Raw genomic sequence first — 132,326 nt, 5'->3', positions numbered from 1 at the left:
GAAGGATCTGGTGTTGTTGCCATGCTGTGGTGAGGTGTCCACAAGGCACAGGAGGGAGGAGTGGAGGGGGGAGTGGAGGGGGGAGGGGGGATGAGGCTTTGGGGTGTGTAGGAGGCGCTCATTGGTGGGGGTGCGGGATCTCTAATGTCCACAGGACAGGGGTCTTGAGTGGGGGGTGGGGACGGGAGCTTAGGGGAGGAACATGTGTGGGGATCTGGACACGGAGGGTCGTGTTGTGTTCAGCACTCATCGGTGTCAGGGTGGAGCCAGGGTCTCACTGCTCGGTGAATTAACTCCTGCGGGCAGCGACTAAAAATAAAAGGAGAACAAAATCTGTGATCAGAGCAGAAGGAGAATAAAATCTGTGATCAGAGCAGAAGGAGAGCATTTTCAGGCCCAGGGTTGTAAGGTAGTGGAAATTTGGCAGTGAGATAAAGACCAAAGAGAAATGGGCCTTTGTAAGCCCATCACAGGGCAGAGTGGGAAGCCGGTGTTGTCAACAGGAGAGACTATGGATGCTTCCTCGGCACAGGCCAGGAGTCACCCAGGAAATGAGGAGAGGGCTGGTCGACTTGATTCCGAGGGATCTGTTCAGAAGGAAATCAGACATTCCAAGTGTGATGGGTTCTCTTTGCTCTATGAGTAATCTTCTCCACTATTTGGTAAGCAGTGAACTAGATAACCGTCAGTGGTTCAGACTATAGTGGGAGTTGAACTATAGAAGGATCATGCTTTGAGTTCATTGTGGTATAGTGGGGAGACAGGAGGAAGATGAATGAGACAAGAACATTTACGATGTTGATGAGTCCCTCAGGAAGCCTCACAGGGTGGCACATCTGTTGGACATACCACAGAGGCTGGGATCTTCCCTGGGCATGGGATGCAGCTTGGGCAGTGGGGACTGTGACTGCCCCTCTTGACTCTGCAGGATTTTTTTTTGGTATTTTATTGTATAGAGGGGTTGGTTTCATTTGTCAGGTAGTGGGTGCATTACTTCTCTAAACTTGATACCCCTTCTCATGTTTTTGTTCTCCGTTCCCTCTCCCCATCCCTTCCCTGTCATCTTGTTTTTGCCCTTTCCTTCCCTCTTTCAAATAAACAAACATATATACAGAATACCAGGTAGCAAAGTCAGATACAGTAACCACATGAGATTAACCATAAGATGAAAAAAGAGGAGACAAATAACTAAACATAGTACAATAAGAACAACAATCACAAAGATAAACCTGAACACGAAATCAGAGCAGGAGGAGGGGTAGTGGGGAGTCATACTGCTCTGTGAATAAACTTCTCCACCATGCCTTGGACAATAATAAAAACAGGACACACATGGCTTATGCTACTAATGGTAATTCTTTTGGAGGCTAAGAGCTGAAGGATCCTGTTTCTGAGGTCACTAGAGTAAGGAGGCAGCAGTGGGTTGAGAGAGGAAGGGATAGTGTGAGAGAGCAGCATTTAGCCTTCAGTGAACCTGGGACAGGGCTTTCTGTGATGGCCACAGGACAGATGCTTGAATCTTGCATCATCATTGGCATGGATGACAGGCCTGGGATAAGGAAAGTGTCTGACAGTCTTGATTTTATGGGATATTATCAGCAGGATGTTAAAGCAGGAGAAGGGGGAGAGGTAACTTCCAGTGGTTGAATCATCCTCTCTTCTTCGCAATTAGTACTACTGAATAAGAGGTACCAGCCAGGTTCCACAGTCTCATGCCTGTAATGATAACTACTAAGGAGGCTGAGATCTGCGAATCACGGATCAAAGCCAGCCTGATTAGGAAAATCCCTGAAACTTTTCTGTTCACAAAGCTGGAAATGATTCTATGGTACAACTGTTGAAGTGCTAGCCTTGAAGTGCCATTGTAGGCACAAAAATTGTAGGACTCTCATGGCTACTTGATTGTCTGAGGGTGCATGAAATAGCCTTTGAGGCCACTGTAGAATAAGGATGTGTTGGGGTTAAAAACAGGTAGCATAAACTTTTGGAGTTGTGCTGGGGACACTCAGCTGCAGATGGGTGTGACTGTGAAGACAACAATGAGAGCCAGCCACAGGAAGGTAGTGGGATGGGGCGGGACAGATTGTGATGAAAATGCCTGGAATGCTGGGTCTATTCCATGCTAGTCAGAGTTGGTGGGGCATGGGATGAGAGAGGTTTCCACGTCTGTGTGAATCAACTCCTCTAGCCCTTGATCAGTAATAAAAACTGTGCAGATGTCTTCACTAAATAGCTGCCCAGAGGCTGAGAGAGGAACAATTATGTTTTGAGGAGAAGCTGGTTGGAGAGTTGTTCAGACTTTCATCTCAAAACCAGTCAGTAAACTTGGTCTGCTGATGTGGCTCATGTGGCACAAAAATCCATCCATTGAGCAAATAGAGGCCTAGAAGTTCAAACTCTAGGAGAGCAAAAATAAATTCTGATAGAATAGACAACCTGACATTACACAAGAACAAATAGAGCACTCTTCCATCCAATAAGCCATATTTGCCTCAAAGGGGCCTAGGTAAAAAAAATGTAATAAACTAGTAGTTACTCCACTTTGACATTTTTTTCATATTTTTAAATCATATTTCATGCTTCTATGATAGCAAACTAAACCTCACTGATAAAATTGGAGGTCCCTATCTGCTAAGGCTACACAAAATATATCTGAAATAATTGACTGTCATGTAAAATTGGATTTTTTACATATTCAAGAGAACGTAGTGAAAGTCAAAAGATGATTTGCAATAGGACTTAAGGTTGCTTGTGCCTATTTGAAATGAATTTACCTTAATATATATATATATATATATGTTTGGAATATGTGCAGGTTTATAGTTACTGTATGACATATTGTGAATATACCTCCACAATGCATAACATTTCTAAGTCAATCTTTCATCATAAGAGTAGCCACATACTGCTGTCATGAGGTGCATTTTCCTAATATCAATGTCTTATTTCAGTAAAATATGGGGAGGAGAAGGAATTCTAGACGGAAAGGACCTAGAGGTCATGGAGCATCTAACCAAAAGACTAGCGCTGAGGAGGTGAGTATCTTAGCAATGAAGGATTTGGGCCACTGAAGTTCCTCTTTAAATGTAACCTGGGGTGGAGTCGGGATGAAAAAAATCAGGGAGAATATGAGGGAGTGGGTGAAACTGTTCAGAAAGAAAATGTACTCTTTACCTGAAGACTTATGTAACTGCAACCACTCTGTAGTTTACCTTTAGAATAATTTTTTTAATAAATAAAAAAATGTAGTCTTGAATAGATGTAGGAATCAGTGGGCAGATGGGCTGTTCTAGTGAATGTCATTTATTTTTGCTTGGTCATGGGACTTGAATTCTGAGCCTAGGCGCTGTCCCTGAGTACTTCAGATCAAAGCTACCACCCTACCCCTTGAGCCACAGCACCACTTCCAATTTTCTGGTGGTTAGTTGGAGATAACTTTAGTGCCCAGCTGGCTTTGAACCGTGATCCTCAGATCTCAGCCTCCTGAGTAGCTAGGATTACAGGTGTGAGCTACTGGTGTCCAGTGTAAATAGCATTTGATTCCAATGAACGTAGGGAATGATATGATGGTGATGCCTGAATGTATATGCACATCCAATTTCCTGAAATATATTCAGTGACTGCTTTGTGGTGGCTACTATATCTTAGTATAGAAGAAAATACCTTCAAAGTCCTTGTGACCTACTATTTGGAATAACCTGGCAGGGAGAAGAGTAACTACTACTACTATTACTACTACTACAACACACACACACACACACACACACACACACACACACACGCTGATATTCACAATGTTTTCAGCTTATATGTGATTAGATCTACATTTGTGTGAATTGTGGACTTTGCCCACCTGTGATAGATAAAATGCTTAGAATGATGCCATATATATATTCTATATTTTATTGATATATGTTAATGAAACTGCACCTTCTCACACTCTTAGACTCAGGAAGTTACTAAGAAGAGATCTGAACAAGTGAATGTATTGGATGTGCATTCCAGTACTCTGTCTAGGGTGGAGACAGAAGATAAAGGACCTTATGATATTCCAGGTAAGTCCTAAAAGCATGTATGCTGGAGAAAAGGGCTTTGAATCCTGAACAGTGAATTTCAAGGAGAAAAAGGAAATAATAAGTTAGAAAATGTTCTGAAATGTTGCTGACCACTGACGATGGAGTGGTGGAAGCTAATACTTTATTCTACTTGTGTCATACCAAATGCATGTGTTCTTCTGGGAGAGCTACTATATCAATGACAGAAAACCAGAGGACTTGGTTTAATTTGTCAGTGTAAGCAACATAAGGAGATAAATTAAGTTTCATTAGAGTGGTGTTTTGAGGCCTGCATAATAATTTCATTAAAAATATGACCCAAATCTTTAGACTTTTAAGCCTACATAGCTTGTAGTTCAGAAAAGCCTGGTTGTATATTGATGTGAAATCCATTTCACAAATGTCTTTATTGAAACTTAGATATTGTGTCTCATCAAGAAGCAGCAGACTGATGGACACAGATTCATTTCAAAATTTGTGTTCTTCCTACTATGTATATTTAACAGAGACAGTTAAATGATTTTCTTTAATATGTTTATAAGTCAGGGATGTGTAATGTAAAATTGTCCTATATGGCAAGGAGTAGACCTATCTCAGTGGGAGATTATAAAGCTGCCTCAAGTTTTGTGTTTTCCATTGCTTCATTGTCCTCACAATTTTGTATGGCAATATTTATTCAAAGCTTGTTGATTTCAGTACTTTCTTTGTCCACTACAGAAGACTCAGTTGAAGGCTGTGTGTTAGCTAGTCAAGTACTCTACCACTTGTGTTGTGCTTCCATTTTTGGCATTCTTACTTTTGTGATATTTTATTAGAATCTAGATTTTTTTCTCAGCACAGCCTGGACCAGGGTCCTATTTTTTTAACCTTTGTAACTAGGAGACAGAACCATACAACTCTTTCCAGACTTTTGTTGATTGAGACAGGAGGGTCTCACGAACTTTTTACTGAATTTGGTTGGCTAATTTGATCCTCCCTCCTTCAGTCTCCTGGGTAGTTTGGATTTCATGAATTTCTTCTACTCTTTGCAGCAAAAATTTATGCAAGGGAGAGCTGTTTTTTGTTTTGTTTTGTTTTGTTTTTTTGCCAGTCCTGGGCTTGAGCTCAGGGCCTGAGCACTGTCCTTGGATTTTCTCAAGAGTAGAGCTCTACCACTTGAGCCTCAGCACCATTTCTGGCTTTTTTCTATGTATGTGGTACTGAGGAATCGAACCCGGGTCTTCATGCATGCAAGACAAGCACTTTAACCACTAGGCCAAACTCCCAGCCCGGGAGAGCTGTTTTTATACAGTTTCAGTGTTGATTTTTAAGAAAAGTAACTTCAGATTTAGAAAATTTAAAGGTAATCAAGATAATTCCATCAATTCTTCAATGTATAATATTTGAAAGAAAAAAATTTGTGTGCTACAAGGTATGCATAATGAAAGTGCTCCCTGGTGACAAGTTTTTAAAGTATCATTGACAACAATGTAGTCAATTTCTTAAAATCTTACCAGCTTTGCCTGTGCACTGGATTTCCTCATAGGAAGTTTAACATAGCACCTTTAGGACTAAATACATTATTTTTACAACACAGAGTTGACTTTATCACTCCAGTCAGTAGCAAAGATGCAACAAGTCCTAAGATTCTTTATTTAATGTGCAGAAAATTATGCATAAAATATTCCTGGACTCTTCCTCAGGCTGCATAGTTCAGATGCCCTTGATATTTAATTCTCATTTACCACACCATACAGCGCGTGTGTATTCATTTTGATTTATCCTCTTGCTGTTTTTTAGAAAACAAAGGTTCCATAATACAGGGAAATAAACATATAAAATCTGGCCCCAGATATTGAAAGTATAGTTAAAAACAAACCTCAGTATTCCCAAATATGTAGCACTCTTTTTAAATAGTCAGTATATTTTTATTTTTGATATTGGTGTTATAGAATGTATGTTTTAGTTTTCAGGAATTTTTTTTTAAAAACTCACATTGATTCATTACCTTTATGAGCTTTTAATAATTCTAGGTTTCTTTCCTGCCTTCTTACTTTTCTCCCCACATACACATATTGTATTTTTTCAGTTTTCTCTTCATGCTGATTATTTCAAATAAAATTTCATAAATTGTAATCCCTTGGTACACTCATTTAGTTAATCTAACAGTGAGAAAATACACTAATTGAGGATATATTCTGTCTAGGTGTTTTGCTATTTGTCTTGATAATTGTTGTGTATAGGAACTTTATCTTAATGAAAGTGTAGGTGTGAAAGCTGCATTGCACTTGCTGGTCACAGACATTGGTTCTGCTCCAGTATGGACAAGTTGGTCATTATTATTTTCAAAACCTGTGTTGCTTTTGATGACCCAGGGAAATTTCATCAGTCCAGTTCTGAAAGCCATTTATAAATTGGTCCTTATTTCTTACTTTCCTTACAACTTTCATCCTTAGTCTATTCTCTTACGGCCTGAAATGTGGTTATTAATATGCTAAGTATAAAAAATCAAATGGCTATGAATACCAAAATATTCAACTAAATAGTTTGAAGGAAGTCTTGTTAAAGAGCAGAAGTGCTGATTTTACAATTGGGCTTTTTTTATCCCGGGAAGAAAGCTTTTGATAGGATCCTCCAGCAAATTTTGTGTCATTTATTATCACACTAGAAAATAGGCTTTTATCTTATGGTTTGGGGTGAGAAATATCCTTATTATTGTATTTGTGAATCATGCCTTTAAAATAACAAGTGTTTTCTGTTTCAGAACCCAAAGTGGTTAAGGTTCAAAAGGAGGAACCAGCTCCTAAATTGGCTGAGGGTAAGTACAGACAATGTACTGATGTGCAGGAAGAGAGTTTGGGCAGGCCTTTGTATCACCATGAAAGTGAATCAGGCCATTTCTACCTGCCACCACATTTATTCATATATAAATGTCATTGCTAATTTCATATCTGAAGCCACATGTGTAGCCTTTTTGAAAGGTAGTTCAAAGTTGAAATGCCTGCCTTTGACTGCTTAATGTTGAAACAAATTTAGCCAAAATCATATTAAACTGGGAGAAGTGAAAAACATTGGTTTATATTTTTGAATATTTGATAGAATTTTGAAAGGGGCTGCATTTCACAAATACACATTTGTAAAATAGGCTGGTTTACATTTTGATAACTCCTTGGGGAAAACTCTTCTTTCTATACAATTTCTCAAGTAAATTGTTTTGATTTTATGAATATGAAGATGAAATCTTCCTTAGTCAACCAGGAATTAAGATGAAAATGAGGACCAGTTATTACCCTCTTTACAATAACTATACAAATGCTAAAGTGCTAAATATTTTTTATTTCTCTATATTGGAAATAAAGAAAACATGGCACTATTGCTGGTACATACACTTAAGTAATTCTAGTTTTCATAATAGTCTCTAGTGTCTCTTATATTTAGAATTTTATTTTATGTAAAGTATCCAAATAATTTCTCTAAAAATGTTCACTTTCTTAGTAGTTGTTTCATGATTATGTTTCTCTATAAGAATACTCTATTATACTTTTGTGCTAAAAGTTCACCTTAGAACAGTGCACTTAAGCTTTGCTGAGTTTGAAGGATGTCTTATATTTCCTTCTAGATCTCATTAGAGCACTTGGTTTCAAGGTATCATGAAGGTACCTTTGGCATTTTCTCAGTGAAGTTATACTAATTAACATCTCCAAATGCTGTTTTTTTTCTAATAGGTGAAGAAAATCAAAACAGTAAATGAATGTAAGTTCCCATGAAGCCCTTTTGCCAGACATGTCATTGGGAAAATACAATAAAATTTTACTATTTGAGTCAAGAAACTTGTGATATATTATCAAGTTTATTTCTACAGTTTGTTATTAGAGATTGTGTCATTGGAATTTTTATTTCTGTGTCTTTATGTAAATCAATCATTTGAAGATGCATTTATTTGAACACCTTATATATATTTCCTATTTTGAGCATATTATCTCTGGGTTTTCCTTTTTTGATCAATCTGGTATAGTCAGGTAATTTGTTCCTGCTACTTTCAGCATTACTCTTTAAATTTGCTTTCCTGAATTTAATACTGTGTACAATTTTGGATAGAAGACAACAGTGGAATTTGTTTCCCTATGATCACAACTGGAATTCTGTGTCTTTGACTCTGATACTTGTTGTTCTTATTTTTATTGGATTTGGAGCTTGTAGTCAGGTCCTGGGCCCTCTAAAAACTAATGTTAGTGCTCTACCACTTTGAGTCACAGCTCCACTTTTGTTTTTGTGTGTGTGTGTGTGGTTAATTGGAGATAAATGTCTCATGGGAATTTTCTGCCTGGGCTGGCTTCAAACTATGATTGTAATATCTCAACCTCCTAAGTAGCCAGCCCAGTAAGCATTCATTTTTTAAGGTACAACTTCCCAAAGTAGTAAATAATTTTTGAACATATGCTGAATTGTACCAGACACAATATATATTACTAATAACTGATAGGATACCTCGATTTAGTATATTTTTTGAATGCCTTGATGATTGAAAGAAAAAAGGGCCAAATAAAGGGGTCCCTGGTCAGGTAACAGCGAAAAGAATATTGTGGTTTGAGACTATCTTGGACAGAGACTCATGAAAGCTTTATTGTCCAAACCAGCCAGGCATTTTGGGTCTTTATTTCACCAGCTGCTGAGGATGGAGAATTAGGAGGATCACAGTTCAAGGCCACTCTGAGCAAAGTCAGCTCCAGACTCTATCTGATAAAACAGACTTGAATGTATCTTATGTGGTAATACTTAGCCAAAATGATAGGCTGAATTCAATCCCCATTAGTGAAAAACTACAAATGTGGGAGATTTTGCTTGTTCATTTGGAGGTAGAATCTAATGAATTTCCCCTGCCCCTGGGGTAAACATGAAACTCAGTTCTTCAAATCCCAATCACTTGAGTTGCTACAGATATGAACCACTGGTACCTGGCTTACAGTTGTTGTTAAATGCCACAAACTGAACAAATAGTTCCATCAGTGATGGTGTGTCTGTTTGAAAGTTGTCAGATTCCATCTCAAAACCAAACAAGAAAAAATACTGCTGGACATGTGGTTCAAGTTGTACAAAATCTGCCAGCATTTGGGAGCCTAGGTGTACAAACTCCAGTACCAAAGAAGAAAAACCCTGGCAAAGGCCCTAGATAATAGGAATGGAATCAAAGTAGTGTTGTGTCATCCTTTACATTTCATTTTCTGCTGATATTTTCTCAATGTCTCCATAAGTGGGAGCTTGTCAAAATAATATATGAAAACTGTAACATATGCATATAGTTCATTTTCTCCATAGTCTTAAGAATGTGTTCACTCACAGAGGAAGTAAAACTGCTAAGGTTTATTTGAAGAGAATTCGTGTGATTATTAGGATGTATTGGGAGTTAGGTGACAGGTGTCTGTGTGTGTGTGCGTGTGTGCGTGTGTGTGTGTGTGTGTGTGTGTGTGTGTGTGTGTGTGTGTTCATGTGTTTTCCCACACCAGTCCCGGTGCCTGAACAAAGAAAACATTTTTGTCATTTCAGATGTTGTATAGTGAGTTAGGTGAAAGTTTGTGTGTATTCATGTGTTTGCACACATATTTACAAGTCCTGGTGTATTAACAAAGGACAGTTTGCTAATTATGAGTGTTTGTGATCAAGGCTATAACTATGCAGCTGGAATCACAGCTCCACTTCTAGGTTTGGGATTGTTTGCTTGGAAATTTGGAGTGTTATGACTCATGAACTTTCCTGAGTAGCTAGGATAGTAGTGTGAGCCAGTGGAGCCAGATAACAATTATACACACACACAAACACACACACATACATATTTATTTAATATATAGATTGCCAACTAGACTTTCAGTTTTGCATATTTTAGTCATACATATATAGACTATAGAATTTTTTTGTTTTGTCATTGTAATGGTCATTTCAAGGACCTATGTTTAGGACTAAACGCTGAATTAGTATGACTGAGTTTAAAATGTAAGCATTTATCTTGATTAAAATTAAACCTCTTGGGTAAATTTCACTTAGAGGAAACCTTATGGCAGCCTTGTTACAGACATAGGACTAGATTTAGTTTATACTAATATACTGATATTTGACCTTAAATATAACTTTAACCTATACTCAATTCAGTTACTTACCAACATTTTTCTGTGCCAGTTCTGGGGCTTGCATTCTGGGCACATAGCTCTCACTTGCTTTTATTTCCTTCTAAATGTTTATGATGGAGCTAAAATGAGAAATTTATTTTCTCTTTTCATGGAGAAAAGTTATTTTCATGGAGTTAGGAATTTGGAGAACCCAATGCCAGTATGATTATGTTCTGGGATAGATCTCTCTCTCTCTCTTTTTTTTCTTCTGGTTCATAGGTAGCCACCTTATTACTGTCTGCGGAAGTTTCTCTTCATCTCCCTTAGGGCACAAATCCTTGACCTGCATGAAAACAGCAACCTATTAGTTCATAGTCAGAGTTGAGTCCTGTCTCTCTCTTTCCACTATTGTAGCTTGCATATTAAACAGACTCTAAGCATTTAAAAAATGACTTAGTGTGGCTGAGGACTTTGCTCAAGGACCCACAATTATAGAATGGCTGTATTCTACCCTCTGCGGTTTTGGCCCCTCAATTGTGGATTCAGCTGACATAACAAACTGTTCTCTTTGTTGAAATTCTTTCTTACGCCAAGGTCCATCTGCCCATATTCTTATGGCCTAAGTTCTCACAGTGAGAAATGAAGGCTGACTGTGCTACTTCCTCTAGTACAAATCTTTTCAGCCATCCTCTTCTGCTTGTATTCTCATATAAAGAGCCTCAACCAGGACTCTTCAAATCTCTGTCCAAGAGCATCAGAAATTCTGTTTCTGTCCTTTCTCATTATGTAATGCTAGAAAGCCAGACAAGCCCAGAACTGTGAGCACTGGCTTTGAATCAGGAAGATGTTGGTACAAATACAGTTGGTCTTACATTGATTTATACTCCTCCTGATCTATACTAAGGAATGGTAGAGCATGATCGTATGGTAGTTATGTTTTAAGTTTATTTTTATTAACTTCTATCTGGAGTACATTTTTGTCCAATCTTTCTTGCTATGAGAGATCATTGGCATTCTCATACTTGAGAAACAAAAGACCACAGAGAATAGGTGCATCAGCCTTAGTTTAAATAGTGACCCTGTGCCTTAAAGAACAGTGAACCACTATACATACTTCTGCCCTTTCTCCCTGTTTCATTCCCTATTTTGTAGGATTCTCAAAATTTGTATATAAGTGATGTGAATGCTATAGCAAATCAGTTATATGCCCTATCAAATTATACCTGTCTTCTCAAGCCTGGATACATGTAACCCAAGAATATTCAGTATCTATGTGACTCCACTGGGCACCAAAATCTCCTTTGGTTTTTATTTTAGTACTGTTTTTGAACTCAGAACCTCATGTTCCTGTTTAGCTTTTACACTGAAGGATAGTGTTGTCACACTTCATCCATAACCCTGCTTTTGTCTCATTTTTCTGTTAAACTAGAGATAAAATTCTCATTGATTTATCTGCCTGGGCTGGCTTTGTATCCCAATTCCCATATCTGAGCCTGCTGAGTGTATGGGATTACAGGACTGGGCTGTTGGCAATTGTCAGGGCTACTTCTTTACTCCTATTGAAACCTATCCCTTGAGCATGTTACCTTTGCACATTTTCTCACAACCATCTCCACCATCAACTCTAGGCAGGTGGAAAAGGAACTGTCTGGAGTACATGATGTGATTCTTGAATTTTGCTTATTACATATATTAACAGCTGTTAATCCATCTATACAGTGGGTAAACTCAGTCACCGAAATATTCATCCAGTCCATACTTCTTGACTATTGTATGCAAGACCTCATTGTAGGCAAATAGAAAAGACAGATTTCTTTCTTACTGAATCCTGCATGGTAGATGGGGAGAAGACATGAGTAGTAACTGATTTGAGGACATAAATTTCACAGTAATAGGAGGTAAGGGTGAGACAGGAGAAATAAAATATTTGCGTTGAGACATCAGGAGGAAGATGGAGCAAGTTTGTGAAAATGGTATACAAGATTCAGGTGTTGGTCCTCAAAAGGCTGAGATGTGTTCATCTTGGTTCAAATCCAGCCAAGGCCATAAAGCCTATGAGACTCTTATTTCCAGGTAAGCACCAAAACGGGTAGAAGTGGAGCTATTCCTCAAGTTGTAGTGTGCTAATCTTGAGCAACAAAGCTCAAGGGCAGCAACCCAAGCTCTGAGTTCAATCTCAGGATCAGCAAAAAGTAAAAGAATTCAGGACAGTTCTCATGAAGGGGACAATAGATAATAAGCTGGAGAGAGAAGTCTTCTGATCAATGGAAGAAAAGGACTCTTGGAAGGGTGAGCAGCCATGTGCAAGTATGATATGAGAAAAGTTGAAGTCTGGCAAGGCAGCAGTCAAGAATTTCAGGGGGCCCTTCTATGCCTCCTAAGAATCGAATCTTAGACTTGAAAGTGAGAAATACAGAGTCATTGGGGAGGCTGGGAGTTGAGAACATTGATAGAAATCCACAAGATCCTGCTGAGGAAGTTCACCAAATACAGGAGACAGAGGGAGGTAGACAAAGGGCAAAAGAAAAAATCATAGACAGAAAAAGAAACAGAAAGGAAAAGGAAAGAGATAGAAGGAGAGAGCATTGTGACCAGAAGCAATTATTTTAGATGTTTTGCTGGTAGAGGTAACAAAACTCACTCTTGAATGCATGGTTGGCCTGTGGAAGAATGAAGGGGTCCAGGTAGATTTGGAGGCTCAGGCACCAGCAGGAGTCAGGACTGAGATGCCCACAAGTGAGTCAGAGTTGTGCACAGAATGTAGGGATATCACGTTGACTTTGGACACATTCCATTTTCACAGCTGTGCACTCTCCCTCCCTTCCTTCCTTCCTTCCTTCCTTCCTTCCTTCCTTCCTTCCTTCCTTCCTTCCTTCCTTCCTTCCTTCCTTCCTTCCTTCCCCAGCCTCAGGGCAGGTGCAGCTTGTAGAAGAGACAGCTCTGAAGGTCAGGGCATCCCTTGAGGTGACACACCTCTTCCAGATGTTGTCATCTCTGCTCCTCAGCCTTTATTTTATTTTTTTGCCATGGTGGAGTACCTTTGCACACCTCTAAGGCATCCAGACTCTCACCTTTCCCAGATACAAATTCTGTAATGCCTCCTTTTCAGATTCCAATGACCTCTGCACAGAGTGAATGAGGTAGTGGTGCAGGATGGACCCTGTTAGCCTAACCTCACTCCATCTCAGGGCCCACTCCACTATCTTAGGCCCTGCTGTAACTCCCTTATCAGGTGTTACAAGAAGGGGTGACCATAAACATTAGCCATGTTATGGTGAGGTCTTCACAAAGGATGGGAGGGAGGACTGGAGGGACAGGTGTGGCTGTGGGGTGTGTAGGAGGCATTCATCAAATTTCGGGGTGTGGGGAATTCAGATGTCCACAGGACAGGAGTCTTGAGGGTGGGGTAGGTATGCGAGTATGGGGCGGATCATGCCTGGGGATCTGGACATGGAGGGAAGCCCTTAGCCCTCGCAGTCCACACACATAGACACTGGTGTTGTCCATAGGATACACTGCGGAGTCTCCCCTGAGCCATTTAGCAGTGTGGATTCTGTGTGCAGGCAGGGAAAGCTCTATGGTCTGTGTGTGCTTGCCCCTGGGCGTGGCCTTTTCTAGGGATTCCTTGGGTTATGGCTGTGCATGCTCAGCCCTGGGCGGGTTCCACGTTGCGCATGTGCAGCCTCTATGCCCAGCATGCCCTGCGCCTGTTTCTTACTGCGCATGCGCTTGGGCGAGCTTTGGCGCGAGCAGCCTGCAAAGGTTGTGGTGCATGTGCTGGCTGTTCATTCTCCTTAACTCTCCTCTAAACGTGCCGGTAAGTCCTCAGGGAAGTTCTGGCTCATTGTAAGTAAAAGTGACTTCGTGGGTGGGGGGAGGACTTCTGTTGGATGTGGTGCGTGATGTGGCCTTATAAGTGGACGACCCTCGAGGTCTCCCTCCTTTCTTGACAGGTGGCACTGTCTTATGGCCTTTGTGGTGGTGGCGTGGCCTGGACAAAGTGAGGAGGTCGTGGGGTGGGCGGTACGAGGGGGGTGGACAGGAGGGGGGAGGACACCTGCTCCACGGGGACAGGCTGGACCTGGTCAGCGGCACTGGGTCCGGGTGGACGGGGAGGGTCCACTGCTCTGTGAATCCACTTCTGCAGTCATGGAAGATGGAGGCCGGAGGCTCCTGCCTGCTACATCAGCTCCTTGGAGGGTTGAGGGCAGAAGGATCTGGTGATGTCGAAATGCTGTGGTGAGGTATCCACAAGGGAAGGGAGGGAGAAGTAGAGGGAGTGTGAGGCTATGGGCCATATAGGAGGAAGTCGTCATTGAATGTTGGGTGCAAATGGGAGCTTTGGGAGGAGCATGCATGGGGATCTGGACTCTCAGGGACTTGTTATGCACTTTTCAGCACAGGAGTGGAGGGAGTGTCCCCCTCTCCCAGTGAATCTTCTTCCCCTGTGAGCAGTGATAAAGGTGGGAACTTATGCTCACAGAGGAAGAATCGGGTTTTAAGTCCTCTGTGGAGTAACAAGGCCGCGGTGGGGCGGGAATACGAAGGAGTAAGGCGAGGAGAAGCCCTTATCCCTCGCAGTCCACACACATAGGCACTGGTGTTGTCCACGGGATAGACTGCGGAGTCTCCCCTGAGCCATTTAGCAGTGTGGATTCTGCTTGCAGGCAGGGAAAGCTCTATGGTCTATGCGTGCTTGCCTCTGTGGGCGTGGCCATTTCTAGGGATTATTTGGGTTATGGCTCTGCATGCTCAGCCCTGGGCAGGTTCCGGACTGCGGCGCATGTGCAACTCTGTCCAGCATGCCTTCTTGACTGTGCATGCGTTTGTGAGCTTTGGCGCGAACAGTCTCGCACTGTTGTGGTGCGCGTGTTCATCGGCATTTTGAACTTTCATCTAATTGTTCCGGTAAGGCCTCAGAGCAGACCTTGTTGCACTCTAAATAAATGGGACGGCATGTGTGGGGGGAGCAGGGGGAGTGTGTCGTCCGAGGCCTTCTGGGTGAAGGACCCTAAATGTCTCTAGCCTTTTCGTGGAAGGTGGCACTGTCGCTTGGTCTTTGTGTTGGTGGCGCGGCTCTATGGCCTATCGGTAATTGTGTCTGTGGGCGTGGCCACTGTGCATGCCCAGTGCTGCGCATGTGTCACATTGCGCATGTGCAGCCTCTGTGCCCAGCATGCCCTGCGCCTGTTCCTTACTGCGCATGCGCTGTGCAATCTTTGGCGGGAGGAGGCCTTCTTAGATTCGTGCGTGTGCTCGTTCTGCGTTCTCCTTAACTTTCCTCTAAACGTTCTGGTAAGGCCTCAGAGCAGTCCTGGCTGCATTCTAAGTAAATGTGACTCGCTCTGTGTGTGGGTGGGGGCAGAGGGCATCGTCCGTGCGCGGCGAGTGATCCGGTTCCTTATAAGTGGAGGACCCTCGAGGTCTCCGAGATTTTCTTGATAGGCAGCCATGTTGACTGGGCCTTTGTGGTGGTGGCAAGGCCTAGACAAAGTGAGGAGGTCGTGGGGAGGATAGTGCGAGGGGGGAGGAGGGAGAAGGACATCTGATCCACGGGGACGTGCTGGACCTAGTCAGCGATACTGGGGACCGGGTGGACGGGGAGGGTCCACTGCTCTGTGATTCCACCTCTGCAGTCATGGAAGATGGAGGGTGGAGGCTCCAGCCTGCTACAGCAGCTCCTTGGCGGGCTGAGGGCGGAAGGATCTGGTGTTATCGCCATGCTGTGGTGAGGTGTCCACAAGAGACTGGAGGGAGGAGTAGAGGAGGGTATGAGGCTTTCAGGTGTGTAGGAGGCTCTGGTTAAATGTTGGACTGCGCAGATCTCTAATGTTCACAGGACAGGAGTCTTGAGGGTGGGGTAGGGACGGGAGCATGGGGCAGATCATGCGTGGAGATCTGGGCAGGGAGGGAAGCCCTTAGCCCTCGCAGTCCACACACATAGGCACTGGGGTTGTCCGCAGTGTAGAGTGCGGAGTCTCCCCTGAGCCATTTAGCAGTGTGGATTCTGCGTGCAGGCAGGGAAAGCTCCATGGTCTGTGCGTGCTGGCCTCTGGGCGTGGCCTTTTCTAGGGATTATTTTGGGTTGTGTGGGCGGGTTCCACATTGCGCATGTGCATTCTTTGTGCCCAGCATGCTTTGCGCTTGTTTCTTACTGCGCATGCCTTTGGGCGAGCTTTGGCGCGAGCAGCCTGCAGAGGTTGTAGCGGGAACGGAGCTCTTCATTCTCCTTAACTTTCCTCTAAACGTTCCGGTAAGGCCTCAGAGCAGTCCTGGCTGCATTCTAAGTAAATGTGACTCGGTGTGTGTGGGGAGGGGGCAGAGGGCATCATCCGTGTGCGGCGAGAGATCCGGTTCCTTATAAATGGAGGTCCCTCGAGGTCTCCGGGATTTTCTTGATAGGCAGCCATGTTGACTGGGCCTTTGTGGTGGTGGCGTGGCCTGGACAAAGTGAGGTCGCTGTGTGGGTGGGCAGTGCGAGGGGGTGGACAGGAGGGGGGACGACACCTGCTCCACGGGGACGTGCTAGATAGACCTGGTCAGCGGCACTGGGGACCGGGTGGACGGGGAGGGTCCACTGCTCTGTGAATCCAGTTCTGCACTCATGGAAGATGGAGGCCGGAGGCTCCCGCCTGCTACAGCAGCTCCTTGGCGGGCTGAGGGCGGAAGGATCTGGTGTTGTCTATGCTGTGGTCAGGTGTCCACAAGGGTCGGGAGGGAGGAGTGGAGGGGGAGGGAGGAGTGGAAGGGGAGGAATGAGGCTTTCCTGTATGTAGGAGGCGCTCATTGAATTCATGTCCACAGGACATGGGTTTCTTAGCAGAAAGAACAGCACAGGAGGAATTTCAATACCAAACTTTAGATTCTATTACAGAGCTATAGTAACTAAAAAAAAGCTTGGTAATTGGCACAAGAACAGGCCTGAAGACCAATGGAATAGAACAGGAAGTTATAGAAGAGAAACCACAGCTAGTGAATGCAGTGAGTGGGCTTTCCAGTGCTCTGTCTATGGTGGAAGGAGAAGATGAAGGTAATTACCTAAAGAATGTTTACTGGGGGAAAGGGGTGTGAATTCTGAATAGTGAGATTCGAGGAAAAAAATAAGTTACAAACTGTTCGGACATGTTGCTGAAAATTGACTGGGAAGTGGTGATTGCTAATTATTTATTCCACTTGTGGTATATCAAACGCATTATGCCTTTTTCCCTATGATGTTTTTAATGTGTTTAAAAACACAGTTCTTCCAGGTGCACTATTATTTCCAATGCTAGGAAACCAGTGAACATTGCCTAACTTTTCAATGTACACTATATAAAGAGCTAAACTCAGTTTCATTAGAATGATATTTTGAAGCCTTCATAATAAATACATTAAAATGTATTCCAAATCTTTAGAAGGCGGAGCCAACATAGCTTGTACTTCAGAAAAGCCTGGTTGCATTTTGTGAAACCAATTTCACAAATGTCTTTTTTGAAACTTAGATATTGTTTCTAAACAAGAAGCAGCAGACTGATGGACTATTTCATTCCAAAATTTGTGTTCTTCCTACCATGTATATTTAACAGAGACAATTAAATGATTTTCCTTAAGATGTTTATAAGCCAGGGATGTGTAATGTAAAATAGTCTTGTATGATAAGGATTAGGCTTGGCTCAATGGAAGATTATAAAGATGTCTGAATTTTTTGTTCAGCCTTTGTTCCCTATTGCATCCTTGTCTCCACTATTTTGTATAACAATATTTATTCAACATGTGTTGATTTGAGTGTTTTTTCTTTGTTCAGCACAGCAGATTGAACTCGGGGCTTTGTGTTAGTTACTTGTGTACTCTGCCATTTGAATCATCCTTCATTTTGGACATTCTTAATTTTGTGATATTTTCTTAGAATCTAGCTCTTTGCTCAGCACAGCCTGTTCTGGGATCCTATTTTTTACCTGTGTAGCTAGGACTTAAGCACACACCACATAGAAGGTGTATTTATTTGAATACCTTATTGTATATTATTCCTTTTTCCAGCATATTATCTCTTGGTTCCCTCCCCTTTTACAGTTGAGATCATGCAATCAGTGCACTTATGAAAGTAGCACTCTGTTCCTGTTAGTTTCAGCATTATTCTTTGTCATTTGTTTTCCTGAAGTTATGAATGTGTACAATTCTCTGACCATGGAATTCTCTGTATTGACTGGGATGTTTACTGTTCCTTTTGAAGGCACTATACCCAAACTAAAGATTTTTTTGAATGTATGCTGAATCACAGCAGATGCAATATAGCTGACAAATAACTAATAGGAAATAGAATTAATGTGTTTTTGTAATGGTTAAATAGTTAAAAGTTATGAACTAAATAAAAGGATTCTTTGGTCAGGTACCAGAGAAAGGAAGATTGTGTTTTGAGACCACCTTGGATGGAACCTTAGGAAAGCTTTATTGTCCAAACCAGTCATGCATTTTGGGTCTTTTTTGTTTCCCAAACTTCTGAAAGGGAGAATTAGGAGCATCACATTTCAGGACCACTCTGAGCAAATTCAGCACCAGACACTATCAGAAAATACAAGGACTAGGTCTTTGATCCATTTATGATTAATCCTGTTGCAGGGTGACATAGAGGGGTACAATTTTAGCTTTCTGCAGATGCTTAACCAGTTATGCCAGCATCACTTGTTGAAGAGGCTGTCTTTCTTCCATTCTATTTTTTTTGGCTCCCTTATCATAGATTAGGTGGCCATAGGACTGTGGATTCATTTCTGAGTGTTTGTTCTATTCCACTGGTCTTCAGGCCTGTTCTTGTGCCAGTTACCAAGCTTCTTAGTTACTATAGCTCTGTAATAGAATCTAAAGTTTGGTATTGTGCTGTTCTTTCTGCTAAGAATTGTTTTTGATATACGGTGTCTTTTATTATTCCATGTGAAATTTTGGATTGCTTCTTCTATTTCTTAAAGAATGACATTGGGATATTGATGGGTATTGCATTGAATTTATAGCTAGCCCTTGGCAAGATTCCACTTTCACGATGTTATTTCTTCTACTCCAGGAGCATGGGAGGTTTTTCCATTTCCTCAGTTCTGCATTAATTTCCTTTTATTTCAGGATTTTAAAGTTTTCATCATAAAGGTCCTTTACATTCTTAGTTAATTCTTAAGTACCTTATTGCAAAAGGAGTTGCTTTCCGGATTGTTGCCTACTCCTCTTGTTGTTGGCATGCAAGAAGGTGGTTGGTTTTTTGAGGGTTAATTTTATATCCTGCTACCTTGCCAAAGTTTCTAATCAGCTTAAGCAACTTGAGAGTGGAATCCATAGGGGTCTTTAAATACATAAGAATCATGTCATCTACAAAGAGGGAAAGTTTCAATTCCTCTTTCCCTATTTGGATCCCTTTTATGCTTGATTCTTGCCTTCTTGCTCTGGCTAGGAATTCTATGATAAAGAGGAGTGGAGTTGAGTGGGCATCCTTGTCTCGTTCCTGATTTTAGAGGGAATGGCTTTAGCATTTTGACATTAAGTATAATGCTATCTGTGGTTTTGTCATACACAGCCTTTATTATGCTGAAAAATGTTCGTGGATTCCTAGTTTCTCCAGCGCTTTTAGCATAAAGGGGTATTGGATTCTGTCAAATGACTTTTCTGCATCTATTGAGACAATCATATAATTCTTGTCCTTGCTCCTGTTGATGTGTTGAATTATATTAATTGACTTGCGAAGTTTCAACCACCTTTGCATCCCTGTGATGAATCCTGTTTGATCATAGTGTATAATTTTTTTGATGACTTGCTGAAGACGGTTGACCAGTATTTTGTTGAGAAGTTTTGCATCAATATTCATCAAAGAGATGGGTCTATAGTTCTTTTTCTTTGATGAATCTCTGTCTGGTTATAGTGGCTTCGTAGAATGAATTTGGTGAAGATCCTTCGCTTTCAATTTCGTTGAAGAGCTTGAGGAGCATGCGTGTGAGCTCTGCTTTGAAGACCATATGTAATTCAGCTGTGAATTCATCTGGCTAGGCTTTTCTTGGGTGGGAGGTCTCTTATTGCCATTTCTATTTCAGTGCTTGAAATAGGTCTGTTTAGTTGGAATAGGTCTTCTTGGTTCACTCTGGCTATGTTAATATTGGGTAGAAATTCATCCATCTCTTCTAGATTCTCAAATTTGCTGGCATAAAAGTTTGAAAAGTATTCCCATATGATGCTCTGGATCTTGGTAATTTCTTTCCTGATATTTACATTCTCATCCGTGATTTTGTTTTTTTTTTCTTTTGTGTGTGTGTGTGTGTGTGTGTGTGTGTGTGTCCCTTCTTTTTTTGTAATATTTGCTAAGGGTCTTATCAATTTCGTTCATTTTTTTCAAAGAACCAACTCCTTGTTTTGTTGATACTTTCTATGGTTTGTTAGGACTGCAATTCATTTAATTCTCCTTTGATTTTAATAATTTGCTTCCTTCAACTGGGATTGTAGTTGGTTTGTAGCTGTTTTTCCAGAGTTTAAGGTGCACTATTAAATTTTCGGTTTGTGATTTTTCTCAATTTGTTATGTAGGCACTCAGAGCTATATATTTTCCTGTGAGTACTGCCTTTTCTGTGTCCCAAAGGAGCTGATTACTTCCATTCATTTTTTGCACATAATTTCATTTCATTCCTCTGTATCAATGAGTATATAGGATATTTTGCATCCATTCATTGGTTAATAGGCACCTAGAATATTTCCATAATTTGAATATTGTGAATAGTACAGCAGTAACCATGGTGTTATCACCATGGTATTCTGCTTTGTACTCCTGGTCTTTATTAAGGAGTGATAGAGCAGGATCAAGTATAGTTACATTTTCAGTACTTTTGCAGAACTTCTGAGTAAATTTTTCCAGCCTTTTTTTGTTGGAAGAGATAATTTCTTTTTTTTCTTTTTGTTATTGTGATTAATAGAATGGTTACATTATATTCACCAGATAGAAGGTGCATAAATTCACAAACATTGATACCCTTTCTTATGACATGATCACCATTTCCCTCCTACCCTCCCCCCACTTATCTTGATTTCCCACCTTCCCTGTCCAATTTCATAAAACCAATTAAGCACATATAAAATATATCAGAAAACAAGGTGAAATATTGTAACAATATGAGATAACCAAAGGATGGCAAAAGAGATGAGAGATAACATAGTACATTAAGGACAACAGACACTCATTATATGGCTTTTGTTTCCTTCTCTGGGAGGTCCTTATATTTAGTGTCATACTATTTGGCCTAATGTCTCTAGATTTTGTTCTATTGTAAATCTCTGCTAGGAGAACCGAAGGTTTCTACTGATTATGACAAATGAGGGAAATCATTGAGCCTATGTTCCTTTGAGTCTGGCTTACTTCATTAATATGATTTTTTAAGTCTTTCCATTTCCTTACAAATGGGGAGATGTTGTTTATTCTGACAGCAGCATAGAATTCCATTGTGTATAAATACCACATCTTGTTGATCCACTCATCAAATGAGGGACATCTCGGTTGGTTCCATATCTTTGCTATGGTACATAATGCTGCAATGAACATCATTGTGCTAGTGGATTTAGTATGCCCTTGTTTCTGGACGGTTGAGTAAATGCCAAGTAGTAGAATTGCTAGGTCATAGGGGAGCAATATGTTTAGTCTTTTGAGGAACTGCCATACTGCTTTCCAAAGTGGTTGAACGAGTTTGCACTCCCACAACAGTGTAGTAGGGATCCCTCCTGGCCATATCCCCTCCAGCATCTGTTACTAGTTTTCTTGATCCTGGCCATTCTAACTGGAGTGAGGTGGAATCTTAGAGTTTTTTTGATTTGCATTTCTTTTATGACCAGAGATGTCGAACATTTTCTTCATGTGTCTATAGGCCATTTTTATTTCTTCTTCAGAGAAGACTCTCTTTAAGTCTTTGGTCCATCTTTTAATGGGATGGTTGTTACTTTGGAGATTAGTTTTGGAGTGATTCAATTTTTTGAGCTGTTGATATATTTTAGCTCTGAGGCCTTTGTCCACTATATGGTGAGTGAAAATCTTCTCCCATTCTGTAGGCTTCCTAATTACTTTACTAGCTATGTCCTTTGCCATACAGAAGCTCTGCACTTTAATGCAGTCCCACTTATCCAGACTTTCTCTGATTTTTTTGTGTTTCTTGGTCCTCATTGAGAAAGTTTCGACCTGTGCCAAGGAGGCCTAGTGTATCTCCTATTCCTTCTTGTAAAGTTTTCACTGTGTCAGCTTTTACCTTGAGGTCTTTGATCCATTTGGAATTAATCCTGGTACAGAGTGACAAAGAAGGATCCAACTTTAGTTTTCTGCAGGTGCTTAACCAGTTCTGCCAGCACCAGTTGTTGAAGAGTCTGCCTTTCTTCCATTCTATTTTTTTTTGTTCCCTTATCAAAGATTACGCGGCCATAGGTCTGTGAGTAAATATCTGGGTCTTCAGTTCTATTCCATTGGTCTTCAGGCCTGTTCTTGTGCCAGTATCATGCTGTTTTGATTATTATAGCTCTGTAAAAGAGTCTAAAGTTTGGTATTTAAATTCTTCCTGTGCTGTTCTTTCTGCTAAGAAGTGTTTTTGCTATATGGGGTCTTTTATTATTCCATATGAAATTTTGGATTGCCTCTTCTATTTCTTTAAAGAATGACATTGGGGTATTGATGGGTATTGCGTTGAATTTGTAGATAGCCCTTGGCAAGGTTGTCATTTTCATGATGTTGATTCTTCCAATCTAGGAACATGGGAGGTTTTTCCATTTCCTCAGTTCTCCTTTTTCAGGGTTTTAAAGTTTTCATCAAAAAGGTCTTTTACATTCTTAGTTAAGATAATTCCTAGGTGCTTCATTTTCTTTGAGGCTATTGCAAAAGGAGTTGCTTTCTTGATTGTTACCTCGTTTCTCGCACTGTTGGCATAGAAGGCAGTTGATTCTTGAGGGTTCATTTCATACCCTGCTACCTTTCCAAAGTTTTGAATCAGCTCAAGGAGCTTGGGAGTGGAGTCTATAGGGTTCTTTAAATACAGAATCATGTCATCTACAAAGAGGGAAAGTTTCACTTCCTCTTTCCCTATTTTGATCCCCTTTATGCTTATTTCTTGCCTTATTGCTCTGGCTGGGAATAGCTTTAGCTTTTTGCCATTAAGTATGATACTAGCTGTGGGTTTGTGGTACACAGCCTTTATTATACTGAGGAATGTTCCATGGATTCCTAGTTTCTCCAGAGCTTTTAACATAAAGGGGTGTTGGATCTTGTCAAATGCCTTTTCTGCATCTGTTGAGACAATCATGTGATTTTTGTCCTTACTCCTGTTGATGTGTTGAATTATATTAATTGGCTTGCATATGTTGAACCAGCTTTGCCTCCCTGTGATGAATCCTGTTTGATCATAGTGTATAATTTTTTTTGATGAGTTGTTGTAGATGGTTGACCAGTATTTTGTTGAGAAGTTTTGCATCAATATTCATCAAAGAAATGGGTCTATAGTTCAGAAGAGATAATTTCTATTCTGATAATGGAGAGTCAAAAGACCACAGAGAAGTAGAGACTCTCCCTCTCCATTTTGTTGTATTAAAATTTCAGGATACTAAATATTTGTCTATATTTGCTGTGAAAACTATACTCACCTCCTTTCTACTTCCCTGTGAATGTCTATCTTGTTTCTCAAGCCTTGACAGTATCCCATTTCGAATCATGAATATTGTTTCTCAGGCCTTGACGTTATCTTATTTCGAATCATGAATACCCAGTTTCTATATGACTGCTGGGCAACAAAAATCTTCTTTGATTTTTTTGTAGTACTGGGACTTGAACTCAGTTCCTCAGGTGCTTGTTTGGTGTTTACAATCAAGGCTAGTGTACTATCACTTGATCCACACCTTCACTTCTGACATTTTTTTCTGGTTATACAGTGATAAAAATTCCCATTGACTTGTTTTCGTATGGACAGGATTTGAATCATCATTCTCAGAACTGAGGCTCCTGAATGACCATGATTACAGGAATGAGCCATCAGTACTTGTCAGGGCTACTTTTTTAGTAGTGCTAAAATATATTTCTAGAGCATGCTTCCCCCTCATCAACTCACCACCATCTCTACTCCCCAACTGTAGGAATTTGGGCAAGTAGAAATGTCTGGCATAAGTGATGTGAATTTTGAGTTTTGATTGATACACATTTTCAGACCAATTAATCCATCGGCCAGTTGCAAAAACTTGTTCACTCAAATATGCCTTCAACTAATATTTCTTGATCATTGTATGTGTGACCTCAGTCTTGGTGAATGGACAAGGCAGATCACTTTCTTGCTGAAGTTTGTGTCCTAGTCATAGGAGGAGAGATGAACCACAGTAAGTGATATGAGGAAGAAAATCACACTATGTTAGAAGGTAAATGGTGACACAGGAGAAAAAAAGCATTGTCAAGAGAAGAGGAGAGTGGAGCATGGTTGTAAGAATGTTTTTCAGGACCCAGGTACTAGTACTCAGATGTCAGAATCTGATAGTCACAGTTTGAAACCAACCAGGTCAAAAGACTTTATGAGACTCTTACCTCCAATTAAGCACCAAAAATGTGGAATAGGTTCAAGTGATAGAGTGCTGACTTTTAGCAAGACTGCTCAGGGGCAGGGCCCAGACCCTGAGTTCAAGACTGGCAAAATAAAATAGGTGCTCAGGTCTGACAAAATACAAATGGTACTCAAGGCAAGCCTCATTATGGTGTTAGCAAAGGAGATGGTAAGAGAAGTCTGCAGATCTGTGGTGGGTAAAGCACTCACGTCATAGTGAACAGATACGTGACACATGAGTTCAGGGTGTCAAAGGAGTTCAGCAATAGAAGGATCCTGAATTTCATGGGGGGATTTAAGGCCTAATATTCAAACTGGCCTTGGAAGTGGAAAGACAAAGTCATTGAGGAGTCTGAGAGCTGAGTGCCCTGATAAACTTCTACTAGATACTCTTGTAAACATTCTTTGAGTATCCCAGATGGAAATGTGGGAAGTGAGATATATTGATGAAGATTTGACTGATCTTAAGGGAACAAAGGAGGAGGAAGTAGAGAAAAGAGACATTGTCAAAGGGAGACACAGAGACAGAGAAAGAGACAAAAAGAGAGACGTGACAAAGAAAGGAAGGAAGGAATTAAGAAAGAAAGGCAGAGACACAGAGAGATAAAAGAAGGGTGGATAGCTTCCTGGAAGTGGTGGCCCTGGGAAGATTTCAGCATGTTCTCTCAGCAGGTAGATGCAAAAAACTCACTCTTGAAGTCATGGGTTTGTCTGCGAGAGAATGAAGGAGCTCTGGAAGATTCTGAGACTCGGGATATAACAGGACACAGGATATAGATGCCACAACAAAAGTCAGAGAGGGCTGTAAAACATTGGACACATCACATTTGCACAGTTGTGTGCTCGCTATTCAATGCTTCCATAAAAACCTCAGGGCAGATGTAGCTTGGAGAAGAGGCAGCTCTAAAGTCAGGGCATCCTTTGAGATGCCACGTCTCTGCCAGATATTGCCCGCTCTATCACTCAGTCTTTATTATTTTGGCCATGTTGACTATCTGCCCCACAATTACTAAAGCATTCAGATCCTCACCTTGCATCACATCCTCTCTGAAATGCTACTTCTCCAGATTCAAATGACATCTGCTACACAGTGAAGCAGTTAGGGATATAGAATGGATTTGTTGTGTTAGAATTATACTGAGAGAAACAGTATTTCAGTATGTTTAGCAATTGCTTAATCTCTGCCTCTGTTTTCTAAGGAGATGTCTAACTTTGTCTTATCTGTCTCAGAGGTACAAGCATTACTTCAACTTTTAATTAAAATAGGCAAAAACAATGAGCATAAGCAGCTAGAAGTAAAGGTTACACATCACAAAGAAAGATTCCAAAAGCAAACAATTCCATGTGCAATGCCAGAGAACAAAATGAGGATGTATCTGCATCTATAATGCTCTAATCTACGGAGGTAGGTCCCAGATTTTAATATACTGTAATGGGTAAAAGAAATTTAATTGATAATATGAGTGAATGTTTTTATTCCTGAGGAGTAGGAATAGCTCTAGTCTCCATAACTGGAAAGCTAGAAGGAATGGAACTAAAGGATTGGGGTAACCTTGAAAAAAATAGCACATCAAAAAATCTTTTTGTCACAGTGCTTGTTTTCAGATACATACCTGCACCAGGGCACGCTGGATCAGTTTTCTGAATGTACTGCAAATGGACAAAATGCTTAGAATCCGTAAAAATGCTATGCAGGTTCATTTTCAATCATAGTATATCTAGAAGTGTTGATTCTGTATGAAGGCCAAGAAAGAGTTCAATACCTATAGGTGCTTGCCTCAGTAGGCAAGGCCATTTCATGGATTATTAATCTGAGTGTGTTATACATTACACATGTGCAGGCTATTTGCCCAGTCACCTCGTGTGTTTTTTAAGGCACATGCACTTGAGTGAGTCTTGTCACTTGCAGCCTTACATGGGTTGTAGTTTGTGTGCTCGTTCTGCCTTCTCCTTAACTTTCCCCTAAACATTCTAGTAAGGCTTCAAAGCAGTCCTGGCTGCACTTTAAGTAAGTGACTCAGTAAACATGTGTGTTTGGGGCAGGGGACAGAGGTCTTCTGTAGGGTGTGGTGCATGATCCAGGCCTTATAAATGGAGGACCCTCGAGGTGGCCGTCCTGACCTCCACAGGTGGCACTGTTGCCTGGCCATTGTGGTGGTGGTGCGGCCTGCACAAATTGAGGAGGTCGTGGGGTGGGCAGTGCGAGGGGGCAGACTGGAGGAAGGGGAGGACACCTGATCCATGGGGACGTGCTGGACCAGGTCAGTGGCACTGTGGACTGGGTGGACGGGGAGGGTCCACTGCTCTGTGAATCCACTTCTGCAGTCATGGAAGATGGAGGCCGGAGGCTCCCACCTGCTACAGCAGCTCCTTGGCGGGCTGAGAATGGAAGGATCTGGTGTTGTAGCCATGCTGTGATGTGCCCACAAGAGAGGGGAGAGAGGAGTGGAGGGAGGCATGAGGTTTTGAGATGTGTAGGAGGTTCTCATTCAATTTCAGGGTGTGCGTAACTCAGATGTACACAGGATAGGCATCTTGAACGTGGGGTGGGGACAGGAGTGTGGGGAAGAAAATGAGAAAATGCGTGGGTATCTGGATGTGGAGGGAAGTGTTCAACACTTGTCAGCGCCTGGGCAGATAAAGATGGGAGTTCGAGTGTACAGCAGAAGGACCGTGTTCTGAGTCCTCTGTGGAGTAACAAGGCCGTGGTGGGGCGGGGACACCAAGGAGTAAGGGGAGTAGAAGCCCTTAGCCCTCACAGTCCACACACATAGGCACTGCTGGTGTCCACAGGATAGACTGCAGAGTCTCCCTGAGCATGGCCCTGAGTGAGGGTCAAGCAAGCAGGGAGGAAGAGTCCTGTCAATCTTTATTTTGAGAGATCTGTTCAGTTGGAAGTCAAAGTAGGCAATGAGAAGGTTGTTTCCCACTGCTTGGTGAATTAACATCTTCCTTAGTTGGTAAGGAGTGAAAAGACGTCAGTGGTTCAAGACTGTTGTAGATACATGTTGGGTGGGTAGTGGAATGATTACGTTTTGGGGCCACTGTATTCTGGTAATTGGTGTGGAATGGAAAGAAGGAGGAAGATTAGAGATGAACTTTTTAAGATGATGCAGCCTTCGTTGATCCTCGGGGCAGAGTGACTATATTGGATACACCCAAATGCTAGAATCTTCCATGGACATTGTGGGTGGCAGGGTACTCAATGGGGAAATTGCCTGGTTATCTTGACACTTAAGAATCTGTTTAGCTAATAGACACAGCAGGAGTTGATGGGGGAATGGGGGTTACAGTAGAACTGCTCTTATAATAAACTTCTCTCCAGTGACTTGAGCAGTAATAAATGCAGGACAGTGATGGTGTACAGATGCAACATTACCAAATTCCAATGCTAAGAGCCAAAGGTTCCTGTTTCTGAGTCCACTGTGTTGTCACGTGGCTCATTTTGGTGGAGACTGAATGAGTAATATGAAAGACATTTAGCCTTCACTGTGTCGGGGAGAGGATGTTTCTAATGGTCAAGTATAGGTGATGGAATCTTCCATGTATATAGAAATGGAGACAGAGTACAGATGAGGAATTTGCCTGGCATTGTTGACTGTGTGGCTTCTATTCAGCAGGCAGTCAGAGGAGGAGTCTGGCAGAGGGAGCCATCACTATCCGTTGGATTATCTCTCTCATATAGGGTTAGTAATGCTAAAAGAATGATGCCATCCTGGTGACAGTGGCTCATACCTGTCATCCTCATTATACAAGTGGCCGAGATCTAATGATTGCAGCTCGAAACTAGCCTGGTGTAGGATGTCCATGGAAGTTTTCTGTCCAAAAATTTGGATGTGGAGTTATGGCTAAATGATTAGATTCCTAGCCTTGATTGAAAGGGTCAAGGGACTGCAGCTTGTCATTAAATTCACTCCTGAGTCCAAGCACAAAAAGTGTGACAACTTTGGGTAGTAAAGTGAATGAGAGTGTTAAGGAATGCCTTTTGAGGGCACATTAGGGTAAGTTGATGGTGTTGGTGACAAGAGGTAGTATGAACTTTTAGTGTTTGCTGTAGAGAGTTACTGAACTGCTACTGTATGGGCTGGTGGAAATATGGTAAGCCAAGGACATGAAACTCCTGGAATGATGAGGACAGCTGGTGAGAATGAATCCTGGAATGCAACAATTGTCCTACAATAGTCAGGATTTGTGGGGCATAGGATGGGAGAGGTTCACAATGTTAATCAACTCCACTAGGCCTTGAGCAGTTAAAAAAAAGAAGTAAACCTAAACCATACTGCTGGTACTGCTGGTTGTACTCATAATCTGGGAAGAATACTGAGAGTAAAGGATAACAACTTGAAGGAAACTTGTGTAAGAAATTTGGCTCAGACTCTTATCTCAAAACATTCTGTAAAACCTGTCCTATTGATGTGACTGAGGTGGTAGAATACCAAACTAGCAAACTGAAAACTGAATGTTGAAAGTACAGGCCAGAAAAATAACAGATGTCCTGCTAAACTGAACAGCCTAGCACTACACAAGGAAGAATAGAGGACTCTGGTCCATCCAACAAGCCGTGTTTATGGCAAAAGGGCCTAATAAGGGTAATGTAATTAAAGTAATTCTGTTTCGACCTTGAATTTTCTTTCTAGTTGCTATTTTTTTTTGATGCTTTCCTGAAAACACACCAATCTTGGTTGATAAAATCAGAAGTCATTATCTGTTAAGGCTACAAAGAAATTAGTACAAACAATTGATTTCCTGGTCAAACTGGATTTTCAACAACTTTAGGCAATATAAATTTGAACAAGGCAAAAGCTGTTTGCCATACGAATTAAGGGTATTTTGTGTCTAATTCAAGTATATTTACCTTATCATATATGAATGTAGTATGACTAGAAACTGTACATGTTTGCAATTGCTACATGATAAATTATTAATATACCTCCATATTTTATAAACTTTACAGATCAAAGGAATAGTTAAATATTGTTTCTTATGAAGTGCGTTTTCCTAATATCAGTGTCATATTTCAGAGAGAAATATGGGTAAGGAAAGGAAATCGAATTGCAATACATTGAAACACTGTGGAGCACCTTACCAACAAACGAGACGTGAGGTGGTAAGTATTTTAGAATTCCAGGACTTGATTCACAGAAATGGATTTTTTTCTCTCCCCTTTTTTTTATTGTCATTTATGGGACATGAACTGCAGACCTGGGGACTTCAGCTCAAGGATAGTGCTCTACCACTTAAGCCATAGCACCACTTTCGGTTTTTTAGAGACAAACGTCTCACAGACTTTCCTGCCTGGGCTGGCTTTGAACCTTGATCCTCAGATTTCAGCCTCCCAAGTAGCTAGGATTGTAGGTGAGAGCCACTGGCGCCCAATAGGAATTGATCTTTAAATGTAAACTAGGACAGATGCAGGTATAAAAGTACTGAAGTGAAATGCTAGTGAATAACAATTGAGTCTCTTGGAGAAAGTTAACATTATGAAACGAACACATGAGTGTATGTATATGTGTATATGTGTATATATATATATATATAACCACAAATAAATGTTCAAAATATTTTCAAATTATGATTAACTCTATGTGATGTTTTTTGTAAATTTTATTTTATTGTTGGGATAATGTATAGAGAGTTTACAGTTACATTCATCAAATAGTGGGTACATTACTTCTCGAACCTGAATACCCCTTTTTATGATTTGTCCCCCTTTCTCTCCCCCTCCCCATCCCAGTCATCTTGTTTTTCCCCATCCCTTATCTATTTCAAATAAACAAATAAGTGTGTATAAAGTAACCACATGAGATTAACCATAAGTGGAAAAAATAGAGAAAAGAAATTACTTCACATAGTACATTAAAAACAACAATCACTAAGGTAAACCTTATTTCCATAACTTACAGTTAGTTCAATTTGTTAATCTAATTCTTTATGACCATATGTAAACAGCTTTTGAGCTATTATGATCCTCTGCCAGGAGATTCCTAGATGTGTACTAATTATTACAAATGAGGGAAACCATTGAGCCTGTATGCTCTTTGGGTCTGGCTTACTTCACTTAATATGATTTTTTCCAAGTCTTTCCATTTTCTTATGAATGGGGGGGTGTCATTCTTTCTGACAACAGCATAGAATTCCATTGTATATAAATACCACATCTTGTTGATCCATTCATCTACTGAGGGGCATCTGGGTTGGTTCCATATCTTAGCTATAGTAAATAATGCTGCTATGAACATCGTTGTGATAGTGGCTTTAGTATATCCTTGTTTCTGGACATTTGGGTAAATGCCAAGGAGTGGAATTCTTGGGTCATAGGGGAGCTCTATGTTTAGTCTCTTGAGGAATTGCCATACTGCTTTCCATAGTGGATGAACGAGTTTACACTCTCAACAATAGTACAGTAGAGATCCCTCCTGGCCACATCCTGCCAGCATCTGTTGTTATTAGATTTCTTGATAATGGCTATTCTAACTAGAGTGAGGTAGAATCTCAGAGTTGTTTTGATTTGCATTTCTTTTCTTTTTTTGTGGGTCATGGGGCTTGATCTCAGCCTGGGCAATGTCCCTGAGCCCTTCAGCTCAAGGCTATCAATACCCTACCCCTCAGCCTGGATGTTGTCCCTGAGCTCTTCAGCTCAAGGCTACCACCCTACCCTTGAGCCAAGCCCCATTTCCCGTTTTCTAGAGATTAACTGGAGATAAGTGTCTCAGGTCCTTTTGGGCCTGGTCTGGCTTTGAACTTTGATCCTCAGATCTCAGCCTACTGAGTAGCTAGGATTACAGACATGAAACACTGCACCTGGCTTGATTTTCATTTCTTGTATGGCCAGATATGTAGAGTATTTCTTCATATGTCTATAGGTCATTTTTATTTCCTCTTCAGAGAACTCTTTAAGTTTTTAGCCACCTTTTAATGGCATGGTTGTTTCTTGGAGGATTTGTTTTTGCGAGATTCAATTTTTTTAACTGTAGGTATATTTTAGATATGAGACCTTTGTTTGTTGTATGGTTATTGAAGAACTTCTCCCACTCTGTGGGCTTTCTGTTTTTGATAGCTTTGTCCTTTGCCATACAGAAGCTCCACAGTTCAGTGCAGTCTCATTTGTCCAAATTTTCTTTAATTTGTTGTGTTTCTGGACCTTTATTAAGAAGGTTTCGACCTGTGCCAATGTGTCCTAGTGTATCTGCTATTTATTCCTGTAAAGTTTTGAGGATATCTTCTTTTGTTTCAAGGTCTTTGATCCATTTGTATTTAATTCTGGTGCAGGGTGACATAGAAGGATCTATGTTTAGTTTTCTATAAGTTCTTAACCAGTTCTTCCAGCACCATTTGTTAAAGAGGCTGTCTATCTTCCATATTACTTTTTTGGGTCCCTTTTCGAAGATTAGGTAGCCATAGGTCTGTGGGTTGATTTCTGTGTCTTCAGCTCTATTCAATTTGTCTTCAGGCCTGTTCTTACGCCCGTACCAAGCTGTTTTGATTACTATAGCTCTGTAATAGAGTTTAAAGTTTTGTATTGATATTCCTCCAGCAATGCTCTTTCTGCTAAGGATTGTTTTTGCTATTCAGAGTCTTTAATTATTCCATATAGATTTTTGGTTTGCTTCCTTTGTTTCAATAAAGAATGATATTGGGATATTGATGGATGTGGCATTGAACTTGTAATAGCCCTTGGCAAGATTGCCATTTTCATATTAATTCTTCCAATCCATGAGCCTGAGAGGGTTTTCCATTTCCTTAGTTCTGCTTTGATTTCCTTTTTCAGATTTTAAAATTTTCATCATAAAGTTCCTTTACATCCTTAGTTAATTCCTAAATATTTTATTTTCTTTAAGGCTATTGCGAAAAGAGTTGCTTTCCTGATTTCTGCCTTGCTCTTGTTGTTGTTGGCATACAGGAAAGCCAATGATTTTTTGAGGGTTAATTTTATACCCTGCTATATTGCTAAAGTTTATGTGATGTGTTATTTGTGCATATTTAGTATCTGTGATGTGTAAATGCATATATCCATGATATGCATATATGTTATATATTGTTGATATATATTTATTAATCTGCATATTCTCATACTCCTAGGTTCAACAAGCTACTGAAGATAAACCTCGATCATTAAATCCATTCATTAAGCTGTACAATATTATGTATAAGAGAGAGACAAAAGGTGAAGGAGCTTCCAAGATTCCAGGTGAAACCCTGAAAAGAATGCTTACTGAGGAAAAGGAATGTGAATCTTGCATAGTGAAATACAAGAAAGGTGAGCAAATAACATGTTAGAAAGAGGTTTGAAGTGTTGCTGAAACTTTTGACAGGCGTAATTTTATTTCACTTGTTGCCTAATATCAAAAAACATGTGTTTCCACACAAAATGTATTCAATGCATTTTGAAAACACAGTTCTTGTTTTGCACAGTTGTAACAAACCTCTGGTAACTAGGGAACTTTGACAAACTTGTCATTGTATACCATGTAAAGAATTAAATTCAGTTTATTTAGAATGGGTTTGGGGGCATTCATAATTATTTCCTTAAAAGTGTAACACAAGTCTTTGGACTTTTATGCCAACATAGCTTGTAGATAAGAAAAACCTTGTTGCATATGGATATAAAGCCCATTTAATAAATATCTAAAACTAAACTTTAGATATTATATCTTAACAAGAAGCAGTGGGCTGATAGTTCATATTTCATTCCAAAGTTTGTGTTCTTCCTACTATGTATATTTAACAGTGAGAGTTAAATGACTTACTTTTTTGGGTTTTTTTTTTTGCATTTTTATTGTAATTAGTAAAAGGGTTACATGATATTTGCCAGATAGACAGTGCATTAATTCACGTACATTGATACCCTTTCACATGTCTTGGTACCCATTTCCCCCCCCACGCCCCCCACCCGTCTTGGTTTTCCCCCCTTCCCTATCAAATTTCAAATAACCAAATACAAATAAATTCAATATATCAGATAACAAAGTGAGATACTGTAACAATATGAGATAACCAAGGGACAGCAAAGGAGATGAGAGACAACATAGTACATTAAGGACAAAAATCATTCATTATATGGCTTTTGTTTCGATATCCTGGAGTTAAATAACTTTCTTAAGGTTAAATGCTTATAAATCAGGGATGTGTAATGTAAAATATCTGTGTATTGTGGGAAGCGGCACACGGACCTGGCGGCCATACCTTCACTTCCTGGAATGGGGGTCTGACGCAATCAGGCGTGGCTGCCCATGCGCCCCTACTGCTTAGCGGAAGCCTGCGCTGTGCATGTCCGGAAGCGTGCTGTTCTCCATTTTACTGTGTGATCGAGCGAGTGCCAGGTGTATGTACTGTGGGTGGCAGGAGATGATTGGTGGAGTGTTTGAGGTAGCCTATTCCTATTGGTGGGCTTGTACATGTATACCCAGAGTAAGGAGGAAAAAAGAAAAGGGAGAACCTGGAGAATAAAGAAGCTTCTTGCAACCTGTATCGTGTGTCGGATCCTTGCGGGTGAGGGTCGGCGTGCGATAGTGTATGGCATACAGTAGAATTAGTTCAATGGAGATATAAAAAGATGCTGGAAAATTTAAGTCTTTGTTTTCTATTGCTTCCTTGGCTTCACAATTTTATATGGCAATATTTATTCAAAGCCTGTTTATCTAGAATTTTTGGTTCCTTCTTCAGTATAGGAGATTGAAGTCGGGTGCTGTGTGACTTAATTTGTGCTTCTTTCTATCCATTCTTGATTTTGTGACCTTTCTACTTGTATAGTTAGAATGACAAGCCCATATCACTCTGTTCTTGAGACTGGGACTCAGGAACTTTTTCCTGTAATGGTTGAGAACTGTGATCTTCTGTACACAAGCCTGATGGATAGTGAGGTTTGCAGAGACAAACCACCCTTCCCCAAAAATTATTTTATAAGGGTTAGCTGTTTTCCTACATTTTTTCCCTTTTTACATTTTTTGTCAGTCATTGGGATTGAAATCAGTGTCTGGGTGCTGTCCATGAGCTTTTTCATTCAAGGCTAGTACTCTTTTTATTTGAACCACAGCAACACTTCCAGATTTCTGGTGATTAGTTGGAGATAAGTGTTTTAGGGCCTGTACTCCCTGAGCAGTCTTTGAACATAGATCATCAGATCTCAGCCTTGAGAACAGGTAGGATTATAGCCACGAGCCAAGAGCACTTTGTCTCATGTACTTTTCAAGTAGATTTTTAAGAAAACTAACTTCAAATTTAGAAAAGTCTAAAGCAAAATCGGCCATGCCCACAATTTCTTCATTGGGCCGTATTTGTAAGGAAAATATTTGTGAGTCACAAAGCATGAAAAAGGCAAACATTGCCTGATGAATTGTTTTTCTAGAATATCATTGGCATCAATGACCATTAATTTAAATCTCATTTCCTTTATTCTACCCATCAGATAATAATTAATTGGTATTTTTCATGCTTTGCAGGTATGCTGGATTATTTTGAGAGAAGTTGAATGTAGCAAATGTATGGCTAAATACAACTTCGTATTTACAACACAGAGTTTATAATCATCACTCTAGACACTATCCGATATACAATAGCTTCGAATATTGTTCATTTAACATGACAGAAAATTAGACATAAATAATCCTGGAATGTTCCCCAGGAAGCAGATTTCAGATGACATTGGCAGTTAATGTTCACATACCACACTACACAGTGCAGAGCAATTAATTGCACTTTATCCTCAGGCTGTACATTAGAACACAGAGATTCTATAACACAGGGAAATAAATATGTGAAGTGCGGCCCCATATATTGAAAGTATAGCTTTAAAAATAGCCTTAGTATTCCTAAAAACGCAGTATTTAAAAACTTTTATATTGATGTAATTGAATCTGTATTTCAATTTTGATGATTAGCAAAAAAATATGATTACATTTCTTTCTTTCCTTCCTTCCTTCTCCCTTCCTTCCTTCCTTCCTTCCTTCCTTCCTTCCTTCCTTCCTTCCTTCCTTCCTTCCTTCCCTCCTTCCTTCCTTCCTTCCTTCCGGCTTAAACTCAGGATCTGGGCACTGTCCTTGTGCTTTCTCAAGGCTAGAGCTCTACCACTTGAGTGACTACACCACTTTTGGCTTTTTCTGTGTGTGTTGTACCGGGAAATCGAACTCAGGTCTTCATGCATTCTAGGCAAGCAATCTACAGCTAGGTCATGCTCCTGACCCCTCACATTTATTTTATTTCATTTTATTGGTTTTTTAATAGTTCTTGGTTTCTTATAGACTTCCTTTACATTTGCCTCTGTATATACATATGTTTATCTTTCCTCATTTGTTCTTAAAGCTGAATATTCAATTTAATATTCATATAGTATAAGCAAGAAAACTTCACTCATTTTGTTAACCTACCAATGAGAAAATACAGTAATTGAGGATATATCTGCCTTGATACTTTCCTGTTTGTGTTGATAATTTCTGGTACTGAAGCCAGAGTCCAGGTATGAATGCTGCATTTTATTTATTGGTCATGAACAATTATTCTGCTTCAATATGGACCAGATCCTTAGTTTTTAAAAAGTTATGTTGCTTTTGATGTCACAGGGAAGCTTCATCAGTCCCATTCTGGGAGCCATTCACTAGTTTGTTCCCATTTCTTATTTTTAGCACACTTTCCATTCTCTACTCTCTACACAATAAAAACATGGTTATAAAAAAGGTAAGCATAAAAAATGAAATTACAAGCCAGACTCGGTGTCTCATGCCTATAATCCTAGCTACTCAGAAGGCTGAGATCTGAGGATCATGGTTGAAAGCCAGGCAGGCTAGCACTAAAGAACGAGGTAACCCTTATCTCAAGTTAATTACAAGAAAATGGGAAATGAGGTTGTGGCTCCAGGAGTAGGGTGGTAGCCTTGAATTTAAGAGCTCAGGGACAGCACCCAGGCCCACAGTTGAAGCCCCACAACCTACTAAATAAATAAATAAATGCCAGGGAAGAACTAAAAATACAAGTCAGTATTTTGAAGGAAGTATGGAGAAAGGAAAAAGGTACTTATTTTTGACTGGGCTTTGTTCCTGGAAGAGATTTAAAAAAAAATTTTTGTGGGTTATGGGCCTTGAACTAGGCCTGGGCGCTGTCCCTGAGCAATTCAACTCAAGGCTACCACCATACCCTTGAGCTAAGCCCCACTTCCTGTTTTCAAGAGGTTAATTGGAAATAAGAATCTCAGGTTCTTTTTCCTGGGGCTGGCTTGGAACCTTGGTCCTCAGATCTCAGACTCCTGAGTAGCTAGGATTACAGTCATGAGCCACCACACCTGGCTTGGAAGAGAACTTTTTTGATAGATTCCTCAAGCAATTTTTATTCATGACATTTAATACCACACCAGTGAAAAGGTTTTTATTTCAGGGTCAGAGTAAGAAAAAATTTGAATTTATGAAGCATTCCTTGAGACCTAAAGTAACAAGTTCTTTATTTTTCAGGGTTTGACTGTGTTAAGGATCAGGAGAAAAGGACTCCTAAAAAGTCTGAGAGTAAGTACGGACATTGTCCTGATATGCAGGAAGAGATTGTGTCAAATCTAGAAGCCATTTAGTACCAGAGGCAGGCAGGTACACCACCCTGAAGGGGCAAGAGGAGATTTTGACCTGATACTACATTATTCTACCATTTTCATATCTGAAGTCACATATCTAGGTTCTTTGTAAGGTAATTCACAATCCAAATGCCTGTCTCTGAACGCTTGTAGTAGTAACAGATTTAACCTAATTTATGCTAAACTGGGAGAAGTTTTTGCTTCATATTTTTGGATATTTTCACATTAATATGAAAGGGGTTTCTTTTCACAAATATAGTTGTAAACTATATTAGTTTATATTTTGATATATCCTCATCCAAAAATTGTTTGAAACTCTTATGGATATACAATTTCTCCATCAATTTGAGTTGTTGTTAAGCATATGAAGGAGCACTTTTCATTTAGTAAACCAGGACTGTGAATGAAAATTAGGACCAATCCTTATCTTGTTTAAAATAACTACATGAATGCTGCAGTGCCCAACAATATATTTTTTTACTTTTCTATATTAAAACTTTAAAATAACAGTTACCTTATACATATTTTACTTAAGTAATTCCAGTTCACAAGTTGTTCTTTTATGTCATACTTAGACTGTTATTTTATGTAAAATACCCATAGAATTCTTGTGAAAGTGTTTTCTTTGTTTCCAATTGTTTCATGATTAAATTTCTATGAAAGTATATACTTGATTTTATCACTAAACTAAAAACTGCCCTCAATTCAGTGCATTTAACCATTTCTGAAGTAGAAGAATGATTTACATTTCCCTATGTGTTTCACTGGAGTGCTGTGTTTCAAGGTAACATGAAGGCGTGTGAAAGTCTGGCCACCTTTACATTCTGCCCAGTGGTTTGCTGCATGTAAGCCTCAAGGTTCACCTTAGGATCTGGTTCAGTCCCTTTGGACAGTACCTTTAACATTTTCTTGGAGAAGTTCTAGTCTTTAACATTCCCAACTGCTGTGTTTTCTCATAGGTGAAGAGACATCAAAGAATTGATTGAATACAAGTACAACAAAGCCTTCTGCCAGCCATGTCAATGGAAAATTACCATAAAAAATTTACTGTTTTCTCCATCTAATTTTTTTATGTTTTCCATCACGCTTTTAATGAAAATATCATAAAGTAACAAGTTTCTCATCACTGTGCTGAAACTTTCTGAACAGAGATTGAAAGCACCCATCCTAGAAGACCATTTGGGAGAGTCTGAAATTGCACCTCTCCTTATTCAGAGGCATCAGGGCTAGAGGAAGGAGGTACTCTGCATGTACAGCTTGATCTGTGTAGAGAATAGGAATAAGGAATTATACTGGAGAAACTGGCAGGAGCCCCAGTGAAAGATCTCTTTTATTGTGAAGGACAGGCTGGAGTTCAGATGTGGGTAAAGGCTCCAGAATTGAAGACCAGTTGGACTTAGGCCAGGCCAGATCAACGTTTTGTGAAAAGAGTTGAGGACCTGAGATGGAGGACATGTAAACAGAGATCAGTCATTAGTCATTCCCTTTTCTATGATACTGGAGGTGTACACACCTGCAACTCTCACCTGAATTTATCCCAATTCTTTTTTTTGGGGGGGGCATGGGGCTTGAACTCTGGGCCTAGGAGCTGTCTTTGAGGTCTTCAGCTCAAAGCTACTGCCCTATCCCTAGGCTCGGGCATTATCCCTGAGCTCTTCATCTCAAGGGTACCGCACTACCTTTGAGTCAAGCCCTACCCTTGAGCCAAGCCCCACTTCCCATTTTCTAGAGTTTAATTGGGGATAAGATTCTCAGGTACTTTTGTGCCTGGGCTGGCTTTGAACCTTGATCCTCAGATCTCAGCCTCCTGACTAGCTAGGATTAGGATTACATGTGTGTACCACCACGCCTAGCTTTTTTTTTTTAGTGTTGGTCTTGGGGCCTGAACTGTGGCCTTGGGTGCTGCCCCTGAGCTCTTCAGCACCAGACTAGGGCTCTGTCACTTTAGCCACAGTGCCACTTCCTATTTTCTGGTGGTTAGTCAGAGATGAGTCTCACGGACTTTGGTACCAGGTTGGCTTTGAACCGCAATCCTCAGATCTCAACCCCCTGAGTCGCTAGGATTACAAGTGTGAGCCCCCAGCACCAGGCTATCCCAACTCTTTTTTTTTAATTGTCAGAGTAATGTAGAAAGAGGGGTTACAGTTATATCGGCAAGTAGTGAGTGCATTACTTCTCGAACACTCAGGGCTATCCCAACTCTTGAGGGATGTAAACTCAATGTGATGAGTAACAGAGACAGTGGCCAGTACAGGAGTGTGATTCTAATGTCCCTGCCCCTCTTTGTGAAGGATGTCGAGTAGGACATGATCCCTTTTCCAATCCCAGTTCCACAAAAGGACTAAAACCCAATTGTTTCCCCTCTCTCTGAAGGTATTTGAGAATGGGCCAGAGCACAGCCTAGGGCTCCTGAGGGTCCGTGGGCATGTATGTAATAGATGGAGCATAGGGGCCCCCCACAGAACTTGGCCCAAGGGGTCCTGCAAAGTAGAGGGAGTATCCTGAGCCACTCACAGCCCCAACTGAGGTCTGCTATGGAGCATTTTTGATGCCAAATTACAGCAAAGAATGAGGTGAGGTATGCGGAGGGGTTTCTGTGGAAAACTAAAATGGGTCAACGGAAGCTGGGGCCATCCTGGAAAGGGGGTCCTTGGCAACCTCAATACCCACCAATGCCACTAATCCCATTGTGAACCTCAGATTGAAATGCTAGTCAGTTCTTTTGCCATTCCCTCATTCCTGGCATCCATTGCATATCTCATGTTCAGTTTATGTAAATCCCAATGTGACTGGACAACTGGAAGACTGTGGTCCTTCAGAGGGGCATGACACTGCTCAGCACCACATCTGCTCCTCTCAGCCTGGCTTTAGCTTTTGTGACTGAGGTCTGGAGGTGGTATACGGAGCTTGATCTAAGCTCAGCCATCTGGCATGTGCAGGCTTTCCCATACTCAGGGTGGCTATAAACAGGCAGTGTCTGCCAGTAGGCTGTCCTGGTCACACTCTGGCAGAGGTGCCTGAGTGGAAGTGAATAACTTTAGCATGGTGACAGTGGGCAGGTGGCCCTGTATCCCACATGGTGATGGACCAGACCCTCCCCTGGATACCTGAGGTCAGGAAAGTCAGTTTAAGTTTAGATTGTTGGCTTCATGGATTGAGGCAAATGGCTATGCTGCAAGTTTCTCATTTTTCTACAGCTCCATATGTTTTTTTTCCATTTATTTTTCTCATTCTTGGAGGAGGCTTTGCAGTGGCTGTGTCCTGAGGGAGCAGAAGTGCAAGTATCCAGCTTGCTACTATCTTCTTGTCCCAACTCTGTAAAAAATACATTCATCACTGCACAGATATATTGACACAAGAACAACATTGCAGAGAGTGTTTGCACTGTCTGTGTTGTTAAGGAGCAGGTCCTGTCAGCCTTTCATTAGCTGGGGATGGGGTGGTGGAGGGAATAGACCCACTGAAGTCAACTGAGTTGTGTAAAATGATATGAAAATGTGTTTTCCTGAGGCAGCCCACTCAGGCCTCAGGACTAGGGAAGCCTTTGAGCAAGAAGGGCTTCTGGAACCTGGAGAGAGGGCCTCACTCATGTGTCAAGGGAGACAGCGTGGGGCAGTTGCCCCAAAGACACAGGCAGAAAATAAACTATTGATGGTTTTGTTTGAAAAAGAGTTCACAAGCTTAACAAAGGATAGAGGAAGCATATCAGTAGGAATAACAGCAACACAGTCCAGAAGTGAGCAATGAGATCACCCTCACTACTCTGTGCCAGAGAGCAATGTCAACCTGGCTAAAGGAGGGGAGCAGCGTCCCCCAAGCATCTGCTCCCCAGAGCTAGGGTCATATACAGACTTAAGCATACAGTCATGGTTCTGCTCCAGTCACAGTCAATAGTCATAGGAAGCACAGTGCCTCACTTGCACAAAGGAGATCATTCTCCCCTTTTGCTAACCCATCCGGAAGGAAAGGAACCAGTCCTCAGCAAGACCCATGTGACCCATTTCCACCTGTTTCTGGCAGTCCCCCAGGGATGGATGGAGTTGGAATGATCCCCCCAATACCACACATGGGGCTGGGCCCATAGGCTTCTCTTCTCTTGACTTCCCTTGGTATGGACTGTTTGGTATGGATTAAAGCTGTGTGTGGGGGGGGTGACTGAGACAAAGGGGCTGCTGGGAAAGCCTTCCACTGGACCTCAGGCTCAGCCCCCAACCATCCTGCCTCCTGGCTTCTCTGCTGGGAACCCATGTGGCAGGTTTGCAGAGGATACCCTTAGGTCTTTGTCTTTTAGGAGGAGGTGGGGTCCATGAGCTGGTGACCTTGCTCCCACAGACTGGCACTCATAAGGCTTCTCACCCTGAATACACAAACATGTGCTTGGTGAGGTGGGGCTGGTGCCAAGCCTGTCATACTCATCACAGGCAAAAGGCTTTAAGCCAAGGTGGCCCTGCATGGAACGTGTTCTAGTGACTCATGGGGTGAACAACTTGCCTCAGATATCCAGAGGAAGGGCCTCATCAGTCAGTGGGTCCTCTGCTGCTTCCTCAGGGTGTTCATATCCTTGTAGATCTTCTCAAAGACTGAACACTTGAAAGGCCAGGGTTCTGATACATAGGCTGTGATGGGCACAGACAGATCTTCTGCCTCCTCCTCAGCACTCCTACTGCCTGACTCATTGGCCCCCTCCTCATTGGAGGAGAGCAGCCGCTCTTCTGTGTGTGTCTTCCCACGAGCCTTGAGCTGCTCAAAGCCAGAAAAGCTCTTGGATCAGGACATGCACACATATAGGTTGCCTGTATATGACACCTGTCAGTGTGGCCATTGCCACCCTCACTCCAGCTCTGCCCTCTGTCTTCACTCCCCTCGTTGTTCTCTCCCTCCTCCTTGTAGGGGTACTGTGGTATTCTATAAGGCCCACTGGGGCTACCAACCATTGGCCAGAATGCCATTGGGAACTCTGTCCCCAACCCTTTATTCTCTTCACCTGAGCAGGGTCCTAATTTTCTCCCCTCAAAGGGTGGGAGGCAGAAACAAGCTCCTTCTTGCTTCATTCCTTCTTTCAAGAGGCTTTTCTGAGGCTGTCTGCCTACCCCTCAAAACGTTTGAAGTGATTGTCCTGAGTGTTTTCCAGATCTGTAGGCTCATCATTGGTTTCTCCAGCTCAACCTAAGAGGTAATACTGGGAATAGGTGGGAAGTAGGGTGAATTGTGCTAGATTTTACTCAGCTGGGCTGAGTTGTAGGGCAAAGGTGTGCTCTTTTGGACATTTAGACTGAGCTATTTGTCACAGCCCTGGCTATTCCCATTGGTCCTGTTGCCACAGTCCCCAGTGGCTGAGCAGATTCTCCGGGCCCAGGCTATGCATGCTCTCCTAGGCAGAGCTACCCAGATAAAGCTCATCATGTGTATTAGTTGGTTGAGGAAGTTCCTGGGAGGAATGGTGGCTGTTATGTCCATCCAAGAACCACAATTACTGAGCCTGGATCATAGAGGCTGAAGAAAATCTTTTGCTGTGAAGTGGCCATCCCATGCCAACAGCCTCTACCTCTTCAAAGCCTAAGGGCCTTCCTGCTTTCTGAAGAGTATGGGACAGCGAACGGCTGCCAATTCAGGCATCTGGAGGTAGATGGCAGCAGTAAGGTGCGTGTTGCGGTTGAGCCCAGCAAACTGGTTACTTGGCAGAAACTTGCCAGTTCAAATTAAATACTGTGAGGAACACAGTTGCCTAATTTGAGTGGAGGGCCTTTGAGGACAGTCTGTGGGAATGGCTTCAGAAGGAAGTCCTGTGTGTAGACATTCAGCAGATATAAACAAAGAGAAAATGTTTGTTTATGCTCTCAGGGGAGAAGTTAAGGTGTTTTCCAAAACTAGGGAGAGCCTATGTTTTTGAAGAGCACCTTAACTTGACTTCCCATTTTAACTTTCAGAAATTATCTTTGAATACTTGTACAGAAGTGTTTCCATTTAATAAAGAAGTTTACAAATATAGCCAGGAGTTTGGCCTAGTAGTAGAGTGCTTGCCTAGCATGCAGGAAGACCCTGGTTTGATTCTTCCATACCACATACATTAAAAAAAAAAGAAGTGGTGCTGTGGCTCAAGTGGCAGACTACTAATCTTGAGAAAGCCCAAGGCTCAGGCCCTAAGTTCAAGCCCCAGGACTGGCAAAAGAAGTTTACAAATACATTATATCTTTACCAGTGTTATCCCTTTCAACATTCTCACCTATCCTTCCCCTACGTACTCCTTCCATATTCTTAATTTTGTAGTATATACATATTTTTATTGCATTCTCACCCTCTTCTCTTCATTAGTCTGTTTTCCTTTAACCTCACTACACTCCTTTTTAAATAATATTTTATTATCTTTAAAGTAGTTGTACAAAGGCATTGCCATTCATCAAAGTAGTTTATGATTATAGTGCATGCTGATGATCAATGTCAACCCTTTCAACATTCTCATACACCCCTCTTCCCTTACTTATTTTAATTTTAGGTTAGGATTTGAATTTTTGTGTGTATAGTACATCATGATCTGTGTCACCACTTCATGATCTTCATCCTGTTTAGTCTCCTCCCTTCTTTATATTTCTTAGTTCTTTGATATATCCGATGAATTATCGCATACATTCTTCCCTCTTTCCCCTTCGTTGTTCTACCTCTGTCTCTTTGGTTTCATTCTCTCCTCTTACAAGTGATTAACTGAAGTGTTATAGACGCTATAGAGGGAGCAAATAGTAAAATTCTTTAAAAAGATTAAGGCAAAGGCCAACCAAACAAGAACTAGGAAATGGTTACTAGGATTTACTATTTTATTAGGCTTTTATATATCCAAGATAAAAGAGGTAGATGGTCTATTTTAGGCTCTTAATGTTCCTACATTTTTTTAAGTTTTATTATACTTTGAAGTCTTCCCCACTTTTTTTAACCTCTGCTCTGTTTTAGGTAATGAAAGGAGGTGGGACCCAACAATAGAGCTCTACCACAAGAGCTACAGCTCCACTTCTGGGTTTTTGGTGATTAAATAGAAACACAAGTTTCACAGACTTTCCTGTACAGCCTGGCTTTGAATCCCAGATCCTAAGAACTCAGCCTCCTGAATAACCAGGATTAATATTATCGGCATGAGCCACAGGTCCTCTGTTTGTCCCTGTTCTTTTATAAGGAGGTAGAAAAAGTATCAAATCAAACTTCTGAGTAGGAATGGTTTTGGACCTTGAACAATTTTAAACCCTGTTTACTGTTCATTTCAGCTCTCTGTTCTTAGTATCTGCTTCTGTTTTAAGTCCCACTCACCAGGCTTTCCCATGCTCTGCCCTTCAGTTCCCCTGTGTTCCACCTGCATTTTATTATTTTTCCAGGTTCACTTCCAAATCTTACAAGAAATTCTGCTGGATCCCCTCTGCATGCTAGATAGCTGCTTACCCTTGAGATTAGTTGAATTTTGTCCCGACTCCCCTTAGAGCACAAGTTCTTGACCTGTCTGGAGCCAGCATCCTATTAGGTCATAGTCAAAGCTGAGTCCTGTCTCTCAGCTGATATAGAATATATAACTGTATAAGAAAATACTTAAACTTTTTCTCAACATTTCAGCAATGCTTAGAAAGTATGAGGACATTGATCAAGGATGCAAAATTATGGGATGTCTACATTCTACCACACTACCCACTTCTTTGACCCCACAGTTGCAGATTCAGTTGATTTTGCACAAACTGCCCTCTTTGTTGAGAGTCTTACTTCCTCCATGGCCCATCCACCATTTTTTTCTGTCCCCTACCATGCATCATCTCTCAGTGAGGGCTGAGGGCCTACTGTGCTACTTCTTCTAGTACAAACAAACACTTTCAGACTATCCTGTGAATCCTGTATTCTTATGGATAGAGCCTTAGACAAAACACATCAACTTTCTGCCTAGAGCATCAGAAATTCTGTCTCTGTTCAGGCTATAGCAGCTCATGAAAAGCAGCCTGATTCTTAGGTAGCTGAGTGCAATTAGTCCAAATGCACATGTGAAGTAAACAATACTCATGTAGCAGAGGCATGCATGGGCGAATATACAATAAGAAGCCAAGGAGGGAGAGGGTACAGGGAGAGGAATGTGCCAGAATCATGGCGGAGTTTGCTTAGCAATGGCTCTTAACTGTCTTAAGACAGATAAAGGGACTCATAAGTCCTATTACATCAGAACTGTAGAAAATTTCACAGCATCAATACAAGTGAAAAACTGAACAAACTAAAACCATTAGCACTTCTTAGATTGACTATACTAAAATGAGTTGACAAGTATTTCTCACCTACTTAAGAAAGACAGGTAGAATTAGAAATACAGTTTGTAGAACCCTCCAGGCAGGAGGCCTTCAGTGCAAACTATGGTAGTACCAAAACACTAAGCAAAAAAGACTTTTCCAGTAGCATTTAACTCTATCTGCTCTGGAGGCTGAGAGAAAAAGGACTGCAGTTCAAGGCCAAATCTGACCTGAGGCTCCATCTTGAAAATAACCATCAAAATTAAGGATTGGGTGTGCGCCTCAACTGTTAGAAAGTCAGCCTAACTATCCTGAGATACAGAGTTCAAATGTTATTACCACCAAAAAAGAAAAGAAGGAATTCCATTTTGTATATATACCACATCTTCTTGACCCATTCAACTGAGGGGCATCTGGGTTGGTTCTATATCTTAGCTATGGTAAATAATGCAATGAACATGGTTGTGCTGGTAGGTTAAGTATGCCCATGTTTATAGATATTTGGGTAAATGTCCAGGAGTTGGATTGCTAAGTCATATGGGAGCTCTGTTTAGTCTTTTGAGGAACCACCACACTGCTTTCCAGAGTGGCTGAACAAGTTTACACTCCCACCAACAGTGTAGTAGTAATCCCTTCTGGCTACATACCTACCAGCATCTGCTGTTATTGGATTTCTTGATAATGGCCATTGTAACTGGATTGAGATGGAATCTCAAAGTTGTTTTGATTTACATTTCTTCTATGGCCAGAAATGTCCAGCATTTCTTCATGTGTCTTTAGGCCATTTTAATTTCCTCTTCAGAGAAGTCTCTCTTTAAGACTTTAGCCTACCTTTTAATGGGATGTTTGTTTTCTTTGAGGATTTGTTTTTGAGAAATTAAATTTCTCAAACTTGGCTCAGAAGCCAAGTTTACTGTGTCAACATAATAGAAATTTGCTCAGTGGTAAAAAGTGATGAACTCTCAATCCATTACGGGAATAGACAAAATGCATGGATTATTAAGTGAAAGAAATCAATCTGAACATCAATGAACTACGTTACATATGTAACTGTAAACCTTCTGTACATCTGTACATCACTTTGACAATAAAATTAAATTTAAAAAATGCTTATAGAAATGAGTTCCGAGAGAGAGAGAGAGAGAGAGAGAGAGAGAGAGAGAGAGAGAGAGAGAGAGAGAGAGAGGGGGGGGGGGGGGGGGGGAGGAGAGAGAGAGAGAGAGAGAGAGAGGGAGAGAGGGAGAGAGAGAAAATGAAATCAATTTGGAAGGCTAAAATTGCATCAATACCATGGTGTGACATTCTGCGAAAGAAAAAAAATGGAGACACTGAAAAAAGCAGTTTCTAGAGATTTGGGGAAAATATGCAAAAAAAGTGGTGGATACACCTGAAGATAATATGTGGCCTATTATGGCACTTCACAGTTCTCTGAGTTTCCACTTCAGTGCTTCTTCTCATTGTTAGCATACCCCGCATTTCAGGTCCTCAGTCCCTCCCTCATAACCAGTTGATCTGGCCAGGTATAATTGCAACTGGCCTTCAGCCTTCTCCATTCCTTCCACTTCACTTTTTTTTTTGCCAGTTATGGGGCTTGAACTCAGGGCCTGAGCACTGATCTTGGACTTTTCTCAAGGCTAGAGCTCTACCTACCACTTGAGCCTCAGCACCACTTCCAGCTTTTTTCTATGTATGTGGTCCCGAGGAGTCGAACCTGGGCCTTTGCAATTGCTAGGCAAGCACTCTAACACTAGGCCAAACTCCCGCCCCCACCACTTCATTTTCCAACCAATTTTACTCCTAGGTCCCAGCTGCATAATAGGAATGCTGCCTAACTGTAACTGTCACAGTCACACAATCCCGACCAAGCTATGTGCCAGCTTTAACTTTCAACTTCCTGGCCCTAGCCCCTGTCTATATATTTGACCCTGAACAAAGGACAGGAGTTATTTCTCCCTCTGCCATGGGAAGGGTGGCATTGTCAGCCTTGGCTGGCAAATAAACTTTTCCTTCATGTGACTGTGTCCGCATGGTCTTTGGGGGTGGGTGCTAACACTAATAATGCTCTGAGTGCCCCTGCTTAACCAGTGAAAAGAGCCAGAGTAGCACGTGCACAAGGCATCACACAATCAGGGCAAGCAAATGCTGTATGTCCAGGGGTGATGCGGAGATCATGGTGGTTACTCTGCCTCATTCAGATGGCAGTTGAGAGCACATGGATGAGAACAACAAGTGAGAATCTTCATCAGGGACCTTGGATATGTCCTTGGAATTGGTACAGATATTTAGTGTGGAACTTAAAGGACACTAGAGAATCCACTGGTTCCATCCTTTATTTTTAGACAAAGAATCAGAAGAAAGAGCAGAAGAACTCCAGAGGTAGCCTGCCATCAACCTTACTGGTTGGCAATCTGCAGGCCAGATACTGACCATTTATGGGCTAAAAGTAACTGCAAAATCTTGTCATGGCTGGGCCTGCGATTGCTATGGTTCTGAAGACAGAACTAGGTACAGGTTCCATGTGGAAACCAAATGCACGATGCATTTGTATTATAGCATTCTATTCTCTGGGCTTTCAGCCAGCCTAGATTTTTTTCCAGCCATGATCATTACATTCTGGAAAAGATTAATTTTCATCTGGGGCTGGTGACTCTTGCTCCCTTGGATTTGTAGTGGGCATCTCTGTACTGTGGCCCGGGTCTCCTCTCCCCACACCTCCAAGTTTTAATTTTTTTAAGGAAAATACTTTTATTAACACACCTAGTTAACATACATCTTTGTATAGAATAGGCTAGAGGATACAAAAAAAAAGATCAGTTATTTTCACAAATCTTCCATAAAGTGGACTCTCCTCCTAACCACAGCCTTTGGAAATTCTGTGAAGGGGAGGTCAATGGGTTTGGTGAAAGGACAGCCATGTTCTTCCCTGTGTCTTTACTGACATTGATTTTGAGATCGACTCATATTAGTTATAGATTGTACACACATTTGTGATTATTTGCAACAGGACAAGTATTAGCTATAAGCTTGAATCACATTTTCAAAATGATGTAATCAAAGTTTCCTTTCTACACAAAACCTCTGGTATTACTACCCCTCATATCTATACTTATTTTAGAAGCTTTTGGTGATGGTCGCATGTATAATCTTAGCTACTCAGGAGGCTCAATTCTGAGGATCACAGTTTAAAATCAAGCTACAGCAGGAAAATCCATGAGATTCTTTTCTTTTATTTTATTTTTTATTGTAATTAATAAAAGGGTTACATGATATTTGCCAGATAGAAGGCGCATTAATTCACATACATTGATATCCTTTCACATGTCTTGGTACCCATTACCCTCCCCCCCGTCTTGGTTTTCCCCCCTTCCCTATCAAATTTCAAATAACCAAATACAAATAAATTCAGTGTATCAGATAACAAAGTGAGATACTGTAACAATATGAGATACCCAAGGGACAGCAAAGGAGATGAGAGATAATATAGTACATTAAGGACAACAGTCATTCGTTATATGGCTTTTGTTTCAATATCCTGGAGGTCCTTTCAATTAGCTTCATACTATATGGCCTTATGTATCAAGGTTTTGCTCTATTGCAGATCTCTGCTAGTAGAGCCCAAGGTTTCTACTGATTAGTTTTAATTTTAATAAATGCTCCTTCACCTGTTTCCAGGAAAAGAAGCTTTTTCTGCTGTTTATATCTAACATGTCCTGCAGGTGGCGCTGACCCCCCTGCTGAGCTCTCAGGAAAACTTCACTATGGGGTAACAAAACTGCATTTCCAAATAAGCAGTTCTGTTTGTCTGCCTAGATCCTTTAGAAGTTTGTATTTCTGGATCTCTGAATGATCTTATTCTTTCCCTTTAGCTTTTTCCTCAGATTTATTTTTCTGTGCCAGTTTATTGGTCATCCTCACCGCATTTACCCAGAGTCATTGGGGAAAATTTGATAGAATGACCATGAGAAATAGAGAGAAAACTGATCTTAACCTTAGTCCTGTGTAGACAAAGCATAACAGTTAATGGGAATTTCTGCTATATTGTCTGTGAGACTTTTCATTCCCATATATGTGTTTAAAACCAACTGAGATTAATATCTAATCATATTTTTACCATCCTGTTTTTAAAATGGTTTTACATTTGAAAAGTCATTTTCATTGAAAGGAGGCCATTACAGATATGGAAGCAAGAGGGGAGAAAAAAAAGGAATAGAGGGAGGGAACAAGATCACAACATATTATATGTGCATATGGAAATACCAGGAAGCCTATTACTTTGTACAAAAATATATGGTAATTTAAAATTGAGACATAATTTTAGTCATTTTGTTTCATATGAAAATCATACTATGATATATTGAGTTTCAGTGAAATGAGTTCAAAATAGTTTAATTGAAGGAGTATTATATAAAGACAAATGTTCCCAAGGCTTGATTTGTGAGGTCAAGAGCTATGTTTGCTTCACTTTTTTTCTAATGGACACTTATAGGAGTTGCTAGCATTTAGTGAATGCTCAGTGAAAATGTAAAACAGAATAATTATATCTTAACCATATGTGTATCCTTACATATATATATGTATATACATATATATGCATGATAGTTTCATAACACTTGCGTGTATGCGTCAACTTTTCACCTACCTAGTTACCTCACTCTGTCTTCCCTCTATCCTCTTTTTCCTCTCTTTCTTCCATCCTCTCTTCCTTCTTTCCTTCCTTGCTTTCTGCCTTCCTTCTTGTTTGTTCTCTGTAATTTTCTTGAGCATTCTGAGTAAAACAATTCCTTTTTTGCCTATGCCAGATTAATTTTTGACAAAAAGAAAACAGTGTAACAGTTTAATATTCCTAGGATATCTACCAAAGATGACAGCCTGCAGAGTACAGAAATATTAAATGTGAGTAAATCTAGTCATACTAAAGAATACCAAATAGGTTGAAATAATCAACTAGGTAGCTGAGGAAGACCCCCCCATGATCTTCATTCTATACTATGGAGGGCAAATTTTAAATTAGTTCATGAATCTCAGATTAGTTTGCAAATTAATACATTTCTGGTACTCCAGGATTATAACTTTAAGCCTATTGAAGCTAACATTTGATCCACATCCCCAGCTTTTTTTTTCTATTTTCAAAAATATTTTTGGAGGGCCAGGGGTGTGGCCTAGTGTTAGAGGGCTTGCCTAGGATGTATGAAGCCCTGGGTTTGATTCCTTACTACCACATACCTAGAAATAGCTGTTAGTGATTCTGGGGCTCCACTGGTAGAGAGCTTGGAGAAAACTCAAGGATAGTGCCCAGGACCTGAGTTCAAGACCAATGCCTGGCAGAGAAAATAGTAATTCTTTTGGTGCCCGTAATGAAGCTTGAACAAACGTCTTGGGCACTGTCCCTTAGCGTTTTTATTTAAGTCTGGTATTCTGCCACCAGCCACAGCTCCTCATCCATCTTAGCTGGTTAACAGGAGATGAGATTCTCATGGATTTTGCCTGTCTAGTGGCACTGAAGCATGATCCTCAGATATCAGCTTGCTGAATAAACTGCTCTTAAAGGCATGAGCTATTGGTCCCTGATCTCAGCGCCTTTTAACTGTTCTTTTCACATGAGGTCTTGAGCTTTACTTCTGCCAGCCCCAGATAAAATCCTATTTCTTTCACTTGAATAATTACTCTTACAGGCCTGAGACACCATGCCCAGGTTGATTTTTTTTTCTAGTCGTGGCTCTTGAATTTAGGGCCTTGGAACTATCCCTGAGCTTTTGTATTCAGGGCTGGTACTCTACCACTTGAGCCACAGTTCCTCATCTGGCTTTTGGGTGATTAATTAAGGAAAAAAGTGTCACAGACTTACTGTCTGGGTTGACTTCAAACTGAGGTCCTCAGATCTCTGCTCCTGAGTTACTATGATTACCGATGTTAGCCACCAGTACCTAGATCCAGATTGTTGAGGCTTCTTTTATGTTTTGTTTTGTTTGTTTTGTTTTGATAGGGGGTTTTGGCTTTTTTTAACCATGGCTAGCCTCAAACTGTAAAGTTGTTTCTACCTCACAATAAGTTGTGATGATAGGCATGAGTCACTATGGTTAACCTTGATCAAAATCCTTTTTGATAGAACATTATTTCAAGGCAATAACTTCCTAGCGACAAGCAGGCAAAGTAACTACTATGACATAATTCTGGCTGGCATGGTAACCACACTGGCCTAACCATACACAGGAAACATCCTTTCAGTGTCCTGATACCACCATATAATTCTAGGTTGTCATATAATCTAGAATTATAATTTCAAGGAATGAAGACACTGGACCAAACTAGGTAGAGTTTGAAAACGTGACCCTAAAATTCTGTATGTTGTTTTTAAGTTTCAGTTACAATTACCAAGCTGATTTGGGGGGCAATTTTACAATTTGACAGTACTCCAGTTTTTATTTTACATGTTCCTTCTCAGTGTCTGGTGATAAATGATTCCAACCTTACAACAGTTGGGGAGCAGCAGGCAGTGACTTTCATTGTTTTGGACAAGATCTTAAGTTTAAGTTGAATTATCTAGAAGATCAGTTGTTGGATGATGTAATTTTCTCTTCACAATTTATTTTCAGGAAAAGGAAAAGGAATAGCAATACAGAAGATAGTCACCATGCCCTCGGCTTAAAAAGAAGTAAGCAAAGCCCTGGCTTTTCAGGTACTCAGGATGCAGAGGTAAGGGAGATGATCTCGTTCACCTTTCTCTATTTCATTCACTGTATACATTGTCATTCAATTTGATCCCTACAATGAAAAGAAAATTATTAGTAGAAAACATCACCAAAGTATTCTCATGTGACCCGACCTCCCCATTTGACTGTTTAACTGAGTTACAAATTACTAGCAGACTATTAAGGGAGATTTGTAAAATTCTTCTGTATGAATGCTGAGAATAAATGAGTAAGTATTAACCACTTTCACTTCCTGAGAGCACCAGGTGGCAGGACTGTCACTGAGTATGATAGGGTAAATTGTATGCAGGTATGCGAATGTTACAATGAAACTCCCCTTGTACAACAAATGCATGCTAATAAAACTGTTAAAAATAATAGAGATCTTGTTCACATAGAGCCCTAAGCACGACTAGCACTTTGGCATTTAATGGTTACCATCTCAATTACTGAGAAATGGGTAGAAATATCTTATTTGTTTTCTGCTACTGGAGATCACCTAGTCATGTTTTTTGCTTTTCCTTCTCTTTCTATGCATCAGCTTCTTTAATTTCTTTTGTCTGTGTGGGACTTGAACTCTGGGCCTGGGCACCGTCCCTGAGTTCTTCAGCTCAAGTCTACTGCCCTACCCCTTGAGCCACAATGCCACTTCTGGTTTTCTGGTGGTTAATTGGAGTTAAAAGTCTCATAGACTTTAGTGCCTGGGTTGGCTTTGAACCGTGATCCTCAGATCTTAGGCTCCTAAGTAGCTAGGATTACAAGTATGAGCCACCATGCCCGGTTCAGCTTCCTGAATTTTAAAATTAGACCTTATTTTCACATTGAAAGTACTAGATATTTGTCTCCCAGCCTGGGAATATACTTTTTTCCTGATTCTAATTTGAACTCGATTTTCATATATTGTCCTTAAATCCACTGGAAAGCTATTACTAATAACTCTCACTTACAATTTTACTTGTACCCTCCAAATTCTTTTATGAATATATATATATTATATATGTATAATATATATATATATATATTTGCCAGTCCTGGGCTTGAGCTCAGGGCCTGAGCACTGCCCTAAGGTTTTTATTTTCCTCAAGGCTAGAGCTTTACCACTAGAGCTACAGCACCACTTTTGCCTTTTTCTATGTATGTATGAGGAATCAAACCTGGGTATTCATGCATGCTCGGCAAGCACTCTACCACTAGGCTAAACTCCAGGCCCCAATTATGAATATTTTTTAAACAGTTGTATCTAGTTACATGAATACCATCTACAGATATTTGTGAGCAATGCCGTGATTCAAGTAGCCTTAAAACACCAATAGATCATAATTTTTCTTGTTTTAAGTCATATTAATTAATATTAACTTTGGAAAAGACCAACTGCAATACCAACACTAATGCACACATTAATTCAGTTAAGTGTCCTTACACTATTTTCCTTTGGGAATTGAATATAAGAAGGTAAGAAAATTCTTTCCTTTTTTTTTTTTACAGTCCTGGGGCTTGAATTCTGCCCCGAGCACTGTCCTTGGGCTTTCTCAAGGCTAATGCTCTACAACTTGAGCCACAGCACCACTTCTGGCTTCAAATCCAGGTCTTCCTGCATGCTAGAAAAGCACTCTTACCACTAGGTCAAACTCTTGGCCCAAGAAATTCTTGAATATAACTCTTTGGGGAGAATCACTGTGCAGCTTCTCCAATAGGATAAAAAAAAAAACTGTGCATGATCTTGCCTTAACAAAAAGCAATCTGAAAACACACACACACACACACACACACACACACACACACACACACACACACACACACACACACTATACCATGTATACAGATAACAGACAAATAAATAGTAAGCCTCTCAAATATACAATGTTAAACACACATTCCACAAGATCACCGTGAGTGAAAAGTAACCACTGTGGGAGAGTGGGACAAAGTCTATGGTATCTCTCTATACTATTTTTGCAACTTTCAGTGAATGTATAATTATTTCAAATTAAAAACAAAAACAAATAGGAACTGTTATCTAACTTTTTAAAAACATATACTTAATGCTCTTAGGTTTGCATATTCAGTTTAAACTGCTATATGAGGAGAATAGATGCATGCATTCAGAATATTTATATAAAACGTTATAAATTAGTATAAATATATACTCAAAATATGTGTCTAGGAATATTTCATCACCTTTAAAATTATACTCATACACCATTCTACTTTTTTTGTGTGTGTGTGCTTTTGCTGGTGCTTGAACTTAGGCCCTGAGTACTGTCCTTGAGCTTTGTTGCTCAAGGCTAGTGCTCTACCACTTTGAGCCACAGCTCCACTTCCAGATTTTTTTTTGGTAGTGAATTGAAGAAAAGAATCTCATGGGCTTTCCTGCTCAGGATGGCTTTGAACCATAAACCTTAATTATCAGGCTCCTGAGTAGATAGGATTACAGGTATGAGCCACCAGTGAAGCTTGTTTCATGGTGATGATGCTGCCTCTTTGATTTGTGTGTGTGTGTGTGTGTGTGTGTGTGTGTTGTGCATGCGTGTCAGTATTGGGAATTGAACTCAGGAACTGGGCTTTTATTGTTCACAGCTGGCTTTTTGGCAGTTAATTGTAGATAAGTGTTTCACAGACCTACTTGCCTGGGATGGTTTTGTACTGCAATCCTCAGATCTCAGCCTCCTGGGTATCTAGAATTGCAAGGATGAGTGACTAGTGCCCAACTTCCATCCTACTTTTATGGACCTCATTTTAATTACATTCTGTAGCATTAGTTAATGCTTCTCCTAAAGGGTGAGAATTTAGTTCTCTAATGCAGGCATGGAAACAAATGGTACCAACAAGGACACAGAGTATATATAGGTATTTGGAACCCCAGGGCCTAATTGAGATACTCATCCTAACTATGAATAGCTGCATGACTCTGGGTAACTCAGACATTTGCTTCCGGTTCATTAAAATAGAGATTATTGATCCCAACTTATTTTACAGTTGTGTAGTGAGGACAGGATGAACAGCCTTCCCTGTTTAGTAATTTACAGGTTACTCTGTAAATTAACCACGTATATAAGTGTGATGCTTCTCCTGACAGTGCTGAGTGGGATAACTCTTGCAGTATCATAATGGCTACATGCTCCTTCTGTCTTTCTCCTTCCAGTGTTCCTACACTGATAATGAAAGGAACAACAGCAGCGTTGATAGCCCAGAGGCATCCAGGGCACCAGAAAGAAACTTGACCATGATCACTGCTGATGTCAACACCAACCTCACTCCATCTTTCCATGAGGAAACCCCGCTGTGCCAAGGTCTATACATCAACATCAACCAGATCTTGAAGGAGGCTCACTTCCATAGCCTGCAGCAGCGGGGGCTATATCCATCGTGATGAACTAGGAGCTCCTGGTTCCAACCCTAACCTAATTCATAAAATTACCTGAGTATACACAAACATGTTCTTTTTCTTTTAGCAGCTATATTTTAAGAAATAAGTTAATAGACAATCATATAAAGCAGTGTGATATGCTAGTGTATTTTCAAAGGGGCTTTAAATCTATTTTATAGGAATCATTTCATGTTGGGTATTAAATTCATATTGAGATAGCAAGATGCAAAAACCTCATCAACACTTTGGGTGCATAGTTTGCCCAATTGAGATTAATTTCCCAAACTGTCAGAATATTTTTTTTGTTGGTCATGGGGCTTGAGCTCTGGGCCTGGGCATTTTCCCTGAGTTCTTCAGCTCAAGGCTACCACCCTACCCCTTGAGCCAAGGCACTGCTTCCGGTTTTCTAGTGGTTAATTGGAGAGTCTCATGGACTTTGGTGCCTGGGCTGGCTTTGAACCATGAACCTCAGATCTCAGCCTCCTAAGTAGCTAGGATTACAGGTGTGAGCCACTACACCAGGCAAAACTGTCAGAATTTTTATATCTTTTTAATATTAGTCTTTCCTTTTGAAAAATAATAGCCTAGTAAAGAGTCGATACTTAGCATGTAAAAACAAATTTGAAAACTAAACCATGAGTTAGTATCGTAGACTATAGGAAATGTGAGTCATTTCAACATTCAATATGAATAAGACTGTTAAAATCACTCTCCACTTGGTACAACCAACAATTTTACACAGGAACAGTTGTGAGTTACTAGCTCTAGTAATACTCTTTAATCTTTATATCACCAGGGAGAATGTTCCTGAGACTTTTGAATGTTCAGATCTTATCTGAACAATTGATTGTTCAGGAAATGGCAATCAAGTTCTTTGGAAACATTGCATAATTCTACCAAACAAAAATATGGGACGATATGTGGCTTAACTACAAACTATTAGTATTAAAAGATTATAGTTTTTCATTTATAATTTGATCTTTTATGTAAGAGTTAATATTGGTAACATATAAGCCATTTGAACTGATATCTAATTTAGCAACTAGTGTAAAAACTGCATGGGAGACCTGTCCACGATTTCCTGCAAAAAACCAAAAATCAAAACCAAAAAAAAACCCCACCTTCATAAGGATTAAGTGGCCAGATTCCACCATTAAAATTTATGCATTTAGGCCTGGAGGTGTGGGTCTATGAAAAAGTACCTCATTACCTCATAAAATGCCTTATGATGTATCCTAAATACTGCAAAACTTGGCTAAATTAACGTGGGTTTTGGAAAAATGATCTGAGAAGTAGTTAATTCTTCTGATACGGATGTGGGTCTATATTTTAGTCATAGTAAAGCACCAATGAAATTGGAATAGTGGCTACATTAAAGCACGTGCTTCCCAGGTGGTGAGCTGTAGGATCAAAGTACCAGGATGCAACAAGTTATCTGCCTGGAGAATGGGAGGTGTCAGTTTTCTTCCTTTTCACAGCAAATTGTCTTAGGGTCTAACAACCATCTCCAACTGCTTGGATATCACAAAACAGAAACAAGCAAATCTAAAAACTATAGATATTAGTAGAAATAGTTCTTGGTCATCTGGAAAATTTAGATAATATACAGTGCTACAAATTGACTCAAGTTTTATTAAATTACAGAATACATGAAAATGAAAGATATCCAAGTAAAATAAAACACGTATTCTCTTCTCTCCCTCACCCCTCTATCCCTCCATCCCTATCTCCCTAATTCTCAAGATTGTTTCCTTTATTATGGAGAGGAAATTACAGTAAGATACTTGTAGTAAAGCTTTAGTCTTTAAAAAATTACTGTCAGGGTAATATACAGAAGGATTATTATTACATATGAAAGGTAATGAGTATATTTCTTTTGGGGCACTGTTACCCCCTCTCATATTTTTCTCCCACTTTCCCTCCCCATAACCCCTCAAGTTGTAGAGCTCATTTCCTACATATTGACTTGTGTGTATCTCTATTACAGGCATATAACCAAATATTTAAATCAATTCTAGCTCCATATATACATGTAGGTATTTTGCCATTTTTAACATTTGAAAACCAGATCATTTATGAAAACATATGTATATTCTAACCTACTTTACAGCTAATATTAGAGAAAGGATACATGGCTATAATTATTTCTGTAATAGCACAATGAACATGCAAATAAAACTAATTTGAATTCTGAAGTCATACACTTGATTCAAAAATACAAGCCAGGTGCTGGTGCCTCACACCTGTAATCCTAGCTACTCAGGAGATTGATATCTGAGGATCATCGTCCAAAGCCAGCCCAGGCATGAAAGTCCTTGAAACTCTTATCTCCAGTTAACCAACAGAAAACCAGAAGTATCGCTGTAGCTCAACATGATAGAGTACTAGTTTTGATCTGAAGAACTCAGGGACAGTGTCCAAGCCGAGAGTTCAAGCCCCATGACTGACAAACAAGCAAGAAGAATTGTGTAGGGCCAAACACTTGGACTCCTAATTGAATAATACGTACAGTAATATTACAGTGTTAACGACAGATAGCAAATATTCACTCACAGCCCTCAGAAAATAGGAAATATGAAACTCTCATAGAGGAGAAATCAAGCTATCTATCTAATATCAAAGTAAATAGAATCTTGGTCTCTGGTGGTCAGAAGAAATTCCTTATGTCATTAATAAATACATCATCTCGTGGCTTTTGCAACTTGTTCAAATCTGTTTGGACATGAAATTTGGCAATTTTTCAAACTTTTTTAACATGAACTGCTTTTTAACATGAACTGCTTACATCCTTCAGTTTGAAAAAAACAAACTGAGAGGCAGAAAAAAGCACAAGCACTCCTAAAGTTTCTCTAATGGGATGCAGAACTAAATTGAAATACCACATTAAAATATTTCTGGACTTATACAAAAGTAATTACATGAAGAAAGATTTTGAGCCAGTTTAATTCATGTGGTAAAACTAGACCAGTAAGGAATGTCCCTGAAGAGACAAGGTAAGGTAATGTTTCACTGACAGGTAAGGGGGGGATAGTACTTGGAACTGAGATCCTGTCCCCAAATGACAATATTTCCTATGCATTCCTTGCAGCAAATCCGTGGCACATCTGTGGAACTTTCCCTTTCAATTTCTCTTTCACTTTCTCTTTCTCCCTTTCCCTTTGACTTTCCCTTCTCCCTTTCTCTCTCTCTCTTTTTCTCCTGCTTTCTCTTTCTTTTCTCTCCCCCTTACTCTTTCTCTTTCACTATCTCTTCTCTTTCTCTTTGGCTTTCTCTCTCCATTTCGCTTTTGCTCTTTCCATTTCATCTACCCGTTTGCCCAATCTCTTTCTCCCTGTTCTTTCCCTTTCTCTCTTGCTCTCTCTCACTTTCTCTTTCTCCCAATTCTCTTTTTCTCTTCTCTCTCTCCCTTTCTCCCTGTTCTCTATTCCTCTCTTTTGCCGTTCCTTTCCTTTTATCTCTTCTGCTTTCCCTTTCTCTCTTATACTTTGTCTTGCTTTTTCACTTTCCCCTTTCCCTTTCTCTTTTTCCTTTCTCTTTCCTTTCTTTCGCTGTCCTGTCTCCTGCCGGGGCCAACCGGCAGCAAACCAGGGTTCACAGATTGGGGTTCCTGAAATAGGGGACAAGGACTAGGAAGAAAAAGAAGAGAGACAGACACACCGGGTCCGGGATGTCCGCAGTCCAGGCAAAGACTGCCGAGACTGCCGCGTTTATTTTCCACTCCCCTTTCTTCCCTCCTCCTCTCCCAGGGAACCTCCAGGTGTTACATTCATATGTTAATTCTCAGGTCATTTACATAGAATAGGGCCAGAAAGCAATAAGACAATATAGCCATCATCTGATGCAAGTCAAGGTACAGTTTGATTCCACTCTGGCTCCCAACATGTCCCCCGTTTTTTATTTTAAAAGAAACACAAGTGCAATTTTTACTCTTTTCTATACCCCTAATTTATCCTGTCACATTTTCCAAAAATGACTTTGGTCCCTTGGTCCAATGGGGATTTGATGGGCGGAGATTCAACTTCTGTGACTTCTTCAAGCTGACTCAGGGGCGCCGTCTCCACGCTTGACCAGGGACCTTAAGAAGCCCAGCCTGTTTTATCAAGGGGTTGCAAGGATTAGACACCAGGAACAACAATCTACTCCAAACTAGAAATCATACTTGACATTCAACAACTGCACAAACCATCCTTGGCCACAACAGCGCAGCCTACCTAGCACCCATTTGCAAAGGCTTTTTCTTGATTGTCTGGGGAACTAAATTTCTGCAACCTTAACAATGCTTCAGTTGTCAGATCTAAACAGATTAATAGAGACACAAGCCTCAGATCCACAAACTTTTCCTGAATTTGTGGCTGGTGTCAAAAATAAAAAATAAAAATTTTACTCAATTAGGACTTTAAACTACCCGCTATCACAGAAGATTGACAAGTTCCTGCCCAGTTATGAAAGGCACGGGCATTAGTAAGGCATGCTTACAAACTATTCTATGACCTCCTGGCTCTGATTAATTTGAATGGCCAAGCACAAGTGACTCTAAGATCTGACACCATCTCTGCCATCCAAGCAGAGGCTTTCCTGTCCCAGTAGTGTCTCTCCACACAGGGATAAACATCCCATTGGCATTTCACTTTGTTGATTGTTGGATTTGAACTCAGGGTCTGGGCGCTGTCTCTCAGCTCTCCAGCTCAAGGCTAGCACCCTGCCACTGTGAGTCCCGAGCTTGGTGCTTGAGTGCTTCCCCCCAGCTTTTCAGCTCAGAGCTAGCACTCTGCCACTTCGGGCTCCAAAGCAACTCTGTCCCAGCATCCTGCTGGCAGATTAGACACCACAGTCTCACAGGGACTTTGCTTTGCCCGGGCAGGCTCAAAACTGTGGCTTTCAGATCAATGAGTCCTACAAAAGGCCACTTTACTCCAATTAGAAGCAACAAGGTGGTCAATACAGAAATAGTCTCTAAGCATGATCTTACCTGGAACTTGGTGAGGGCCAAACTTACATCTGAATGAGGATCTGCTGTCCTTCTCCATGGGCCTTCTGGAGATTGCTATAAAGTAACTTACAAGAGTAAGCTGAAATAGCAATTAAGCAACCATTTTGATAGTCCTAATTTTCCTTGTTTCTTTTTTTGAAACAAAGCTTTAGGACAACTTTACTTTTAAATTTTGTTCAGAAATGGTTTCTAATTTTCTTTAAAACTTTTACACTTTTTAACTTAAACTCTTAACACTTTGGTCTTTATTTGCATTTGAAAAACCTTTAAGGCTAAAGGAATTCCCTTTGCCTCCAGGCCCTCTAAGGCTCAAGGCACTCCTCTTGCCTTTTAGAAAAAAGGGCTCTTTTGCAGTTTAGATTACTGTCTAGAACTCCAACAACAGTTTAAACTCAAATAACAGTTTTTCCCTAATTCAAGAACTATAGACATCAGTGCACCAAAAGTCTAAGTCTGGACTTAGTTTCCTCTCCTTTTTTAAAATACACCCAATAGCATGGAGATAAACCTTTAAACATTCCTTTAAAATACTAATCACATTATCCACATTTTACCATCAGATTTCTAGTGTCAGTTTGCAAAAAAGGACAGGCAAAATTTTTGACGTTAATGAACAATTTTACATTTAAATTTCTAATACATGTTTCCAAATTTTAACTTAAAGTAATAAATCCCAAATTCCCTAACACCTCTGTGCTGAACAGGATACAATGTTTACAATGTAAACAGCTGTATGTATTGCAATACCAGATTTTTTTTTTTAAATGCAGATTTCAGGATCTTTAGAAAAATACTTTTTACCAGTTTTTCTTTAAAACAATGCAATAATACTTTTAAGACATAGGAAACATTCAAGCATAATAATTTTCTTGAAGTTTAGACTTAGATTTACCCAATTGCCTTTGTTTCAAATGAGTTCAACCATTGTTTTATACAGCATGCTGACAATTTAACCTTGAACATGTTCACTCACTTAGACTCTCTTGGGCTGCGGCATATGGCTCAGCCTCAGGTTCTTCAGAAGGGTCCTTTAACTCATAAAGTTCCCTTAATTCAAGATTAAGTTCAGCATCTTCATGTAGAGGATCTATGTATTTACTTACTAAATTCCATACAGTAGTAGCCTCTACTGGGGTCTTTTCGGGGCCATATACATCATAATAATCTTGAATTCTTTTTCCTATCCGCTGCCAGGCTTTTTGGAATTCCTCCTCTATAGACCTCGGGCATGCCTCCTTGAGAAACTGTAGGAAGCTCTGAAGCACCCCCTCTTCCACCCACGTTCCGTGGGCTTCAAATAGGCCTGTTAAGATCGGTAGAAATAACCCATGACTATTAGCTTGACCCATAATTTTTACTCCTGACTATACTCTCTTAATAGTCCTACGATGTGTTACTCACCACAGGGAGGGGTCCTTCACCTTCGTCCCAGATTTTCAGGGTCCCTGTTCGGGCGCCAGATGCCGGGGCCAACCGGCAGCAAACCAGGATTCGCAGATTGGGGTTCCTCAAATAGGGGACAAGGACTAGGAAGAAAAAGAAGAGAGACAGACACACCGGGTCCGGGATGTCCGCAGTCCAGGCAAAGACTGCCGAGACTGCCGCGTTTATTTTCCACTCCCCTTTCTTCCCTCCTCCTCTCCCAGGGAACCTCCAGGTGTTACATTCATATGTTAATTCTCAGGTCATTTACATAGAATAGGGCCAGAAAGCAATAAGACAATATAGCCATCATCTGATGCAAGTCAAGGTACAGTTTGATTCCACTCTGGCTCCCAACAGTCTCCCTATGTACTTTTCTCTCCATTTCAATTTCACTCTTTCCCTTTCTCTTTTCTCATGTTCTCTTTTTCTTCTTTCTCTCCCCTTTTCTGTCTTCCATCTTCTCTTTCCCTTTCTCTTTCTCCTCCTCCCTCTTTCTCCATCTATTTCTCTTGCTTTTGCTCTCTCCTTTACCCATTCTCTTTCTCCTTTTTTTTTCTTTCCCTTACTCACTTTCACTTTATCTTTTCTCTCCTTCTTGGTTTTTCTCTCTCTCTCTCCCTTTCATTGTCACACTTTTTTCTATCTTCTTTTTCTTTCCCTTTTATCTAATGTGTGTATGTTTCTTTCTTTCTGTGTGTTTCTCTCATTTTTATTCCCTTCCTGCTCTCAAGTTGCTATGGGCACAGTATAATCTGGTATTTGAGAATGCTTAGGTATAGGATCTGAGTCTAGAAAAAAACAATCCTTCCTAAAAACTTCTCAGATCAGTTTTCAGGGTATCTGCTCTTACCTCAAGGTCTTTGACCCATTTGGAGTTAATTCTGGTGCAGGGTGACATAGAAGGATCCAACTTTCTGCCCGCACCAGTTGTTGAAGAGGCTGTCTTTCTTCCATTCTATTTTTTGGCTCTCTTATCACAGATTAGGTGGCCATAGGTCTGTGGGTTGATTTCTGGGTCTTCAGTTTCATTCCACTGGCCCTCAGGCCTGTTCTTGTGCCATTATCAAGCTGGTTTGGTCACTATAGCTCTGTAATAGAGTCTAAAGTTTGGCATTGAAATTCCTCCTGCACTGTTCTTTGTGCTAAGAAGTGTTTTTGCTATACAGGTTCTTTTATTATTCCATGTGAAATTTTGGATTGCTTCATATATTTCCTTAAAGAATGACATTGGGCTATTGATGGGTATTGCATTGAATTTGTGGATAGCCCTTGGCAAGACTGCCATTTTCACGATGTTAATTCTTCCAATCCAGGAGCATGGGAGGTTTTTCCATTTCCTCAATTCTGCTTTAATTTTCTTTTTCAGGTTTTTATTGTTTTCATCATAAAGGTCTTTTACATTCTTAGTTAATTTCTAGGTACTTTATTTTCTTTGAGGCTATTGCAAAAGTAGTTGCTTTCCTGATTACTTCTTTGCTTCTCTCATTGTTGGAATACAGGAAGGTAGTTGATTTTTTAGGGTTAATTTTATACCCTGCTACCTTGCCAAAGTTTTGAATCAGCTCAAGCAACTTCGGAGTGGAGTCTCACATCAATTTTTTTAAAAAAGGAGTTATCTTGGTTCTATCTGTATTCATTTGGCACCCCTCTTAAATAGCAAGTGGAGTCCTACACTGATGTAGACTTCACTGGCTGGCTATATCCTAGCACCGTCTGGTAATAGTATTGTCAGAAGCTACACATTTCATGATCTTGGCAGCACGGAAAACTTAGTTATTGGTTTCTTGGACTCCAGTGGAAACAATAGGTTGAAGAATGTAAAGTATATATTCTTTCCATGGGAAGTCTTACATTTTTTCTCATCTTAAAGAGAAAACTTCAAACTATTAGATACTATCTAAATATGAGTTGTGTGTGTGTGTGTGAAGTTATCACAAAACATTTTGTGTCAGTCCTGGAACTTGAACTCAGTGCTTGTGCACTGTCCCTGAGCTTTTTTTTTTTTTTTGCTGAAGTCTAGTACACTACCGCTTGAGCCACAGTTCCACTTCAGGATGTATGGTACTTAATTGTAGATAAGTGTCTCACGGATTTTCTTGTCCAGGCTGGCTTTGAACCATTATCCAGGAGCTTCTTTGTGCTGTTACTGAGCTTTTCTATTCAAGTGTAGGGCTGTACCATTTGAGCCATAGCCCTACTTCTAACATTTGGGGGCTTAATTGTAGATAAATGTCTCATAAACTTTCCTGCCTGGGCTGGCTTTGAACCATGATTCTGAGATCTCAGCTGCCTGAATAGCCAGGATTACAAGTATGACCAACGGGTAACCAGCATTAGCATATTTTCTGCCTTTTTTACTGGTTCTGGGCTTGAACTCCAAGCCTGATGACTGTCCTTGTGTTTTGTTACTCAAAGCTAGTGCTTTACTAGCTTAATTTCCAACTCTTTAGCAGTTGATTGGTCATTAGAGTCTCATGGATTAACCTACTTTCCTAAAACAGATTTTAGGAAGTGGATAAACCTCCTTTGCTCCTGGATTGGAAGGATTAGTACTGCCTAAAGCCATCTGCAAATTCAATGCAATGCCCATCAATATCCCAACAACATTCTGTTTGGATAGAAGGACCAATCTAAAGCATCATACTGAATAATAGAAGAGTCCAAATAGGAAAAAAATTCCTTAGCAGGAAACTCAGTCCTGTAGGAATATTAATACCAACCTTCAAATTGTATCATAAAGCTGTAGTTATAAAAACAGCTTGGTACTGATATATACACACAGGCCTGAGGACCAATGCAATAGAATTGAAGACCCAGAAATATTCCCATAGACCTAGGGCCACCCATTGTTTGATAAGGGAACCAAAATTATCAGATGGGAGAAAGATCACTTCAACAAATTTTGTTGGTAGAATTGGCTATGCATGTGTAGAAATCTGTTAGATCCATATATATCACCTTGCACCTGAATCAAATACAAATGGATCAAAGACCTCGAGGTAAGAGAAGATACTCTGAAAACATTTCAGGAAAGGATAAGGGTATATACTAGGGCTCCTTGGCACAGGCGGAACTTCTGAAGGAAAAATCCAGAAAACCAACAAATCAAAGGCTGGATAAATGGAATTGCATTAAACTTCAGAGCTTCTGTGTGGCAAAAGAAATAGCTAGCAAGATAAATAGAAAACCACAGATTGGAAGAAGATCTTCACTAACTATAAAACACAAAATGTCCTCATAAAAAATACACCTAGAGCTCAAGGTATTAAAACTCCCAATAATAAATCCCCCATAAAACAACCACTCCATTAATAACTGGACTAAAGAATTAAAAAGAGCCTGACACTGTGGTTCAGTCCTGTAATCCTAGCTGCTCAAGAGTCCATTGAGACTCTTAGCTCAACCACTAGAAAACCAGAAGTGGTGCTGTTGCTCAAATTGTAGAGCACTAGCCTTGAGATGAATAGTTCAGGGAGAGCACCCAGACCAGAATTCAAGACTCATGATTGACCAAAAAAAAAAAAGAAAAAGGAAAAAGACTTACTTCTCTGGAGAGGAAATAAGGATGACCAATAAACAAATGAAAAATTGTTTAACATCTCTGGCCAGAAAAGAAATGCAAATAGAAATTACATTGATATTTCACCTCACCCCAGTTAGAATGGCCATTATCAAGAAAACAATACCGGGTACTGGCAGAGATTTTGCCAAAAGGCAATGCTACTACAATGTTGGTGGGAATGTGAACTGGCTCAGCCACTCTGGAAAGCAGTATGAAGTTTCTTCAAAAGACTAAATAATATGACCCTACATCCCCACTCCTTGCCATTTACCCAAATGTCCAGAAACAAGGACATACTGAGGCTACCAGCACAACCAGGTTCATTACAGCATTATTTACCATAGCTAAGATATGGAAACAACCTAGATGCCCCTCAATGGATGAATGGATCAAGAACATGTGGTGTGCAATAAAATTCTATGCTTTCATCAGAATGAATGATATGCCTCCACTTGTAAGGAACAGAAAGGACTTGGAAAAATCATACTAAGTGAAATAAGTCAGACACAATGAAACATAGGCTCCATAGTTTCCCTCATTTTAATAATTAGTATGTGTCTAGGATAGTCCTAGAAGAGAATCACAAAAGCTCAATAGCTATGTACACATGACCATATAAAATAATACTAATCAAAATTAACTCCACGATAGGGAAGCAAGAGGTATTTCTTTTTTTCTTTCAGTTTTTCCCTTTGATTTATCCCCTATCATCACTGGTTTGTCTGTTTTGGTACGCTGTATATATGTTTATCGGACTTGGGGAAGACAAAGGGAATAACAAAATGATGAGACAAAGGACAAAGAATGTACCAATGCACCACTGATACTTTACAAGACACTTTATTGGGAACGAACTTTACAACTTACAGGGGGCAGGGGAGTCAAGGGGGAAGAAAAGCATAAGAAAATGAGAGGAGGTATAACAACCTTTGACAAAAAATGTACTCATTACCTTACTTATGAAGCAGTAACCCCTCTGTATATCACCTCTACAATAAAATTAAATTAAATTAAGTAAAATAAAACATGATCCTCAAAATCTCAGCCTTTGGCATAAGTAGAATAACAGTCATGAGCCATCGATATCCAGATAATACACAAATTCATCAATGACATTCAAAACTCTATGATATCAAAATCAACAATCAAATTAAGAAATAAGAAAAATATGAACATTTTCTACATAGTATATACAGATGGCAATTAAGTGTATTAAAAATATCCAATGTCATGGGGCATTGAGAATTATTTTGTCAGTCGTAGGGCTTGAACCCTGGGCCTGGGTGCTGTTCGTTAGCTCTTCATCTCAAGGCTAGTGCTCTACCACTTGAGTCACAGAGCCACTTCTGGCTTTCTGTTGGTTAATTTGACATAAGAGTCTCACAGACTTCCATGTCCAGGATGTCTCTGAATTGTCATCCTCAGATCTCAGCCTCCAAAGTAGCTAGAATTACAGGTGTGAGCCACTGGCAACCAGCTGGCATTAAATATTATAAATTAAAATGAAAAAAACATACTAATACATACCCAGTAAAAAGGCTGAAGTTCACAGCACTGACTTTAACAAAAGATAGTGAGGATTAGAAGCAACAGGGGCTGCAATTCACTGCTAGTAGAAATGCAAACTATGACAGCAGCATTGGAAAACAATTGACAATGCCTTACCAGCTACATGTAATCTTCTTATGCAATTCAGAACTGTTCTTGGTATCTATCAAAATGAGTTGAAAAGTTAACATCTCCACAAAATGTATTCATGAATATATATACATATATATAGCAGCTTTATTGATATTTGCCAAATCCAGAAACAAGCAAGAATTCCCCCAACAAGTGAATATGTGCATACAGTATTAAAAATGTAATGAAATTTCAAGACAGGCAAAGGTATGGGTAATATGTGTGTATTCTAAAAGAAAAAAGTTAATCCTAAAGGCTATCAGTATCAACCCAACGTTTTGCAAAATGAAAAGCAGTGAAAAATTTAATTTATCATGTCCATTTATGTGTACAGCACATCCTAAGCAGAAGAATCACTCCTTCCATTCTTCTCCCTCCCTTTCCCATCAACTCCCTTCCCCACCAGACACATCGTTTTCCAGTTTCTTTTGGGTTTTATTTTATTAATCATGGGGCTTGAACTCTGGGCCTGGGAGTTGTCCCTAAGCTCTTCAGCTCAAAGATACCACTCTACCACTTGAACCAGAGCGCAACTTCCTCTTTTGAGTTTTATCTTGGTCCATCTTTCCTTTTCCAGTACATCATCCCCTCTATTATCTCTACATTCTAAACATGGAACAGCTTCCTGACATTCATTTTGTTAAATTGTTCATTGTTCACAGGGTTTATATCACAGTATTTCACTCTTGCACATATGATATTTTAGTCATGTATATGTATGTGTCCAGTCTGTATTCACATGAGAAGCTTTTTTTCATGATCCTTTCAAAGAGTCGGTATTTTGCTTAAAGATGACTACTATAAGTAGACACGTGAGAAGATACCAGTGTGGACAAATGCAGACTTTGCTCGATCAAGGGTACTGTCAGAAGCTTTGGGAGGAGGAACAAAAGAGTAGGTGGTTGGTTTTTTTTTTTTTTTTGCCAGTCCTGGGCTTGAGTTCAGGACCTGAGAACTGTCCTTGGACTTTCTGAAGGCTAGAGCTCTACCACTGGAGCCTCAATACCACTTTGGGCATTTTTCTATGTGTGTGTGTTCTTAAGAATTACATAAGCTCTTTATCTTTATGACCTTAAAGAATGAGTACACAGAAAAAGAAGTAAAAATCACCTTAAATTTATTGAAAAAAAGATAAGCAGAGCACCTACTAAAAGGAAGAGGTCTCAAGGAGAGTACTATATTGGAATTATTGTGTAGGGTTTATTAAAGTGTTTCTATGAGAAAACTATGTGGCTCTCAAAACTTTTTAACAGCCTGTGGGTCATATCAGACCCCAGGCCTAATAAGAGGCTCCATGTAGCCTATATGAGTTTTTCATGAGTCATTGAGCCCCTGTGACTGGATGCTTGTTCAAACACACTCTTCTGAGGTCCAATCAGGTCCAATGCTCATATGCAGGACTTCCAGGGTAAGAGGCCATGACATGATATCCAGGGATCCGTATATGTGCCTGCTCAAGTATGGTGATAGTGTATCTAGAGGTCTCTGTACAGGTTTGCTTAAGGCCGTTTTGAAGGATTCAGAACCTATATGGGAGGAGGCCAGTTCTCAGTTTATCTAGGTGTTTGTCTGTTTAGATATTCAAAGTTGATATTATTTCATTTCTACTTCCATCTTCTATGTTTAAAGTTAATATTGATAAGGTGTAGCCTCATGAATTTATGTCTAATTGAACAAGAATTATAATAGTGGATTGAGAGCTGCATTATTTTTTGTCGATTGTGGGGCTTGAACTCTGGGCCTGAGCACTGTCCCTGAGCTCTTCAGCTCAAGGCTACTGCCCTACAGCAGGAGCCACAACACCACTTCCAATTTTCTGGTGGTTAATTGGAGGTAAGAGTCTCATGGACTTTTGTGCTTGGGCTGGCTTTGAACTGTGATCCTCAGATTTCAGCCTCCTGCATAGCTAGGATTACAGGCATGACCCACCATGCCTGGCCTGCATTTTTTTCTAAAAGAACTCTTCCTAGTTATGCCTGTAATCCTAAAAACTCAGGAGGCTGAGATCTGAGGACTGCAGATTGAAGCCAGTCAGGGCAAGAAAGTGTATGCAATTTTATCTCTGATTAATCACAGAGAAAGCTAGAAGTGGCAGTGTGGCTCAAGTTGTGGAACAGTAGCCTTGGGCAAAAGGAGCCCTGGGACAGTTCCCAGGCCCATAGTTCAAGCCCCAGGATTGCCAAGAAGAAAAAAAAAAACAAACCCTTTCACACCTTCACACGGATTAAGCAGCCAGCATTTACTTCTGAAATTGATAAGTTTAGGCTTAGAGGTGTGGCTAAGTGAGATAGTACTTGCTACCATGTAAAGGATCCCAGGGCCAACATACATACTCAGAAGATTGATAAATTCGGTTTTGTAACAATGAGCTTAGACACCATTAGAAAAAAATAGGCACCAATATTCACCCAGATTTAAATGTGGCCCCATGTTTTAGTCATATGAAAGAGTCAATGTAACTGAAATAGCGACTTCATAAAACGTATGCTTTTCAGGCGGTGAGCTGTGGATTCAAAGAACAGGATGTGTCAGTTTATCTGCCAAGAGAATGGGAGGCATCAGTAGCCACTCCTTTCACAGGAAGGCGCCTTGGGGTCTAATAGCCCTTTCATTCTGCCTGGAAGTGAACAAAATATAATCCAGCAGATCTGAGAACTAGGGATAATTCTATAAATGTTTCTTGGCCATCTGGCAAAATTTAGATAACTAATAAAAACTGACTAAAAGGAGATTTTTATTAAAACATCAAACTAACATTTGAAAGTGCAGATTATCTAGAGAAAAGGATATACACTTTTAAATTTCAAGGCACTTTCTATAAAGGATGTTGTAGTCAGTTACTTGTGGAATTTTGACATACAGGAGAATACTTACTGTATTACTGGTTTCAATTTCCTGATTAGCTGTTTTGTCTGTTAACTCTTTTTCTATTGCCACAGTATCTGAGAGTGAAAAACCAGATTAGTGTGTGTGTGTGTGTGTGTGTATGCTTATAGTGATTATCAACCTCGAGCATCTCATTCATCACCATACCACACTTACTCGGTGCTTCTCAGAATTCAGGTCCTCAGAGGAACAGCATTTTTGTCTCCATTTATTTAGCATCTTTACCAGAGAGCAATTTTCATGTTTTCATGACTTCTGTGTGGTCCTTACATGTACTGCCTCCATGCTTAAAACTAACAATGGTACATCAAATTCCAAGCTTTGCATATCTCTATTGTCTTCTATACTCAAAAGAAAGCATTCTGCTATTGACGGCCTTGTGGGACTAAATTAGATATGCCTGAGTGATTTCATTTTAACATGGTTACAAATGTTATGTCTGATTATATTTACCAGGGATGGCATTTCTATAGTCATAAACATCATTGGGACAATTTATGGAATTCAGGTAACACAATCTATAAGTATAACTCTTTTGGGGTTCTGATTATGTTTGAAAAATAGTCTAATAGAAGTAAAAAGTAAATTGACCACTACCAAAGTCACCATGATTCCTCCTAATGGTCTCCACCCATCATTTCTATATGTAAGTTTTCTATGGTTTCAGAGGCTTTCCAGGCCTGAAGGAACACATTGCAATTTTTGCTGCTGTATCACTAATACCAAGGGTGAGAATTATGACATATATACCAGGGTGAGCATAAGCGATGCAGTGTAGGACGATTGGCAGGCATATCTGAACCTGGCTGCTGAACTGACACAAGGTCAAATAGGTTTGATGCCCAGTGAGCCAAGGTTTTACCAGCTCCACTTCATCACCACCTGCTGACTAGGAAATTTCCACACGAAAAACCCAGCTTTTAGAGGTCTTAGCTTATAAAGATCCTCATATAGATTTCAGTACCAATTTCCTCATATTCTCTGTTTATAAAATGCCCCCACCAGTTCCTTTGTGCCACACAACAAGTTTCTCACTTTCTCACCTACCTTGAGTAAAAGGCTTCCAAGCAAAAGTGAGAAGACAAAGATTCTGGAATCATGATGTAATAAATATGATGTTCAACAATAGTCATGCAAGAATGATTAATGGGAAAGCCATAGAAAACAAGAGTTGGATGATATTTTACTTGCTGACCATAATTGGGTCTAGGTGTCAATCTGGGAATACACATACAGTGTTGTGGAAACAGAAAAGAGATACTTCTTAGTCACAGCAAGTCTGTTGTCCTAGAGCCATGTGTCAAGGTTTTAAAATCATATTTACATTTCAATTTAGAGAAAATCAAGTTTGCAAACATCCTCAGTGCATATCATACAAGGATTTAGATGAATATCTGAGAGAAGATCCTTCAAAAGTGTTCATGCCAGTTGTTGGGATTATGAGGGCAAAAAAATCAAAAGGAAGAGGGACAAAGAAATGCAGAAGTACTACTCAGTAGACACTATGCTGAAAATGAATTACACAAATTGTAGACAGGGATAGGAGGGAAAAATAGGAGGGAGGGAACAAATGATAGTGTTCAAAAAGAAATATAAGCTGGGAGCAGTGGCTCATGCCTATAATCCTAGCTACTAAGGAGGCTAAGATCTGAGGATCAAGGTTCAAAGCCAGCTCGGGCACTAAAGTCCATGAGACTCTTATCTCCAATTGACCACTTGAAAACTGGAAGTGACACTGTGACTCCAAGTGTAGGGCAGTAGCCTTGAGCTGAAGAGCTCAGGGACAACGCCTAGGCCCACAGTTCAAGTCCCACAACAGACAAAATATAGAAATGTACTTATTACCTGACTTATGAAACAACCTCTCCTGCTGTACATCACCTATTTGTTTGTTTGTTTGTTTTCCAGTCTTGGGACTTGAACTCAGGCCCTGGGCACTGTACCTGAGCTTCTTTTGCTGAAGGCTAGCACTCTACCACTTGAGCCTCAGTACCACTTCTGGCTTTTTCTGTTTATGTGGTACTGAGGAATCAAACCCAGGGCTTCATGCATGTTAGGCAACACTCTACCAATAAGCCACATTCCTAGCCCTGTATATCACCTTCATAATTACAAATTTGAAAAATTCAAAAGGAGGATGTAGATGCTCCAGGTTACAGATTCTTAAAAGTCTGTAAATCTTTATCCTATTAGTTTTAATAATTTTATATAAAGAGTAGATGTGATTACCTATGAATGGATGGATAAATGTAAGTTAGGAATTAATACATTCATTCCAAAACACTTGTCTCAAGGCCTACCACACAAAAGAAAGAATACTAAGTGTCTCTCTGGAAACAAGGGAGTGACATGCAGCATCTTAAGCTCCGGACATATATCATCGCGTGGAATCCTCAGAAGACGCCTACAAGTTAGGTCTCATTATCACTTCCTATTGACTCCTAGGAAGAGGAGGAACAGGAAGGTAAAATTAAGAGAATTATGAAGGAGTTTCTTATTTTGTCCCCCTTTGTTGCTGTCTCTCTTCTGGCTTCCATTCTATATTCTAGTTATTACAAAACTATCCCTTCACCTTCCCATCTAGGCATAAAGACCTTATATGGTTTTCCGCTTAGAACCCCTATGGATCGGCTTTAAATAAAGGATCCAGGATTGGTTTCTGAATGTCCCCAGATAACCTCTAAAGCTGCTTCCCGGGAAGACATGATAGACATTCAATCTTCTTCAGACTAAGGAAGGGATTTGTGATGTCAGGTTCAGTGTCCCTTCATCTGCCAGAAGGATTGTTCCAACAACATTGCAGGGGAAAGAAGGAAAGAAGTGTGTGAGACAATGGTTCTTGGAAATGCTAAAGTTCCCTCAGAAGGAGAAGGTATTCGGGAACCAACTGAGATATAGACACTTTGACCTCATGGTACCTTATTCAGTTAAAAGAGACACTAGACACTCTCCCTCAAATTATAGATCACATAATCAATTCTTATTTATAGTGTCAGGGCCATGAGCCTTTTATTCTTGGGATGACTCAAGAGAGAAACAGCATCCCCAATCCCTCCTTCAGGGAAAAGTTAATGTAGGGCCTCAGTGGCTTGACCCTTAGCCTAATGAGCCTGACTTACCTTCTGCCATTGGCAGACGCAGGAGCCCGAGAAGTGGCCATCAAAGAGGAAGCAGGAAAGCAAGATGCTCCAGAGTCTTCTCAAGCACTGGTTGGCTGAAAATTAAGATGCTGGTCCTCATGGTATTGACAGTTCCGAAGGGAGGTAGGTAGTGCTGAGTTGCCATCTCCTGGTCCCTGAGTTTCTGTTGGGGACCAGTGAGCTATCTAGCTCTGGAATGACCAGAATCTTCCCATCATGACACTTAGACCACTTAAAATAAGGCCCTCATCTCTCCTGCCTGTCTGCTTTAGCATGCTTTTTTGGTGTGGTTATGGGTAATAATCTGTACAAAAACACCTAAGAAATCAAGATTATGAAACATAGTAATGTCCTGTTGTTCCATGAAACTCCTTTACTCCTGATCTTCTTGCCTTATATATGGGATTTGGTGGAGACAAGTAGAGTACATACAGATAAAATTGCATGGAAAAAAAGCCTTCAAGGAGTTGACAGTTTTAACAAAATATCAAGAAACTGAAATGAGATTGTAAGGGAGAGGTGAGTGGATAAATGAAAAAGGAAACGGAATGAACACATCCAGAATACTCAATGTATATATATATATATATATATATATATATATATATATATATATATATATATAATAAAAGTACTGGCTAAGGTAAAAATAATCTCTACACCAAAGTAACCTTATGTCCTATTATTATTGTTATTGTTATTATTATTTCAGGTCTCCTTTCTACATATGAGTGAACAAATGCCATATGTACCATATGTGGCTTAGTGAAATTGGCCTAACTCACTCAATATGATGATTTACACTTTCTTTTTCATGCAAATGACCTGACCTTCTTTAAGCTGTATGCTACTGTCATATATATATATATGAATATAGATATATACAGATATATATATACAGATATATACAGATATATAATTTTCATTATTGATTCATCCACTGTTGGATCATTCCACAACGTGTTTATAGAGAACAGTGTTTGTTAGATGTCTAGACTAGAGAAAGCATACCATACAGGTCCAAGAGGGAAAAAAGCTTAATACCAGTAAGATTGAAAGACTGTCTCCAATGGGAGAGAGAGCAGCCAGCAGCTGCCTTTAAACTAGGGAGGAATATTTATTGGGAGGGAGGATGGAAGATGATGTGGGACTGTGTTGTGAGCGCAATGAGGGATTAGCATTAGATGCCAGATGAGGGGGCCAGGCAGGGCAGGGTGACCTTGAGATGCCTACAGCCAGACAGAACCTTGGCCCCTGGAATGTCAGTCCTCACAGAATGACTTCAAGCCAGCTAACAGTATGGCTTTAAACATGAGTAATCAAATACCTTTATGGTATGTTCTCTCACATTTTTTTGAAAAAAAATATATGATACATCTAAAATTATCCTTTCAAAATGTCATCCTTATTTCAATGAAGTCTTTCTTTACAGAATACAGGCATAAAAGACAAGTCTAATTAACACATTAGGAAATGGTTCTTGCTCTTTATGAAAATAATTGCACTTTTTTGAACTGTGAGCCTGACCACTGTCCCTGAGCACTTCAGCTCAAGGCTATCACCCTACATCTGGAGCCACAGTGCCATTTCCGATTTTCTACTGGTTAATTGGAGATAATAGTCACATGGATTTTAGTGCCTGGGCTGGCTTTGAACCTTGATCCTCAGATCTCAGCCTCCTGAGTAGCTAGGATTACAGGTGTGAGCAACTGCAGCTGGTTGCACTTATTTTTTTCTCTTTTGTAATGTTATTTTTTGTAGATAATGTATCTGACACTTACAAAAACTTTGTAATTGCCAGGAACCAGTGCCTCACATCTGTAATCCTACCTAATTAGAAGGAGGCTGAGAGAAGCCAGCCTAGGCAGGTAAGTCCATGAGATTCTAATCTCTAATTTAAAAAAAAACACAGTAACAAAAATCCAGAAGTAGAGCCATAGCTCAAGTGGTAGAGCTCTAGCCTTGAGCAAAACAGGTCAAAGACTGGCTTCTCAAGCAAACAAAAACAAAATAAAACAACCCCCACAATTTGCCAATGATTGTACAGTTTTCAAATACCAAATGATGGATTCCAGTGACGGCTAATACAGAGTATAATATAATGTACCAGCTTTAGTAGATCACATTACTCATTGCTGTTATAGTGATGTTTTTAAATACAAACTATCTGCCTAAGGATGGAGATTCTAGACATTCATCCACAAATAGACTAAAAGAGGATACTCTTCGAAAAGGAATTAAACAGGATAACATATCTGAACATTTCAAATACTATTGAAATGAGTACCAGGAAATGAAAACATGGCTTTTTGGTTGTGGGGCTTAAACTCTGGGCCTGGGCACTGTCACTGAGCTCTTCAGCTCAAGCCTACCACCCTACCTCTTGAGTCACAGCACCACTTTCAGTTTTCTAATGGTTAATTGGAGATAAGAGTCTCACAGTCTTCAGTGCCCAGGCTGGCTTTGGAAAGTGATCCTCAGATCTCAGCCTCTTGAGTAGCTAAAATTATAGGTGTAAGCCATCTGTGGCTATTTTTCTTGTCTTTTGAGGGAGGCAAGGGGGCACAGAAATTGAAGGAGAAACAAATACAAATAGTGCCATGGTACTCAATAGACACAATGTGGAAAATGAACTCGTGGGCAGGGATGGGAAAGGGAAACTGGAAAAAAATGAAGGAAGAGACACGGCCTTGGCAGCTGAAACATCAGCCCTCACAGATGACTTGTATTCATTACTTGACTTGTGAAAGTTAACCTTTCTGTACAACACATTAATAATTAGAATAGAAATATATTTTAGAAATACTCCAAGCTGGACACTGGTGACTCACCAGGGTCCTGGTGACTCACACCTTTAGACCCACTGTCACTTAAGAGACAGAGACTTGAATATTGTGATTTGAAGCCAGCTTGTGAAGACAAATCCAAGAGATTCTCTTATCCAATTAAGCAACACAAAGTAAAAGTGGAGTTGAAGCTCAAGTAGTAGAGCATCAGCCTTGAGTAAAAACAATCAGGAGAGAATGAGTTCCTTGAGTTCAAGGTCCAGTACCAGCACATAGAAAAATGAAGAAAAAATACCTATGAATCTTAAATATTTGTAACCAAGCACCAATTTCTAAACATAAAAAAGAAAGACATTAGTAGGATTTCAAAAGTAATAGTGGGTGTGACACACTCTCAGGAAAATTCAACATGATTGCTGATAAAAAATCAGAGGACACTGTACACAATGGCACAATGGAGAAAAAGAAAATGATAATCCCAACAATGTCATATACATTGATGATAACTATAGAAAATAGGATTGCCAATCTAGAATATAGATTTATATTTTATTTTAAAAATCAGTATGTATACATTTCATGCTGTTTAGAAATCATACTTCCAAGTCTTAATCTTAGAGAAATGAAAACTTATGTCCATATAAACACCAGTACACTATTTTTGCTGCCAGTTTCATTTTCAGGGTTTTTCTTTGGGGGGGGTGGGTGGTTGATGATTGTGTGAGTTGTTTAAAAGAAAATTCTGTGTCTTCACCTCTCTGGCTTTTTGCCAGTTACTTGGAGCCCAGGCTCTCTAGGATATGTCTTCCATGGATGTCTTCAAACCAAGACCATCAGATCTCAGCCTCTTGAATAACTACGATTATAGACATAAGAAACCAGCACATGGCATAGCACCTTTATTTGTAATAGTCAGAATGTGGAAAGCCAGTGCCTGTTGCTCATAGCTACTTACAAGGTTGAGATCTGAGAATTGTCCTTTGCCAGGTTATAAAAATTATCACCACTATTAGCCACTAAGAAGCCAGAAGTGGAGCTGGTGCTCAAGTGGCAGAATGTCACCCTTGAAGTAAAGGCTAAGGGTCAGTACTTGGGGCCTGAGTTCAAGATCCAGTGTCAGTGTAAATGATTCATAAACCAAAACTCTTAAAAGGTGAAGAAAGAAAAGTGCGTGTCAATCATGAAATTTCACACAGCAATAGAAGATATTTTTTGGCAGTCCTGGGTCTTGAACTCGGGGCGTGAGCACTTGTCCTCAAGGCTAGAGCTCTACCACTTGAGCCACAGTATCACTTCCAGCTTTTTCTATGTATGTGTTACCAAGGAATTGAACCTGGGTCTTCATGCATGCTAGGCAAGCACTCTTACCACTTAGGCCAAACTCCCTGGCCAAGATCTTTTGATGATACTGCTTTACAACTTCTTTGAAAGGGGATGGGTCACACAAATCTATACATATGATGAAGTGACAGGGATTTATACACATCAGTTGTACCTGTTTCCAGGTCCAGCTTTTGATATTGTACTGCAGTTGTAGAGTTAGTTTAATGATATTGTGTTTGTGGCTTCATGACCATCTACAAGTGTTTTACCTTGAGAAATCCACACACATTCCCAATGCTGTCTCTGGACTGCAATCAAAAAGAAGTAAAAGCACTTGAAACACAGCAAGCTATGAACACAATGTAGATAGATGCTGTACACTTTATTGGCAATAAGTTATCGGAGGGAAATCTGAAAGCCAAGGAAGGAAAACATCATCTTACCCCATGGGAATTGCTGTCAATCTTGTAAATCAGAAGCTACTCTCAGCCCAAGCAAGAAGGATTCTAATTCTATTAAATGATTACTACGATTGTAAAATTGGGTTGAAATGCCAGCTGATTATATGTTTTGCCATCTGGCTGAATGTTGTCACTGTCCTGATCCTGTTCCTATCAGGATGTCTCACATGGGGCTGGAGACGTTGTTATTCAGGACATGAACTGTTCTGCACCTCCTTCGCTTGAGGATGAGGATCTTAGTGACATCCTGCCCATTGTGTGTACAAGTGTCTGAAATGCTCTTTGAGGATGTTGCTGCCAGGGTTCCTCTCTCATCTCCCTTTCTTGGGTCCATTCTTGCCCAAAGGGGGGTTGGATGGTACCAGAATTGAGTGTCAAGTTACTGAAGTTCAGGGAGAGACTATCCCGGGAGGAAGAATGAGAGGTGGCTTTCCTGTCCACTGAGACTCCAGAAGATGTTCCTGGATACTTCTTGCAGTAATAGCACTCACACTTGAATCTCCTCTGCTCTGCATCACGAGAAGAGGACTTTACCTTTCTGCCACGCCAGAAAGGTCCTGAGGCCTTGACATAGCTCGATCTTCTGTGTTTCAGGAGTTTCATTTTCTTTTGAGTCGATGTTGAGATCTCCCATGGTTTGTCTTCTTCCATCTTCTCCAATAAAAGAGCACATATTAGAAACAGACTCCAAACCAGGTTCATATCTATCATTCTAGCTACTCAGGAGGTTGAGGTGTTGAGAGGATTTTTTCAGAATCCACCTCAGGCCAAAACACTTTTGAGTCCATCTCCATTAAGCCAACACAAAGCCAGCTAGAAGTGTTGCTCAAGTGGTAAAGAACCAGCTGTACTAAGAAAGCTGAGTGAAGACCCTGGGTTCACATGCTCAAGCACACAAACACCCACAGACACACAAAACACAGTATCTAGTAGACACATGTCCTGTTCTGTATATCCCTGGAACTCACACTAACATTGTTGTTCAGAAAGAGTTCCTGATGATTTCAATTGAAATCTGTACATTGAATGTATCCCAACATTCTTTGGACGATCACCCATCTAAGCAAATAGAGCGGTCTATATGTTTGCAATACTGATTTTAACTCAGTCTACTGAGAAGAAACCCAAGAGTTACACCTCTTTCAGTGCACAGAACCGGTGTGTGTTGGTAATGGGGTTTGAATTCAGGGCTGGGGAAATGTCCCTGAGTTTTTCTGCTTAGGACTAACACTCTACCATTTGAGCCACAACTTCACTTACTGCTTTTTGATGGTAAATCAGAGTTAAGTGTCTCATGGACTGTTCTGCTCAGGCTGACTTTGAAACATGTTCCTCAGATCTCAGCCTAAGTCTCTAGGACTACAAATGTGAGCCGCCAGTGCCCAGTCCCTCACATCACTACTTCTTAATGTACAAACACTGATTTCTTTTGAACTACTACTTTACAGATATGTTCTTTTACTTTTGGGGTGTTTGAATTGAGGTCATCATGCTGGCTGGAAAGCTTTCCTTGCACGTAATCTATGTCTATGTGCCTTAAATGACTGCTATTTTAATTCTTTTAAAATCATAGCTATGCCCCCATTTTTCCCAATGAGTTTGGTGAGACAGTCCCATCTAAATAGGCAATTTGTGGTTCTTACACCTAGAGAATACATGGATTCTTGATCCTAGAAGGTAAGCCATACCCACTGCTACTTGTTTGAGAAGGAAAGCAACAATGATGAAATAGCTTCCCTTAACTCAACTCCTCTTAATTCAACTTAATTTGCTTCAGCCACAGTTCCTCATCTACAGAGATAAAGGGACTGGTTGGTTGGACCAATAGTCTTCAGTTCCCCTAACTTAGGATGAGCTTCTCCATATTGCATTCCTTGTTCAGAGAAAAAATAATTTAGAAAAGTGGAAAGAACTGGAAGTCACTGGCCACACATTTTGTTTGGCAAGTGATTTCATATGTCTTCTAAATGTTATTTTAAGCATCTGCCTTTAAACAATTCCAAAATATGTTTCCTGATTGTCTAGTGTTTACCCTTTCCTGTGCCAGATGACAAGTAAATTGCTATATATAACAGATACTATTTACTAGGTATCATCCAGACTAGGTACTAAATGATGTTTTGTATCCACTATCTTATCAAGCCTGCCACTAATCTTGCAGAAATAGTAAACTACATTCATTTTACAATCAAGAAAAGAGTTTTATTTTTTCTTTTTCATGTCAATTCTGGGGCTTGAATTCAGGGCTTTGGTTGTTTCCCTGAGATGTTTTGCTAAAGGCTAGCCCTCTACAACTTGAGCCACAGTTTCACTCCTAGATTTTTGGTGATAAAGACTTTATTTGAACTGTGATCCTCAGATCTCACTCTCCTAATTAGTTAGCATTACAAGTGTGAGCCAGTGGAGCAAGGTGTAAAGAGAAGCTTAATGGCACAATGACTTAGAGTGATGCCCCTGCTGTGAGCAAGAATGCCAAGTGAATTAGAATCCAGGAATTTAATCCTCAGTATTGGGTGTGGGGAGAGACAGACAGGCAGAGACAGAGATAGAGACAGAGACAGAGACATAAGAGAAAAAGACCAAACAGACAGGGAGCCATAACCAGAAAGGGAGACAGAGACATAGAGACAGAGACAAAGACAGAGACACAAACAGAGAGATGAGAAAAAGAGAGAGAGGGATAAAGGCAAGATTTAGGGACAGATAGTGAGAGACAAACACACGAAGAGACAAAGATATAGAAAGAGATAAGTGGAGAGAGGAGGAGATACAGAGGAGGCAGGGCAACAGAGAGAAAGAGGAAGAGAACAAGAAGGGGAGAAGTAAACATATCCTAGGATCAGAGGGAAGTGAAAGCAAAATATTTCAAGGAAGCAGATGGAGATTTAGGAATCTTGTCAGTAAAAGCTTGAGACCTAATATATAGCTGGAATTGGAATTCAGGAGACAGGAATATGACATTCAAGGGTGCATTCTCACAGCTAGTGTAGAAACTTAATGAGGACATAAACTACCAGAGCTGAGGAAGAGCACACAACAGCCAAACTGACACTGAAAGCAGACTTGAGATAGCTAAGGGAAAGGTAAGACCCCAAGAGGCACTGGGTGGTATGTTGGATTGTAGAATGTCCTTGGGAGGAGAGTTCCAGCAGGAAAACATAAGGCTGGCTGAGATGCGCCATGTCCTAGACAAGTTGAAAATATTCCTAAACTTGCACAATCCTTCTTCTCACACCACAATCTAAGCAACTCCTATCAACCACTCAGATCATCCCACTCCTCTCCTGTTGCCTCCATCTGTCCCTGATTGCCTGGCTCCTTCCCTTTTTTGGCCTCTTGAATTTTCGCTTCAGATGAACTCTCTTGACCTTCCACCCACATGGCAGGGACATAAGTTTGTGTCCCTGGATGCAATTTTTTGGGGGATTATGGGGCTTGAACTCTGGGCCTGGGCACTGTCCCTGAGCTCTTCAGCTCAAGGCTACCACCCTACCCTTGAGCCAAGCCCTACTTTCTGTTTTCTAGATGTTAACTGGAGATAAGAGTCTCAGGTCCATGTGTGCCCAGGCTGGTTTGAACCCTGATCCTCAGATCTCAGTCTCCTGAGTAGCTAGGATTACAGGCGTGAGCCACAGCACCTGGCCTGGGGATGCAATTTTGTTTCAACAAAAATTGTCTTCCTTTGTCCAGGGATCGCAATGAAGAGTGTGTAAATGAACAACTTCTAATGCAGAAAACGGATTCTCTCTCTCTCTCTCTCTCTCTCTCTCTCTCTCTCTCTCTCTCTCTCTCTCTCTCTCTCTCTCTGTCTGTCTCTCTATCTCTCTGTCTCTGTGTCTCTGTCTCTGTCTCTCTCTGTCTCTCTCTGTCTCTATCTCTCTTCCTCTCTGTCTCTCTCTGTGTCTCTGTCTCTGTCTCTCTCTCACACCTTCTTTCCTGTTCTTCCACTGACACACTCCAACATTTAACACACACTCCAGAAATGAGAAAGAAATGATGTTCTAATGACACCAGTACTAAAGAGTTAAAGAAACACTTATTTTTAAATTGAGGGATAGGTGATGGTGGCAGAGTGTGTGAGAAGAAGGACAGCAAAGAAATATATTGCTAGGCAACAACTATCCTAAAACACTGCTGCAGAAGTAACAGCACAGATAAGAGGAATTTGCTCTGAGCACTGTTCTGTTTTCAAACACAGAGATGGCCCTGTTTACTAGTTCTGCCTTTCACCAGGAAAAAACAAAGCAAAACACACACAAAAAAAACATCTGGCAGAATGGGCACAAAACATTTGAGTGTACACACAAGAAGAAATAAAGAAGGGAATGTGGTTAATACAATGAGGTCCAGAACTATTCAGTAAAAGTCTACAACACTGCTTGTTGGTGGGGGATCCGGGAGGGGACACTCATAGCACACGGAGGAGGAGCCGCAGCCTGAGGCCTTTTCTGTTATGCTCAGATCTGGAATGTAAACTAGGTGCCTGTAGGTGTCACCCTGGATTATAGGCCTGGTGCTGACCCCTTCTGGAGGCACTAAGGTAAAATTCAACAATACTTGGAGCTCTGGGGCCAACCAGCTTAAGTCTGAATCACAGCTCCTCCATTCAGAAAGCTAGGTGTCTTAAGCAAGTTGTGGAAGTCTTATATCCTCATTTGTCAATGGAGATGATTGTTGAACCTATTGTTGAGAAGTACTGGGGATGATTAAATGATACACTATGGGGAAAGGTAGGCATACCTGGCACACAGGACAGAAGCTCAGCCCATGGCCATCATGGGTTGTCAATAACGCCCCCACACAAGCCCAGGACTGTGTTCATTTTCAGAATCAAGAGTTCGAAGTAGAAACTCACTGTCTTCCCCCACTGTCTCAGTTTGCCCACAGAAAAAGGAAGGGATATATATGGACACTTCAATGATTAACTCCATGAGGACTTTCCAGGGGAAGAAATCAGCTACTGGGGACTTACTTCATCAGAAGTGCTTTGCTGATACGCAAGATACTGGTTGTCTTCACTGTTGTAGAGGTTGACTTCACTGGTGTAGAGCATGGAAGGTGGTAGGGCCCCCATATTTTCGAAGGATGTTACTTGTTTGTCTTTAGCTGACTAGTGTGGGTAAGGGTGGGCACTCCCCAGAGGGCTGTATGGGGAAAGCAGAGTTAATCTTTTGTGAGTCATCTTAACTTTGATACTACTTTTAACAACTCATAGTAATGTTCTGGGTCCCCTCCTGGAGGTCCCACATGGGATCAATATTAGCTACAGAGTGAACACTGGAGAAGGACTGGAGCTCCAAAGTCTTGAGCCAGGCAGGCCAGCGGTGCTGTGAAGGTAGAGGAAACTCCCAACTGCTGTGGAAACAAAAGCCTCCACCCCAGAGTGTCCCCACCTGCAGAGAGTTCCTACAGTGTGACTAACCCTGAAGCTGCTCTTGCTCCAGTCATCCCACTGTGGACCTGGCTATGAATCCAGTTTAGGCTGAGCCCCTTTCTTCCACCGGGCACTTTAGCAGCTCTCCTCTCCTACACCCCTTTTAAGCCTTGCTTTGAATTTTCTCAGCCAGTCTAATTCTTTCTGGGATTTCCTTTAATGTCTCAGGGGTCCCAGTATAACCAATGAAGACAGGATACAAGACCTGGACCAGGAAGCCCACTTACAGTTACCCAGAAAAATACCACTTGTGTGTGGTCTTATAGATAAAGTGACTCTTACCTGGCGTGTTTTCAGGAGATTGCCTTTCTCTCTCCAACTTGCTGGCAGAATGAGGTTGTCTGAATGACCAAGGGTGCTTGAGTTCTTCTTTGCGCAATATGGCATGCTTCCCTGAGCAACACCGTTAGGCCTCCTGAGCACAAGTCATCAACACTCGAGTGAGAAGCTGGATTATCTGGCAATCATCACCCAGGAAGTGGTGATCTGCTCTGGTGTGGATGGGGTTAGTTAGATCAACAGTGTGCTAGACTCTCACTCTATGACTCACTCTGTGCTCGACTCACCCTCTGTGACTCACTCTGCGGTGACTACAGGAGAAAGGTTCAAGGCCTGACTGGGGAGCAGTTTCTTAGAGTGGCAAAACAGTTGATGTCCTTCACTTTGTCATGAGCAAGCCAGCACTCATCCCTCATGGAGACCCAGAAACCCACATATCTCCACCCCCACCCAGTGGATAGTGTGACAGCATTGCAGGGACCTCTGCCCGTGCTGGTGGTTTACTGGGACCCTGGTGACCAAAGAATTGTTTCCAGGCTACTGGGATTGACATAACAGTGCCGTGATGTCATAATTCCCAAAGTCCACTTTTGGTTGAGGGTGGGGCAAGTGTTCAAGAGTGAGAGACTAGGCAGGCAAGAGAAGTTTACTGGTAGAAAGTGTCAAGTTAGGCAGGTATGTTTTCATTGTGATTGTTGCTTCTTTTAAACACTGTAATGTGTACACCAGTTTGTTTATACATTTGTTTATACTTTTTTCCAAGAAAACACATGGCAGTTGCTCAAAGCATTTTGTATACATAGTCAAGCAAGTACAAGTGGATAGCATTTCGTCAGGGGATACTGCATACTTGAATAGCCATTTAATGAATATAATGGAACATATTTCACTCTGACTGTTGCTATTGCTCTTATGTTTAGACTGTAAAACTGCCGCTTAGAGTTTTTCAGTATCATATATTCACAAAACAAGCAACAGAGCCCAGATACACCCCCAGAGTTTGGGGAAGCTCCTGGTACTTGAAACAATAGACTTTTGCTTTCTAGGCAATCATTCTATCTCTTATATCATTCTGATCATTTGTGGTCTTGTTTGTTTGTTTGTTTTTTAGGTAGGACCTAAGGCTTTTTCCTATATCCCTATCATCATCAATAATACGACCTATGACCTCCTGCATGAGTACAACCATAGGAGTGTGACAATCTGTCCAGTTTATTCAATGAGATTGGGTCTCTATTGTTTCTTCCAGGCTAACCTCAGATAACTGTATTTGGGATCCTCACCCTCTGAGTTTCTCAGATTCAGCTATGAACCTCCATGTTTCTTCCAAAATCCCATGGTTTAAGGTCTTCATGGTTAAGGATTTAAACATTCTTCTGTGATGTTACCCACTGATGATTCTAGACTCATATGTGTAGCTAAATCCATTTTTGGTGAAGATCCTAAATATGGAGATGCTTTAATACTCCTCCTACTGTATAACTCTATCTTAGAAATAAAAGACAGTTGGAATTCATTTCCTCTCCTAACTCCTCTCCTATTCACACTACTTCTATTGTAATGGATCAAACTCAGGGTTCAGCCAGTTCAACTTGAACCCTCCTTATTTTCTTATTCAACCAGCCTAACTTACAAAACTAATTCAATGAAAACCAGGGTACTAGATTGCAGCTCTCAGAGCCCACTGATTTCTTCTTAGGTTACTGACATTGCTACATTTTTATACAAAAAGTCCTGAGGCTTGAACTCAGGGCCTGGGCACTGTTTCTGAGCTTTCATACTCAAGGCGAGCATTCTACCACTTGAGCCATAGCTCCACTTCTGGGTTTGTTGGTAGTGGTGTTTTAATTAATAGATCTGAGTTTTGCAGACTTTCCTATTCAGACTGGCTTTGAACTGCCCTCCTCAGAACTCAATCTCCTGAGTAACTTGGGTTGCAGGGTTAAGCCACCAGCACCAACCTGATAAAGCCTGGTACTGTTGGTTCTTTTATCTGTGTCCAGCAGCCTTGAAGCTGTCGAGGAAGAGAAGGCCTTAATCATAAAGCCTAGTCGTGCCTGGTTCTTTAGTTCACGTGATCTGTGGCCCAATTCAGTTTTAGACAATGAGCTGGGACTGTGTCAGTTGAGATGCAATCATGAATTTGCTAATTATCCATGAATGTAAGACCAGAAGGCAGAGAAGGATGCTTTACTGATGCTGGATGGAATGTGATGGGACCTTTGGGTGTATTTCCTGCACTGGTGTTGGGATATTATTTTATCATACAATAAAATTAGTGTTTACAGTTTCTGTGGGACTTTATTTGCTTCCTTCCTTCCTTCCTTCCTTCCTTCCTTCCTTCCTTCCTTCCTTCCTTCCTTCCTTCCTTCCTTCCTTCCTTCCTTTCTTTGCCAGTCCTGGGGCTTGAATTCAGAGCCTGGTACTGTCCTTGGACACTTTCTGCTCAAGGTTAGTGTTCTGCCACTTGAGTCACAGTGCCACTTGTGGCCTTTACTGAGTATGTGGTACTGAGGAATGGAACTCAGAGCTTCATGCATGCTAGGTGAGCATTCTACCACTAGGCTTTGCTCCCAGCCCCTCCTGGGGGAATTTCTAAGAATGCATCCATTGCTGTTAGTGTGAAGTAGTTGGTTAAGAATCAGTTCCATGATTTTCACTTCACATGTCAGATTGTTTTTATACTGTCTTAGAGATAGTGCAATGAAGCCCAAGGGGTCCCACAGGATTTAGTCTGAATTTTTTGTAGATGTCCAAGGGAACAATTTAAATTATCTAAAAATAGCCACAGAATTTATGAATGTTTCCTTATATCAAAGATGATGTTTGGCCAATATGATGTTATTCACCCAAGTTAGGGTAGTCAGTATTTGTTAAAGTATGGCACATGTGAGAATATTTACAGTGAGGAGGGAAGGGCTGGCTATAGTTCACTGTGAGTTACTAACAAGAGAGCAATCTTCTGCTTACTAGTTCCTTGAGTCCCACTCAGAAACCATGAGTCATTGATTTTCCTCTTATCCAATTATCCTATTATCTCTATGGGAGGTAATACAGACTCGTGCTTGCCCGTTCCTAGAGATGAGTTTGCAAAGCTCATCAAGGAGATCATCTCTTAAATCTGTCATTTTTATACTTCTTAGTATAACAAGAATGATGGTATGTGTAGAAAAACAATTCATAGCAATAGTATAAATGCTGAACCCAAACTCAATTCTCTCTCTCCAGGCTAGGGATAGCCTAACACATAGAGTTCCTCACAAACTCCTCCTCCACACTGGTGCCTCTCCCTGTACTGGATCAGTTTTTGCATTACTATATTTCCCACTCCAGTGAGAGGAAGACAAATGAAATTTATTATTCAGATATCCAGACATGATTAATGGATCACCACCTGGAATAGTTCCAGGCTACATTCCCCAACAAATACTTCAAAGAAACCCTGAATGGTCTCTGCTATTGAAACGGGGGAGGAGTATAATACGGATGCCATGATGTCCCAGGGAGGCCAGAGGAGACACTACAACTAGGCCAAACTCCAGGCCCTGTGTCAAATATTTTTGAAGCTGGTTTTATGTACTTTTAAAAGTTGTTGTGGAATATGGGAAAATGGAAAGTACAAATTTTTCCTCTATTTTTCTTCATACCAGACTTCCTTTGGTTCATTTCTAACAAATAATAAGCCCATATTGTAATGCACGTACTAACCAGTATGAGAACTTTGGGGAGGTAGGGCGAGTGTTTGAATTCAAAGCCTTGAATTTGCTAGGCATTTACTGTACTGCTGAGCCTCCATCTCTGGATTTTTTATTTTTTATTTGTTTTTGCAACAGTCCTGGAGCCTAGAGTGCTCTTCCCAAATCTTTTTGCTCAAAGCTAGCATTCTACTATTTGAGTCAACACTCCACTTCTGGATTTTGTTGGTAGCTCACTGGACATAAGAATCTTAAGGACTTTCCTTCCTGGATTGGCTTCAAACCATGATTCTCAGATCTCAGCCTCCTGAGTGGCTAGGGTTACATGAATGGGCCACTTAGGCTTGGCTCCAGTATTTTCTTAAACTTATTATTTTTTACACAGGGTCTCGTTTTGTATGCTGTCATGTGCCTGGATCATAATCTTCATCTTTTCCATTTCTTACTGTAGGGAAAAAATGATAGGTGTGCCTGTGGTCATGCCCAACTTCCTGCATTGAAATGTATCCTTGGGGACTTTTGTGCCCCAGCTGACTTGGATCCATTGGCCTCTTACCCTCAGCCTTCTAATAGTCATGATGACTGGCACTTGTCCCCTCTTACATTTTTATCCATTCAAGTTACAGGATCATTTAGGTTTTTGTTGATGTTGTTTATTTGTGTTGGTCCTGGGGCTTGAACTCAGGGCCACGTGCTATCTCTGAGAATTTTTTTGCCAGTCCTGGGCTTGAGCTCAGGGCTGAGCCCTGTCCTTGGACTTTCTCAAGGTTAGAGCTCTACCACTTGAGCCTCAGCACAACTTCCGGCTTTTTTCTATATATGTGGTACCCAGGAATCGAACCCAGGTCTTTGTGAATGCTAGGTATGCACTCTACTACTAGGCCAAACGCCTAGCCCTCTGAGCATTTTTGCTCAAAGCTAGTGCTCTACCACTTTAGTCACAGCTCCACTTGCAGCTTTTTGATAGTTGATTAGAGGTAAGAGTCTCATGGACTTTTCTGCCCAGGCAGAATTTGAACTGTGATCCTCAGTTCTCAGCCTCCTGAGTTGCCAGGATGACAGCGGTGAACCGCCAGCACTTGGCTGCGGATTACTTATTTTTTATACTGGATGCTCTGGTAATTTATAGTTTCACATTTTGTATTAGAAATATTGATATTTTGAGTTCATAGTCTTGCAGTTACTGGGAAAGCACTCTACCACAAGTCACCACGTCAACAAGTGAAGTTTCTTTTGAATAATGTAGGTATTTATATCAATATTTATATCTATTCTCCCGAAGTACCAAAGTACTAGTCCTGGGTGTGAGCTCGGAGCACTGTTCTTGGACTTTCTCAAGGCTAGCACTCTACCACTTGAGCCTCAGCACCATTTCCAGCTCTTTTCTATGTATGTGATACTGAGGATTCGAACCCAGGTCTTTGTGCATGCTAGGCAAGCACTCTACCACTAGGCCAAACTCCCAGGCCTAGTAATGATAACTTTATAAAGAAAATAGGTTCATTTACTTCATTACTTAGGTGGACAGGTTCGTACATCAATTGCTAACACTCTGAAGTAAGGGCTCTTTGGCTATATTATAACATGGTAAGTAGCACTGGAGGGTTATACATAGGAGAAAGAATGTGTATTTTGAAGAAGAAAGGTAGAAAGGGTTCCCACAGTCCATCCGATGTCAAGCCCTAAATATACCTGAATACTTCTTTAAGGTCCCAACTTTGCACTGAAGAATACATCAATTATAAAACCAGCTTTTTTGCTTTTGTTTTTTTGGTGGTGGAGTTTGGACTCTGGGCCTAGACTCTGTCTCTGACCGCTTCAGCTCAAAGCTACCAGCTTACCCGTGGGCCTGGGTGTTGTCCCTGAGAGCCTCAGCTCAAGGCTACCGCCCTACCCCTTGAGCCACAGCACCACTTGCTGTTTTCTGGTGGTTAATTCGAGGTCAGAGTCTCATGGACGTAAGTGCTGGAATGGCTTTGAACCACAATCTTCAGATCTCAGCCTCTTGAGTAGCTGGATTACAGATGTGAGCCACTGCGCCCGGCCAATTATAAAAACTTTGTAGGGCAATCCACAACACAACCACATTACTGTTTTTGTATGATCTCTTCACTACATTTTAGCTGTCTCCTCCTCCTGCTCCTCCTCCTCCTCCTCCTCTTCCTCCTCCTCCTTCTTCTTTGTTGGTTGTGGGGCTTGAACTCTGGGCCTAGGCACTATTCCTGACCTCTTCTGCTCAAGGTTACAACTCTACCACCTATGTCACAGCACCATTTCTGATTTCTGGGATAATTTGAGATTAGAGTCTCATGGATTTTTGTGCCCAGGCTGGCTTTGAACCATGATTATCAGATCTCAGCCTACTGAGTAGCTAGAAGTACAGGCATGAACTACAGGCACCTGACTTTAAAGATTAACAAAAAGATGAAATCTGCCTTTTAAACTAAATATTTCAGAGGAATAAATCAGAAACATGGAGTCAAGCAAGCATTTAAAAGAATGATGGCAGTTAATATCTTTCTGAAACATCAAGTACTTCTTTATTTTTTTTTGCAAGTCCTGGGCTTGAGCTCAGGGCCTGAGCACTGTCCTTGGACTTTCTCAAGGCTAGAGCTCAACCACTTGAGCCTCAGCACCACTTCTGGCTTTTTTCTATGTATGTGGTACCAAGGAATCAAACCCGGGTCTTCGTGCATGCTAGGCAAGCACTTTAACCACTAGGCCAAACTCCCAGTCCCAAGTACTTCTTTTAAAATCAGAAATTCTTGTACTTCAAATTCAGAAATTTGAATTACAGATGGAAATTATAGTTATTTTTCTACTTGGGATATAGTATTCCAGGTTTTATACATCAAAACATGTAAATTGATATATTAAGACAGATACTTCTCATATGCAACATCATCATATATTTAGAGGTGATTCTGTCCTGAAGAGTCTGTGGTCCACTTAGAAGTAAAGTGAATGATAGCATGCAGCAGGGAAGGCTTAGTATAGGCATTTTAGTCTCACTGACCTTGAGCCTCTGTTGTGTTCTTCCTGCTTCATGAGCCTTAAGAATTAGAATCTAAGTAGTATGCTTCCATTTTATTATTCAGTCACATGAAGCATCAATAGGGGGAAATATTTAAATTGTCCCCTAACAGTCAATAGTCAGCAGAAGCTGGACACTGTCGTCTCACACTTGTAATCCTAGCTAATCAGGAGACTGAGGTCTGAGGATCCTGATTTGAAGCCAGCCTGGGAAAAAAAGGTCCATGAGATTTTTTTAGGAGCTTCTGTCCAGTTTATTTATTTTTGGCAAGAAATAGGATCACTGGAATTTTTCCCATATTTATTACATAAGATGGGTTCTCTTATTATGAGTTCATTCACAATGCCTTTTTATTTGATGACTTCCTTTACATGGTATTGAGGAATTAAAACCCAGGGCTTTATGCAGGCCAGGCCAGCACTCTCCCACTAGGCTACGCTCCCAGCTCCCAAATTCATGTTTTTGAACATCAACATCTTTCCCACATTGCTCACATACACAAAGCTTCTCCCCAGTGTGTTATTTCATGTGTGTGTAAGGAACTAGAATCACTGAAGGCTTCTCCACATTCGTTACAGAGGAAAGGTTTCTTTTTTCTTTTTTCTTTTTCCAGTCCTCTGCTTGAGCTCAGGGCCTGAGCACTGTCCTTGGACTTTCTCAAGGCTGGAGCTCTACCACTTGAGCCTCTGCACCACTTCCGGCGTTTTCTATGTATGTGGGGTACTGAGGAATCGAACCTGGGTCTTCGTGCATTCTAGGCAAGCACTCTACCACTAGGCCAAACTCCCGGCCCCGAAAGGTTTATTTTCACTGTGAGTTCGTTCATGTTTCCGTCGACCTCTCAGGGTAAAGAAGGTTTTCCCACACTGCTCACACACACAGGGCTTCTCTCCAGTCTGAGCCTCTCATGCCGGATGCGGTGACTGGACTGCCGAAAGGCCTTCCCACAGAAGCTACACACGTAAGGCTTCTCCCCACTGTGCGTCCTCTCGTGTATTTTAATGTAACTGGAAGAACTAAAAGCTTTCCCACACTGTTGACACACGCATGGTTTCTCTCCTGTGTGAGTGCATCGGTGTGTCCTGCGGGAAGTGGGGTGACTGAAGACATTCCCACACTGCTCACACTGGGGGGTTCTGGCATTTGGAAAGCACTGGGCATTGCTGCAGGCTCTCCTGCACACGGGGCATTTACACGGCTTCTCTTCAAGTTCCCTATACTCATAGAGTTTGGAGTCAGTGTAAGTTCCGAAGGCCATGCTCAAGGATGAATGCCTGAGGAAGATGTCAAAGACACTCGCTTCCACTCCAGCAGGGGTTTCAATGTTCATAACAATCTAGAGTTCCACCAAACACTTCTCTACCTTGAAGACCTTCTTTTTATTTTGCCAGTCCTAGGACTTGAACTCAAGGCCTGGGCACTATCACTGAGCATGTTTTGTTCAAGGCTAATGTTCTACCATTTGGGCCACATTGCCATTCCCAGCTTTTTGGAGTTTATTGGAAATAAGAGTCTCATGCACTTAACTGGCTGGTCTGACTTCAGATCATGAGCCTCAGATCTCAACTTCCTGAGCGTGGAGGATAATAGGTGTGAGCTGCTGATACAGGGCATGTTTCCATCAATCCTGAACTCTTAGTCATATCTTGGGACTTTTGCACACTTCTTCAACTGCCTGGTCTTCCCGTTCTTTTTGTATGGAGGCCAGGTTCCTGAAAATATCCACCATCACATCTATGTACAGCTGCTGTTGGGAAGGTTCGAGCAAAGCCCACTCCTCCAAGGTGAAGTTGACAAACACATCATCAAAGGTCACAGACTCCTTGCAGAGCCCATGGATTCACTTACAGCAGGAGAAAATCTTGACTTCTTAGTTTACATTTGGCATGTGGAATTTCTCTCCTCTCTGCCTCATTCTCACCTTGGCCGCCTCCCGGACCTGGGGCCTCCTCCCCACAGCCAGATTGCCAGACTGCAGCAGATGCCCAGCTGCCAGGGCCCTGGGGAAGCCTGAGTCGAGGGCGGGATGGGAAGCCAGAGCCAATCCGGAGCCCGCCCAGGGCTTAGGTCCCTGACATTTTTATCTCTAGTTAAACAGCAAAAAAAAAAAGCAGAAATGGAGGTGAGGCTCAAGTGGTAGAGCACTAACCAAGCCTCTGTACCACATCACCCCTGCACACACAGATACACTCACATGCCAAAACTCAAAACTGCCTGGATCTCAAAGCATGACTCAAGTGCCGAATAAAACAAATAAAGTAAACATTAAGCAAAGTTTAGTGCTTATTCCTACAAAGCAAAGATTTCTTACATTTAATGTTATTTCTTAAACAGGACACAATGTAATGACTCCTGATAATGAAACTGTGCAGGGAAAATTATCCTTATATCTTGTTTTTTTTCCCTATCCAAACAAGAATACAAAATTCATGATTGAAAATTAAGAGGAAATGTAAAAGAGGCTATAAAAATACTTGGAACTGGGCATGGGTGGCTCACGCATGTATTTCCAGTTATTTCACAAGCAAAAATCTGAGCATTAAGGTTTGATCACAACCCAGGCAGGAAATTCTGTGAGGTATTTACCTCCAACTAACCATGATAAAGCAAGAAGTGGAGCTGTGGCTTAGGCGGTAAAGCACCAGCCTTAAGCACCAGTCTTAAGCAGAAAAAGCTAAAAGATAGTGTCATGCCGAGTGTAAGTCACAGCCCTCCACAGGGCCGGACGGCTTTCCTTGGGCATTCTCAAGGCTAGTGCTCCACCACTTTAGCCACAGTACCACTTCCATTTTTTTTGACTATGTGGTATCAAGGAATCGAACCCAGGGCTTCATGCACTCTACCTCTAGGCCATGCTTCTGGACCCAAGAATAAAAATTGTTAAAAGAAAGAATTTTGCATAAAAATAAGATTTTTCCAAAAACATTCATTGAGACAGTGATTATAGAAAGAGTATTGTCTCTATTTGCTAATTGAGGACAAATTGAGAATCTCATTGTCTTATGACTCCTGACAGTGGGCATAAGGTAAGTAATGTGCAGGTGGAAGTGCTGTTACTGTGGACATAACCTTTGCAGCCATGGGTTCAATGTGATCACTCACATATCTAGGGGTCATTCAGTGGTCAGATGACAAGAAATGACTAAGGGACTGCTTGTCTTTCTCTTATCTGTGCTCTAAACTCACAGAGACAAAATACCGTAAGTGACATTTTGACATATCTTTTACATACATGAACTGTACATAGGCACATATTGAGACGCTAAGATTTCTTTTGATCCTTATAACTTAAAAAGACAGATAAGAACAAAATTGGTATACTTACAAAAATTTGTAGTAAGGTTTATGCTAAGAAACAGATGCTTAAAAAAAACAATATTGTCTGTATGGACTTACAATCTTCCTTTATATCGCAATGAAGGTTCCTTCTAGTATACTTTGGCATTAAGTATAATATACAATAGTCTATATCTTGGGTAGGTTCTTCAGTATGATCCAATGTCTTAAAATGTTGCTACTTTTGCCTCATTATACAAGGGATGATAGAGAAAATGCAGGAAGTACTATAGCCTTTACAAGAAGAATGGGTTATAATGAAGTACTAATCACTGGACCTGTCCCTGAGAAGTCAAATTTTAACTTTATACTATTTATTGAAAATATTTCCATAGATCTTCCAGCTGTATTCTAGCACATAAGAGGTTTTCTTCTCCTTTATACTTCTGAACTTCCAAATAGGTTAAAACTCTTAGATTTTCAGATCTCAGCCTTCTGAGATACAAGTGTGAGAATCACATGTAGAAGCCAACAGGGTCAAGAAAGTCTCTAAGACTCTTATTTCCAATTAAAGGTAAGTGATAGAACTCAGGCCCTGAGTTAAAGACAAAATACTTGCGTGCACGTGCGCACGCGCGCGCACGCACACACAGAGCTTTGAGATATTACTTATCTCTGTTATGGTAGAGGCCTACAATGTGGCTTTGGCTCAATGGACAATGCAGCTCTATTCATAATATACATTAAATCTTTTGTTCAAACATAAAAATGACATGAAAGGTGATTGCAAAGATGAGGACCACGTGACTCACAGGACTGTCCTACCCACTTGTATTCCTTACCTCAGACAGTTGCTGGCTGACACCCTCTAGGAGACACAATTCTTACATTAAATAAAGATTGGTCAAAGAAGAACAAGGTAAAAAAAAAACTATTTCTTTTTCTCCCATTTTCTTTACAGAGGAACACATGTTCTTAGAGAACATGCTAAACAATTGGAACCTTCTGATCTCTTAACCCTTAAAAAGATTTCAGTATTTTAGTTTGGTATAAGTTACCACTGCTAAATGAAAAGAGGCCCTACCAAAAGTTTCTATTACAATACTATTCTTCCATGACTTTTTTCAAAAGGAGATAAATAGCTTGAGGTGCCCATGTATAATTTTTCTTCACCCTACATGAGACAGTCCAAAACTCTACATTTAATGTCTACTAGACCTGAAACTTTTGATAATTCATTTTCAGTCATATGACATAAAAGAATTATGCATAAATTATTCCAAATGCATAAGATTATTTCATGTTGACCAGTATTCACCAGAATAGGAAAGAAACAAATCTTAGCATTTTTTGAAAAAGGCAAAAAGTGGCCTCGATTAAGCTAACTTGCGAGCCCTGCAAAGCCAAGCTGTGAGGCCCAAAAGGACTGGGAGTCTAGAATGCCTACTCCCAACATAAAGTCTCAGAGCACTGAAAGTTCCCTGGAAAGATCCATCAGTCCCGGCTTTATAGGAACTCAGATTTCCATCCTGGGTATGGGCTTAATCGACAGTGTTACCCAGTATTGTTAACACAGTGGAAAAAACTAGGCTTAAAAGGTGTGCTATTTTTATATACAAGTCAGATCTAGTAAGAGATTATTTTGATATTTAGGTAAGCAGATGTTGACAGTGAAGAAATTGCTTGATTTTTTTCCTGTTTAGAGTAAAATTCAAATCAAGAGATGGACCAGTTAAGAAAAAAAAAGAATAGAATGGTGTTGTAGAAAATTAGCATCTACTGTAACATGAAAAACCATATTTTGATGAGAATATCAAGGATTATGCATTCCATATGGGTTCTGGAATCCACATGGATTCACATACGGATTATGTGAGCAGAAACACTGCCAGAAACACAACCATAATTACTAGACACTATGTTAGAAATGAACTTTACAACTTGGGGGGAGGGAACTAGTGGGGAAGGAGTGAGAGAAAATGAGAGACTGGGTAACACTTCAAAAAATGTACTTAACTTAGAATTTTAAAAAATCAGATTTTCACAGAAAATAAACTGTTTATCAACTACTATGAAACTGTGTTTCCGAAATTCTTCAATGGCTATTCTTTGTCAGTATGGATTAGCTCCTCCTCTGGAACATTTATTTCACATCAATGAGAAACAGCTGTTAAAATTAGTTATGTGCATTTAAGTCCTTTGTTAGTTTAGAAATCTAATAGATTCCAAGTAAATCAGGATTAAAAACTTATTCCTAAACTGTTACTTAACTGTAGGATAAAGTTAATGACAGTGGCTCCACATAATGTTAACCCTGTCCAACATAGGATCAGATCAAATGGGACAAATCATCACCACTGCCACAACAAAAAAATACTACCACAAATAAATTTTAGACTGGCCCTCAAAAAATGCAATGCAATATATGGAGCCTCCTCAAAAGACTGAACAAAGAGCTCCCATATGACCCAGTAATTCCACTCCATGGCATTAACTCAAATGTCCAGAAAGAAGGACATACTAAATCCACTAGCACAAGTAAAGTGACATTGTTCAAAACGGAAGGTAATTATTATCTGACTGTTGAAAGGATAATCCTTGTACAACACCTTACTAATAACAAATTTTTATCTTGAAAATGTTTTCTTCAGGGTCTGGGAGTGTGGCCTTGTGGTAGACTGCTTGCTTAGCTACTATGAAGACTAGGTTAGATTCCTTGCTACCACAGGCACAGAAAAAGCTGGAAATGAAGCTGTGGCTCAAGTGGCAGAGCACTAGCCTTGAGAAAGCCCAAGAACAGTGTACAGCCCCTGAGTTCAAATCCCACGACTGGCAAAATAAAAAAAGTTTTCTTCAAATAAATTTTAGCATTTTTTTATCGCAGGATTTGAACTCGGGGCCTGGGAGCTGTCACTGAGCTCTTCAGGTCAAAGGCTTGTGCTCCACAGTGTCGCTTACAGTTTTTTTGGTGTTCAATTGGAGATTACAGTCTCATGGACATTCATGCCTATGCTTGCTTTGTACCAGGATCCTCAGATCTCAGCCTCCTGTGTAGCTAGGATTATAGGAATCTTAGCTTTTTTTACTTTTATCTCTGTCAGTGAATTCATTTCTGGAGTCCATCAAGACAAACAGATGTCACAGTTTTCCTGTGATAGTTTGACAGATTCCTCCTTATGAAGACACTTGGAAAATATCAACGGACAATGAAAATTCAAGGTTAAGACATTACTACCTCTTCATCATACTCCTATTATTTAGGGACTTTGCAGGGTTTTTTTTTTCTTTTTGGTACTTGAATTTGAATACCTAGTGCCCAGTTGCAACGCAGATGCTGTAGAACTTGAACCACACCTCCAACATAATTTTCATCCCACTTTTCAAGTAGAGTCTGACAAACTTTACAGCAGACATACCATGACTGAGGGAACTGTCAGCTATGTAACATTTAAAACAACTCTGAGCCTAGTGCCAGTGGTTCATGTCTATTGCTATTTAGGAGATTTTGAACTGGAGTATAGAAGTTTAAGGTTAGCCAGGGAGAAAAATTCAAATAGACTCCACCTAGAAAATAACCAATTCAATTGGCATTGAATTCTATTATGCTAGCTATTACTATTTCAGATAACCTCTATTCCTTGTATTTTCTGGTAAGATCTTGAGCTGACTTTGCACTGGTTAGCCTGGAAGTGTGGTCCTCTTAGCTCTCTGTCCTCTGAAGCTACAAAATATCTGGCTGGTTTTGATGATAGAGGCTTACCAAACTCTGTCAAGAGTAGCCTGAAACAAGGATACTCCTTTTTCTGATATCTGAGGAGATCTCTTTACTGATCTATATCTTTTAATCATTTAGGCATCAGAAACATATATTAAGTCTATGTATCTTATTCGTTTTTTGGCAGACATTAGGGTCTGATGCAATTTAGAATACATTTGAGACCAATCTTCAAAAACAGCAGTAAATCTCATTGTAGAAGACAAAGTATTCTTCTCATGAACATAGACAGAGAAAGGAAATCCACTGTCTTTGCTGCTATTCAAAATTATTCACAGTGCTAAACTGTGGAAAGCAAATGATAAATAGTAATACATGGAACAAAGTAATATATGGAACAAAGTACTGTTTTCCAATGATTCAGTGACTACATAAGAATATGGGGTACCTAGGGATAATATGTGTGAACTAGTAAGTATATTTAATAATTAATCAAGTAAAGGAATCTTCAAAATTTTGACTTATGTCACTACAGAGAAATAAAAGAATTAATTCCAAAGATAAATTTTTCAATAGCAATAAAGCCTAGAAATAAGCGTGATAAGTATTGTAAGATTTTGATGCAGAAAACAGTAAAGTTTTATTTTAAGTAATTTCCCAGTGACATGGTTGTCAGAAGTGCTTGCTTGCAGATTGTCTTCAATTATATCTTCGATTTCCCCTCACCTATAAGAAAACACAGCAGTTAAGGACATCATTTTATACAATTTCCCTGAGAAAATATTAAAGTTACACAAATGACATGAACATTGGATTTTCCAAAGGGACTGAACCAGAACTCTAAGGTGGATTTTTAGGCTTACATGAAGAAAACCATTGGGAAGAAAGTGAAGGTGGATTTTCACACACCATCATGGTATCTTGAAACACAATACTCTGATAAGATAGGTAAGGAAATGTAAGACACCATCATACCTCAAAAAATGCTAAATGTACTGATTTGTGAGGAATTTTAAATACAGAGTTTGAATGGAATATACTGTATAAAAATCTAATTGTGAGATAAAGAAAATATAAATAAGAATTATTTGGATACTTTAGCTAAAATAGCATTCTAAATATATGTGATAAAAGAGTAATATGATAGCTGCAATTACATGAGTAAAGTATGTACAAGTAGTAGAGCCATCTTTTTAAAATTTTTTTAATATATATATAGAAAAATACTTCTATAAGCACTTTAGTGTTTGTGTAGTTTTTTAAAAAGAATAATGATTGGTCCTTATTTGTGTCTACAGTCCTGGTTTTCTAAGAAAGAATGCTCTTTATAAGCTTAAAACCAACCCTAGGGGGCCGGGAGTTTGGCCTAGTGGTTAAAGTGCTTGCCTAGCATGCACGAAGACCCGGGTTCAATTCCTTGGTACTCCACATACATAGCAAAAAGCTGGAAGTGGTGCTGAGGCTCAAGAGGTAGAGCTCTAGCCTTGAGAAAAGTCCAAGGACAGTGCTCAAGCCCTGAGCCCAAGCCCAGGACTGGCAAAAAAAAAAAAACCAACCCTATTTACTTGACAAATTATATAGCCACAATAATTTTCAGCAAATTTGTCAGGGAGATATCAAAATACAAACCAGCATTTTACAAATGTATACTTGTAAAAACCACCCTATTGATGAGGCATTCAAGAATTCACAAAATATAAAAAAAACGGCTTTTATATCTCCACATTTTTAATATGAGTTTGGCTCAATTTGCTTCTACCCAAAGCAGTCAATGATATGTCTTGGGTTTTACAAATACCTTTCAAAGAATCTGGACATGTGACTTCCACCTTTTTTGTGTGATTAGTTTATAGTCTCACATACATTTCTGTCCAGGCTTGCTTTGAATTGTGATCCTCAGATCTCAGCCTCCTGCATAACTTAGTATTACAGCCACTGGTTGGCAAGTCTTAGTATCATAGCTTCACACCACACCTGAACTCTGTTTCTGTAAAATTTTAAAGAAGATTATTTGTGAATGTGACAAGACTAACCAAAGAAAGATGAGATGGAAGAATTCATGGAGAAAAGAAATGCCCAGCCAGACATGGTGGCTCACACCTGTAATCCTAGCTACTCAAGAGGCTGAGATCTGAGGATCGTGGTTCAAAGCCAGCCTGAGAACTTAAAGTCTGTGAGACTCTTATCTCCAATTAATCACCAGAAGACAGGAAGTGGCACTGTATCTCAAGGGGTAGGGTGGTAGCCATGAGCTGAAGAGCTCAGGCACAGCACCCAGGCCCAGAGTTCACATCCCACGACTGACCAAAAAAAAAAAAGAAGGAAGGAAGGAAGGACGGAAGGAAGAAATGCCCCACAGATTGTAAAGAGGTGGCAAAGGAGTCCCATTAAAAACCGACCACCTACTTAGATGAAAGAAGCCAAGGATAAAAGAAGTCCTCGTACTAGGCATTGATGGCTCAAGTTTGTAATCCTAGCTAATGAGGAGGGTGAGATTTGAAACCAGTCTGGGCAGGAAAGTCTGTGAGACTTTTATCTCCAACTAACTACCAAGAAAGCCAGAAGTGGTAGAGCATTAGCCTTGGTAAAAAAAAAAAAAAAGGTCAAAGATAGTGCCCAGGCACCAAGTTCAAGGCCCATGCCAGCACACACACACACACAAAAAGAAAAATAAAAAAGTCTTTTCAAGTTCTGAAACAAGACTTCAACAAAAAGATAAAAGTCCTTAAAAAGACAAGATAGAAAATAGAGAAAAAGAGAAATCAAGAGATAAAATAAAATAGAATGTCTGGGTGGCAGAATGGACAAAATACATGACAAGGCCTTGGGGCTAGAAGATAGTAGCAGAAATAATAGAGAAAGAGGAGGCAATTATATAGAACACACGCAAGAAACAAGAAATGAACTTGTAAGAATTTCAGTACTCATTTCAGTGATCTAATTCGTAGCTGATAGGTATTAAGGAACATGAAAAGAGCAGGCTAATAAGAAGCTAGAAAACACTGCTCAAAAATGCTAAAAGAAAGGACTGTTCAGATAAAGAAGCTTTTTAACACATTCAACAAACAAGAAAAGAACCTCTCACTGCCATAGTATAATCCATGCAGGGTTTGTACAAATCAAGGAAAGGATTCTTAAAGCTATCAGAGTGAAAAGATTGATTATTTAAGGAAAATAATTCAGAATAACAACACATTTCTCACCTAAAGCTCTGAAACAAGGAGGGACTAGCACAACATATGCCATGCAATGAATGCAAATGGCTACCAACTGAGAGTACTATATTTACCTAATGAAAATCTCAGGATAAACAGAATTTAAAACATTTTTCCACTAAATCAGTATGACAGAAGATACTCAAAGATGTCCTATTTACAGAAAATCAAGGAGAACATAAAACAAGCAGGAAAAATGCTCCCTGTAATTGGTCTAGATAGATATAGTAAGAATAGAGGAGGCATAATGCCTAGGAAGACAGGTAATATGACAGGAGTAAGCAAAAGCATCTCAGTCATAACTCTCAAGATTAATCGCTTTAATTCAGCAATTAAAAGACATAAATGCCAGGCTGGATCAAAAATTAAGAACCATTCATTTGCTACCTTTGAGAGACACATTTCACAGATAATAAAAAAGGGTATATGCTTAAAGTGAAAGGCTGCAAAAAATCTTTCAAGCAAATGACCCTCATAAATTGGCCAGAGTAATAGATGAAACAAACTTCAAACTAAAATTAGAGACAGACAAGGACATTTCACACTAATAAAGGGAGCCCTCCACCAGGAGGATATCACAATCCTAAACATATATGCAATGAATTCAGGGGATCCCAAATTCATCATACAAATACTAAATAATCTGAAACCACACATAAATCTAAACACTCTGGATGTGAGCAACCTAAACAAATGATTATCACTTCAGAATAGATCATCCATGCAAAAACTCAGCAATGAAACCTCAAAGCTAAATAGATAAAACTGACCATCTAGATCTAACAGACGTCTATAGAATATTCTACCCAGCAATATCACAATGTACTTTTTCATCAGCAGCCCACATGGAACATTCTAAAAAATAGACCATAACCTAGGTCATGAAGCAAACCACTGCAATTTCAAAAAAATGAATTATTTACTGTGTCCTCTAAGACTACAATCCAACAGCAAAAAAATTTCACAGAAAATACTCAAAGTCATGGACAGTGAAGAATACATTGCTGATTAATCCAGGGTCATCAAAGACATAGAGGAAATCCAATAATTTCTGGGATTCACTGTAAATGAACAAAAAATTCAATTCCTTTGTGACACAGCAAAAGCAGTACATGGAGGAAAGTTTATAGCCATTAAGTGCTAAATCAACAACTTAGAAAAATGTCAAAGCAATACACTGACTATGAAACTCAAGCTACTAGAAAAACAGGAACAACCCAAACCCAAAAGAAGTAAGGAAAAGAAATAAAAGTTAGAGCAGAAATAAATTAGACTCTAAAAGATCATAGAATCAACAAAACCAACAGCCAGTTCTCTGCAAATATTACCAAAAATCACCTAAATAAATAAAATAGATGAAGACAGTAACATCACAAAAGATTCAAGCAAGATTCACGATGTTGTTAGAGGATACTTTACAAGCCTCTATGGCAATAAACTGGAGACTTGTATAAAAGTATATATTACTAGAGAAAATAAATATACTCAAACTGATTCAGGAAGACATAACCAAATAAATAGACACATCACAATAATGAAATTGAATTGTCAATAAAACACTCCCTTCCAAGAAAATGTCCAGGACCTGATGGCTTCACGGTTGGGTTTTATTAAGATCATTAAAGGAGAACTAACACCAACACTTCCAAACTCTTCAAGGAAATAGAAAGGGCTATTATTACACTACCAACTCACTCTATGAAACTGGCATTACACTCATACCCAAACCAGATAAGGACATATTAACAAAAAGAGAACTATCTCCCTCATGAACATAAATGCAAAACTTCTCAAAAAAATATACTTGGGCCAGCTGAATCCAACAACTAATCAAGGATAGCATATATACTACCATCAAATGGGATTCATTCCAGGATTGCTGGCTCAATTATATTCAAGTCAATTAATGTAATTTAACACATCAGTAAGAGCAAAGACAAGAACTAGATGCAGAAAAAGCCTTTGACATTATATAACACCAAATTAAGATAAAATCTTTGGAGAAGCTAGGAATAAACAGAACATTCCTAATAATGGCTATATATGATGTATCTAAAGCCAGCATTATATTTAATGGTGAAAAACTAAATACATTCATCCTAAAACCAGGAAAAGGATGTCCACTCACTCCACTCCTCTTCAATACAGTATTGGAATGCCTAGCAAATTCCTCCAGATATGGAGGAAAGAAGTAAAACTATCCCTTTCTGCTAATGACATGATCCTGTACTTAAAGAACTTCAAAATCTCCTCCTCCTTCAAGATACTATAGCTGATGCAAAACTTCAATGTAGCAGGGCACAAAATTAACCCATAAAAGTCAGCAGCTCTGTATGCCAACAAGACCAATTGAGATTAAAATCAGGAAAGCACTGCCTTTTTCAAGTGTCTCAAAAAATACTTCGGAATTAACCAAAATATGAAGGATCTGTATAGAAAAAACTTAAAAATTTGAAAAAGAAATTTGAAGAATAATTAAGGAAATGGGGGAAAAGTCCACGTTCCTGGATTGGAAGAATTAACATCAAGAAAATGGCAATACTGTCCAAAGCAAATTACAAATCAGTGCAATATCCAGAAAAATCCCAACAATATTCTTTAATGAGATAAAGTAATAAAAATTCATATGGAATAACAAAAGACTCCCAATAGCAAGAACAATCATTATCAGTAAGAGAAATAACAATACCAAAATTGAAACTCTCTTACAAAGCCATAGCATTGCTAACAGCATGGTACCGATACATAGATAGGCCTAACCCATGGAAAGGAAGACCCAGAAATGAACTCACAGACTGACAGACATCTAATATTCATTAAAGGACCCAAAATATAGTCTGGAATAATGATAACCTCTTCAACAAGTTGTGCTGGCAAACCTGCATATCCATATGCAGAAATCTAGAACACAATCCTCACTTATCACCTTGCACCAGCATCAGTACAAAATGAATCAAAGTTCTCAACATAAAACTAGAAACCATTAAACCATTTCAGGAAGGGAAAGGAGAAACATTAGAGCTCCTGAGAAGAGGACAAAACATTCTAAGTAAAAAATCAAGAAACACAATAAATAAAATAAAGAACTGATAAGTGGAATTACAACAAACAATATTTCAGCACAGCAAAGGACACTGTTAATGAACTAAATATAAAGCTCAGAGAATTGCAGAAGATATTTATCAGCTTTATATCACACAAGGGCCTAATACTCAGAATAAACGAGATCTCAAAAACTGAAATCCTCAAAAATGAAATTTTCAAAGAAACAGCAACCCAATTGACATATGGGTTAATGACTTAAAGAGAGACTTAACAAAAAAAGTAAAAATGTCCAAAAGACACATGAAGAAATGCTCAACATCTCTGGTCTTAAGGGAAATGCAAATCAAAACAACACTGAGATTTTACCTTATCCCATTATTGCTATATGGCATCTCCTTTGTACAACTACATAAAGAAAAATTAAAAATAAAGTAAAAAATGAATACTAGTGATTCCTGTACATGATTAAAGGGATAATATGGAGAGAGGTATAAATCTCCTGATTTGCCTTCATGGTGACTCTCATGTCAGCTCATGTCAAAAGAAAGGCCTCTAGATTTGGTAAAATCTCTGCTACACATCAGGACATGGTCATTTCTTACCCTCAGATGCTTTAGGAGCTAGTTCCTCCTTCTGATCCTTAACCAGGTCAAGGCCTGAAAAGTAAAACACTTGTTATTTTAAGTCTCAAGGCATGAGTCTCCCAAACAAAACTAAGAATATTTCTCACCCCATACCATGAGATAAAGGCCTTTGGTATACTGTGGTAATAAACATCAAGAATATGTTGCTGGAAAATCATATCAAAGTTATTTCAGTACTTAATCTATTTCCAAAGACTTCCTTCATACTATTTAGCTGAACTTTTTGTTCTTCTCTGGCATTTGATTTTTATTACAATTATCATAATCATTTACCATACATTATGCCCAAAGAGAATAAATGGAGGATTAAAAGTGTACTAAATGTACAAAACGTGGACAAATTAATGTCTATAACTGGACTGATAAAAAACTAAGTACTTGGTCCATATAGAAGCAATGCAATGCAGCATCCACAACTAGACATTTGTTAAAGCAAAGTTTCCATACAGGAAATTACCAAAACAAGTAAAACAAAATACCAAGACAGATTCTATCCTAATGCAATACAGCAGGTCAAAGGATCATAATATATGAAACTTAATTTACAATATTCGGTTTAAAACACACTTATAAATGTACATGTGTGTAAACAACAGGAATACTAATACAGACAGGGAGAAGGTGGTAGATAAATAAAAACCAAGCACTAGGGCAGCGAGTGTGGCCCAGTGGTAGAGGGCTTACCTAGCATGAAACCCTGGGTTTGATCCCTCAGTACCACATACACAGAAAATGCCAGAAGTGGTGCTGCTGCTTAAGTGGTACAGCACCATCCTCAGAATAGTGCCCTGGACATGAGTTCAAGCACATTGACTGTCCAAAAATTAAAACAAACAAACAAAAACTCACAAAGATAAAAAGCTGATAAAACTAAATGGTATAAATGAGAGGTTTTTTTTTGCTATTCCTGAAAATAGAAGTATAGTCTATTACATCAATATCAAAAGAAAAAGTCCTATAATTTGAAAATAATACTACTTTCTTAGAAATACTATTTTTTCATTTTTTTGCCAGTCCTGGAGCTTAACTCAAAGTCCTTGACAATTTCCTTGAGCTTCTTTTGCTCAAGGTTAGCATTCTACCACTTGAGCCACAGCACCACTTCTGGCTTTTTTTGATTATGTGATACAGAGAAATCAAACCTAGGGCTTCGTGCATACTAGGCAAGCACTCTACCACTGAGCCAATTCCCTACCCCCACTTTTAAGCTTCAGAATAATGTTTACCTCTTTTTTCTTAATCAAATATCTGCTCTTATTATTACAAAGTTGATATACACACAAGTTACTATTTCCTAAGTCAGATAATAAGTACATATTTCTTTGAATATGACCGCTTCCTTCACCCACTTACATGTTTTCCATCCCATCTCCAAAGCATAATATTTCTTGCACTATTGTTGTTTTTGTCAGTTGTGGGGCTTGAACTCAAGCCTTGGGTATTATCCTTGCACTCTTATTTGCTCAAGGCCAGCACTCTACCACATTGAGCCACAGCGCCACTTCTGGTTTTTGGTGGTTAACTGGAGATAAGAGTTTCACAAATTTTCCTGCCTGGTCTAGCTTTGAACCCAATCCTCAGATCTCAGCCTCCTGAGTAGCTTAAGATTTAGGCATGCGCCTCTGTTGCCTGACTCCAATCATAAATTTTGTAGTATGTTTTCAGCATAGTGCCTACTGAGTATCACTGCTACATTTGCTCAACCTTTGTACTTCAATTAATGTGCCCCCCATACCTCCCCAAGAAGAAATAAACATGACAAAAATAAAAGCAAAACAGAAGAAAAGAGGTCAAAAAAGAAAACCTATATTTGCAGATTTTATGTGTTTATTTTTCTGTGTTATAGAATCTCTGTGTTCTAAAGGACAGGCTAAGGATAAATCACAATGCATTTACATGCACTGTACAGTGTGGTGTGTGGGAAATTTCCTATCAACGACATCTGATGTATGCTTCCTGGGGAAGATTCTAGGAATATTTATGTCTAATTTTCTGTTATTCTAAATGAAAAATCTTGGAGCCTGTTCCATCTCTCTAGTACTGACTGGAGTGATGAAAGCAAACTCCATGTTGTGAGATTTAAAGATATAAATGCCAATGACAGTCTAGAAAACTTTTCCAAAGGGAGAAGTTTGCCTTACACATGCTTGTGGCACTCTAAATCCTGCATATTGGAGAAACACTGGGAATAGTTTCCTTTTCTTACAATTTTCTAAATCCAAAATTAGTTTCTTGAAAAGAAAACCACTTTCAAAATGTATGGAAACATCTCATCTTTGCCAATATTTCCTAAAAATAGTGATTTAGCCCTCAAAACCTAACTATCCAATGAGCCTAATTTAAGGAGGATGACAGGTTTCAACCGGTTTGAAAATGTTCATGACACTCTATATCAACCAACAAAAATCTGAATAGGGTCTGTCAGTATAACTATACAGGTAAAATAAACAGGAATCTAGTCTAGGCTATGCTGAGCAAAGAGCTAAATGCTATTTTAAAAATCACTAAATCTCCAGGCAGAGTGGCTCATACCTGTAATCCTGGCTACTCAGGAGGCTCAAATCTGAGGATCGAAGTTCAAAATCAGCTCAGGCCCTAAACACCGTTAGTCTCTTATCTCCAATTAACCACCAGACAACCGGAAGTAGCACTGTGGCTCAAGAGATAGGGCAGTAGCTTTGAGCTGAAGAACTCAGGGACAATGCCCAGGCCCGGGGGTAGGAAGTAGCCTTGAGTTGAAAAGCTCTGGGACAGTGCCCAGTCCCAGAGTCCAAGCTCCACAACTGTCCCCCCCCCGCAAATATCACTAAATCAATAATGGCTGGAAGGAAGCATGACTCAAGCGGGAGTGCACTTGACTAGCTAATACAATGCCCTGAGATCAATGAGCAACTAGGATTTCCTAAACTACAACCTATATTGGCTTAGAACTCTAAAGGTTTGTATCATATCCTTAATGCAATTATTATGAAAGCCCCCAAACACCATTCCAATGAAACAGTTAAGTGCTTTATGTTGTGTACACTGACAAATAAATTTCCCTAGTTTCCTTATCCTGGGGGGAAAGATACAATGCTTTTTGATATGAGACAACAAATGGAATAAACTGGTAGCCACTTTCACTCTCCATTCAATTTTCAACAGCATTTGAGACCTTTTCTAACATGCTATTTGTCCATCTTCCTGGTACATCACTATAAAGGATGCACATCGCTTTACTCCAGCAAGCATTCTTCCCCTGGAAATTCACCTGAAATTGCGCATGCTCCTTCATCTTCCATCTCCATTTTAGCCATAATTTTGTACAGCTCAGCCAGTGGATTCACTGGTTTAGGCTTCTCCTCAGTAAATTGCTTAGCCTAGGAGTGTGAGCACATGCAGTTTTATTAATGCCATCAATAATGCATAACACACATATGCATGTCATATATGCATTTTATTCATCAGATATGTAATATCTACAATAACACGTAGGTATATTTAATGATAAATAAGTTTTAAACAGAAATGTATGTGTGTTTGTAGTACCATTACTCTTCTTCCATACTTGCCACTCCAAATAGAAGGCCACAAGGACTTTGAATTTATTTTCATCTACACTAAGTTCAGTGCATGGCAATTTCAGTATTAAAGAGTAAGGACTAAAACCAAGATGATTGGGAGTGGTTTGTAGGGGGAAGTGGGAGAAAAACATGGGAAGTTCTATCAATGTTCTAGAAGTAACGTATCCACTACGTAACTGTAACACCTCTATACATCATCCAACCAATTAAAAAAAATAAAGAACAAGTGATGACATATAACATAATTCTGGAAAACAGATCAACATAGGCAGGCATCACCAGAATACCATTATGAGGCACATTAGACTCAAGTGCTACTCACGAACACTGCATTTCTACACTTTTATATCTGCTTCTGTTCAGTTTACATTTAAAAATCAATTCCTGTGTCAAGTTCTTCAGTTCTTAAGTTACTCACCACCTCAGCTCTGCTCCGTAGGTAAGGTCCTTCATGATCTCTCCGCCCTCTACGGGTAGATTTCCTTGCATTACTCATATTTGACTCTGAAATATTAAGTTGATATTAGAAAATTACAACTCACAGACACCAGTAGTTGGTTTGTACATTTTATAAATTCTGCAAGCATATTGAAAATATTTCATAATATAATTGTAAATATGCACACTTTCCAATCAAAACACCTTCCCATATATATATACATATATATATATGTATATATATATATGTTAAGGTAAATTAAGTTCAAATAGGTCTAAAATACCTTTAAGGCCCATGACACTGTCCCTTAGTATATTGAAAATATTTCATAATATAATTGTAAATATGCACACTTTCCAATCAAAACACCTTCCCATACATATATATATATATATATATATATATATGTTAAGGTAAACTAAGTTCAAATAGGTCTAAAATACCTTTAAGGCCCATGACACTGTCCCTTAGTATATTCAGTCAAGGCTAGTGCTCTATCACTTGAGCCACAGCTCAACTTCTGACTTTTTGTGGAGAAAAATGTTTCATTGACTTTGCTGCACAGGCTGGCTTCGAACTGTGATCCTCAGGTCTCACCCTTCTGAGGATTTATGAGCCACTGGCATCTGTTTTTTAGTACTGCTAACTGCATAGGAGAGAAGATGATTCAAATGCAATAGCCGCTTCCTGACCCCTACTGCTACTCTGCTTTCCTGCTGAACAGATCCTGGGAATTTTCCTCTTTCCAAGTACTGCTTTTCTTGCTGCTGAACCATGAAAGATTTTAGCATCTGTCCACTCTCAGGCTCAGTGAAGACTAAAGGCTGATCTCTCTCATATTACTCCTTCCTCCCTGATCCTATTGTAGTTAGTCTTATTCCAGTGTAACTTCAGAAACAGGAGTGATCCTTAATCTCTTACCCTCCTAAATTGCTACCATTATAAACATGAGCCTTCATTGTTCCAATTTTGTTGCTAGTAAGGCACTGGAGAGCAATTTCTTCACAGAGTAGTGCAACCCTACTATCTCCCCTCCCCCTGCTCAGAATTCCTGCTGAACTGATCTCCTGTAGAGTCAAGATTGCCAGGCCCTTCCCTCTACTCCTTGCCCTGCACCCCCCATCAATACCCATGGAAAATTCCAGCATCTATCCTGTGTCCAACACAGGTGTCCCGCTCTGGGGCTCAGTGAGGGCTTCTAGTATGATCTTAAACGCTGGTCTCTTTCATCTTACTCTTTGCTCCTCCTCCACATTGTAGCCATTAGACTCCAGTGGCTTAAAAACGTGATCCTCCCACTTTCTGCTAACAAAGAATCTGCTACCTTCTTGAACTAATGGCATCTATTTGTGTGGTAAATCTCACCACATAGGGTTGAAGTTTATTCACAGAGCAGTGGGACCGCCTTCTGCTAGGATTTCTGCAGTATCAAGATTCACAGGCACTCTCCTCATGGTACAACCCATCTCCTATGCCCATGCTCATGGATGACCCCACAGTGTGGCAGGTGGACAAAACCTCCACCCCACTAATGGGATTACTGATGGTAAGAGTCCTCTTTTCCATATGTCTGCCCTACTGTGACCACCTCACTCCTGAGTGGCCTCAAAATGCAATCCTTCGCTCTAGCTATTAGCATCCATTCTTTATGACTACTCATTGCCCACAGGAGTTGATTCAAACAGCAGTAGGACTCCTCCCTCCACTCCGCGTCCAAGTCAGCAAGTATTTTCCTCACTTCTGGCCTGCTCATACCATGCTAAATAAACATGTGCCCCCCTGTCCTGTGACCATCAGAGGCGCCCCCAACCATGAAATTTAATGAGCGCCTCCTACACACCCCAAGGCCTCATCCTTCCCTCTAATTCTCCCTTCCCTTCATCGCGGATACATATATCACAGCATGGCCTCAAAACCGGATCCTTTCTCTTCTCAGCCACCCAAGTAGTTACTATTATGTGTGTAAACCTCTGGACTCCACCCGGTCCCCTGTGCCACTGACCAGGTCCCAGCACATCCCCTTAAATCAGGGAATCCTCCTCCACCCCTCCTGCCCACCCCCCTCGCACTGCTCACCCCCCTCGCACTGCTCACCCCCATGACCACCTCACTTTGTCCAGGCTGCTCCACCACTACAAAGGCCTATGCAACAGTGCCACCTATAAGGAAAGGATGGCGACCTCTGGGCCAGAACACCTTCAAAGCCATGGTCTGCATGCCACGCCACACCCAACTAAAGCCCTCTGCCCCCGCCAACACTCAGTCACACTTAAAGAGCAGCTAGGACTGCTCTCCAGACTTACATGAACTTTGACTTCAAAGTTAAGGAGAACGCTGAACGTGCACGGACCACCTCCGGGTGCACAGCCGCAAGCGCCGAGACTAGCTCAAGGCACATGCGCAGTAAGGAACATGGGCGGAGTGGGCTGGGCTCAGCGCTTGCACATGCGCAATGTGGAACGTGGCCAGAGCTAGACATGAATAGCCATAATTCAGCATAATTATGCCCACTGAGTCAAACACCCATAGGCTTTAAGGTTGTTTTCCTACCTTCATGCACAATGGACACTTCTAGATCACCTAAGACTATAAATGGATGTGCACAAAACTTTCCGTCCACTCAAACTTCCTCCCAGTGACAGGAAGTTCAGAAAAGAGACCCAACTTTCCTCTGTGAAGGGATATATCTGAAAACATGCACTGAGACAAAGAGATTTGTTCAAGTGTTATTCCAATCCATCTTTTCCATTCTTCTTTCTAGCTTTCGGTTAAGACATTTTCCATCCCTGTGGAATAAAGACATTTACTTCTGATGGCTTCCATATTTCTTCAATTCCCCGTTAAATCTAAGGACTACTTATACATAGTAGAACAGTATGGATGCAGTATGGTGCTGCAGCCCACTTTCCGTTTTTATTCTCTGACATTGGATTTCATTTTTAGATAAAATTCTTTGCTTTTGATATCTTCCTTTGAGATGTCTAACCTTTCCTGCTATCTTCCTATGCTGATTGCTTTTGTCTATTTTCTATTTGTAATTAAAACATCAAGTAATGCTTTTACACTTGAGACAGATCAGAAGAGAAAGGGAGGCTTCTCCCTGGGGAACAGGGGCAGGGGTTAAGCACTTGTTAAGCAGAGTTTAATACTATTAAGTTTTGATAAATGCTACTAGAATTAATTTTGGTGCTACTAGAATTTTGGTATTCTAGTGAACTATACTTAAGTCAGCATTGTGAGGACCCTTTCAATGATTTCTGTGAATGATTAAAACTATCAAGAAAGGTCTTTCCCTTTGTCTGAGAGACTAACATGGAAAACTCCTATAATCTGGCTTTCAAAGTAACAGATTATTTAATTGTTTGCTCTCTCAGAGAGTCATATTAGTCCATCTCATAGATGATCACGTTTTAAACATGAAATAATTTATTTGTATCTTTTCAGTTAATATTTTCTTTGTAGATTTTAGCTATAACACATAGGAACATATGTGTAATATACATGTTACTCTGTACAAATATATTGTGGTTTACCAGAATGCTCACTTCTGAACATTTAAGTTCATATTAGTGAAATCTGGTTAACACTACAGACACACTTATTAAAACTGAATAAAAATTTGGTGACAAGACACAATTTTCTATTCTCAAAATCCTCTCAGATCATGTAAGTCACAGCTGGATATATTACACAACTGCCAATCTGGTGGTTGCTGGGAGGATGGCTCATGACATTCAGGTCACAGAAACTAATGGTGTACAAGTTCACTGAGCCCCTTTTGATCCTGACTATGAACAGAGAGGAGAATCTACTAGAAGATGGAGACCACAGTGGCTAGACCAATACACTACAGAGAAAATCTCACCACTTGCTGGGCCCATGATTGCAATTTCCCTTGCTTAGCTGCTCTGAGCACTTTTCAAAAGACATCTCTTGGCTATGCCTCGATCAGTCCTTTCCCAGTGTTTCTGATCCATACCTCCTCATAGTTCAAATTTGCTCTCTCAAGGCCCCTATCTATCCTTGGTCATGAGTATCCTTAGCATACTAGGAGTATAATTATGTCCACTGCACAGGAGAGGATACTGAGATGCGCAGAGGCTGGGCCTGCATCTGCAAAGTGCATCAGTGATCAGGGATGGAAGCTACTCACCCCACAGTCATTCAAAGCCTCAGACACATGAAGATTTTTTTACTGCTTCATCTCAGAATCACCACATTGTCATATGGTTCCTAGCTTTTCAGGATTGGAGTGTCATACATTAACAAAGGCCTCTACAACAGACACTCAGTCCTTGGAAGAGATTTTTTAAAGTTGATTGTGTCTTATGTGTGGCTTGTGATTGGTAGACTTAAAAAAAATCACAGGCTGTTGGGCAACAGTCCCCAAACCCTTTAGAATTAAGACCTGAGCCTTAGGATTAGTCAGATGTTTTCTTGACCTGGCCATGCTACCACAGCTAGCTACCAAAGTTAGCGTGCTTCCTAATAACTTTAGATGGTGAATCTACACATGAAACCAGACTTCATAATCTAAGCCCTTTCTCTTTTATCGTGTGCATCTAAATGTTTTTTTACATAAACCAACATGAATTTAACATAATTAGAAGCATGTACATTAGAACACCAATGGAATTTATTGCTAAACTATTTTCACATATCGAGGCTCTGGTGGCTCACACCTCTAATCCTAGTTATTCAGACAGAGATCTGAGGTTTGTGACTCAGGTGAAGTAGCCTGGAACAAAAATGTTAAAGATCAGTTCATACACTCTAAGTTCAAGACCTATTAGAAGCACAAAAATATTGTCAAATGAAAAATAAATTATACTTCATCATTTTGTCACATAGTGTTCACATGTAAGCATCTCTCATTTGAAGGTCAAACTACACAGTGAACACAAAACTGAAATTATTTTCATGTGAAAATCATGAACTAGGACAGATAGACTGATGCAAGCATCACATGTGGAGAACAATTGCTCATCGATCCAGAAGGACTGCATTCTGATGTTCCCTGTATGGGTGCTTTATGTCCCTAGACTTATGCCCAATGCTTCCATCTTAAAAACAGACTTCTCACATCCATCCAATGCAATCATAAACACACTTTGCAAGTAATTTAGGGGAAAAAGACAAGTTACTTAACATTTTCATTCTATTAGCATAAAACAAATACTGTAGACTCAGATACACAGAAAGACAAGAATACAGTGCTGTGTTGAAGGTACCTTAGGAGTTATTTATGACTACATACATATGAATGTATTATTAACTATGGACTATACTGACTAGAAATCCAGCAATATAGGAATGGACTATGTTATTGACAGTTATCACTAACTGACAGGATCCTCACTGCTTTAAGAGAGATGCAGTAGCACCTGTGGTACAGGCTAAAGGGTTGGGATGAAGGAGTTGATGAGTAGAAGACATGGATGAGTGTATCATATACTAAGGCATAGCAGATGAAGAAAAGGAAGTAGAAGGGAATTGTCTCTAACATGGCTTGCAAATGACTAGAAAAGTGAACTTGTTAGAGGTTACAGCAAAGAGCTTTCCCTCATCACAGTGAATTTTCCCGTCATCAGTTCCTGTTTCCTGTGTGTGAAAATACAATGTGTTCAATTGCTTCCCCCTCTGTTTCTGCCTCCATGGAGCATCATGGTACATAAGGTGCTGGGATCTAAATAGTATTTATTAGAGACATGATTTCTGAGTTGTTTACACTATCTAGGATGACAGGTGCAAGTATTTTGAATTACAAAACTTCAGGGGTCAATCAAGTTTTCTGAGGGCAGCTTCTGACATCTAGGCAATCTTGCCCTCTGTTCTTTCTCACCACACATTCATCAATTAATGCTCCTGGGATTATTGTGCATATTTCTTAACATGCTACCCTGTGGATTTTTATTTTACTGCACTGCTAGAACAGTTATCATTGCTTCCTGCTTTAAATAGAATGTTTTACTTCTTAAGTTAATGAAATTTTGTTTTATAGTTCTACCAAGTCAACTGGAACTACTGCTGCTAGGAGTAAGTGTTTAGGTGGCCTGATACAGAGCAGGATCTTAATAAATGTAGCTCTTGTGAAATTTCATGGGAAGACATGATATACATTTGGAATGCACACTGTAGTGTTCTGTATATTAGAGTGTCTGACAGATACAAATAGGATTATACTTTATTACATAATATGTATTTAAACCACTAGCAAATATTATATAAATCCTTTTATAAATATTTGCATTATAAATATGTAACATGTTCACGGTAAACCTCCATTTGCATGAAATATGGTGATATAAAGAAACAGGCTCACTCAGCTGTGGCCACAGATGTCTTTAGTCCCATTGTTCAGTAGCTCATGAATTCAAGGCTGGCCTGTGCTACATAGCAAAATTCACTCTCAAAAAAAAAAGAAGATAAAACAGAAGTAGGCTTAGACCAAATACATATAGGCTCCATGGTTTCCTTCATTTGGAATAATTAGCATATGTCTAAGATTCTCGTACTATAGGATCACAATAGCTCAAAAGCAATGTACATATGGCCATATAGGATGAGGCTAAGTGAAATGAACTCTAGGATATGGAAACAAGAGACTCATATTTGTGATCGTTGTTCTTAATGTACTGTATGAAGTTATTTCTTTTCTCTTTTTCCCCCTTATGGTTTATCTCATGTTGTTACTGTATCTGACTTTGTTACCTGGTATACTGTATACACATTTATTTGCTTATTTGAAATAGGGAAGGGAAGGGGGAAAACAAGATGATTGGGAGGGAGTCAGGAGAAGGAAAGTGGGAGAAAAATATGGGAAGTGGTATCAATGTTCAAGAAATAATGTACCTACTACCTGATGAATTTAAGTAACCCCTCTATACATCATCCTGGCAATAAAATGCAATAAAAATAAAAAAATACTCAACACCCCTGACCATAAAAGAAATGTAAGTCACAATAGAACTGAACCACTAATCTTAGATAATCAGGAGTTTGAGACGTGTATACAGGGTCAAAGGCAGCCTAGACAGGAAAAATCTATGAGACCATCAGAATGCTTAAAGTAGTGCTTTGGCTTGAGTGGAAAACAACAACAGCCAGCAATGAGATTTCATTTAAGTGTAGTTAGAATAGTCATCATGAAGAACAAAGCAACAGCAAGTGCTTCCAAAGAGGTGGGAAAGAAGGAACTCTTTATACCTTCCTCGTTATTGCCAGTGTAAACGAGCATATATATATATATATATGGATACACACAGGATACACACACATACACATGCGCGCACACACACACACACACACACACACACACACACACACACACACGAATATATAAATTCTGATATACCCATAAGATCGTTTATGTGAAAAAGGGGTTGTCAAGGAGGCTTCCCGGCTTACCTTGTATTGGAGGCTGGAGCTGCAAACACTTTCCACGCTTCCTCTCACATGGATCTTCCCCCACACTCCTCAGCTGTTCCGTTGCTCTTTTGTGATTATCAATGTACTTCCAGTTTGGCTCTTTTGAATAGAGTCTCTCCTTTGTTTTATAGACTCTACTCCTTCAGCTTCTGATAGGGAAACCTACTCCCCCACACTGAAGTTCTCTCCTCTTGCTCTAGTAGGAGAAACAAAGGAGAGAACTAGGCTCTGTTGAGGGCCAGATTCCCAACCATTTGTTTATTGTTGGGGTACCACAAGCAAGTTTTTTTTTCTTTTGATGAACCCCAGTCTCCCTGTTTGTAAATGGGAGGCCCTCTGGTTTTCTTTATATCATTCATTCCCTGTGTAACACATTATTTACCTGTTGGTGAACCTGTCATTCTCCTGCCCCATTGCCTTATCCACTTCATTTGTTCCGTGGAGCTAGGAGTAGCTGCCTACCTCATTACTGTATTCTCAAAGCAGAGTCACTCCTTAGGGAGATGAGGTAGAAGAGAGAATGCACATACAATAAATCAGTTCAGCATCCATGGTCCATGATTGCCACCATGGTGTAGGGGGAGCTAAGATAATAAGGGAGGAAGGGAGGGAGGGAGAGAGGGAGTCAGGAAGGAACAAACAGAAAGGGAGGGAGGAAGGGAGGGACCCAGAGATACTGATAAAAGTGAATGTTGAAGCAATGCCGTCCATGTCTCCACTTTTTAGCTGCTGGCTGAACAGCTCTGGCCAAACCAGTCAGATAATTGGCCTCTATTTCTGCACCTCTGGTTGTCTTCAGTCTAATCAATGTGGTTACCTTAATGTCCCAGATTCCTATACTACAGACATGACCTTGGTAGAACACTACTTCTAGTGCCCTAGATCACAACAAACAAAACAAAGGAAAACACAATAAACAGAACTCAGCTTCTAGATTATCTCAGAGCTTGGACACCAGTGCTGTGAACCTTGCACAGTGGCAAGGCTGCCAGGTACACCATTTATACCCAACCCTTTAGAGTTGCTCAAGCAGGAGGAGTATGTGCAGATGACCAGTTTGAATTTTATGGAGAAGACGTAGGAAACCTGAGTGCGGGATGCGGAATTGAACTTTAGTGACAGGTGTATGGCCTGGATTGCTCCTGTCTTGGGCCTGAGAGCTTTTGCCTTAGGCAGACCACCTAAATGAAGCCTTAGGCTTCATTTACCATTTTCATAGCAGGATAATACTTCCATAGTCTCCATGAAGCCTCTGTCCTGATTCCATTCCTGCTTACATCCAGTCTCACAGACACCATCCATTTAATCCATAGTAAGTGTCTGCAGATGGACCCACCATTGTGTATCTAACTGGATTTCTCCCAAGCCCAACTCCACACATTCTGGTCAGTCCACTCCTCCACAGTTTTTATTTTAGTTTACTTGTCTAGGTTTTTATCTTAACAAACCTGAGATTTTACCTTGTTATTACCCTAAACTCCTCCTTGAACCTCTCCATCAGGGAACTCATATATAGGCTTGGAGATCAGCTCAAAAATCTCTCTTTTTTTTTTTAATAGTAATGGGGCTTGAACTCAGGTTTCCAGCACTTGCTTATTCTTTATGCAGACAGCAGGTGATTCGCAACTTGAACTACTTCTTCACTCCTAGAATTTTGCTGATTATGTTGCTGGTTAATAGAGCCTCATAAATGTCTCTAGGACAGCTGACTTGAAACATCAAACCTCAAATCACAGCCTCCTGAGTGGCTAGGATCATAGGCATTAGCCACTGACAGCCAAATGAGTGAGATATTTTAGAGTGTGTGTGTGTGTGTGTGTGTGTGTGTGTGTGTGTGTGTGTGTGTGTGTGTGTGTGTGTTGGTGTGGTGGCATTGGGGCTTGAATTCAGAGCCTTATATTCTTTGGCGGCTTTCACGGATTCACAGAGCAGTGGATCCTCCCCTTCCACCCGGTCCACAGTGCCACTGAGCGGGTCCAGCCCGTCCCGTGGAGGAGGTGTCCTCTCCCTCCTGACCACCCCCCTCGCACTGCCCACCCCACGACCTCCTCACTTTGTCCAGGCCAAGCCACCACCAAAAAGGCCAGGCGACAGTGCTATCTGTGGAGGACAGGACGGCTATCTCGAGGCTCCTCCACCTAGAAGGCCATAGACCACACACCACACCGAACTGAAGACCTCTGCCCTTTGCCTACATGGAGTCATTTTTACTAGAAGTGCAGCCAGAACAGCTCTGAAGCCTTACTTGAACTTTTAGATCGAAGTTATGGAGAACACAGAATGAATGTACACATCACCTTCCTGCGCAGATGCTAACACCGAGGATGGCTCAAGACCATGTGCAGTAAGGAGCACGCATAGGCTGGAGAGAGCACAGAACCTGCACATGCATAATATGGAATGTTCCCAGTATGGAACATTCGCTGGCTGGCATGAAGATCCATAACTCAGGAAAATCACTAGAAATGGCCACACCCATGGAGTCAAGTATCCATGGGCCTTAAAGCTCTTTTCTTGCCTGCATGCAGAATGGACTCCCATATGTCCTAAGACTAAACATGTACATGCACAGCACTTTTCTCTGGTCACATTTAACCTTTCTTCCATTAGCATAAAGTACACAAAACGTACCCAACTTGCCACTGTAGATAGACGTGTCTAAAAACTCCCACTGTGACAAAAACCTTTTTGAAATGTTACGTTGGGCCTATGTCTTGTCTAACACCTGCATTTGTAGCTACTAAGGATTCTGAGATTGAGGTTGACAGGAAAGTCTGAGAATCTTATCTCCAATAAACTACTCAGCAAAGTGGCATGGTTATTCAAATGGTAAAGAAATATCCTTGAGCACAAAGAGGCTGCGATAAAACAGTCAGACTGAGTTTATGCCTGAAGACAAACTATATATATATATATATATATATATATATGCACACACATATGTAACTTACACACATATATAACATATATAACTTTTGGAATATTGCTCCAATCGTTTATTTCTATCTTTCCTTCTGGATATCTTGTCATGCAAGTCATGACATTGTCCACTCCTCAAGAATAAAAACATTCAGTCCTAGCACAGAACTTTCAAAACATACAGAACAATAGGCACATTCAGATACAAAAGGACTTTAGAACAGTCCAGACCAGAAAAGAATGTATCATCGAAATACTGTAATCCTCACAGGATCAATAAAGACCAAGGAAAGGATCATTAAAGCCGTCAGAGAGAAAAGATTAATTAGTTATAAAGGAAATCTGGTCAGAATAGTTATAGATTTCTCAGAGTAGACCATGCAAACGAGGAGAACCATGTCTTAAAAGGAAACAACTAGTCAAAAATACTGTCTATATCCAGAAAAGCTTTTCTTCATAAGGGAGGGACAAAAACTTTTTATACAAGGAAAATTTGAAACAATTTATCTCCATCAAACTAGTACGGTGAAAGATAATTTAAAAAGAGGTTACTGCAAAAGTGATGCATAAAGGGATTACAGTTACATAGGTAAGGTAATAAGTACATTTATTTTTTAACAGTGCTACCCCCTCCTTCATTTTCTCCTGCCTTCCCCCTACTCTGCTCCTTTCCCCCTCAAGTTATACAGCTCCTTTCAGCACAGTGTCTAGTGAGTATCATTGTTGCATTGGCTCATGCGGTGTCTTATCTTTTGTTATTCTACTTCCCTTCCCCCAATCAATAAAAAGGGTACAGAATCAAAAACAATAGCAGGGAATAAACCAACAGAAAGAAAAAGAATAAAAAGGAATAACTGTAAACAGTACCTGAAAAATCCTCTTGTTTCCATTTCTTGGAGTTCAGTACAATAAGTATCATATTTTTCTTTGTTGCTTTCTTTATTTTCTGTTTTTCAAATGATGATTTTTTTAAAAAAATTATTGTCTAGGTAATGTATAAAGGGGTTACAATTACATTCGTCATGTAGTGGGAACATTACAATAAGCATCATTTTATATGGTCATATATACATAGCTATTGAACTATTATGATCCTCTGTTAACAATATCCTAGATATATTCTAGTTATTACAAATGAGGAAACCATAAAGCCTGTTACTTTCTGCCTGGCTTTCTTTTCTTAACATACTATTTTCTAAGTCCTTTTGTTTTCTTATGAATAGGGCAATGTGATTTTTTCTGATGGAAACATAGAATTCCACTGCATATGTATATAACATTTTCCTTTTTTCTTTTTTTGCTAGTCCTGGGCCTTGAACTCAGGGCCTGAACACTGTCCTTGGGCTTTCTCAAGGCTAGAGCTCTGCCACTTGAGCCATAGTACTATTTCTAGCTTTTTTCTATGTATGTGGTACCGAAAAATCAATCCCTGGTCTTTGTGCATGCTAGGCAAGCACTCTACCACTAGGCCAAACTCCTGGCCCATGTATACCATATTTTCTTAATCCATTCATCTGCTGAGGGGCATCTTGGTTGATTCCATATATGAACTATGTTAAATGATGCTGCAATGAATAAGGTTGTGCTTGAATATGGTATGGCCTTTCTTTGTGGTCATTTGTGTAAATGCCCAGGAGTGGGAATGCAGGCTCATATTGGAGTTCTATGTTTAGTCTTTTGAGGAACCTTCATACTGCTTTCCAGAGTGGTTGAAGAAGTTTACATTCCCATCAACAATGTAGTAGCATTCCTGTTTGGCAACATCCCAACCAGCATCTGTTGTTATTTGTTTTCTTGATGATGGCCATTCTAACCGTGATGGGGGGGGGGAATCTCAATGAAGTTTTCATTTGTTTTATGGTCAGAGATGTTGAACATTTTGTCATGGTCTATTAGCCATTCTTAGTTTCTCTCCAGAGAAGTCTCTCTTTACGATTTTAACCCACTTACCAATAGGGTGGTTGTTTCTTTGAGGATTTGTTTTGGGGGATTCAAATTTTTGAACTCAACATATTTTAAATATGAGGCCCTTGTCTGTTTTATGGCTAGTAATTATCTTCTCCCACTTTATGTTCTTTCCATTTATCTTGCTAGCAATGTCCTTTGCCAGCTCTGTATTTTAATTCAATTCCATGTATCCAGTCTTTCTCTGATTTGTTGTGTTTCTAGATCTTTACATAGGAAGTTTTGACCTATGCCAAAGAGCCCTAATATTTCCCCTATCCCATCCTATAACATTTTCAGGATATCTTTGATCCATTTGAAATTGATTCTGGTAAGAGTGATATATAAGAATCTAACTTCAGTTTTCTACATGTTTTTAGCCAATTTTGCTAGTACCATTTGTTGAAGAGGCTATCTTTCTTCCATCATATGTTTTTGGTTTCCTTATCAAAGATAAGGTGGCTATACGTCTGAGGGTTCATTTCTGGGTCTTCAGTTCAATTCCATTGATCCTTAGGCCTGTTCATGTGCCAGTACCAAGCTTTTTTTTTATAATTAGGGCTTTATAATAGAGTTTGAAGTTTAGTATTAGTAGTCCTTCATACTGTTCTTTCTGCTAAGGATTGTTTTTGCTATTTGAGGCATTCTATTGTTCCATATAAATTTTTGAATTGCTTCTATTTCTTCAAAAAATGTTGTTAGAGCCAGGCGTGGTGGCTCATGCCGGTAATCCAAGCTACTCAGGAGGCTGAGACCTGAGGATCTCAAAGCCAGCCTGGGCACTAAAGAACATGAGACTCTTATTTCCAATTAACCACTAGAAAACTGAAAATCAGAAGTAGCACTGTGGCTCAAGGGATAGGGCTGTAGCCTTGAGTTGAAAGCTCAGGGATAGCACCCAGGCTCATAGTCCAAGCCTGCAAACAACAACAACAACAACAACAACAACAACAAAAGGTTGGGGTTTTGATGGGTATTGCATTGAATTTGTAGATAGCTTTAGGCAGTCATTCTAGTTTCACTATGATAATCCTCCCAGTCTATAAGCATGGGCGGTTTTTTGTTTTTCGGGTTGTTTTTTTTTTCCAATTCCTTAGTCCTGCTTTAATTTCCTTTTTCAAGTTTGTAAAGTTTTCATGATAGAGGTCCTTCACATCTTTAATTAAGTTAATTCCTATGTATTTTTGAGGTATTGCAAAAAGAATTGCTCTCATGATTTCAGCCTCACTCTTCTCATTGTTGTCATACAGAGAAACTATTGATTTTTTGGTAGTTTAATTTTATATTCTGCTAGTTTGCTAAAGTTTCAGATCAGGTCAAGTAAATTGAGGAAGAAGACAATGGTGTTCTTTAACTACAAGATCATATCTACAAAGAGGGAGAGTTCGATGACTCCTTCCCTTGTTTGGATCACTTTTATGTTTGCCTCTTGCCTTATTGCTGTAGCTAGGAATTTCAATACTATATTAAAGAGGAGTGGAGAGAATGCCACGTTGCTGATTTCTTTGTCAGTCCTGGGCTTGAGCTCAGCACCGTTAGACTTTCTCAAGGCGAGACCGCTACCACTTGAGCCACAACACCACTTCCAGCTTTTTCTATGTATGTGGTATCCAGGAATTGAAACTTGATCTTCATGCATGTTAGGCAAGCACTCTACCACTCGGCCAAACTCCTGGCCCCACACACTGCTAATTTTAAAGGAAATGGTTTTTAATATTTCACCATTAAGTATTTTTAGCAGCTATGCACAAGATAAAGGCCTCATATCTAAAATATACATAGGGCTAAAAAAAATAAACCCTCAAAGAAACAACCCAATTCATAAATGGGCTAATGACTTAAAGAGAAATTTCTCTGAAGAAGTAAAAATAAATAATAGACACATGGCCATAAAAATGCAAATCAAAACAACATTCAGACACCACTTCACTCTAAGTAGTTATGCAATCAGCCCCAATGCCCTGCAGTGGAAGAATGGATCAAGAAAATTTGGGATGGGAATGGGAGTTGTGGGTACTGGGTTCAGGAGGGGAAAATTGGAGAAAATGAGAAAAAAAATTACTAATTACCTGAGGTATATAACTGAAACCCCTTTGCATATCACTTTTACAATAAAGGAAGACATTCAGTCCTGATTCAGGCTTTCATATTTCTTTGACTCCATTACTGTATATTAAAATCTGCAACCCTCGTTTCTATGCAGATTAGAGCAGTGTGAGTGCTGGCGCCAAGACTTCTTTTATATTTTAACACTGGACTTCATTTTTAATGCAATTGTTTGGTTTTGATTTCTTCTTTTGAAGTGTCTAACCTTACTGCTAACATCCTATTTTGAATGCTTTTACCTATTTGTAGTTAAAACATCAGATAATATTTGTACTGTGAGACTTATAAGAGAAATGGATACTTCTCTCCCTGGAGATTGGGACAGAGATTGAACACACTTTTTTGGTGGGGGGGGGTCATGGGGCTTGAACTCTAGGCCTGGGTGCTGTCCCTGAGCTCTTCATCTCAAGGATATTGCCCTACCCTTGAGCCATAGCCCCACCTCCCATTTTGTTTTCTAGTGATAAATTGAAGGTAAGGGTCTCACAGCTTTGTATACCTGGGCTGGCTTTGAACCATGATCCTTAGATCTCAGCCTCCTGAATAGCTAGGATTACAGGGGCGAGCCATTGTGCCCGGTTAAAATATATGTAATTATTTTTGCTAGTCCTGGGGCTTGAACTCAGGGCTTGAGCACTGTCCTTTGGCTTTTTCCTCAAGGCTAGCACTCCTCCACTTGAGCCACAGCACCATTTCTGGCTTTTTCTATGTATGTGGTACAGAGAAATCAAACCCGGGTCTTTGTGCATGCTATGCAAGCACTCTACCACTAGGCCAAACTCCCGGCCCCTAAACACTTTTTTTTTAAGGTTAAGCTTTTTTAATATAGTTTTTACTTATTATAAAGATAATATACAGAGAGGTTACAGTTACATAATTCAAGTAAAGAGTACATTTCTTTTTTTTCTTTTATTCATATATTCTTATTGTAATTAATAGAAGGGTTACATCATATTCACCAGATAGATGATACATTACTTCACATACATTGATACCCTTTCTCATGTCTTGGTCCCCATTTCCCTTCCCCCATCCCAGCCCCTCATCTTGCCTAAACACTTTTTAAACATAATAGAATGCTATTAACTTTTGAAAAAATGCTATTAGAATTGTGGCTCTGTTGAGCTATATGTAAGCCTTTAATATTGTGAGAACACTTCAATGATTGCTGATGATTGGAATTATCAAGGCAAGCCTTCCTGACATGTTTGGGAATGTTTGAAATGACTGAATCATTATTTTCTAGTCTACTGTGTACGAGACTCATATTACTCAATCTTATAGTTACATACAATTCCATGTTTTAAATATGCAATGATTTATTTGGGTGTTTTCAGTTTATGTATTCTTTTTATATTTTAGCTATTAAACATAGGAACATATGTGGAATAAACACATTACACTATACAAGAATATTGGGATTTACCAGAATGATCACATCAAATTCAGGTTAATATAAATGGAATTATGAAACCTTATAGAATCATTTGTTAAAATGACAGAATAAAAATTGATTACAGTAAATAATTTCCTGTACTCAAAATTCTCTCAGATTATGTGAGTCACCACAGCATACATTAGCAGCTGCTAATTTGTTGGGTGCTGAGAAGACAACTCATGGCATTAAGGTCACAGTAATTAAAGCTGTATAAACTCACTGAGCTCATAGAGAGGCTCCCTGTCATAAGAAGGAAGGGCCAGCAGAAAGGGATGATGACAGCAATGGCTAGACCAATGCACTACACAGACAATCCAGCAGGCGCTGGACCCATGGATCCAGTTACCCAATCAGCTGCCCTGATTACTATTGACAAGGCATCTGCTGGTTTTGTCTGAGTGGCTCTAAGTCAGTGTCTTCCCAGTGATTCTGACCCACTCCTCCTTGTAGTTCAAATCTGAGCTCTTGGGGCTGCAAGTTTGGCCTACCATGCACAAAGATCTGGATTTGATTCCTCAGTACCACATATATAGAAAAAAGCCTAAAGTGGTGCTGTGGTCCAAGTGGTATAGCTCTAGCCTTAGGAAAGCCCAAGGACAGTGCCCAGGCCCTGAGTTCAATCCCCAGGACTGGCAGAAAAAGTTAAAATAAATTAAAAAATGTGCTCTCTTATGGCCCCATCTCTCCACTGGTCGTGATTATTCCTGGCATATTGGAGGGTGTGAATAGGGAAGAGAATGAGTCAAACAGGAGCTGGGCTATCAGCTGCACAGCACATAAATTATCAGGGATGGATCTGAAGCTGTTCACCAAACACCCATTCTACCTCTCAACAGATGAAGATTTTCTACTGCCCCTTCCCTGAAGCACCTTCTTGCAGTATGTTTACTAGCCCATGAGGAGTGGTACAACTTATGTCAAAAAGTGATTCTGCAACCATCACTGGGCTTACTTGTACTTAAACATTATACAAGGTTTTGCCTGTCCATGCTCCCTACTGCAAAATCAGAGTATAGTGTGTGTGTGTACATATGGGTTTAATTTCATGTACAGGTATAATGAACATATTGTGTGTGTATGTGTGCACTCTCAGGAGTGACAATCCTGGAACGCGTAATGAAAGCGTGAGAACTGTCCTTGAGCATTCATGGCACCAGAAGCTCATTTCAGAAGGGAAAGTGTCAGGAATATTCAAGACATCCCCTGAAATAAGAATTCTGATAGAGGGAAAATCCTTTGGATGGTACAGGGACATCTCCACTCTGCTTCCAAAGAGGATCTCAGAGGTCCAGAAAGGTTGTATTTCCCAAGGCATATAATGGGAAGACAGGGAACTCTTCAGCCTAGCTGAAGGGAGGCTCTCACCCATGCTGATGGGGGCAAGGATGGCCAGTGGTGCATGCAGGAGACAAATGGCTTTGTCTAGAGTATGTAACAGAGAAGGTCAAGTAACAGAAAGAAGAGTAAAACAATTGACTTAAAACTGAGGGTACCAGTCAAATAATTATAAATCTAGATCAAGGCCTAGCCTTGTAGACATCACAATGAGGATGCAGAAAACTGACATGCCAGAGGTGAAGCTCACTTCTTATGAAGACAGGCTGTCATTTACCCAAAATAAGCTCAAAGTACCAAACACGCAGAGTGGGGGAAGCCTCATGTAAGGAGAAGATCCTCCCTCTTAAGGGCTCTTTAGACACTGAAATGTAAAAAAAACAAAACAAAACAAAAAAAGTAAAGAAAAAGAGCAAAAAGGGAAAAATTCAATAGATCAACTGGATATCTGGATTTATTCAGGAATAATGCCCAGGAAGGGCAACCAATCTCCTTCAGAAGAGGAAATGCTATACTTCCTCCTCTGTTGTGGCGAGGGGAAGTTAGTGTTTTCAGTTTAAGTCATCTTCCCTCAGTATACATACCACAAAAATGGGGAGACATGACACAACTCTGACTATAACCTAATATGATGCTTGCTCCAGGCAAGTCAAGAGGTAAGACAAACTTCAACTGCCCTGAAGAGTAAGCCCTTTGTTTTAAGAATACCTGATAAAAGGGCTCCAATTTGTGTTTGAAAACAATTTATTAGCTAGGCACTAGTGCCTCACACCTGTAATCTTAGCTACTCAGGAGGCTGAGATCTGAGGATCAAGGCTCAAAGCCAGCCTGGGCATGAAAGTCTGTGAGAAAGAAAAAAAAACAGAAAATAATCTATTACTTAAAAATAATCAGGATCCAGTCATTGGAAGGTAGGTTGTTTTGATAAATTTTTAGGACTAGACTTCATAGCAATTCATACTACAAAGCAATAATTAAATCTTATTAAAGAAATAAAATAAAATTCCCATTTGAAGGTAATAATTTGGGCCGAGAATGTACCTCAGTGGTAGAGTGCTTGCCTAGAATGCACAAGGCCCTGACTTTGATTCCTCAGTATCATATAAATGGAAAAAAGCTGGATGTGGTCCTGTGGCTCAAGTGGTAGAGTGCTAGCCTTGAACAAAAGAATCCCAGGGAGAGTGCACAGGCCTTGAGTTCAAGCTCCAGGACTGGCAAAAGAAAAGTAATAATTTTTAACCTTGTACTTCCCTTTAAATAACAGAACATTAAATTCAAATGAGAGAGCCTGGCTAAATCTATGACAAGAAATCGAACTATCTGGGGTAGCAGTAAATAATATAAATATTGCGTAATAAAGTGGATTTGAAAAGTGTTTCTAATTTTATTAGAATACAATATATAGAATGATTTGGATTTTTAAGTTAGGAGAAAATATTTTTTAATGTTTGCTGGGTGATAGTAACTCTTACTTCTAAACCTAGCTACCCAGGAGGCTGAGATCTGAGGATCACGGTTCAGCATCAGCCAAGGTAGGAAAGTCTGTGAGACTCTTACCTCCAATAAACTACTCAGAAAAAAGCCAGGAATTATAATCTGGGCTCATGTTGATCAAAAGAAGCTCAAACGCAGCACCTGAGCACCAGAAGTGGGGGGATTTATATAATTGCTTGATAATAGCATTTTCTCACTTTTTCTAAATCTGATTTTTTCTTCTCTGTTTCTGTAGATTGCAGCTTTCTTTTTCCAAAGCTAGTGTCTAGGTAGAAATGCACACAAATGTCATGCATCAGATGTTTATGTCATTCAAAAACTATATATTCAAATCCCAATGTGATCTTACTTATATAGAGAGCTTTTGAGAGAGACTTAGGACATGAAAATTAGCCCAATGATTTGAGTAACCTCCTAAGAGATAGCAAGAAGGCAGCCATCTATAAGCCAGAAAGAAATCCCTCACCAGAACTTGACCATACTGACAGCCCAATCCTCCCCTTGTAACCTCCATGACTATGCGAGCAATGTGGTTTAAATCATCTTGACTGTGCTACTTGGTTATGGCCAACATACGACTGTAGTAGTGAGATTTAGGATGCTGCTATTACATAGTCCTTATAGGTTGGTAATGAGTAGAAGGTGGAAGAATTTTAACATTCTTACTAGAAATTTAGCCATTAAGGATAATCTTGTATAAGATGGAAATGAGGAACCTGTTATTGGAAATAGGAAGAATGAGAATCCTTCTTTTATAGAATGGAAATATCTTAGTTAAATGAGGTGCTAGTGTTTTAAACAAGTCAGATATTGTAAATTAAACTGGATGTATAAGTAAGCAGATTTTGAAGGAAAGCAAAGAAATAGGTTGATCCTTTCTGTTTGGATTAAAATGAGAAAGAAAGACATGGAAATGATAAAGAGGATAGTTAGGTCAACAATTTAGGAAAGCACCATCTCTTGAAAACACAACAAAGCATAATATTGGACCAGAATATCAAGGATATGACTGGATTAATACTTAAAGAACATATGGATTATGTGAGCTTTATACATTGCCAGTTTACATTGGTAGTCATGGGGAGTGCATGAAATGAAGATTATTGAACCTGGATTTGACAGGATGAGATGATGGAATTGTTCAGCTGTGAATTGTGCTTTTTTTTCCAGAAAAGGAAAGGAAAACAAAGCTCAATGTGATTCAATGACTATCAAGGCTATCATTTCAGTTTCAACTGGCCAGATGATCTCTACCTAAAACATTTGTGGCAGTGCTACTGAGTACAGAACTCTTGAATCTCAAGACTTGTTCTCAAGCCTTAAGATCTAGGAATATGTCTTGCTAGGTTTTAGACTTCCTTGTGACCCATCATACTTTTCTTTAAAATTTTCCCCCTTTTGAGGGGATTGCATTTCTCCATGTCAGCCCCACCATTATATTCTGGAAGTGTTTAATGTACCTAGTTTCACAGGTTCAGAGCCAGAATGACATTTTGTTGTACCAAGGAAGGATTGTACCTCAGTTTTACCCATATTTAATTTAGATGATACTTGAGCTTTAAAATTCCAGTTAAATCTGAACAAAAGTTAAAACTTTGAGAATAAAGTGACAGAAGGAATATATTTTGTATGTGAAAAGAACTTGAATTTTTTAGGTCAAGTGGGATAGAGTATTGTAGTATAATCTTCCGCACTTTCCCAACTCAAATTGTTTTATAGAAGCCATTGACTAGTGGGGTGTGGTGGCTCCTCAGGGGGCTGAGATCTAAGTATCTCAGTTCAAAGCCAGCCAGGGTTTTTCACATTATTGTGAATAGCCTATTCACAATATCCAAGTTGTAGACACAGCCCAGCTGCCCTACAATAGATGACTGGATCCAACAATTGTGGTACTTACAAGCAACAGAATTTGAAACAACCACTAAGAAGAATAATACATCATTTGCATGAAACTAGCATATTAAATAAGTGAGCCAATCTCAGAGAGACAAAGGGTACATGTTTTCTCTTATATGCAAATGCTAGATCTAAAATACTCTGAGAAATAACAAATACAGGTCTCTAGGCATTCTCATGTAGTGAGTCCATAGGAGGATAACCTTAGGAGAGGAACAAAACCTACATCTGTATACACCTGACTGTAGAAGATAATATTTATCAAAATGAACTCCAGGAAATGGAAACAAAAGCCTTTTTTTCTTTTTTGCTGTTTATTTTTTTATTTTCTGCTGTTTTTTTTCTTTTAGATCTGTATGTTCCTTTATATGTCTTTGGGAATGTAAGTTAAGGCACAGAAACATAGGGACAAAGGGTGAACAAATGCAGCAATGATGATTGTTGGACACTAGGTTGAAAATTAGCTATTCAACTCTTGTATGAGGATGGGAGAGAAAAACTTGAAGAGAATTAAGGATTGATGACATTTTCCAAAATAAATGTACTCATATCTGGCAAATATCATGTAACCCTTCTATTAATTACAATAAAAATATATGAAAATAAAAGAAATGTATTCATCACATGACACATCACTGTAACCCCTGTGTTTATCACCCTTACAATAACAATACAAAAAGAAGAGACACAAGATGGCTCGATTTCTCTGCAATGAGAATACAAAAATAAAGTGGCTACTATGAGTGAGGGAAAAAAATCTCTTCCAGAATGTGATCATATTGGCATTAGGATCTATTTTTGCCACTCTTGGGCCTTGAGCACTGTTCTTGGGGCCTGGGCACTGTTCTTGAGCTTTCTCAATGCTAGTACTCTACCACTTGAGCTCTACTTCTAGTTATTTCTGTGTTTGTAGTACCAAGGAATTGAACCCAGGGTTTTGTGTATGCTAGGCAAGCACCCTACCACTAAGCCACACTCTAGGCCCAGGCATTGGGATATTTAACTTCCAAAGTCCACAAAGGCGAGATAATAAATTTCTGTTCTTGTTTTTAAAAATAGTTCATATGGAACCAAGTGCTGGTGACTCCTGCATCTAATCCTTCCAACTGTGTAGGCTGAGATGTGAGGATCGCAGTTTAAAGTCAGCCTCGACATAAGTATGATAAGAAGATAGGTCCAAAAGAATTTTATTTTTACTTAACCAGTAAAAAGCAGTAGAGCTGTGGCTCAAGTGATAAAGCATCATCCCCTAAGAAAAAACAAAAATACCATTAAAAAAACCTAGCCAATGGGTGGGAATTTGACTTAGTGATAGAACTTGCCTAGCGTGCATGAAGCCCTGGAATTGATTCCTCAATAATACATACACAGAAAAAGCTGGAAGTAGCACTATGGCTCAAGTGGTAGAGTGCTTGGATTGCACCAAAGAATCTCAGAGACAGTGTCCAGGCCTTGAGTTCAAGCTCCAGGAGTGGTATAAAAAAAAGTCAGGAGAGCTCAGTGAGCTGAATTCAAGTCCCAATAGTGGCTGAAAATGTTTGTTTATAAGTGGGCTGGGAGCGTGGCCTGGCCTAGTGGTAGAGTGCTTTCCTAGCATGAATGAAGTTTGGGTTCAATTCCTCAGTACCACATACATAGAAAAGGCCAGAAGTGGTGCTGTGGCTCTAGTGGTATAAATGCTAGCCTTAAGAAAGTCCAAGGACAGTGTCCAGGGTCGGAGTTCAAGCCCCAGGACTGACAAAAAATGTTGATAAGTGACTGAGTTTATGATAATATAAAATTGAATTAAAATATGTTCTAAAATCAAATTTTCATATATTAATACAAACTAAAACCTAGTCCTATGCTGTAATAAGGCTGCTTTAAGATATATTTCTGCTCAATAACATTTGCCAAGCATAGCTTAATTTTTAACAAGATAATTGCTTATATTTTAAACAAAATATTACTAATTCAAAGTTCTTTACTCAATATAGGTTAATTTTTGCCTATATATCAGTATATTCAATTTATTATATACAAGCTATCACCAGGCACATGTGGCTCACACCAGTAATCCTAGATACCCTGCAAAGACTATTAGATTTCTATTTTCAATGAAAGACCCTAGAAGCCAGAAGTGGAGCTGTGGTTCCAGTAGTAGAGTGCTAGGCCTGAGCAAAAACCCTCAGGAATAAATCGTAGGTCCTAGATGAATTCCCAAGAATGAAGAACATGCACACACACGGACACATACACACAATACATACAAAATTATCAACTAACTTCTCCTATAACTCCTTACTAAAAAGAAAAATATATTTTTAAAGTTTTTCTTCAAGTAAATCTTGTTGCTTTTTGTTTTTTGGCCAGTCCTGGGACTTGAACTCTGGGCCTGGGGAGTGTCCTTGAGGTTTCTCAAGCCTAGTGTTTTGCCATTTGAGCCACAACACTACTTTCAACTTTTTATGTGTGTGTAGTACTATGGAATGGAACTCAGGGCTTTGTGTATGTAAGGCAAGCACTCTACCACTAGGCCACACTCTTGGCCCTAAGTTTTTTTTTAAATTTTTGTTTTGTTTTTTTACTTAGTACTCTGTCAGTGAAATCATCCCTTGAGACTATCTATGAAGGTAACTGATTGGAAGCAGAAACTATAGCATTTCTATGTCAGTTTGACAGGCAGATTGGTGTCCTGTCCGGCGGGACATCAACTAGGGCCAAGAACCTAGAGGGAGGAATGAAAGGGACAGGAGACACGAAGAAGGCAGCAAGACAAGCGTTCTGATCAAGCTGCGAATTTTATTTTTCACACAGGGATTTATATGCCTCTTCAGGAGAGGCAGGAGGGGATTGGGGTAAAGAAACTGCTCTGGGTAGGAGGTCCAGGGTAGGATGTTTGCATATCAACACAAGCAGCATGCGTTGCTTAGTAACCTAATTTACAAAATGTTGCCTTTAGGACAAGGAACTATACAGGCACATTCTTAGCTAAGAATTCAGGGACAGAGCAAGTATCAGCAGACAGTGAAAAGTCAAGGTTGAGACACTGCTATTTTTGATCATATTCCATTATCTAGGGTCTTTTGCAGGGTTTTGTTCTTTTTTGATACTGGAGTTTGAATATCTAGCCTCTCAAATGCTAACCAGGTGCTGTACCACTTCAACCACAACCCTAGCAGTACTTTTCCCCTGGTTTTCAAGACAGAATCTGAGGAACTTTCTAGCAGATACACCATGTCTGCAGGGACTATTTGTTAGATCTGTGTTGCTTAAAAATAAGTGCAAGCCAGGTATTAGTTATTCATGTCTGTAGCTATTCAAGGGATTGTGATTTGGAGTGAAAGACCCCAAGTCAGAATCATAGGACTGCCATTCTAAGTTTTAGCTCATGCTTATAACCAGGTGTTTTGCTAACTAAGGAATTGGAGCCTGCGGGCCATAAAACTACTCCTTGACAATTGAATGAGAACTTCCCTTCAGTTCCCCCAGCTTGGGAAGCTCCCTAATCCTTATCTTATCTCATTCAACCACCTGATGGGTGTAAACCTGAGATTTAGCCTATTCCAGTATTTTGATTGTTACTTAGCTTACTTTTGTATTCTTTGGCTATTACCAAGTTCCAGGTAAGATCATGCTTGGAAACTCTTTCTATGTTGACC

The 132,326-nt window shown here is 39.9% G+C and overlaps 3 protein-coding genes, 1 long non-coding RNA gene and 1 pseudogene across 7 annotated transcripts; 2 read left to right on the top strand and 3 right to left on the bottom strand.

The window, feature by feature from the left end:
* Nucleotides 1-14,987: 14,987 nt before the first annotated feature.
* Nucleotides 14,988-38,347, top strand: LOC150040801 (uncharacterized). The gene is made up of 5 exons (XM_090326558.1): nucleotides 14,988-15,043; nucleotides 29,706-29,791; nucleotides 32,764-32,941; nucleotides 37,122-37,172; nucleotides 38,194-38,347. Exons 2-5 carry the CDS (start codon nucleotides 29,714-29,716, stop codon nucleotides 38,214-38,216), a joined length of 330 nt encoding a protein of 109 aa, XP_090182684.1. The 5' UTR covers nucleotides 14,988-15,043; nucleotides 29,706-29,713; the 3' UTR covers nucleotides 38,217-38,347.
* Nucleotides 38,348-41,435: 3,088 nt separating this feature from the next.
* On the bottom strand, nucleotides 41,436-44,977 carry LOC150040800 (hypermethylated in cancer 2 protein-like; annotated as a pseudogene).
* Nucleotides 44,978-51,682: 6,705 nt separating this feature from the next.
* Nucleotides 51,683-55,656, top strand: LOC150040799 (protein VCF1-like). The gene is made up of 3 exons (XM_090326481.1): nucleotides 51,683-51,786; nucleotides 52,071-52,170; nucleotides 55,309-55,656. The coding sequence occupies exons 1-3, from the start codon at nucleotides 51,764-51,766 to the stop codon at nucleotides 55,534-55,536; spliced, it is 351 nt and encodes a 116-aa protein (XP_090182607.1). The 5' UTR covers nucleotides 51,683-51,763; the 3' UTR covers nucleotides 55,537-55,656.
* A 22,075-nt stretch (nucleotides 55,657-77,731) lies between these two features.
* LOC150040798 (protein FAM156A/FAM156B-like) lies at nucleotides 77,732-83,999 on the bottom strand. Of its 2 annotated transcripts, none has more exons than XR_016533766.1 (3): nucleotides 83,503-83,999; nucleotides 82,759-82,930; nucleotides 77,732-78,440 (listed from the first exon to the last, which is right to left on the bottom strand). XR_016533766.1 is itself a non-coding variant. In XM_090326116.1 (3 exons), the coding sequence occupies exons 2-3, from the start codon at nucleotides 82,858-82,860 to the stop codon at nucleotides 77,976-77,978; spliced, it is 564 nt and encodes a 187-aa protein (XP_090182242.1). In that variant the 5' UTR covers nucleotides 82,861-82,930; nucleotides 83,503-83,999; the 3' UTR covers nucleotides 77,732-77,975. The 2 variants fall into 2 exon arrangements, 1 of the variants encoding a protein (XP_090182242.1); XM_090326116.1 differs by having other exon boundaries at nucleotides 77,732-78,437.
* Nucleotides 84,000-97,847: 13,848 nt separating this feature from the next.
* Nucleotides 97,848-116,035, bottom strand: LOC150040797 (uncharacterized). Of its 3 annotated transcripts, XR_016533840.1 has the most exons (6): nucleotides 115,936-116,035; nucleotides 115,533-115,749; nucleotides 108,105-108,190; nucleotides 107,374-107,482; nucleotides 104,082-104,135; nucleotides 97,848-97,945 (listed from the first exon to the last, which is right to left on the bottom strand). It is a non-coding gene; the product is annotated as an uncharacterized LOC150040797 (long non-coding RNA). The 3 variants fall into 3 exon arrangements; XR_016533842.1 differs by lacking the exons at nucleotides 115,533-115,749; nucleotides 115,936-116,035 and adding an exon at nucleotides 112,808-112,856; XR_016533841.1 differs by lacking the exons at nucleotides 115,533-115,749; nucleotides 115,936-116,035 and adding an exon at nucleotides 110,429-110,504.
* Between the last annotated feature and the right edge of the window lie 16,291 nt (nucleotides 116,036-132,326).

This window comes from Megascapheus bottae, chromosome X, assembly GCF_031878675.1.
Source record: "Megascapheus bottae isolate mThoBot1 chromosome X, mThoBot2.hap1, whole genome shotgun sequence".
NCBI lineage: Eukaryota > Metazoa > Chordata > Mammalia > Rodentia > Geomyidae > Megascapheus > Megascapheus bottae.
Note: the sequence above shows the minus strand (reverse complement) of the source record. Positions and strands in the feature narration are given on the sequence as shown.

Coding starts and splice junctions, on each gene's coding strand:
- LOC150040801 (XM_090326558.1), top strand. CDS start 29,714: ATGGGTAAGGAAAGGAAATCGAATTGCAATACATTGAAACACTGTGGA. Junction 29,792..32,763: donor AACAAACGAGACGTGAGGTG/GTAAGTATTTTA, acceptor TCATACTCCTAG/GTTCAACAAGCTACTGAAGA. Junction 37,173..38,193: donor GACTCCTAAAAAGTCTGAGA/GTAAGTACGGAC, acceptor GTTTTCTCATAG/GTGAAGAGACATCAAAGAAT.
- LOC150040799 (XM_090326481.1), top strand. CDS start 51,764: ATGAAGACACTGGACCAAACTAG. Junction 51,787..52,070: donor AAGACACTGGACCAAACTAG/GTAGAGTTTGAA, acceptor ATTTATTTTCAG/GAAAAGGAAAAGGAATAGCA. Junction 52,171..55,308: donor CAGGTACTCAGGATGCAGAG/GTAAGGGAGATG, acceptor TTCTCCTTCCAG/TGTTCCTACACTGATAATGA.
- LOC150040798 (XM_090326116.1), bottom strand. CDS start 82,860: ATGGGGGCCCTACCACCTTCCATGCTCTACACCAGTGAAGTCAACCTC. Junction 78,438..82,758: donor AGCAAAGCACTTCTGATGAA/GTAAGTCCCCAG, acceptor TTATTGGAGAAG/ATGGAAGAAGACAAACCATG.